Consider the following 108,984-nt stretch of genomic DNA (forward strand, 5'->3'; position numbering starts at 1 on the left):
ATATTGGTTGCTTAACCCGAATTAATGTGTCTGTGAGATAGGTGAATTATGTTTTACTTATGCAAGTTGTTACCTACCATTAACAGAGTGAGGACTTGGATCAATTTATTTTCTTCAACTGAATCAGATTACCTTGGTGGGGGAAGAATTTCAGTTAACCAAGTCTTTCCAGCACTCCAGTTTTCTCTTTGTTGCCCTAGTCAGTAGTAATTTTTCCTGGAACTTACTGGACACCCTTAGAACGTACCACACTGCTTGCCAGGCTGCTGAGACCTTGGTCCATTTGTGTCAACATAGCTACAGCTGTGTCCTCCCTAATCTTCCACAGCACCTTGGAAACAAAAGCAAAGGAAGAAGTCTCTGATAACAACCTCCCAGCAAACACCTGTTACAGAGGCTGCAAACAGATGGAACAGATCATTGACCTCCCTCCTCAAACTCCAACAACCTTTCATACTGAAGAGTTTTTGTGCTGCAGCCTTGCCATTAGACATTAGATTGCCACTGTGTGATCCATCAAAATCTAAACCTGTAAGCTGAGCAACAGTAAAAAATGTGCAAGTTTGTCACTGGTTCTTCCATTCATGCTGCACTGACCAGCAGCTCATGTCAATGAACACCACAGGTATGTTTATTTTAACCTTCAAAGCAAAGAGCCACACATACACAATTCTTAGAGATATGTTTTTGCAAAGACATTTGTACTTGACCCTCCAAGGGAGGGAACAGCACAAGGGAGCTGTAAGGATTCTAAAGGAATTTTTACTGGCTTTGAAACACTGTTGAGAACTGATCCCAGTGATGTCATAGAAACCTCAAGCTGTTTTTATTCCACTGAGGGACTACACTTTTTGTAGTAGTCAATTATAAGAATAAAATACGTTTTCAATACATGCAGTTTTCTTCAGGCATCCCTTTTTGTCATACAATACCCCTCCCCAAATCCAAACAACAACAACAAAAAAAGTAAAAATGTGACTAGATCTCAGATTTAATTCATATTTTTATTTGTCATCAAATTCAGAAGTTAGAAAGGGAAGATATCTTGAGATCCTGTCTTGCCTCTATTTACCCATCTTCTAAAATAATCCAACACTTCACATAATCCCTATGTAAAATGACAAACATTTAATATCTATAAGGCATTTAAACATCCTTGTGGAACTCTAACCCTCTTACTGCCCAGCTTCATGTTAGATGCTCATATTTTACCTTTCTGTTAAATGAGTCAATACTTCAAGCTTTCCATTAAAAACATTTTTAAAATGTATGCAAGACCCACACTTGTAAAACTGTGGTGGTCAAACTCTTTTTTTTTTTTTCAGTATCATCAAACAGATCCAGATCAGCTATATACACTTCAGCTGGAGAATGGAATTGGTTTTTTTACCGGTTTCTTATGGCATGGTTCTTCAATTCTGACATGGGATAAGTCCTCCTTATGCAGCAAATCAGAACAGATTTGAATGACAACTTCAAATCTGTGGCTCAGCATGCTGTGCTTGTTTAGGAGCTGTAGTAAAAGCAGAAGACAGTATTTTTTGTTTTTTTTTTTAAGCTCAGCTTTAGGAAAAAGTACAGAGGTCTTTAAAATGTAATGTAGCAGTAGTACCAGGAAACCAAGAACACAACACCGCAGTCGCAGGCGTACAGCAGCAGAAGCACAGAGGCCACAGCTTGGCTCAGACAGTGGGGAGAGGAGGAGCTGCATTACAGAGCAGGCACCAAGAGCCTCTCCAAACACCACTTGCAGAAAAAGCCCCAAGACAGACAATGCCAAGACCATGAACAGTCTTTACTTCTATCAGTTTTTTCACAGCACAATGAGACACAGCACAAAGTTTGTACAGCGGGATCTGCAGACAGTTTAAAAACAAGCAATTAAGAAAAAGCATAGTCTGAATGAAAATAATATGAAGACAAACAATACTGAAGCTAAGATCACCTTGCTTTCTTTTGATTGTCTAAGAAGTCCAAGACTTCTCATAGTGCCTTTAATGTTCTCCACACCACCTTCTCCAGACACCCTAGTTAGTGTAAAGCTTAATGTGCCCCAACTCGTACATGTAGTAGGTTTCACCACCTTTTCCTCTTGCTCTCAAACCCTGCTCATATGTGGGGAGGTGCAACAACTGTCACCATACAACATTCTGATTCACAAAGAAGCAGCACAAGTGTTGTACATAATTTAATTTGCACTTCTGTATATAAATGTTTACTATTGCACACTATTGCAGCACTTAAAAACATCTAATTATTTGCAAAAATTAGTAAAATACTTTAAAGGATTTAAAAATAAGGGTTTTAATGCAACTGACAAGATAATAAAAAAAGCAATTTACTTAATGAGATACAATCCTTTATGTTGGAAATGAAAGTTACATACAACTAGAGTACAATTAAAATATACCATATAGTTCAACACTTAATTCCTCAAATGTGTAAAATTAACAAGCTTCTACTGTCATAGATATACAATTTTTCCATATTGTGAAAAGGATTTTTCAAATTAAATACAGGTAACATAATATTCTGTAGTTATATTTCATGACTGTGTTTAAATGAGAGGGTTGTATAATACTCACATTGTCAAATGTACTCACTATACTGCCTTGGAAATTGCACACTTCCCCTCCTTTTCTAAAATAGAATCTCATTTCCATACTGAAGTCTATTATGCCATATTGGAAAAGTGTTTTACTTTCTAACAGGATTTTCATAAAATTAAAAAATAGAATAATATCATGGCATTATGATGACTTTTCCACTTATGCCCATGTAGAACTTAATCTGGATAGCAGACAGACATGGCAGAACCAATTTCCTAGACTTTTGTCTTATTGTACACGCAAGATGAATGATTACAGTATTTTACAGAACAGAAAAATCTCTGAACCTTTCTAGAACTATAAATGTAATGATTAAAAATTAAAATCATAACAGAATCAAATTGTGATCTCCAACATTTATTAAAATCTTTTAAAGTTCATAAACGACAACAAAGTTACTGTAGAATTTATCGCATACAGCTAGCATACAGCAGCATGTCCTTGGTCTAAATGAAATACAAAAGATTTTAACATTTTCATACAAAGGATTTCTTTAAATTTATTAATGTGACGATATATCTTTGTTACATAAAATTTGCTACAGCAAAGTATCTTATACTTTTCTTGCATGTATGTAAATATGGGTGGACAAAGACTGCATTCAGTGTCAGCCTCCTAATGACGTTGTGCAAAAATGCTCAACAACCTAAACAGACAGAACATTGGGTGGTATGTTTCATACTCTTTCATAAAATGTCTACAAAGGCCCTTTTCTTTTAGGAGCATTGTATGGATTAAAAGGAAGGAACGCCAGCTGCTTATTTGCACTAGCATTCAAACAAATCCAATGGCTATGTATCAATATAGCTCATTTTCTTAAAAAACAATTCATCCTTGTATGCATGTAAATTTATCATAAAACAGGAGTCTAGTTTAAACTTTTAGATGTTTAAGACAGGTCACTGAGACAGCCAGAACCAAGTGTACAAATAAAACTACTATGAATAAGTTTAAAAGCAACCCCGAAAAAAGTGCCGAGCCGCTGATTATTAACATTGAAATAAATGTGTAAAAGTGCCCAAAGCTAGCACATGGTAGCAATACCTTTTAAGTCAGTTGGTGAGAGTATACAAAACATAATTAAACCCAAATACTTGTATCTGTGTGACCATACATTCCGATTGATTGAAAGAAAGTAGGTTAGAAATGAAGACACAATGCAACTAAAATAAACTCAGCTGTTGCAGTTTTTAAACTTGATCTCTCTTCTTCATGAATGAAGTGCTGTAATTAAAAAGAAAATGATTGTAGCAGTACTCCATCCTCAGTTTACTAATATAGTATACCAGAATAAAAACTTGGCAATAACCTCTTATTCTTAACAGCTAACAAAAAATAACCGTGTTCATCCAGCGATGCATCTAGAACATTATTTTGCATTTGCTAAACCATTTGTTTTTCATAGCTAATGGCAGAGCGCAATTTGCTTTCTGTGGCATGATGGTTTTTATTCTAATGGATGCCTTTTTTAATCAAAAAGGCTTGAAGCAAGGAATACTTTGGGAGCCGAAACATTGGCTACTTGAAAAAAATTAAGAAAAAAAAAAGAAGAAAAAGTGAATCGAAATGAATTCTCTACAGTACTGACCAAAACTTCCTTTAAGAGTTTAGGGTTCTTGATCTCAAACAAGCCATTTCACACCTGCCAACTGAAATGGTAAGTTGACTTGGTTTAATATGGTCCAAAATCCAGACCAGATGGAATTACTCCCTCTCATGAGACTGTAAGCTTTCCATGGTACAGTCTGGTTATGGCAACTTGCCTACTGCCTAGGTGGGAAATACAAAGGGAGGAGGCAGTGATGAAAACTGCAGGGATGTAGAAAACCAAGGCACGGGGTCTAGCTACTGTCCCCTACTTAAGCCATCCAATTGATTCTACTGAATTTTGGTCAGCCTCCAGGAAGAAATGTTTTTAAGTTAATTTAGCAGACATTTATATGGCGATAAATACTACCTTCAAAAAATGCTAAAAATGTTGGCTAGGTTTAGTCTGAGCTACTAAAAAATTATTATAAATTGTAGCATCAGACACAAGACAGACATGAATTATTGGCTGGCACAGACTAGAAGCAACATTTATCTTTCACTTCAGTCTAAATCACACTAGCCGCAACACCTTCCATTTCACTCACACAAATAATACATTATTCAAAATAAAATGGAGCATTCTTGGGTAAAAAACTACTTCATTTCAAAGGGGGAAAATGAACAATACACAGAAACAAAGAACGACAGAAACCAAAGTTAAGTAGGAAAGTGGTCTATTATTCTGTGTTACTGCACAAACAGTGCTTGCTTAATTGTGCCTAGTTAGAAGGGTTGGTGCAAACTGCACACATGGAAGATGGCAATAAAGACCTCAGTCAGCTTTGTGGAATGAAGTAACTAGGTAACTGTTTTGACATATGATGGTCTCAGCTCCACCTCATCTGTTAACAGAGTGCAAAGATCCCAATGTGAGCCCTGATGTCATCTTGTCCTCTTACTCCTACTAAAAATCAGCAAATTCTTTTGCACATTTTTCTGTTAGAGAAGCACGAATATCTTCTTCTTCATAGTCATCAAAGTTGCTGGTATCTCCAGGACCTCTGCACTTTGGTATGAATGGAGCTTCTACCTGTATTGGTTGGAGACACAAAAAGGCACATAAAATGTTACTGGTCAAATACCAATATATTTAACATTGGAATAATGAGCACAGCAATACTCCTATTACTTCTCAGATCCTGCCAAGAAATCAAGTATTACAGATTTAAAGTGTGGCACACAGACAAAGCCAACCCAAGAAGGCCTAGACATGTGAATCTAAATTGAAAAAGACTAATCTCTTACTTACAGACACAATTAAAAAATTATTTCCACTTCAAAACAAGATAGTCCTCTCTTTGCAGAGGCAATCCTGCTCCTTCCAGCTCATTAGCACAAGACATGGAGTACATTGATTGCAACCACCACTACACAAAAATCTAAGGAAAGTTTGGAATGCCTCTCCCTCCTACTTAATAACAATCTTCTATTCCCAAATGAAAACTAACCTAATAAAAGTGGAAAAGAATTTGTTCTGCATCTCTTACGAAGTTCCTCCTAGGGTCTCAGCAAAAAGTGAAAACCATTTCCAGACTAGGTCACAATGAGACACAAGCGATTTCTTGGAGGAGTCACTCAAAGATGGTACCATAGAGTAAGCAAAATTACAACAAAATTATGCAGGTGATACAAATTTAAACCTGGAAACACAAAGTAATCACACAATTATATCTCCTCCTAACATCTCAAGGAGTAAGTGTGCCAAAGATAGAATGGTGGGGAGGCAACCAAACAGGGCAGGCACAGCTCCAGCTGAGGCAGATGAACACACCACACTGCTCCCAGGTAGACTGCTGATGGTGGGGGCGTGTCACGTGTGTAGATCAGTAAATTAAAGAGGCACAGCACAGACTAACAGAAATTAAACTCCAGACTGTAAGCAATACCATTATACACCACCAAGAAATAACAGTAACTTGTGTATTTGTGCATGCAATTGTCACATATATCCTTTTATTCCTAAAACAAGATACGTGTTTCAGCAATTTAGCCTGAGTGAACACAGTCTGTACACATACCTAGCCTACAAAGTCACACATTACTATTACCCGAATTCTGTCTCTATGTCTTCTTAAAATGATTTTTAGTTACTCTCTTACAACAAAACTCGGACCACAGAAAATATCTCATTTACTGCTTGAACTTTAGTACACTTTCAAATGAGACACGTCAGACCTTTTCCTGTTATCTTCAATATGGAAATTGCTAAAACGAGATTGCAGGAGATAACACTGCTTTTTAGTGGAAATACCAGTTTGGCTCAAAGTACAATCATCTTATCAGGCATCGTGTTAATAAATATGGAAAGACACAAACAAAGGAAGACTTGATGGTGCATCATGCAATGGGTGAGCAACTGGCTCACAGGTGGGGCACAAAATGTTACAGTGAATGGGGTGACAAGACTGGGGACCTGTCACTAGTGCAGCTCTGTAGGGCTCAATTCTCTGCCCTGTGCTCTTGAACACCTTCATAAATGATTCAGAAGCAGGAGTGGAAGGGACAGTAAGTTCATAGACTATAGACTATACAAAACTGGGAGGAGCTGTTGACTCCCTGGATGGCAGGGAGGCCCTGCAGAGAGACTGACAAATTCAAGGACTGGGCAAACAGCAAGTATATGAAGTACAACATCAGAGAGTGCCAGATTCTGCATCTGGAATGAGGCTACCCTGGATGTATGGACAGACTGGGGGACAAGAGGCTAGAGAGCAGCTGGGGAAAGGAATCTGGGGGTCCCGACTGGTGGCAAGTTGAGCCAGCAGTGACCTGGCAGCCAAGAGGGCCAACTCTGTCCTGGGGGACATCAGGAGCTGTATTACCAGCTGGGCAAGGGAAGGGACTGTCCCTCTCTGCACTGCACTGGGCCAGTCTCACCTCAAGTGATGGGGCAGTTTTGGGTGCCACAGTGTAAGAAAGACATTAAGCTATCAGAGTGTCCAGAGGACAGCAGAGGTGGTGAAGAGCCGTGAGGGGAAGCTGTGTGAGGAGGGGCTGAGGGCACTGGGTCTGTTCAGCCTGCAGGAGACTGAGGGCAGACCTCAGTGCAGCTACAACTTCCTTGTGAGGGGAAGAGGAGCAGCAGGCACTGATCTCTGCTCTGTGGTGACAGCGACAGGACCCGAGGGAATGGACTGAAAATGAGTCAGGGAGGTTTAGGTTGGGTATCAGGAGAAGTCTCTTCACCCAGAGGGTGTTTGGGCACTGGAGCAGCTCCCCAGGGCAGTGGTCACAGCACCAGCCTGGCAGAGTTCAAGAAGTGTTTGAACAATGCTCTCAGGTGGGACATGGTGGGACTCTTGGGGTGTTCTGTGCAGGGCCAGGAGTTGGACTGGATGATCCTTATGGGTCCCTTCCAACTCACCACATTTTGTGATACTTTATCTGAAAATTAAGTAATTGACTAGTTTACTTATGACTGTAGCATTAAAAAAAAAAATTCATATGACATTAGCTGCCAAGGAACACGATGTTTGTTCAGGACAATGCCTGTGGTGGTAACAGCCACTGAGAAAAACTAGTATAAACCTAAGGTTTATTGCTGTATTTCTGTGACTACTTGAATGATATTACAATCCATGCCGTTGTTTCAGAGCCTCAGTATTACAGTATTTATTCTTTATAATTAGAAGCTTCAAACTTACTCAGTATCAGTTTTCACAACCCTTTAAATCTAGTAATAGCTATTCTGACTGTACTACTTCTTAACATTTAAAAATATTGCTTATTTCTGTGAAAGTATTTCACTATAGCAGTACACTAGCAATGCTAAGAATATTTAGCACAGTATTAAAACACTGTTAGTATTATGGGGCCTGGGTGTTCCCAAACAGCATACTGGCAAATGAATCTTGGTGCATACAAATCTGCCTTGCAAAGAGGCATTAAGAAAGTGAAGAACAGATAATTAGAATTCCACAATGGAGAATATTTTCTTTAAAATATCTATTCTTAATGCAAGGAATACAGGATGTATTAATTGTACCCTGCCTTCTGGTAATTAATACATTAGTGAATAATTTAACAACTGTACTGTCAGTTTGTGTAGCCAAACAACCAGTTTCTTTTTATAAACTATTGTTAGTATTTAGGTTTGGCCCTTAAAATACTGCTGTTACAGCAGCAAGTTTATTTCTCTATAGTCAAGACTGTTAGCATTTCAAATTCAAACCAATTTCTTTAAATATTACCACTTATCTCTAGCTTTTTTTTTTTTTTACAGAGGTTGCTTTAGGAGAGAAAAGAAAAGCTCTAGCTTTGGCTTGAGTTTCTCCACACTGAAGCACAGTCTGAGTGCTAAGAGCTGGCTGGGAAGGAAAACAAATTTATTTCTGCTGTGGAAGAGTATTTATAGATGCCACTACAGCAGGGGTTAAATAAAAAGTGAGAGAGGCAGGAGATGCCCCATCCTGAGATAATCCAGAAATAGACTTAACACACAACATGTGTTAAAGAGAATGTGAATGTACACAGAGGTCCAGGATAAAATACCCAGATAATTCTATCAATACATATCCTTTGGAATCTTAAAAGATGAAACTACTTTCATCCTTTCTCAGTTTAAAGTCACAGATCTAGGAAATAAAAAATTAACACAATCATTAGAAATTTTACTTTAATCCCTTAAAGGTGTGTAATGGTTTTGATCAGGAAGGGTCTTACCTTTCTCTGATAAATGGCAATCCAATCTGTAGTTGCAAACCACTTGTGATTCTTTATGTCATTTACACCATTCTTGAGATTTCCATATCGTTTGGTCAAATCTACCTGGAGTAAATTTCTTAGAAGATCCTTTAGGTCTGAACTGAAGTGTGATGGGAACCTCACCTAAAATTATACATCCACAACATTAAAAAACATGATACAAATTTGATTCTTTCCCCTGTGAAGGGGATTTCACACAGAGGGAAACAGTGGGGCAATTTTCTATCTTTCTTCTAAAACCAAATCAAGCAGGAACACATGAAGAGAAAGATGATTATTGTTGCACATGCACATGTTTCACAAAGCCTTTTTCAGTAGCATTACATTGCACATCTACCATTTATTGAATTGGAAGTTTCTAGGGGGCAAGATACTAATTTAAGGTAATAGTGATCTAAAAGCTAAGTTAACTTGGTGTTTTAAACACACCATCTCAAGACATTCACAAGTATTTTCTAGGTATAATTCTTTAGCTTGTATTTTTTATATATATATATATACACACACACGCAGATGAGACAGTATATAGCATATACACAGCATATAAATACATAAATATGCTCTGAAATAACTGTACATACAGCAATCTTATATGAAAAGTCCATCTGGAATTTTATCCTATACTGCAATCTGTTTCTGGTAACTAAATGCACCAACATCAGAAGTCTTACATAACAGCACCATTTGAAGATAGCACACTAGTGACTTGGAATTCATTCAAACCTGGCTAAAGGATACTGGAAGATGATTTGTGGGATATAATTACAAAGGGTTTTTCTAACAAATTATCTATTGACACCATTTGAGATGGCAGTGAGAAGGAAGTGGGAAAAAACAGGCAGAGGCTATATTGTCATCCTCACAGTCTCAGTGTTTGACATTCCCGATACTGAGATGATCAACTATGATCTAAATGCAGCTAATGGAATTACTTAGCATAAAAAAAACCTAAAAATCAAGAAGTCCAATTATCAAGGACTCTGCTTCGGTTTACCTATCAATATGGTTTTATGGTAGATTATGAGAAATTCAGATTTAATGACTATAATACCTAGATCACTGAGAAGGAAATATTAACTTAAATTTTAAGCAGAGAACTAAGCAAATAAAATAGAATACATGAAAGACCCCAGGTTATTAACAACTGCTAGCTGAGGATGGAATTACAGTTTCCAGAACTGAGGTCCAGTGCTGTTTCTGCTGTAGTCCATCTGTGGACTCAGCAAAAAAGGGTAGAGGACCTTTTACAGATGTCAAGCCAATTAGATAAAACCACAAAAAATGCCCAACATTTTGTTTTTAGTTTAGAAGAAAAAGATTTCTTTAAAAACATGTCTTTGTAAATTAATTCCCATATATTCATGGGCACAGCTGAAGGTTCACAACATTAAAACCTTTAAAAAAGCAACCACCAACCACCTTCTTCAAGCTCAATGCAGTGCACCACAGGCCCTACCGAGGTGCCCTTGATTAGAATTACAGAGGCACCTAAGATGCAGCACAGCCTGTATCTATATAGGGGCAAGGAAGAGAACAACTGTAACAAATCAAGTGAGCACAAAGAATCAACACTGGCTGGCAGGAGAAACAACAGAATGATTACATTTTGGTGCTATCCAGCACACTAAGAGATATTAATGAAAAAGAGAAACATTGGAAACACTCTTCAAAAATTTTATATAAGAATGAAAGCCAAAGAGAACATTAGATATGTCTAGCTATAAGACCATGGAAATGGAGACGACTAAGAATGATGGAAACTTCAGGGCTTCTCAAAAATAGCAAAAAAATTATAGAAAATAGCTAGGCAAATTAAGCACACAGCTAAGTAGGTGTTAATAGTCAATGGATCACTTTAATCCAAGTATAAAATGATATAATACCACCATGTCTGTAAATTTAGCAACTTGCATTTTAAATTTGAAGGCAGGGAACAGATTTTTATAACTTTGATTTTCAAGTAACAATGTCTGTACTTATGAAATGTACATTACAAACTTCTCTTAGGTCCTTTTCAAATTGCTCACTGTCTAGTGGCCAGTGAATTCGGCATCTCTTCCACCAAAAAACAGGTTCTATAAAAACAACTGTGTTTGTGAAAACACCCAGAGCCTTAACTCACCTTGCCAGACACAATCTTCTCGTAAATTTGAATGGGCTGATCTGCAAAGAATGGGGGATATCCAGCTGCCATTTCATAGATTAACACTCCTAATGCCCACCAATCCACTGCCTTGTTGTAACCCTGAATAAAATGAAACATGCCACTGTTAGTACAGTTTCTAACACAGGTTAATATTTTCAGTATGGATCTATGTATTTATGGATTACGAAGAAAGCAAATACATTATTGTTCGTATAATGCAGAACTTACAGCCTGACTCCAACCCAACTGGCACTCACAGACTCCAACAGCAATACACTTAAAACCTAATACAGCAATGACAGTGAACCAGTGATGGAAACAAAGCATTTTGCCCACATTCCTGTGATGAGTGTCAGTGATTTCTTTACACTCCTGTGACAAGACTCCCCAAGTGACAGAAATGGACACAACTTATTTATTTATCTGAAACCAAAACAATCTTGTTAAAGACTGGTAATTCTTCAAAGCTTAGGGAAATTTCATTATAACAACATATGTAACAACACTTCCTGTATCGAACACTGTCACCATTTTGCTTGTTTATTTGCATTTTGGAACATTCAGTTTCATGTGTAGTTAAGTAGGTACAAGTGCTTAAAAGTTTAGTTAATTAGCTGTTAGAGTCATTTATGTTCTGGTCTTAAAAGCCTGAACCTTAAATCATTAGTAGGTCTTATTCAATGTTACAAAAGACAAAGAAACCACCAAACCCATCCATTTCAATCACGTTCTCTGAGATTTTTTACAAAGCTCAGGGCTTGGACTCAGTCTTTCAGGAAAATCTATTTTGAAGACATTGTAGTAGATGCATTACAATTTCTTCTGCTGTTTTAGCTACACAGGAGAAAAAAAACCGTGCAAACAACAAATATTTTTCCCCAAACAGAAGTATTTTTTGTTCACTTTTGATGATCTGCAAAGAGTATTTAATTAAAGCATATGTTAAATGTGTAATTTAACATTATGCACTATGACTGTTTGATAGCGTAAGCAGTTCTGTATTTTCCATTTGCAAAACATACAGTGCTACAGTTAAATGGCTGTAAGATGAATAATACTATTTTATATTGGAGCACTTAGTGCAAGTAGTAGGCAAACAGATCTACAGTCAGCTTTAGACTGTATGTGCTTTAGGTGTAAAACCAGTGGATTGCAACATTTGATTTGATGTCAACTGCCTTAAACCTGAAACTCTGCAATTAGTTATGTAATGACCACTGATTGATCCTATACGCTGTTCTTGTTACCACTGGAGTTCTTGTTCTAGTGTGTTAACACTTCAGAATGTAATCACTCAGATCTGTTCTCATAAGGATGTTAGTTAAATAACCTAACTACAGGTTCTTTAAATCTCTCTGTCCCTCAGAAATTATATGGCAAGCATGTGTAGAAAGTTTGGTACAGTTACCAAATTCCGTATCTGGCATTAAGTTTTGGCATATTAAATGAATATTTACAATGCAATGACTTCATTTTGTGTCATTTGTACAGAATTGACTAGTCAAGATTTAATTTTTGGAAGTATCAGCAATTGTTTATCCGTCAGAGCTTGATAACTGGGTGAGAAGTTTCAACTACATCAAATGCATGGCTGAGTAACAAGACAAAGTACCTTGCTGAGAATTATTTCAGGTGCCAGGTATTCTGGAGTCCCACATAACGTCCAAGTTCTGCCTTTTACTCTTTTTGCAAAGCCAAAGTCCGTGACCTGCCATCAGAAGAAATAAATGACTGTTAAATGCATTGCTACTTTAGAAACTTAAAGAAATTTAAAATTAAGTACTTTAGAAATATTTTGGAAAGCCATTTCTTACTAGGAAAAAAATTATTTCTCAAATCACGTAGTCAGATGTAGCTTTATTAGTCAGTCCTTCTGGTACTTCTAAGACAGGTAAGTAAGTCTCATGATGAAATTAATAAAAACACAAAATATGTATTATCACCCTGACACCAGTTTCTCTTTACAATTTAAAAAACAGTGGAAACTATGGCTTACTAATCTTCCACTTGTACTGCAATTACATTATTAATTTTTCTTATACTTTTAACATCAGACTGTTTGTAATGCCAAAAATTTGAAGAATATAAACAAAATATTTATCTTTTCCTTTAGCTAACAAATAAATGAATCACAAAAAGGGTCAATATATCACCAGTCTTGTAAATTTAGAATTTTACTGCTATTTTATTTATAACTGTATAAAGGTCATATGTAAAATTAGTGTGGGAACAAGACAACATAGAAGATGTCTTCAGTAACTTCTGATTCTGAGTATCTTTGAAAGCATTACCAGAGTCAAGTTTGTTTATTTGAGGCCTGGGGGGGAAAAGTAGCAATAATTGTATACACAAATGGCAAGTACTTGGACATTATAAATTCTTCATTTCACTTGTCATGTTTTCTACAGTAAGTTTTCAGAACTCTATGCAATATCATAATATCTGTGTTTTTCCCTGGACCATATTGAGGAATACATACAGAATCCAGGTAATTACATGTAAAACTCTGGGATCAGTTTCAAGCTACCAAGTCTATGCTTGTTTCTTTTGTTTCCTCCCTCTTGGTTCCAATTTCAACCCATTCCTTGTGAAAACATACTGTACCAAATGAGAATCACTGCTAATTATACAATAACCTGTGCTGATGTTGCTGTGCATTAATGTCACAACTAAACAAGCCAAGCTCCAAATTATCAAGGCTGCTTTTCTTCATTTTTGGTAGAAACAACAGCATCAGCAGATGGAACTGAATAGAGTGGGTGACATACTAACTGGGGAGACCTGCTTCAGTCAGCAAAGAATCATTTCTGTGTTTGGGAATGCACATCAGTCTATGTAAGAAGAATACACTGCAGACACTGGACAAACAGTAATGACTTTAAAATGCAAAAAGAAAATGAAGTTGGAGCTGCAGCATCAACATATGAACACAAACCCCCCTCTGCCACCATCACAAAACCATGCTGTTGCACAGAGAGAGCTGCCAGTGCTGGAGTAAACCAGCCACAGTAAATGGAGTAAACCAGCTGTACATTAATGGTGCTCCCCAAGTGCGCTAAAGGAACTTGCACTGATCTTCTCCCTACAGCGTTATCTTACACTCCATGCAAAACTATTTTACAGTTATAAAAACGTAAGATATTAATTCTTTGCACTTCTCTCAAACATTTTTATTATGTAATTTCTTGTTTAGATTCTGCTGTGGCAGAAGGTGACACAATGGGGGAAGAACAACTTCCTTTTAAGGACTGCACAGCATTGCAGTGCTTGTTGCTGCACTCTGCCTTCCCATTTGCCATTTAGCTAAAAACAGAAGAGCTAAGAGGAAGATGAGAAGGTGCCATGAGAGCCTGTTGTCAAACCAAAGCTGTCATTTGAGCACTGCAGTGCTGACCTCAACACAGCTCCCACTCCAGCTGTGCTGGGGAGGCTAGGACTCTCCAAGGGTGGGATTCATCAGATGGCATTAAGTACTATCATGTCAGGACTAATATCTAAGCTGGTTTTCCTAAACTACTTATACAGACAGTGCAGAGAAACAGACATTTTAGGGCACCTTGCATCTTGTTCTAGGGCAGACGCATAAAATAGGTCAGATGAACAGAGCCGTGTAATCACCTACTTTTCACCACAGACCCCAAGGGAAATCCTGACAACTGGCTCAACTGCAGACAGCTCTACTGTGCATGCTTAATTTTAGTCAGAGGAAGTACAACCCAAGGGTTTTAACCATTACTAGACAGCAGGGCATTTGAATGCTCCACACAAGCATGTTATTAGACCATTTACTCTAAACACATTTTCTCAAATTACCTAAATCTACACTGCAAGACAAAACTTCACTCCCTAAATAGATGAAGAATATCATACCTGGATGTATCCTTGCTGATCAATTAAAAGATTTTCAGGCTTTAGATCTCTGTAGATGAGGTCTAATGAATGGAGGTACTCAAATGTTAGCACTATCTGAGCTGCATAAAACCGTGCATGTGGTTCACTGTGAAGAATTAAAAGAGTATTGTAATATTAATAAAAGAATATGTGAAGAATTAAAAGAAGATATGTATCAATGCTATGCTAAGGTACCAAAACAACCACCTAACTGTCAGGGATAGACAAATTAATATCTTTTAACTGGTTATTTTACTATCTAGCGAGAAAAAGCAAAAGCAAAAATTTTCAGAATTGATACCTGCATTCCCTAAATTTAAGTCTTGCAGCTAAAATACACATGCAAATCAAGATGAACATATTCCACAGTGCAGACCTTTGACTTCAAATTTTACTTTTAGAAACTACCATGAATTTCAGTGACAATATGCATAGGAATTCCAAGATTCTATCACGCGCAGATCACAAATGCCTGTATTAACTAAATGAAAAATAATTAGGAATTCTTCACCGCCTGATTTAAGTCCAATGAACAAGAGATAAAGTAAATGCAATTAACCCTTCAGAATTTTTTCTTCAATGCTAAGAAACTTTATAAAACCCTCTTTCCCAAATCAACAAATTAAGCCTTTTTAAAGGACTTGTGTCATTAATGCTCTTACCTGAACCTTCCGATTCTTCTTAGATGTGAAAACATTTCTCCACCAGGGACATACTCCATTACCATGTATAAATTAGAATTGTCCTAAGGAAATTAAGGAAACAAGTAAACACAAACAAATACACATTAGGCACGCTATAGTCTCTACAAATCCCATGTGGAGTACATTTAATGAATGAATGAAAATGAAAAACTGTAGCCATCCAATGACATTGACAAATATAATGCAACATAGGTAGAAATTCTTGAAAAGCTGCAAAAGAAGCATCATATATCTCCAGAAATCTCTTTTAAAGCAAACCTGAATAAAGATAATTAGTGAGGCTCAGACACAGATTGGTGTGTAAGAGACCTGATGGAAGAGAGGGTATGATGCCTACTGCAAGGCAAGACCTTGAACTCTGCAGTACTTATAACGGACAGCCTGAGGTATTCTTGTCTCCACAGCCCCTGCCCCAAACCTGAAACCTCTAAAGAATAAGGCAGAACTTGTCTGCTCATTTAAAATAAAAAAAAATAAAGGAAAAAAAAAAAAGAAAAAAAGAAGGCACATATCACCCTATAAACTAGAAAGCTTCTCAACTTCTTTACAGACTAAATAAATAGTATGTACTATCATGAAATTAAAGCTAAGCTCAAAGTTCTTTCCTTCATGGTTAAAACTGTCATTAAGACCTGCCTCAGGTATAGATCTAAAGAAAAAAGATCTGCAGAACAATTACAAATTTACCGTTCTATAATTTGGTACAGAAGACCTGCTTTGGTATCTTTCAAAATGATGCCTAAAAGCTCCCTTGGTGTACAAAATCCAGCTGCCCTCCAAGAAAAGAGAAAACTCTGAGGAGTTTAACTTAATTTTATTTTTTATTTGGCAATATCCTGTCAATCATTACCTGATGAACCGGGCTATATGAAGTGCACACAAGTGCACTCCACTCCTACTCAAGCCCTGGCAACAGTGCCAAATGAATGAAGCATCTTTGAAAACAAAAATACTTGAACTACTGTACAGTATTTTAATATCTAAAGTGTAAGCATGCACCTCCCTGCAACCCAGCAACTTTGAAAGTAATGACTACCTTAAAAGAATACTCCAGTTTAACAAGGAAAGGGAAGTTCACCGCTTGTAATATCCTCTTTTCATTCAGTGTGTGTTCTATCTGCTTCAGTTTGACCACCTAGGAGAGAAGAAACAATCTTCAGCTTAAGTGTGATATTTTATGGTGCTTGCTAAACTTTTTAGTGTTAATTAGTTAACAGCAAGCTTGTAACTTTACAGAAAATGAAAACCTTATGGATTCCTAGTACAATAACAGAACCAAGAAAGGATTAAAAAGCCTAATAGCATTCTAAAGAGCAACACGGGTGTAATATGGTTGGCAGACAACTCTACAAACAGAATCTCTTCCTACTTGCTGAGTGTAAGAGTCAGTAAGGAAAACCTCTCTGCATTTTCTATGAATTGCTTATGTCTATTATGTCCATACTTCTGCAGCACTTCAATAAAGTACACTTGATCTTTGGACCCTTTGCTAAGAAGGGCAGGAAACTGTGTAGGACACAGTGATGAATTTTGTTACCTGTGCACAGCAGTAAACAGGCTTGTGTTATACAGCTCATACATTAGTGACAAAACTAAGAAGAATACAAATTCAAAATCTCCATTTTTATAAACAAATTGCTTCTTGTAATCCGTTAAAATGTTAGGCTGCTAACAAGGCAGCAAGTGGCAGGTTTCTGATCATTGTTCTGTCTCAGAAATTAATAACTGGTTTCCTACTGTTAGACCCCAACACTGCATGATGAATTTTACCCATTTTATGTAACTCCTATTGTACAATTACTTTATAACTCATTTTCAGAATGGCGTGATTTCCAGGTAAAGTTAGGTTTTTCTTCCTCACTCCACAGGAAACAAGAAGAAAATGTACAAGAGTGATCAAAACAAGTCTGTTTTTATGTTTCAAAATCAAATCTAACTGCTACAAATAAGAGATAATCAATACATTCCAACCGTGACTGAAACTGTATTTAGATGCAGAAGGTAGGACACCTATTAAAAACTCGCTACTGTCTTGAAATAAACATCACACAAAGGAAATAATGATTTAAAAACATTAAACCTCTTTTGAATTCCAGATCTTTAGGGTAAAAATAAAGTTTTGCTCAAATCAAGTCATTTGTGGAAAGTGTCTCCTTCATTGCTAAAAAGCTACAGTACTGGAATGATCTTGTCCATCCAAGCAGGAAAGCCAAGGCTCTTGTCTGTGAGGTGTTCGGCTGCAATGCCAGAGCCTTCAGCCCCGTTCCTGCATCTCCTCCTAGCGAGAGGAGGGGGGGATGGAGCAGTACCCCAGGCTGAAGCTGCTGTTCAACACTTCAGAATGCCCAGCTGGGGCTTCAGACACAGCTCTGTTCACACTTCAGCCCAGGCTCAGGCTCAGGGCATGGCCAGTGTCAGCTTCCCATATACCAAATGGTGTCTGGTGATGGCAGATTCTCCAACAGCTTGTTTGCACCCAAGCCCTTGTTCAGGACTTTTTCTTTCCAAAAACAATTACATAATTAAACTAAACAAGCAGTGGCATGTTACAGCCTTCCTAACTCAAGGTAGACAAAGGAATAACGTCCCTACACACAAAACTACTGGCTGCATCAACATCTATTACATTTTTTTCATGTTCTATGAATCAAGTATGAGATTGGATAACAAAGACATATATTGGATGCTTTCCCTTTTTTTCCAAGTAAAATGGAAATGAAAAACAATAGGCAGCCTGCCTAATGTCTGATTTCAGACATCTTTCTTACAAAATAAGAACAGCTCTTACATTCAGGACCTTGGAATCTACTAATCTAAATAATGCACTTTTGAAAAACTTGTCAAAACCATTAAAAACTACCTGTATGGATAAACTCTCCTAGAATACTTCTTTGCATTCTGGAATTCTGTACTGTAAAATTTAAAATTTAAATTTTATCAAATGACATTGCTTACTTAATCTAAGAGTAATAAACTGTCCAAAAAAATCAGGCTGGAGCAGCAATACACGTTCAGACGACAGCACTGACATTTTCAACACAGAAAATGTCCATTATGTGACAGCTGTTCTGAGACTCCTGTTCTACCTACAAGGTTATTACAGATGCCACAGGATTATTACATAAGTAAACATACAGAAACTAATACCTCATAGGATCAAGAATAGAAAAGAAATTATTTGTGCAGAGAATTTTAATTTCAATTATGGTGCACAAATGAAAATTTTGAGAACTTCTGATCAAGGTGGTTTTGAACTACCCTGCAAAAGTTTGGTTTTTTTGAACTATAGCACTACATTTTGCTTTTGCCAAGGAACCTAAAGGCCACCTTACAAAATCTAAGCAAAGATTTTACCCAATAATGTTTTATTAATACCTTGGACTTAAAGGCTACTTAGAGCCGCTTTCACCTGTTGTTAATGTTATTGGCCATTGTACAAAGCCTACACAATCCCAACAACTGAACATACTTGCTAAAGGAGAAAATAAACCATTTAAATTATCACTGGTATCCAAGTGTGATAAGAAAAAGCACAGTATGTGCAACTCAGTTCAGCCACAGCTACCAGACCTTCACCTACGTCAAACTCTTCTGCAGCAAAGAACAAAAACCAAAACCCGCTATAAATTATACCAACCTTCTGTTTGTCCAGTATCTTCATAGCATAATACTGTTCTGTGGATTTATGTTTCACCATCATTACTCTCCCAAATGATCCTGTTCCAAGGGTTTTTTGCCGCTCAAAATCATCTAGGCCAGCAGTATTCTATATGTAGGATATAATCAGATTATTTACAAACTAATACCAAAGACAATTTCAACTGTATTAATTCAGTTATGAAAAAGGTCGAGTAATATTACATTTAACAAAGATAACTGTAGCAAACTATACAGTTATAATTTGATACCTGTCAAATTTTTAAGAGATTTTACATTGCACTTATGAAAACAGAAGACTTAACTGAAGATCAACATTTCTGTAATTTGTCCATACAGCTGTCCATACATGCTAAGTAAGGAACATCTAGCAGTAAACAGATCATTAATATAACGTGCAGTTAAATAACCCCTTCATTCTTCACAATCAAAAATATTAAAACATATAAAAATCCTGAAGCTCTATAGACAGTTCTATATGAGAGTTGTCTGAAAAGCACATTCCTCAGTACATTTTCTCAGACATTCATTACCATAACATCTCAAATATTGCTTTAGAACAAGCACGAACTTTCTCCAAGAAGCCCAAATTTTACAAGATTTCTCTCTAACAAGCTTAACTTGCTCCCAAGCCCCACACAGTAGTCTTAATATTCTTAATTCCACTTACTACCATGGCAGAAATTATTAACATGGTAAATTACAGATATGTCAATGCTTCTGGTTATTACAAAAAACCAACTAAAACCATGCCAATAGATTTCTCATAAGAGAAAATGTTTAGTGGAAGCATTTTGTCAGCTCAAATCTGGAGAAGACTTGAGAATCTTTGTTGATAAACTTTAATGAAAAGTGACAAAGCTGGCATTAAAAAAACCTGAAACTCCTTCACAAATGGCATTAAAATTATTTCTGTTTTCTGCACTACTCATTACAGACAGATATTATCATCCAAAAAATGCAATACAGAAAATTACTGAATGCTTAAATGAGTGATACCTGAGGGGGGCTTTCCCATTTTCTTAAAAAGTCTTCTTTGGCTTTGGCTAGGAACTCTTTCACTGAAAACACACAAAAAAAGTACATTTCAATTAATTTAATTCATCATGGGTGCAATGGAGATGCTTTGTTAACAAAATACATAAACTTAATTATCAAGTTCTTTTTTCAATTCATTATATGCAATTTGCACCAAGGATGAAAGCAAGCATCAATGTCTCTAGAACTTCTACTGTATGTCCAGGTGATATCTAAGCTTTCTGGAGTAACTACATTGTTCTACACAAATTACTTAAACGTTACCAGCTCTAATAGCTCAAATACTCTATAGGCAAGCAGGCTTTTAAGGTGATGTTAGACATTCTTAATTCAGTTGGGAAAAAACCAAACACCTGACATTTATAAATAGCCATTCCACAAAGATTGACTTCTTATCTCTTTAAATAAATATTGCATTTTCTTTCATCGGCTTGAGTGTAATGTCAATCTCATTGCTTTTTCCCCTCATCACCTTTATTTAAAGGCTGTTTGCAAGCTCAAGGACCAAATGGACAGCATTTCTGCAAGCAAAGACAAAGCACAGGGCTACAACCACACTGCACATTAGGCATGCCCACAGTCAGAGAATATGCAGTTTTAATAATGATTTCCCACTGAAATTGAAGAACTGTATAATGGCACAATTCTGGATGACTGTTTAAAATGTGCACCAACATATTTTGTTCAGATCATCTCTCAGCTGTTCACTTTTTTTGAATATCAATGCTCAGCCAGATCAATGTGGATTACTTCATGCACAGTCATTAATGAGAGGTGTTTGAGACATTGCTGTGATTCTGAAAGAGTCACAGAATCAAGAAAATATCATACTGGTTGTGTGTTCTCTGAATCACTTCACATAATACAACATTAATAACAGTGGTTTTTCTGTACTGTGACGTTCTGCCACAAGCAATTTCTAAAAATACACAGCAATATGCCAAGATTATTCAGGTCATTATCTAGAAACCTGTGTTTTAGCAACTGTATTTTACATTCTGGCAGTCAAAAAATTAGGTTCATAACAGGCTGTAAACAAATCACTTGATGAATCAGAACTTTCTTTTACTTTTCAGTGAATACTAAAGTTGACAAAGAAAACTTCAAAAAATCTCTTCTTATACTGGTACATTTCCAGCAGCAGCCCTGGAGAAGGCCAGTTGTGCTTTTTTTCCCCCCTTCCCCCCCCCCCCCTTCTTGTGTGTGCTATGGGACTTGATTGTCACAAAACACTCAAAGGAAGTTTATGGCTCCCACTACCACTGGCTCTGATGGAGCACTAAATAAAATGGAAATTTCATAAAAGTTGTCAAAAGTTCTGTCTGACCTCAACATCAGAAAAGTGTTTAAAGCATGATATTCACTCAGCAATTTTATTTTAAGGGAAAAAAACCAATATCACAGAGGAGGAACATATTCAGTATTCTTAACTTATGGTTAAGAAGAACAATGAAAACACAATTTATATCAAATAAACCAGTAAATTGGTATCAAAACTAACTGAGAGTTAAAAATATTTTAGAGGCTAATCAACAAAAAATGCTAATATATTTATCCTGTGTGTAGAAAACATTTCCTTTGTTTATAAGTTAGAGGTTATTCATGTAATGACTTTTAATTATCCTAATTTGAAGATAGGACAGGATTTCTTGTGGCATGAAATAATTTTCAACACAAAAAACGAAAGCTAGCAATGTCCAAATTAATGTTTGATGATCCTTCTTCCATTAGGAGAACAGAGATGACTTGATCAAGTGAGGAATACTAGTTTTTCAAACATCAATTTATGTCAAAGTAGCACAAATATTTTCTCTTAATGACAAGAAAAAACCCAGGAAAATCATTAAGATTACCAAAAAGCTGTGCCTTCATGCTTTGGAGGCTGCAGCTTCAAAGTGAACATTAACACTATATAGCATAACCAAAACACAAAGTAATTGGTGCTGTTTTTTCATGTTATTACAGCACATATGTCTTATGTTTTAAATATCCCTCCTGCCATCTCTGTTCATAAAAATAAATATTTTAAGTTTCCACTTATTTCACACTGAAGTATGACTATTCAGTATTTATAAAAATATACAATGACATTTACAATCATTTTTGTCTCTGTTCTACTTATAAAGAATAAAGAATGCTGTTTACAAACTAAATGTGATCCAGCTGAAAATATTCAAATTGTGGATTCGTGAGAAAAATCTCTCATTTCTAGAACACCACTAAGCCACAAGCTCTCCTACAACAAAACTCCTACCTTGTTCTATTGTACTTTGGCCTTCTTTTCTTAGAAAGCAGCATTCAACTTACATTTTCAAAATAAAGTTATCCAATGGTAAAAACTTATCTGAAAATTACAGTCTTTTAAAAACAGTTTCATGTTTTGTACTCTGTTTTATTAAAAACAGTTTCTTCCTAATGAGAGAGTAGATTCAATTATGCCTGGTTCCCACTTTCAGAGGTCACCTGGGCTTCTACACCTGAACACAATTCCACAGGTGCTTTAAACAGAACTTAGGCAATTTAAGTGCATGCACTTCAAGCCAAAACACAGCTTGGAATTGGAACTTTTGAAAATTATCTCTCAAGCACAAAACAGCAGCTCTTGCTACAGGAGAACACATTTAATTTCTACTTTCAAGTGCAGAATCAAAATTTACGCCAACTGGGTAGCAGTGGCCATTGGTATTACTGTGATGATGCAAACAAATAGGTGCAACAGATGATGACTTAGAGGTTTTCCTCAAGTGCCATTTTTAGCCACCTTACATTGTGATGATGTGGCTCTAGTTTGCTTTTCTAGTCTAAACTGTACCTAGCATCTGTGACTTTGGGCACTAATGAAGGAATGAGCATACCAAACGTCTCTATAGGTTCCCCAAGGGTTTGCAGGAACATTCACCCACACAGATGAGATGATGAAGAGAGGAAAGAAAGAGAAGAAGAAAAAAAAGTTTTATGCATTTCCACAACAAACACATAGAAAACACAAATACATTCCACCCTTTCCCCTCCCCACTCAAGAACAGACCCTGTAATAAACCAGTCCTTTCCCACACAGACAGAATGACTCATGCTAAATCACAGAATGTTTGAGCAAAGAAAGAAAAAAAAAATCACCAAAGGCAGCTAAAATCAGTATGAAAAAAAGATGATGCATCACAGAAATAAGCACAGCTTAGAAAACTTCATGAGATCAAGTTGGCATCTTTAATAATTAATCTATTCCAAGACATACACATCTACGGAACTGTTGCTAACAATAGTGTATCTATCTTCATCACAGTAAGCTGGATCACAATAAAACCTGAAATCGGGTGATCTTCCCACTACTTAGCACTTTGTTCCAGAAGACAGCATGTGTGAATTGCATGGCATGTGGTAGATAGCACAGAAGTGGCAAGCAGTCTCAAAAAAAAAAAAATCAGATTTCAGTCCTATTTCCCAGTAACAGCAACTTGAGAAGTCTAAACTGCACAGCTGAAGTTACTGTATGCAAAGTGGAATGTACACAGGGATCTGGTATGGACACCATATAAGCATGATTTGATTTTGTAAGATTATCAGAAAAAAGGAACTAAGGATGTGGATATACAAGTTCTCATAAACACTGAAGAGCAAGGATCGCTTTTCTATGGCGGAGTGAAGTGAAGATGAGAGCGGGACAAGGAGTGCAGACCAGCAACAGACACTACCCAGACTGGGTTTACTGGTACAGTAGAAGTTGGAGCGCAGGAGGCTGAAACCAAAGCAGGAGGAGCTGTTGCTCAAGAAAAGAAGTACTAGAAGGAGACAGCAAAGCACAGGTGACAGCACCAGCACAACAAGGACCACAGCAGGAACGACTGAACATTGCAGGAAGGACACCAGTTGGAACTGGAGAGGATGCACCCACCCGCTGTCCAGGGATTAAGCAAGCACAAACACACAGCACAAACCCAGCCCTTTGTGACCAGCGTGAGCAAGTGTTGGCAGGAGAGGCAGGCTCTATGCAGAGCAAACACCCAAAGCAGGAAATATGGTGAGATTCAGAAAAAGGTGGGAAAAAATGGAATAATGGTCAAGGACCACAACTGAATGATTTGAAGCAGTCCTACAACTTCCACCTGCTTTGGTTTACCTTGGTCAGAAGCACTGCTACAACCACTACAACAAAAGATCTCGGCTACTCCCTTGTGTATCACAGGTGGCTTGTGGAGAGCTGTACTTGGAACCAAGGCAACATGAGGATAAGTGGAACAGTGCACTAAGCGAGGAACCCAAGATACAGAGGTTCCTAGGTAATGCCACCATAGGAGGAATTAAAGAAAACCCCAAGCAAACAAACCAACAAAACCCAAACAAATGAAAAAACTGTTACATGCAAACCCAAAACACCCCTGAGGTCACCCCCAAACAAGAGGAGATCATTCTCTATTAGTATATTCACACAGTTCACAATATGTTTGCTTGCTTTACTGATCAACTTTTCTACGAAAAAGTTAACATGCTTATAAAAAAACTGGTAACTAAGGGTATGAGTGCTGTAATGAGTACTTTGACCTAAAACACAGTTTAAGAGCAAGTGAATCAGAAGAAAGTTCCTGGAAAAAAAAAAAAAATCAAGCGGGTGAGGACCTTTTCAGTTGCAGGACTGCAATGACAGCAGAGGGAAAGGGGTCACAGATGGAGCAGTCCTGAGAGTTACCATGAGTTACTCTGCCTTTCTCCCACCTCCCACATGCACAGTATTTGTTATTCTCAATCACATCTCCCACAAGAGCCAGCAAGCCAGGATTTTTTTTTTTATTATTATTTCTTTGGTAAGGGAAAAAAAAACCAAAAAACCTATTTGGCTAGGATTCACGGCAAGAAAGCAAGAACTAAACTGATTAAGACTAAACACTGGGCACCACTACAAACCCCCATCTGCTGCGCTAAATGCCAGTCTCTGTCTGGTATTTAAAATGCCCTTTATAAAAATACAATTCAAATTTTGTTCCAAAACTGTAATATAATCATTTGAAGTCTGGAGTTAAATGGGCTATTTAATTAAATCATTTAATGGAAAAATGAATATGTATGAAGAGATTCTGGTAAATGTATATTTCATTTTTATAAAAAGTATATTTATAGCCTTAAACTTTATCAAGATGTATATAGATATAAATGTATATAGATACCTCAGTGAATGCTGTGGTAATGGTACTGTAGTTCAGAGGCAAGGGAGAAGCTTCTGATTCTGGTTCTAAATCCCCTTTCTACACCATTAACCCGTCATCTTAATTTTTAAAAATTTCTCTTTTGATTAGCAGGAATAATATAAAAAAGGTTCAAAACAAGGCAAGTGTTTCAAAACGAACACAGCTAAACATTAAGTATTATTATACACTGAGAGGAAGCAGTGTGAGCACCATTTAACAATTTAATAGCTGGAAAACACGTCAAAGCACAAACTAAAATGTTATCATTGAAACAGACAGTCAACACAACCAAAACATTTTGTTTCTCGCAATATGAAAATGGTGGGTGAAAAAAGTCCAGGTGATATAAGCCTGGTTGAAGGTAAGTCCATCTTGTCTGAACACTGCAGTGAGCACAGCCACCAGCCCTCTCATGAAGAGCTGACCAGCAAGGAGTCTGTCTTGTTTTTGCCAAGACTAGATCAATGACCTGCATCAACTGAATATCTCATTTATCAAGGTTTTGACTTTGAGAGCAAGGTTTTGACTTGATATTTCTCTTTAAACACTAATTATGATAAAAATAGGTGATGTAGAGCAAACCAATTTACCAGCTAAAATGGGTAAGAACCTTCCTTCAGTTAAAATACCAAACCGAACAACCAAAATCCAACACTTCCCAGAAACAAAGAGTCAAACACATGGAGCAGCTCTGAAAGAGCCCATTTGCCAAAATGCAAAACAAGAAAGTTCTCCACAGATAATGATCATGTAAGAATTACTAACTGAATATAAACTTGCTCTTAAAATGGAAGTACTAATTATTTAACTGTACACTGTAAACCTTTCTGCGGAATACTGAAAAGAATGGGGAAGAAGTGGAAAAGAGAGGGGCACGGGAAAAGGAGACAAACAGGAAAAACATTAAATTAAGACCAGTTACAGCTGTTGTGCCTAAAAATTAGAAGGCACTAGAATCTGATCTTTGTAGGAGCACATTCAGGAGTTAATTTAAAACATGCAGCAATTGTAAAATTGCTTTTATCCATTACAACTCAATTTTGGAACACAGGCAACATCTTATTTTAATCCTATCCATGATTTTAATTTTCTGAGCTAAACAGTATTTTGTGATTTTTATAAAAGCAAAGTTAAAACAGTTAAGAGGTCTGTAAAGAACCCAGTTCACCTCTTTACTTGGCTGGCTATACAGCAACAGCCTGCACAAGAGATGTGACAGATTAAGATACACCAGAACAGGAGCCAGGTTTTCAGCTGTCAGAAATGACACTGATCTTTGTTGAATTCTGAGCAGTAGATACTCTACTGCACATAACTGCCACAGTCAGACTGACTTCCTTTTATTTTTATTATATAATATTACAATATTATTAATTGATAATAAAATATAATATATATAATATACTTAATTTCATTTCCAAATCTAATGCTCAGTCTTTCTCCCTGATCTTTTCTGAAACACCAAGGTACTACTTCAAAGGTGATAAACCCTGCTAATGCCAAAAAGTATAATATAACAGGGGCCATTCTGGGGAGACACAACCAAATCCAAATAACAGAGTCACTTAGGACATGAATCCCTGAAATTCTGTTTAACCTGCCCCCCCCCCCCCCCCCCCCAAAATGTATAATGTAAATCAGTAAAGTCAAATGTATAATGCAAGGCAGTAAAGATTTTCAGTCACAAACACAATCAAATCTTGTACTAGCACTGCTCAGCAAAGTTATACGTGCATACATGTTCCAGCTGAATAATTTTCCACAAAAAATAGGTATGAGACAAAACTCTGCTTTCTTAACCGAAAAAAGAGAACCCATACCCAATATTAATAAAAATTAACAAACACGTACTTTAATAAGTGACTTCTCTCTCAACAGAATATAAATGCCAAAAGCCCCATATCAGCCAACCAAAACTTATGATCCAACCTAGGAACTATTATTCAGAGCCTACATTATTAATAATATGCAAGACTTCCTCAGTGCTGACAAGCAGAATATCTTCATCTGAGCATCCATGTATAGGATGTGACAAAGCCTCCTGCAGATTCCTGGCGCCCAAGAGCTGCTCCATCCCACCTTTAAGTATTCTAGTCCTTCAGGCTGCCACTCCTCTTTATTACCCAAGTTTCCCTTTCAAATTAAAGTGCTATTAGCAACCTTCTGCTGATTGATTAGAGTTGGGGTTTTTGTTTCAATTCTCTAAATGGATCAGTTGGAACTGACATTCAGTTAGTTCTGGAATATGTTAAAACTAGGCTTTAGCTTAATGAAAGAAATCTCACCCATACCTCCTTCCTGCCCTTGAAGCATTAATTGAAGGAGATGACACATTTGTAAATCTATTTCCACTCTTGCAACAATCCATGTGATTTGAGGCTTAAAGGTCCAAGAAATAGCAGTTTGGTTTGTTAGGCTATAATTCAGTATTCAGTACGGGATGAAAAAATCCCCACACCAGTCCCATCCTCCCACAGTCACTCACTCCTGCACTTCTGTAATGACCTTCCTTGAAAGAGCAAAAGCACTCATGTCTGACTGCCAAGTCAGGTCAGGGAACCAGCCCAGATTAAAAAGTAATGGGCAGAAGGCAGGGAGTGACCAGAGAAGCAGCTCCCTCTTCTCTTCTCTTCTTCTCATGGATGCTTCTCCTGAGGTGAGGGAAAGGAGAAGTGGGGTGGAAATGGGCAAATATGGGAGACAGAACCTCTCATTTTCTGAAAGGGTACCAGCTTGTGCTAGTGACAAGACCATGAACACACCACACTGGACTGCTGAAAAGGTTTCTGAGAAATAATTCTAATTTTAAGTTCCTGGTTTTCAATTATTGTATCAAATAATTATCTTAAAATCTAGAACTATCGAATTATATGTTTAAAACAATTACTTTCAAATGCAGTACACAACACTCTCCACTTAAAAAATGTGTTCATACACAAAAAAATCTTTGTGAATAATCTTAAGATGTCATATACTCAATTGTCATACACTGAGGTACTTTGTAAGCAATTAGGAATTAAGCTGCACCTGTGCAGTACCATCCTCTATAGTTGTGGCTGATTTATCCAGCAAATAATCTACAATGTTACAACTAAGACGGGACCTGCAGTGTAAAATATCACCTTCCTGTGTGAAATATAACAGGTATTAACAAAACAACAAAGAAAACTGATAACTGTGTGACAACTGTGAAAATTCAAACATCTTTTGTTTCTGCAGTGCATATATTTCCATGGTTACCATGTGTGGAGAAAAAAAAAAGGAATACAGTTTAAGAATGGGTTCCAAGAACAGCATTTTCTAGGGCACTACTATAAAGTATCTTGTAAATGTATCACCCTTATCACCCTTTTGAACAAAGGTTTTTAGCAAATTCGAGTAGTTAATACAAATGCACAAATTAATCAGTTTTTTCTCTTAAAGTCAAAACTACTTAACAATAAAAATGCTTTTAGCACCTGCTGCCAATTCCCTCTAGTTAAGCTACCTGCCCCTCTGCACCATTAAGATTCTTGGCCAACTGGTCAGCACCCACTTCCCTCTCCATATCCCTGCCCCAACATTTCCTCTTTGTAGAAGGTCAGTGACTACAAAGGATAACACACTGCCATGCAGCTATACCTGAGACCAGGCTTTATGGCTAGATTATTAGCAACAGTAAGCAGAAATCTGCAGGTAGTTGATCTTATCTGTATATTGAGTAATGAATTCCCTGCAAGCAGGGAATAATGCCACACACACTCATGCACAAATACTCCTTCCTTTTAAAAGTAACCTTTAGAAGTTTTATTAAACTAACTTCTACCTTATACTCTAAACCAAACAACTGCAGGGGCTGTTCACTGTATGGATGCATTTAACAAGTTACTTGATAAGAACAACTATTTTGTTGCTTTTTCTTTTTCTCAAGTATTTAATACAAGGCATAAAAATAATAGTAGATACACCAATCTTAGTCTATGTGCACTCATGTCTAACTCCACATAAGCTACCTTGTCTCAGCCCTTGCATTATTAAAACTCCACAAAAATCCTCATATAGATTTTCTGGGATCAGCAAGACATCTTCACAGCTGTCAAGGTAAATCAGCAAAATAGTTCTTCATCTCCTCACAAGATCTGAGCTTCTGACACATCACTGCACTGACATATCTCCTGCAGAACATGCTTTCAATATTTACAGGAAAGGGTTGCCTGCAGTAACCAGCCAAGCAGGAGAAGTTCATTTATACCCTTAAATAGCAGAGACTGGCTTCCTGAATAAGGAAGTCTTATGTAAATAAACACATTTCACAATTCAGCACATTGGGTGAATAACAAGTTTTTGTTTGTCTGAGGATTAAGGCAAGCAAAAAGTAGGTAAAAATGTTTATTATCCATTCTGATAAAGAATGAGATTTTATAAAGAAACTGGGTAAATTCAGCACTTATCTGGCATAAAGGCATGCATAAAACTTGCACAGAACTGAGCTGCAAAACCTGAAAAAAAAGCTAAAGAAATTAAACCACATTAATTCTTAATGGGCTGGGGTATCTGTCAGCAGCTAAAAATGAATAACGAAAAACACAAAAAACATTGTGCAAGTTACAAAACTGCCTGTAAGAACCTCCACAATTAAAGCTAGGAAACTCCTGTGAACTTTGGCCTACAACAACAGGACTAACAGAAACTCTCAGAGTAACCAGCAACAAATATATAAACAATTTGAGATGTTAACTATAAACAAGGGCAAAACCCAAATCTTTCTGGTAAAACAATATATATAAGTAATGTAATAGATACTAGAGTAAGTCAGAGTTCAAGATTACAACATACCAAGTACCCTTTCCTTTGGAAGAAAACTCTAATTTTGTTAATCTCATTTTTTGCTTCTGCCCCCAAACAAGCACTGCGAGGGACTGTTCACTTTGTGGATGCATTTTAAGAATTATGTCAATGCAGCAGCTTTTGTGTTGTCTTTTTCAAATATTTTGTACAAGAACTGGAACAAAACATGAACCCAAGTTAACACGCAAGAAATTGCCCTAGTTTGCTGTCAGAGGCTAATGGGTAACGGTGGGGAATTTTTGAAAAGAAGAAAGCATTAGTCCCATGAGACATGCATAGGAAGATGGATGGTTCTGGCACCTGGAAATTCCATGGCATCCTTCCATTTGTTACAATCTTTTGAGCAGTGGGAATAATCAGCTGGTTGCCATCTCTTGCTGTTAGAAATGTTCTCAGTGGACATATCCGATGTATTTATACCACCTCCCTTCACCCTTCACTCCTTACACATGCCTATGCTCTAATGTGCACAAAACTGGACAATATTTCAGCAGAGCCCACGAACATGGCTCACGCCCTTTCCATGTCCTGCTCCATCTGTCTCCATACACATCTGGTAACTGTCTTTTGAGTGCAAATGCCTTTATCAGCAATTACCCCTATTTGAAGTACTGGAAAGTAGTAGCCCAATCATGTAATTAATGACATTTCAGAATATTAAGCCTATTCTTAGTGAAACAGAAGATTTAGCAGACTATACCTTGCACCCCTGGGAGCTGGGGCTGCTAGTTACTTGACCTTACAGTTTGATCTATTCAAGCTGCTCAAAACAAAAGTCCAAATCCAAAGAAATAGAAAAACAGCTTTTCCTTTGAGTCTTTCTAGAAAAAAAAAAATCTAATCATATAACCAGGCCTTTTTTGAGGGAGGGATAAAAAAGAAGAAATAAAACGGAAAGCAAAATAGCAAAATTAGTCACTTGTACTTGCAATTGAAGAAAATAGGTAATTTTTTCATCAAGGTTTCGCTTGCATCTTGGCCAGCTTTCACAAGGAAAGCATCTGATTTTATCCGCTGAAAGGGTGTAATGTAACATTGCTGCAGTGAAGCCAGCCACAAAAATGCATTGAAAAGCATAAGTGGTTTAAATAGGGAAATATTTACAGCAAAGACTTAATCTTGATGGAGCGGGAGATAGTCACCCCTCCCTTGTCAAAATTAGACTCATTTATAGAGATTTTTGATTGGGAATCGGCACCTGTTAAAAGTTGTAGCTATTTATTTCTATTTCATAATGGAACTGGGAGCCTGCATGCCAAGATGAATAAATTCTACAGATGCAAATTGCAGAATAAACCCCCAGGAGAGAGAAAAAAAAATCCCCAACCCTAAAAGAACCACCACCCCCAAAAAACCCACACCACCAAACAAGCAAAAAACCAACATAACTGTTGAGGTTACGAACAACTATAACCTCTTTCTCACCTAGCTTGTGTGAAATTGATGGCTTTATAAGAGGCATCTCAACCATAAAAGAATATCAAAAAATCACCCAAAATTCAGAATTCACAGAGCTGATTTCCACAAATCTCAATTCCTGTGGAGGCTATGGTCTAACTTTAAGAGAAACAGAGGAAAACGTGCTGGAGAACCCAGCCTGGTAACAACTGGTGAAAAGCACAGACATTGTGACCCCAGGAGTGACCTCTCTCTCCATGAGCAGACCAGGTGGCCGTGTGACAGGGAGGAAATGCAGGGAGGCTGTCACTTCCCCCAGAGGCTGAGCAAGGGCAGGTGGATGTTGAGATGCCATCGTACCCTTGCGGGGCAAGGGCAGGCTGCCGTGGGCCTGTCTGGCCACACCGAGTCCCCACTAGGTCCATGTTGTGCTCCCACCTGGCATCAACCCTGCAAGGAGGTGGGGAGCACACACCAGGGGCTGGGACACCACTTTGAGGGACAGGCTGCATTTAGGTTTACTTAAACAGCCATGAATGATGCTGCACCACAAATCTCCATCATGTATGTACAAAGTACTGAAACACTGCCTTAATAACCGCATCAGTTTTGACATTTGTACTTTGTACACCAAGGAAATGACAGCCACACTTTCCATTCTGGGGAAGATGACCTCAACACATTTGTATGAGATAAGTATAGACAAGCTGATATTAGATAAGGCAGTGGGATAACTCCTCCCAGTCTTTATCTCATGCCATGTACACAAGTGAAATCTTTGTAAAAATGGTCCTTTAAATTTTTAGCATTAAGCAAAACCACATAGACACACATGCACACAAACACCGCATACATGATTAACTGCTCTTTCTTTTCAAAAAACCTCTGTCTCAAGTCATTTTCCAGAGCTCCAGACTATCTATTTGAAACAAAAAGGCATAATTTCAGAAACTAGCATGTCTGGGCTTTTTGCAAACAATTTTCAAAGGATATATTTTCCTAAGAGAACAAATTTATGGAGTCTATATATTGAAAAAAACAACTTTCAATAATACTACAAGTAAGACTATAGCACTTCATAACATATATTCAAAGTACCTTACAATAAGTAGTCACAGTGGTTTTGGAAAGTAAATACCTGCCTGATAAGTTTATTAGATCTATTACAGTATCTCATTTCAAATGAGACTCCCCTCCCTTACTTCCATGAATGACCTCAACTATTCTGCCATCCCAGCATTTTGGAAGACTAAAAATCATAGCAGAATAAGCTGGTTCAGATGAAAAACAACAAAAGCCTGTTTAGAATCTTTAGGTGATGATTACAGTAATTTCAGAAGGCTTCTCTGACTTATATCAATTTGCAGAAAATAATTTCTTATGAGTGACACAGAAAATTAGGTGAACAGACATGTATATATACAAAATTGTCCAAATCCGGCATTTCTAAAAGGAAGCTTTAAAATAAAATTTAAACCACTAAATACTAGTCATGCAAAGCAAACTGTTTAATAAAACACTGCAAATCTTTAATAAGACTAATAATTTTACGGAGAAACCCACAGTGAGTCGATTAGAAAAACAAAGAAATCAGCAGTCGATGCAGCTCTGCAGACAAGAAAGGGAAACCTGGTAGATTTTCCCTGATTGTGAAGATGGAACAAAAAACGTGTCAAAAGGGAATAGAAAACACTTACCATTCATGCTGAAGAGCTAGTTTTCAGAAACATATTGCTCCAGATATTAATCCAACAGTTGATGAAATATGTTAATCTCTACCAAATCAGTGCTTCAATCCCTAAATACACTTACACACTAACCAGAAAGAAAGCACACAGAATCCAGAGAGCTGCTCTTCCTTATGAGCTCCTTGTGATGCAAAAAACTATGAAGCACAAGATACCAGTAGAATATCAAAATCAATATTCAGGACACGGGAATTTGGTTTTGCTCATTAGCTACTACTGCTCTGACCAATGCTACCTATTCATGTCTAAAGCAACTCAAAATGGCAGGGGAAAAAAGCATGCAAACACCAGGAGGGTTTAAGATGTTCTCAATTATATCAAGCACTGGTTGTTTCCATGGCAACCTTAGACCAGAATTATCTGTTGACTTGTACCCAACTAGTAGTTATTCTAAAGCTTTAAGCAATTCATACGGTATGCTCTGTACATTATTTCATATTTCACATGCATTTTTCTCTTTCTACACACACACATATACAAGTAACTATTCAGCTAAATCTCTATAAATCATTCTACTGTATTTGGAAATATACCAGTATTATTTTGAAACAGAGAACCAAACGATATTCTTTTGACTGTTCATCACCCATCCACTTTCAATTTAGGGACTTATGAAGATGGTAGATGGTAGTGGTGACTCTCCTGACCATTTCAGTTATCCAAGTTGTTGATATTCTTATGCAAATATGGAAAACACTTTTATAGGTTCAACAATGTAAGACAGACTGATCTTACTGTCTCTACATTCAAAACCAAGCAGCCTCATTCTCCTTTCCTTTTACATTTCTATTTCTCAAAGAGCAACAAGCAACTAAGAAAAGAAAGCAAAAATAAAAATGTAGGTTCCATATAGTTGCAAGTGGTCACAGTCAAGACTTCTAAACAAAGAATGAAATGCAATGTTCTGATGGCTCCCATCATGTCCCTTTCACCCTTGGGCAGTGCAGCACAATTGACCTGGTTACCAGTCCAGCTGTACCATCACATGTGTGCTCAGTCAGCTTTTTAAAGCAGATTTTGAGGCCTGTGGTGACCTTAGTCATCTCTGCCCTACTGGACTCTGAGGATATTACCACATTAATTTAATGCATCAACCAAGTATCCAAGGTGAGTTGGAGAAACTATGCTTTATGTACGAAAATAATAAAACAAAGATGCTAAGTTTCAAACTCAACCACTGAAAATCTCTAAGGCCATAGACCACACTGCAATTTACTCAAACCACAAGACTGACAACAGCGACTCTCAACCCCAAGTCCACCCAAACAAGCAGCAGCTCCTTCCCCTTCAGCAAACCCAGAGCTTCAGCAAAAACTGTTTGTAAAATAAACAGACGTGCTATTGTATTTCATTACAGCAGAAGATACAAATACCTTAAATTCCTTTTCAAATGGATTCTATCTGAAGCCTGAAACTACAACAGTTCCGAGAAGTCACTTTCCATTTTTTTTTCAGAATTAGAATGTTTTTGCCTTGAACTTCAAGAGTAATTCATGCTAGATAGCTTCACCTAAATTTTTACACTAACATTTCTAAGTTGCACTGATATTGGCAGAATAGTTGAGAATATTCAAATATCCTTCCAAGAGAAACACCAGCATGTTTCTAAGACACTTCTTATTCATTAAATTTCCTGTGAAATTAATCTACAAGCTGAATTCAGTGACTCTAGGCAATTCTATGACATTGCACTCTTAGATACAAAAAATCCCCACAACAAAACAAAATGACCCACAAACAAACCAACCAAAATGAAATTAACAAAAAAACCCCAACCACCTTATTTCTCTTTCATGTTTTCCTAAGTATTTTCACAGATCATGAATTTTTCTGAAGACCTAATTAGGAGTCAGGAGTAGACAGAAATACTTCCTCCACTGTACTCCTATCACTCTGGCTACAGTGGTAGCAAAATGAGAACCTTTAAATGTGGACTCAGTTCATAGGTACCTACAGTAATTTATATTATTATTTTTAAAAAATGATCTAGAAATTGAAAGTAGAGTTTCAGGATAAAGATTCAGAACTTCACCCCAAAACCAAAGCTACAGTCACTCACCATTCAGTTACCAGCCTAGCAACTTCAGCTCAGAAAACTGCATGCAACTGCTCTGCTTAATTACGACTTAAAATAGCATTCACAGAACAGCCATTTTCACCATGTTTATCAAGAGACACGACAGTCCATTTCCTCATCAAACATGCCACACTAGGAAGCCTGCCTTACGAAGACGGGTGAAAAAGTAGAGACTTTTACACAAACAGGTCACAATTTGTGGGTGTCAGTAGGTCATTACCATTTTTTTTCTTCATGTTATATAAACAAAAATGCTTCAGTGTTATTTTTTTTCAAATAGCTATTTATATAAAAAAGAGCTTCTTCATAAACAGAAGTATGCGCCTATTTTTATCAAGCTGAAAATATTCTGGAGAAGTGAAAGCTCAGAATTTATGCACTTTCATCATTTATCTTCCCAACAAAACGAGTCAATACTTTCCTGTCTCATTTGGGAGACCTAGATTTAATCTATTTTAGATCACTGCATTAACACCTTTTTGTTTCCATGTTTACTGCTTATCCTCTGAGAGTAGATTCACTCCCTACTCATATAATATTTTAAATTTTAAGTAAGAAGTACAAATACTGATTTTCTTCATGGTAACACTGTGATGCTAAGCATTTCCAACATGGCCTATCTTCAACTGAAATAACTGTGCTATCTCAAATCCATCAATGAATCTGAAATTTGGAACAAAATTATCATAAATTACCATATTGTAACATTTTAAAACGAGTATTTAATGAGAGACAAGAATTGCTTTGCAAAATACTACACAGCTTTAAAATTAAAAAGAAAATCAAATGTCAATTTATTTAGATTGTGAATTTTTTGAAATCTTTTATTGCTCAAAATACAACCATGATGACTTTTAATTCATACAAATAATACTGCAAACTGTTCACTAATTATGAAATTAAAGCTAATCAGCATTCCCACACTGTTAATATGTAATAGTTAAAATCAAACACAATTTTATATTGCTTACCACTATATAGAACATTTCTGATGTATATATCCCTTAAAGTAAAACTATGAATGATGAAAATCCCTTTAATTACAATTTTAATCTGCGCAGCAATGTCTGCCTATTTCAAAGTTTAAACATTCTAGTCTTTAGTTAGAGTCATCCATTTCTGCTGAACTCACTGATTTAATTTGAAAATTAAATAAGTAATTTAGAAGTAGGAACTGGGGTGGGGGCTTGCCAAAACAAATCAACTGTGCTTTGAAAGAAAAAGGAATGCAGGATAAACTCTCCTATGAGCCACCAGTCCATGAAGGAGCCCCCATCTCCCCCTGTGTGATGCAACACGCTCTTCTTCCCATTAACGCCTGTAGGTTACGGATTATAAAACTGCCCCAGAACGCATCGCACATCAGCGCTCACACTTCATTCACCAGGCAAACTGAACAGCGAATACCTACGAAAGAAACAAAGAAGCAAACCCCTCCCCACACTTACTTGATTCGTCCCACTGGACAGTGAACTCAGAGCACTGTTGGCTCTCATTTTCCAGAGCCGCCTTCTGCTCATGCGCACCATTCTTGGAGTGCCTATGGAAGAGGCGATTAGCAAACCCTTCCAGTCTCTGCAGTGCCGTGGCTGTCCCCGTGCCCTGGTTACAAGGGACCTCCTTGTGCCCTGCCATCTACACACACCAGTGACTCTCACAAAAGCAACAGAGAAAACATCTGAAGGGCGCTGGACAACCCAGCGCCACTAAGAGATATGCATGTGTCGAACTTCCTGCCTGCAGTGTTTGCTAACCACGACTCCCTTCTACTTCCTGTTAAGGAAAGCTCTATGATGTACTGGTTTACACAGTGAGAAGTCTCTTTTCATGTAAACTGAAAAGTGTTTTGTTTTTTTAAAAAAACAAGCAATAACTTCTCTAGTATGTGTTCTCAGAGCTTTTTAATGCATTAGACTTCATATTTAAGTACGCATTTTTTGTTAGAGTACTACAAACAACCTGTTAAGAAGTAAAGATCAGAAAGCAGATAGGCATTTTTTTTAATTTACCACAACTACACGTGAAAAAAAACAAAAGTAACTATTCTGTAGTTCCTCCCCTGTTATTAAGATGGAGTACTTACATCATCACAGCAAACTTAACCAGCTGGAATCTAATAATTAGTAATCTCATGCTTTCAACTAAACAACTTCCTAAGCAAGGAAGTTACTGGCAAACACTACTGAATAAACATTTTATAACTGGAGGGAAAAAAAAAACCCCTGTATTATTTTCCTCCCTTGTGGATAAAATCAGTTAGGAAGCTGAATTCTATTGCACATTTAAACACAACTGCATTGTACTTTTTCAAACTGGGTTCTCCTCACTCTGCAGTTGAATGAAACACATTTAACCTTTTGCTGGTAAGATTTCATTCTTTGTCAAGAAATCTTAGTATTTTCAACTGTGGAGTAAGTCTAGAAAGTGTGATTTTTAATGACACAAAATGTAAGGGAAAAAACCTGAAAGCTGTATTCAACATTATAATTATTTGCAAATTATGTAATTTTGCATGCTTACAATGGGCAATACTAACTAAATATTAGTTGTCGTGAAAACAGAAACACATACATTTCTGCACATCTACAATGTGGTTTCTTAAAACTTTAGGCTATTCATAAGAAAGATTGAAATATCTTTTCCACAATCTGTCTCCTGTCTTACAGTCAACACGTGTTGAAGACATACCTCTCATTTTTCACCACCATATTTCTCACTGCATAGTTTTCAAATGTCAGCAGATACCCACCCTTGGACATTATATAACCATTTCATAACAGCCCTGTGCCTCAGGAAAAAACCCTCATGCTGACAAACTGCCCATGACAATGACAAAACAATAAAAACGCCAACAGACAGATTTTACAAATTCAGCTACATTCTTCCTCATGGGCACTGCTACACTTGTGACTGGTCTCAGCCAGCACAATCCATTACATTTCTAGACTCTATACAAAGCCCTGGGGTGCCTCGTGCTTGCAGGCTACAGATCCTCTGGAAATGTAACTTCTTTCTCCAGCCCCTGTTCAAAATTTGGAACCAACTGACTAAATGCCTACATTCTGCACAGCCATCTGCTAATTTGGGTGAGCATCAGCTATCTGGGTAGTGACCAGACTCCAGACTGCTCTTCCATCAGGGTCTGGTGCTGTGACCTTCCCTTGATGCCACCTCATGCCTTCCAGCCTTTCACCTGCTCAGTTCCAAGACCAATTATGACATCCACAACATCCCACTGGTTCAAGGCTCTACTGCCAGAAACAAGAGGTAGGTAGTGAAGACCATGAGAATCTGTTTGCCTTACCAGGAGTCACAAATAGGCAGAGAGGATATATTACATGCCATATATAACCGAACACTTTAAAACGGAGTAAGGCCATGCACCTCCCACACAATATAAAAAACATTTAGGACAACATCAAGATGCTTATTCCCAGCATGGTAATCTTTCTGGAGCTGAAGAGCCTCTCTGGAATTCTACAGATGTGCTCCTCCTGTAGCTCGCTGCAAGTCTTTGGGCACTGAGGGAATCTTTCCAAGAGACTCATATTCTCTCTAACCTTGGCTGTTTTCTCCAGTAAAGAAAGCTACCTGATGTCATGGTGTGCTTTACTGTCTCTCTGTTCTCCCATGGTTCTGAGCCTTCACTCTACTGCTGTCTTATCTTTCACACAGGTCTTCAACTAAACCATTTTGCTTCCCTGATCTGAAAGACAGTAATTTACAAAATTCACATTACATAAGTTACAGTTTGCCAGCCATGTCAAGTCCATGGAGAGATGTGTAAACCACAGAGCAACTCTGCCTCACCAAAATTCAGAGCTCTTAGTGCACTCAAATGTCTAGCCTGGACACTTGAGGCAGGGGCCAAAAATAAGCATCATAAATACTCATACTTTGACATCACAGAAGTATGTGCTTTAAGAGAAAACTTGTTACCAAAAAGGAATTCTTAGAAGAAATCCTAAGAGAAAACCTGAATTTGCCAAAATTTCATGAAGTACAGCCAGTGTACACAGTAAGAGAAGTTCTGCACACATAAAACATGAAAAGAAAGTACTGGTCACATTTTCACAGGCAGTAATACACTCTCCTAGTCTAGGAAATTCCTGGCATTGATTGCCCAATGACAATAGAAAATCTACCACAAAAACCCACATCTCACATGGCTTCCAATATCTTCAAATGAAGTCCATGATTTTTAAAGGTGGGACTTTCTATTTCCTTTTACTTAATCTTTCATCCTATTGACACACTGATCTTCCAACTAATTATTACATCAAGTAAATTATATGCTATAAAGGAAGAACAGAACACAAGAAAGAATTTAAAATTTCTGTTCTGTAAGAGATAATGAAGTTCCAATTTCTGGCAGTCAAAGTCAACACTGAAATTTAGAAATTTCCTTTAGACAGAAATTGTATTTTTGGTATCTTCTGACCATCAAATCCTGGCAAAATTTTTAAACACATTCAAAAACTCGGGAGCGGTAAGACATTCAACTCTGAATTTGAACATTGCATGTGCAAATTCCAGTATTTTGATAAACAGTAGATCAGTAAAAACTCTTGCACCGTTTTACAAAAAGCAACATCATGATGACAGCCAAGGACAAGGGCTAACACAGAGGTCCTCTAAGCTGATAAAAGCAACAAAGCCATTTATACTTTTCCTGATGGCCAACCTACAACCTTGGGCAGATTTCCCAGGGGCTGATGCCCTGTGGCATGTTACAACACACAGCACTATAACCCAGCCACAGACCTTCCAGTTCCCTGCTGAAAAAGAATCTACCAGGTAGCTACATGGAGAATTAGTTTTTAATAATCTCTGTTAAAACAATATTTCTCAGTTTCTAAGAAGAAACTCTACCCTATCAGTCAAACCTCAAAAATGAAGGATTAAGAAAGAGAAACACTCCTCTCCTCAAAGGACCCAGATGGTTGAGTAACAGCATGTTACCATGTGCTGCAACTTTACTTGGAAATAGTTTTAAATATTTTTAAAGGATAATGTGTGCATTCTTCTACATTCAGGCAAAGCAAGACTGTACAAGTAACACCATTCTCTAGTGTTTAATGAAGATTAACCCTGAGAATCTTTCAACCAAGAGTTTTAAACACAATTAAATCTATTCCCTGACAGGACCTAGAAAAATGGGTTTCCGATAAAAAAATAAATTGCAGATCACCTATAGCTAAATAAAATTTATGTTTTAATCCAAAATCTTTAAATAGCATTTTTCTGGTTTCACATTCTATTTCTCTAAATAAAAATATTTTTTCTATCTTATTTTAAGTGTTAAACATATTATTTTAAATTGATTTTTTTTTTCCACAGGAGGCCTGTATCTGTATTAAAGAGACATACTGCAACATTTTCTGCATTTTTTTTTGTAATCGATGGAAAAAAAGAACTTAAACAAACCTAATAAATGACTAATAAAGAACATTTTTTTCCTCGAGGCTAAAGAAAGTTTATTTATTTGCTTTAAAAATTGATGACTTGATGAAACACATTTTCTCCTTCATGCATCAGTTACTTCAAGAATGAAAGATGAAAATCCAACCTCAGCATTTATTATTTATTACAAAAGGAATGAGCAATTACTTGATACAAAGTGTTAGTGAGGGATCCTCCATTTTCAAGAGCTTGGGGATCTTGCCAAATTTTGCTGGTCTCTTATCAACCAATAAAGTATTTGTAAATTGAAAGACACAGCCAACACATTTCATAAAAAGAAAACAATTTAAGTGTCTAATTTTGAATTAGCAAATACAAAAGTTTATAAGCACTTAATGAGCCTCAATTTTTTTACACTATATATATACACACACTAAAAAACCTAGAGTGTCTGTGCTCTAAGCCTTAGGCAATATGTGTGTTATTTTTCTAGCTGTTATATAGACCTTGAGAGAAAGTAAAGGATACAAAACAAAGCATACAGATAGCCCTTTTGTCATTTAAAACCCCCTAGATTTTCATCCCAAAATTATGTAATTGAACACAATCCATTTTGAGTCTTGCCAGGCATGCATATTTCAGAAGGAATTATGGGTAGAGGGACAGAAAAAGGCTCTTGAAAAAGCAGATGTGTTTTTGATTTTCACTGTACATCCAGCACTATTCCACCGGACTGCATTTCTCCTTAAACACATGGAAGGAGGAGCACAAACACATGGGAGGAGGAGCACTATTTGCTCACAGCATTAATGGCTCTCCATTTTGAAACAACGATTTTTCAAAATGAACATAAAGAAAATAAACACAACCAGTAACTTCATTGTTTAATGAAACACAAGCAAGCAAAGCCATCCAGTTTTATGTGCCTCTGTGCGGACGTTTCTCCTGACAAGGTTAACCCTTCCTAGAGAGTCCCTCCGAGAGCTGCACTGAGGCTGGGACTGCAGCACTGCTATAAATAGGACTGCCAGGAGGAAGTTGTTGCTATGGAAACACTGGTCATATTTCTATTTTGGCTCCGTAGGTCTCTACTGGCATCTACTGTACACCAGTTTAACTGCAGCACATATTTAATACCTTCAGCTCTCATCAGGAAGCATTAATTTAAGCTCACATGGTCAAACAGCATTGTTTACTTGTTAACCATGATGATACAAAATTAATAAAAAAATAAGTGAGAACTTGGAGAAAAAAAAATTCAGCATCTGATTTTTCATATGTAAGCTAAAAGTTCTTACTCTTCCCATCAGTTTTCCTGTCAAAATTTGACAAATTCATCATCTAAGATGTTGTGATTTTTTGTGGACACATACCATGGCAGCAGATAAAGTTTCCTCATTTCTACCAACACATTATCTGGTCTTTTGGAAATCAAGTACATTGTAGTCACAGTCCCAAATCCAGCACTGACAAGAAGAGGACAGCGAATTCTCTCCATACAAAAGGCAAATCTTCAACAAAACTATCCAATTTGCCAAAGACAACTGGATTTCTCTCCTAAGACCTCACCTTGCTTGTCTCACAGCTTCCTTCAAGGTGCTGTGCTCACTGGAATTTGCCAGTATGACAGTTCAGACAGCAAGATCGACATTGGCAGAACGTGAATAAAAATTACACAACTGCTCCATAATAAAACAAAGGTTAGCCAGGAACCATCTTTGAAACAGCTGCTTTCACATACGTACAAGAGATCTGAAAGTACTGGTGAAATCTGCTTGGTGTCCATGCCCTTCCAAACCTCACAGTGCTCAAATAACCCTCTGTAGTTACTTGCTAGCACAATTTAAGATATGTGACAGCCAATCAGAAGTTTTGTACAAACTCTTTTATTTTGCAGCAAAAGAGAAAGTACCTGTGTAAATGGTTTTTGTTATATAGTCTGCCAGGAGTAAACTGGTTTTGCTTTTGAACCAATGAGGTCTAGGAAAAACATATAATCCAATGTTTAATTGGGAAGCAGTTTAGCATTAACTCAGTTTCTCTGCCTCTCTGAAAAACCTAACAGCAAATAAAGGTCTTGGTCCACTTAATTTACATCAAACTAATTACTACTGTTGATTAATATTGAGCATTAATGGGCTATTGATCCAAAATGAGTAAGATGAAATTCTTGCATTAGAAGAACCATGCAGACATTTTGCTCAGTATCTGACAGGGCTGAAGGAGAAGCTCCCTGCTTCCACTCTGGCCATTCTCCATCAGAACAAGGATGCTGAAATTCTGGCTCTCACAGGAACCGTACAGGCTCCTGCAGGTGTGAAGCTGCTGTGGAGAGGATCTTGGTTACAGGAAGATTTGGGTAGAGGAGCTCTACTTTTTCTAAAATCTACAGGTTTGGTCTGTCCTTCCTTGGTTTGGTTTATCTTTCCTTAGCTAAGGGAACTCACAAGGAATTGTCCCATATGAGGCACACTTAGGTTTGAAAACTCCTTCCTAGGACACATTAAGCATTATGTGTTCTGAATTAGAGTGCCACAGGTACCAAATCATTAACCCTGAGAGACCTGGAGTCATATTTATAGACAATTTTTGACACAGGAAAATGGAAGGAAGTAAGAGAAAGAACAGCAGCAAAATGTTCACCTAAACTGAAGTCTTGTAGGCAAAAATTATTCACTATATTAGCTGCTACACTTCACTATCATATCTGTATTATACAGCAAAAGACCATAATGCTAAATACTAGAGTAACCAGAGACATTTTAGTAACACTTTCTGGAAGCCAATCTGCATTTTAAATCACCAGCACATTTCTGAGGGGAAAAAATAACCAAAATCAAATGACTCCACCTTGAGCTAAGTATTTTAAATTCATACCTTTGCTTTCCTCCAAAACTGGAGCATTCCTCGATTATATGACATTTAGGTCCAATTAGAAAAACATCCAAATAAGAAAGAAAGCAAGCAAACCCAAAGTAACTCACTGGAAGGGATAGTGCATTTTCACAGACGGAAGGAGTACAGAGTGCAAATCAGAATACAGTAGTGGCTTTCCTAAAGTGCAGTCTGAAGTACAAAACATTTGGCCATGTGCTGCAGAGCCCCTGTATTCCAGTGCCTCACCAGACTACAGGCTGCCCTAGAGGGTCCTGGTCCCTCCACTCCTAGCAGCCTGCTCTGCTTCTGATACCCCACAAAACAGAGGAACAAGTGAAGCACACACTGTCCCCCAGAGCAGCTAGAGTGGAATACAGGCATTAAACCCTGAAAAGTAGAGAGGATGCTGCTGGCCACAGGACAAGAGGCTATAGAATGTGCAAAAGGGCATTTTGGGAGTTTGCCCAACACACCTTGAGCTAAGTAAGTGGAATCTCAACTACAGGAACTGCAGAGGCATCAGAAGCACAGCTCAGAAAAAAGATTTCTCTATATACTGAAGCAAATTACACTGTGTTTACAAAATAGATCTTAGTCTGCACTTTAATGGAATGACAAATGCCATCTGCTGGTTTAAGACCAAACAAAGCATGAGGTACAAAAACTGTAATACTTAACAGAAAATTTTAGAAGTACTCAGTCATTCATCTGTAATGTGTTGTATAAACACAACTGAATATCTCAGATTTTTTAGAGGGGAAATAATTCACATACCAACCTTCTAATTACTGGGTATTTTTCTTACTGAGGCAGCAACAAAGTTCACAGATTGTACTTTCTTCCCTATTTGTGATTAGTTTTAATTTAAAAATTTAATTTATATAGAGTTTATTTCACATAAGGTGCATTTATTTATTATTAGTCTGAATATATTCATAAATACCATTTACATTTGGCTATAACAGAAATAATTTACTAAGTTAAAAAAATTCTTAAACATTTGCCTTTGGCTATTTATGAAATGTGTTTACCAGTAAGCAACAGGCACTTTGTTTCTCAGTCCACACTACCTTGTGGCATTCCCAAGTTTACTTTGCAACAAATGCTGAAACAACTAAAGTTTGGACAGGTAGAAAAGGTAACTTTCAAAAATATTTGAAAAAGATTCTATTCCATTTACAAAGAACAAAATAAATACTTGACTACAACTATATTTAATTTGTTTTAATGTTTGTTTAAAAGCACAGGAAAGCAGAAAGCACTTTCCAGGAAAGAAACAGTACAAGATTAAATGCATAGTGTTTCTTTTCTTCTTCTTTGTGCATAAAATACACCAGTATTTGTAATTCTCTGAACAAAGTCAAACAAATTCACATGGTGTTGCCAGCTCTACATGCAACATGAATGTCAGCAGAAATATAATTCCTTAACACTGTATTCTCAACCTTTCAATTGTATTTTCCCTTTCAAAGCAGCATGATCAAAGATCTTTTTTTTAAAAAGAATGAAAAGAAACTAGTGATTCCTTCACTAGCTTATAGATAGTAAGTTACAAGCTGTGCTGAACATAACATTTTTTCTTATTTTTAGTGCAAAATGAGTGCTTGATAATATATAACACATATATATATATTCAGAGAAGTTTAACAATTCTGCATTTTGTTTAAAAAGTAAGTATTTTCTTTCTACGAAACAGGTTTTCATTTTGCTGGCTATAACAGAGCTCACTCCATTAGATTTGACACAGAATAAACTTTTCCACAGTAACACTATTTAAATCAAAAAAAGAAATAATTTTGAAGTAGATACAATATAAACTTTTAACAGACAGGTAAACCACAGTAAATCATCTTGAAGCTACTTTTTAATTAGATACAAGAATATCCATTAGTTGTAAAGGTAAATTGTATTTACTTTTAATTTCCTCTAAAGAGTAATAAGAGCAAAGAGTAATTAAAAATGCATTTTGAAAATCACTGTATTTCATACTATGAATTGCCACTAAAAGCATCTTCTCAGAGCAGTGACAATCAACCCCACACCCTCCTGGAGAAGGATTCTGTGACTCTTCTGTGCTTCAGTACACAGCTCCACTGCAGACTGCACACAGGGAGAGCAGCTCATTTGCCAAACAGGCTTCACCATCTAGGGCCTTCCTGATAATATCTGGGGATGTTACCCTTCATCTGGCAGTGGTCACATCATAGGATATAGGCCATCCTAATCATGATTACTCCAAAATAAAGAAAATGTTTTGAATATTCTTATTTTGAATGGGTGAAGTCTATCTCATGATAGCCTTGTACAGGACCTTCTTATTTCTGGGAAATAAAAACCTCTCTAATTTATCAGAGCTGAAAGACATCTCTTGAGTTTTTATCTTAGTCTACTTGAACCATTTTGAGAAAAAATGCTTAAAAGTTTGTAACTAGCCAGAGGCTTCACTTCTTCCTCCTGGAAGAACAAACACGTTTCACTGTGAGCCAATCTCAGATGCTCATAGCTCTTCCTAACAAGCTCAATACAGAATTGTTATTTCTGGGAGTCACATGGCATGTGGGAAGGTTCTGGTTTTCTTCCAATTCCTCTCAAGTTAAACTCTGCCCAAGAAAACTGTCAACTGCCAAAATGAGGTAATAGTTGCACTACATTGGGCAATTTTTCTAAACTTATTTCCACTATAAGATCCACCTTCCTCCACTCTAGGGAGGGTGGGTGGAAGGAAACACATGGTATCCCATTTAAGTGAAGTATCAAAATAATGAACTAAGTAATTGCAGCAACTGCGCCCTCTCCTCACCTTTCTAATACAATAAAAAATAAAAAAGCCCAATACCTAAGCTACAAGAAATAAAAGCCTAAATTAATATTTATCTAAAGTAAAAATGAATGCCTACATGCTATTACTAGGTAACATATGACATGTGCATTCCTTTGTCTCTCTAAAGTTGACACTTTCAGAAGAAAATATCAGCTTATAAACCAAACAAGGCAAAGTATTGTTGCAATTTTTGAAAACACTGCTGATACATGATTTTAGTGCAAAGTTGTGCAAAGCTAACAATGCATTTATGCATTGCTGGAAAACCTGCAGCCTTCATTGCCATTCATATTGAAACACGAAGTTTATCTTCCTTCCTTGCTCTAAGGAAATACTGGTACATACAGGCGTACTCTAAGAAACAGAAAAGAAAGGCTGATATTCTGGGTATAAATTTTGCTCTACTTAAAGCAACCAGCTCAAGGAATATAAATAAGAAAAGCATACTTTCAGAAGAACTGCAAACAAAACCTTAAGTAACAACCCTGATAACAAAATGCTTGCAGTCACCTAGAATTGGTCTGAAAACAGAAGGGAGGCAAACTCAGCATGACCATTTAATTCTTCTCCTTTTCTACAAAGAAAAATTCTTCTCAATACCATTAAAAATGCAATTCATGTCTCTAGGTAATTATTTTAATTCCTAACATCATATATGAACATCATTACATGAATATATATATTAATATTACACAGTGTTACTCCTCCTCCCCCTCATCTGGACAGTTTTTGTTGAAATGATTTGTTTGGCTCCCTTAGAGTGAACACAGATCTAGAGATACAATTACCAGACACAGGACTGGACACAGCCATCTGCAAGACAAGAGGCCACTTACTCATGTTCTGTGCAGGGTGCTCAGCAGGCTGAGCTCAGATGTTCTTTCTTCACAGAATTCTTTTGCACGTCTGGTTTTGCAAATAGCCCTTTGATATAATTTTGTTCCATATATTATACATTCAAGTATTTTTCAGTTCAGCCTGACTGCTCAATATGCCAAAATTTCTAATCACACATTCCATCTGCTCTCATTAGTTTATGTAGTCTAAAAATAATTGGTAGCCTGAAATTCAGCAGAAAACTCAGCCATACACATGGAAACAATTTCAAACAAAATTGACTGTTTTTTTGTTTAAATTAAAAATAAGACTTATTTTGATGTTTTATGCTTAAATTGGCATCCTCAAGTTCAAGCATTCTTCCTAATTTTTTTGCATGAGACAAGAAGATGGATTAACATCACACTTTTGATGGTAAACAACATAAACTGACTGACATATTAAAATTAAGAGAATTATAAGTACACATAAAAAAAGACACATTTAATAACGTTTGATTTTTTGGTCCTAAGTCTAATAAACCCCAAATTAAGACCTCATAAGAAAATATATTGAGTGAAATAGTCTTTTCAAGACTATTAATTATTAACAACTTTAATTATTGCTAAACCCAGCTGAAATATGAAAGAAATGAAATTATGCTTGCTTCTTTACTTACAAGTAATTAGTGAGCCATTAAAACACAGCTTAAAATTAAAATATTATTTTCTCTTCCAGTAAATGTCCACTTCAGGAACAACTGCGACACAAGCATGGGGAACATAATAATATTAGAATACACCAGAATGTCACCAACACTTGGTCAAAAATTAGAATTTCGCAACAGAACTGGGGGGGAGGAATGACCAAAAAAAGAAAGCAGAGAAAGGGCTAACAGGCAAAGAATTGAGAACTGATGCAAGTCTGCACTAGGGAGCTGGCAAAAGGCAGAGGTAAAACTGAAACAAGGAGCTAAGGAAGGACAGAGTGAGGGCTCAGCATCTGAAACCACTACAGTGAGTGAAGGCAAAGCCTGAGTTTAAGGCTAAGTTAAAGAGCAAGAAAAGGCATCTTCACCAGTAGTATCAAACAATTAGAAGAGTTTTATTCTCTCATGTTAAACAAACAAACAAACAAACAAAGTTGTACAATACAAGCCTCCAAGGGTGTATTGTAGGCAAAATTTTTCCAGATAAAAAGGTCTGGCCTGTCATTGTACATGGAGAAGAAAACAGCCTAACCCACTGCTGCCCCAGTTTCCCAGCCATTTAAATTTAAAGGACAATACTCTATACAACTTCACCCTTAATTCTGTTTTAGGCACTCATTTTAGGAGGTCGAAGGCCAAAAACTTATTTAACACAATCTTATTATCTCAACTCTTTTTGGCTATCAAACTGAAATGAAAGCTTAATTTAGTTACTGACTGCCAACTGGGCATAAAGGAAAGATGAAACACCCACATCTATAATATTCTTCAGTATTTTTGCAACTTATGACTTGGTTATAACTGACTTAGGAAATTAATACCAAACTACAGATACACTTTGGGCATGCTAAGAAAATGAACTCCTCAAACATTAATGTTTGCTAGATTTTGTTTTGCTATCCTTCATTTTTATCTGATGCTGCTACAGACACTGATAAAGTAATTTAAGCTGTATAACTTAGTGACTGCAGCATCATTAATATGTTGATGTCTTCATATGAAATTTAAAAAAGACCTTGGGGTGCTATCTCTTCAGCCAGAGCCAAGACTGCAGCATGAAAAGTGACTTCAGAAAAGCACTTCTGCTCCTTGGCTCACAGGCTAAGCAATCAAAGCATACAAAGTTTATTGTGGATTGCATTTGTCAGTGTTTGTCACCTAACAGTACTTCCTTGGATCCCAAATTATGATTTTTTTTTTTTTTGCAGCTCAGACTGCAAAAATAATTAATATTCCTCTATAATGTATTGGTAAATACTGGTATCTATGGTGCTGCTTGTCATTGGAATTTTGGTCTTTGTAACTCTCAGACTGAATTATTAAAAGCAGCAATGACACACATTTCTGCTCAAAAGCCCAACTATGATCAGTGTACAACACCACTGCTCTGACAGAGCCACGGAACCAACAGTTTAGTAACATTTTACCTGCTCTCCTGAGACTCATCTGTTGCATTCTACAGCTGCCTCCAGCTAGAAATGACTAAAATTCTTTATTGCCTTGGCAACTCTCTTTATCCATTTTCATGACTGCGATGATTTGGTGAGGCCAGATTCTGATAGAAAGTCCTAACATTTAACTTGGACCATGTGCAGTGGGGATAAAGAGATCCCAATTGGCCATTACAAAATAAATATTAACCTAAATATAACTTTTGATCCACAACTCCATGACTGTAAAGTAAGAAGTTAAGCGTGTTCACTTTCCAACAGTTGGCATGTTTTTAATATGAGACTTATTTTTAATAAGAGATTAGTAAATTCTGAAAAGCCTGTCACTTACAAAGAGACAAGTGGTTTTCCCTCGGTGTTGAATGCAAGTTCACAAAACATTTTCAAAACAAAATACCATTAATATGATTCTGAGTTCATGACTTTCAGCATAAATTTCATCTTCCCTTGCAGTATCTGAACATTTTCAGGACTGAAATGAAGAAGATGAAGTTTCCCCAGCTTGCTCACTTTGAAGAATAATTTACACAATTCACCTGACTTTATTTCAGGATTTTTTAATTAACAAACATAAAATCTTGAAACATGACCAGAAAGACAGACAGTTATTCCAGGACCCCATTAGGAGGCACTTCACCCAGGAACACATGGGAAACCTGCTCTGCAATAGAAGCCAAAAGTTTGCAAAGTACTTTCCCAGAGTCCACTTAGGTTTAAAAATAGAAATGTAGTATTATGATACAGCAGTCACATGTGGTACATTTGATCTATTTTGAGCTAAAATTAATAAGCACTTTGAGAACGTGAAGTAAATTGATATACTAATTGCCATAAAATAAGCTATAGTTTTCTCTCTAACAGACTTCCAATTGAAATGTATGACTGGCAAAAAACAAAGATACACATTATTTTAAGTTACTAAAAGTGTTACTACAAGCCTAGGGCAACTGTAAGAAGTCAGTTCACTGACTAGGTCTTCTAAAAAGTTAATTGCTAAATAAATATTTTCAGTTATTTGCCAGTTTACAGACGAAAAGTGCTTAATAGTGCCAACTAATTCTAAAAGTGAATTATTTTCCCAAAGTGTGGCTTACACTTTCCCTAACAGAAATTCAGAAATGGTTAAAGGCAATAGGACTGTTAAGCCTGATTGCATTGCCTCTGCCTTGTTTTTCTGGAACATCACGAATGAGAAGTAAGGATTTAGGCAATCATATGACTCCCAAGTTTAACAGCCCAGATTTTCAGTGCATCAAGCCTAAGTGGGAAGGTCAACAAATACTGCAGTTTGACCTCGGATAAGAGCTGAATAGTATCTACAAACAATTTTCATACCGTGACACCGGAGCATGACACATTTCTGTCATTCATACAACACACTGATGGGTGGGCTTCTAATTAGATTTTTAGAAGTATTTCTGAGTTTAGAAAAAAGAACTCCCTAAGAGTTCCAGAGAGCAAAGGCTTATCACAGTACCTATTCCCTTTTATGATCCTAAATTGTCTTTCTTAAACTTGATATATTTATACAATCTGATTTCTTCCCAAAATTTTTAATAATTCCTCTAACTTTAACATAAAGATGAGCAAGCTACAAACTATGTTACTGAAAAAGCTACTGTATCACCTCTTGGCTTTACTGTACATTCTAAAAACACTAATCAGGAATTCAAGTGACACTAACTAAACCGCTATCAACCTATTGTCATACTAATTATGAATATTTGTGAATAAAGACAACAACTGACCAGTAAAATTTACTGCCTTTTCATGGAAGACATTTACAAATCATACTGTACAAACAAGTACTTGTCTATATAATTCAAACAGAAAACTGTATTTTAAAGACTTTAGATTTCACATTTTGGCATTCAAAGGCATTAAAAAAGTCAGAATTAGTATTCTTTTAATAACCTCTGCATGGCTCTTGTTTACACATTCTTTACAACAACAGATACAGGCCTGTATTCATTTTTCCACATATTGATACTTCCTGCAGAACAATGTATGGAACTATCCTGGCACTCACTCAGGATCAGGCGGTGAAGGAATGTATTGGTTGAGCTCCTTTGGAAAGATCTACAGAACTCTGGAAGCAGGATGAAGTAGCCTTTAGCAGCATCAGGATAAGCTGCTGCCAAAGGCTACTAAATACCATCCTTGAAGAGTAGACACTAACCTTGTTCTGTGACAAGTTACTTAAACCAGATGATTTTCAGCTGTAGGTACTGCTGCTTTTTTATCCCCACAATAATGAAATAGTATTTGTGTGCTTATTTCACTAAGAAGAAATAAAAACTATTAGATTAGGAAGAAAACAAGCAGGGAGGAAAATGAGGTTTTATTTTATTCTGCACCACCGCACTGCTTAACTTTTAATAACAGATAAATAACTTCCATACAGAGCTTCAACAGAAAATAGTTTAAAGCAATGTGTGCACACACTGTTGTAAAATCTCCAATTTGAACAAAACCATAATGGAGACATAAAACTAACCTGTCTGAAACAGATCTATGTGGGAAGACAGCTTGGGAAAAAGGTGTCATGAAAAAACAGAGATGGGCTCTGTGTGTATGTTAATTACATCTGAAAGAAGTTCAATAGGACTCCTAAGAAGTATACATAGATATGAGGGAAATAAGATCAACTCCTTAATACAACCCTTCCCCTCCCCATCATAAGACTTATTGATTTTATTTGCCTGATCAAGGAATCTTTCAATGGGTATGAGAGCTATATAACCATAAAAATTCATGTTAAGATGACTCTATTACGGACAATAGAGGCCTGACAGAACTGGAAGGGTTTCGCCAGTTTTTTTAACGCTTATAAATTTACACAAGAATTACAAACTTTCTTAGCAGCAAGAGAGCATCAGTTTTGCAAAATAAAGCGACATGCTTTATATCTGGTGGTGTGTGATCACAAACTTTGAGAAGCTGTTTCTGTAGATAAAGCATATACTGATTTTTAACTGCCCAGGAAAGGAAAAATCGTGTATCACCTGAAAAGTCACATCTCAGCCTGTTGATAGAAACACTAAACCATAAAATGAAGGCAAAGAACTAGGTGATACAGCAAAAGAACCTATGGACAGTACATATAATTACAGCTCTGTCAGTCAAGAAAAAACAAGAAACCCATGCTCCTCATACAAATACACATTACTACCTACTTGACCTGAGCAGGTTACCTATTTCCATCATCCACTCATCACATGAACAGAAATAAGTGAAATGTTGCTCTCTGCAGATTATCTCAATTCAATCCTGGGTATTTATAAAGAATGTATAAAACTCTACCTATACAAAGAAATGAATGTGAGAAGTCTGTAACAAGGCTTCTTTAGCCATGCTCAGTCAAAAAATGCCTTGCTGTGTTTTTCACGTGCTGTCTTCCACTATTTGCTCAAACTCTCTCTGCAGCAGTCTTGCTGTGTCTTTGACTCCCCTCAGAATTGACACACACTCATCTTTCCAATGGTACACAGGTTCTCCTTCCCAAAGTATTCCACCAGTGAGCTGCCTGGTTTTTATTTTGAAAATATCTATTTGGCTGGTTTGAATTTTGGTGGACTTTTTGGTTTATTTACCAAGAACCGGAAAGTTGCATTTCCAGCCTTCCTTTTCACTAGAAATCTACCCAGCCCATAATATCACAAATGTGGTAAGAATGGACAGCATTAGAAGTGTTTGAATAATTCTACTCTTACCAACAACCAAAGTAAAATGACACTGAAATAATGTAACCTTTACTTCTAAGCAAAGCAAAATTTAATTAATATCAAGCAGTTAGAAATATTAAAATGCATAATTTTTAATCTGCAATAGTCATCATTATTTACTACTTAACACTATTAATTATCCTGTAATATGAGATAAAAATATATTCTTGAAATACAAGGTGTTAAAAAAAACCCCATGGCACCATGTTTCAACAAGGAGTACACGTCCTTTCTCTTTTTTAAGTATTACCTGAACAGGTGCAGGATTTGAGGGGTAAAATTCACTAAGAATGACAATCTTGCCAGCCCATAACACTTTCTACACCAGATTTTAGAAAGCAAAAGACAAAACAGAAGACAGACACATGGTGGATAAACACTCATTGGCAAGAAAGTACTTCCTTTTACTGAGAGCACTAACAGTGTTTGTCATTAAAATCACTCAATGGAAAGAACTTGAAGAAAATACTGAACTGCAAACAAGACAGATCTTTTATGTTGTTTCATGTAATAAATAACAACATTGAATTAAGACAAACTGTCTTGATCCTCATAAATTAATTTTTCCTAAGCTAGATTCTCTTTGTTAATAAATCAAAAAGTAATACTGCAACATGTAGCATGAATTAGTGAAAATGCTATACTTGCATTATTTAACAGGGGACCACAATATAAGATTTCACTTTAAAAAGATTTTCAGTTTCTTAAAAGTCTTCTTAAAAAAAATGCTCTTGTTGAGCTTAAAACATTTATTGATGTAAGAAAAAATGTTAATTGCACCATGCTAGTATGTGCCAATAGAACAACAAAAGAAAAGCAGATCCCTTACCTATTAATGGTTTAATTGTAAAAAATTAACTTTGAACATAAATCTCCAAATTTTTCTACCCTTAACTGAATACCCAAATTCAAAATACTACTACCACACCATCACCACAGACTGCAAATGATTTATGGCCTATTTACCAGGGACTTGAATACATATCATTATCTTCAGATCAAAATTAATGCTATTTGGGAAAGCAGTAAGACCTACACGTCCTGAGATTTAAATGGAAAAATATAAAAAAAAAATTTCTACGAGGATAAGTATTTCAGGTACACTTTATTTCCTTTTATATAATTGAATCAAATTTTGCTTAAGAATGCTCCCTATGATACACTAAAAGAATCAAATTTTGCTTAAGAATGCTCCCTATGATACACTAAAAGACCTTCTCTTGAAACAGGCCTCTTATTTTGGCCACTTTATCAAAATTGGTGATTAAGATGGGAATGGAACATGTGCTGGGCAACACACTATTTTGTGCTTTTACCATTAAAAAGATCAACTGATACCTACTTTTCTGTAGTAGGTCACACACAACGTCCACAGAGTATTTACATATATTACATTATTTTAAACTACTAACGCATGAATGCTTTAAGGTGCAACTGTCAACATATTAACTACCATTTATTCCCATTTTCCTAACTTCAGTTCCAATGTATCTTCCACCAACATCATAACTGTCAAAATACAGTAAAATGTTTACAAACAATGATCTTGCCTAGAGCACAATTATATTTGTTGTATTAAAACCATTGTCCTTCTCACTTTCTCCAACCTGAAAAACCACTAAGTGGTGATGGTAGGAAAATTTCTTCCTACCCTTGTTCAGAGCTTTTCTTCCATAAGTTAAATGAATTCCATCTATATATAAAGTATGCATACTTCAGTATAAAGTATCTATAAATATTAGGTTACTGTTAGGACATTTTTGCCTTCTTAAATTGTAAAAATTTCAAGGACCAGATTTATATCTGCTTGTATGCCATCTTTCAAAACCGTTCTAATTTTGCCATCCCTTCTTAAATACTATCACCAGTGAAGAAGTACTTGAACAGAACAATTAGCTGGAAGAACTTTTCCAACAGCAATGATATCTAAGTGCAGTATTTTGGCACTTCACGTTGTAGTCTTCTAAGTTCAGTTCTAAATTATCCAGTCTTGTGACAATTAATCTGTGTTTGGACCACAAAACCACCTCAGCAAGTACTTCTATAAAAATGAAACATTGGTTTTGTTGTGGTTACATACTGTCTCATAGGATACTGCAAAGTTGATGCTGCTGCAGCAGGAAAGTAATTCTGATTCAGATTACCCTCCTCCAACTACACAAAGAAATGAGAATCTCCCAGACAATAACAGATGTCAGCAGCATCTGCAGTTTAATCTTTCATGAGAGAATACACTCTGCCATATGATGAAACACCAGAAAAAAATTAATGCTACCTTGCATTGAATAGTTCTTGATGCAATCACAAATAGGGAGATCTAGTGTTTCATCATATCCTTGGAGTGCAACAAAGGTCCATTGGGCTCTTATCAGCAAGGAAAGAAGTGTCCCAAAGAACAGTAACATCAACAGACATGTCAACAATTCCTATTTTAAAAAAAACACACAACACTAATGCACTTCTGTACTTTGGAAGAGGAAAAACACTCTTTATGCTATAGCTGATACTTGCATCATTAGCCAATAATTAATAGGGACCAATAATACAATTTCTTAATTTTCTTGCATCTTCCTTTTTCAGTATTTACTATTACTTTGACTGAGAAAATTGCCAATATTGTGGCTAACACCCATATATTGAATATATTCTAACTTTTGTAACTGAAGCACACATTTTCCCCAAATATATTCCTCTCACTAGAAGTCTCCTTCTCGTTATTAGATGCGCATTCAACAAGAAATCAAAAGTGTTTTTCATTTAACACTTGCCTTCTTGAGACTACCCAACCTTGTTCACACCATTTGAGAGGAATCACATTTCTCACTCTGGCTTTATTTCTTAAAAATGTACCTATCTCTTGTCTCCTTCCCAGCTTGCAGTCACTTTCTATAAACCCCTCTCAAGTGCTGCACAAGTACCAAACAATCTCAAGCTCAGACCTGCTCTGCTACTCAGCTTCTCTGTAACATGTCAGAGAATCAAAGAACATCAGGTTGGAAGGGACCTCAAGGCTCACTTGGTCCAATCTTTCTTGACAAAAGCATGCCCCAGACAAGATGGCCCCGCACTCTGTCCAGCTGAACCTTAAGTGTCCTGCTGTTGGGAACTTCACTACGTCCCTGGGGACATTATTCCAGTGGCTGACAGTTCTCTTGGTGAAAAATTTGTGTCCAAGTCCCAAGGGATCGCATGTGAAAGGATTGCACTTTCATGCTTTCCATACTGAACATCTACTGCTCTGTTTTCTCAGCCACTGTGTCTTGGGCTAGTCCTCTTAACAAGAAGACTGGCAGCAGAACAAATAAGTTTGTATGTATTAGTGGAAATGAATGAGTCAATTTAGTTGGTGGAGAAAATTACAGTGTTGTGAATAGAACTGTGGAAAACCAGCCAACTACTATTTTCTGTTTGGAAATATTTTCACACAAAGAAAGGCAGAACTATCCCAAGTTATTTTTGAAAGAAGGGACAGTAAGGCTATGGACTTTATTTTTACTTTAAAAGATATATGCATCCTGCATAAAATCAGTATCTTCACCACTAAATGCAAGAATTCAGTTCAACTGCAGAAAAAATAAATGCAGGTGATGCCTTCATTTTTCTTGCCAAAGATCACATTAAATTTCCAATGCTTACACCTCTAGCTTCACCACACCATTTAGCCTGACTTTGCTATCAGATTCTTCTTTGACATCTGTCATTGTGCTGCTGCACAGTTCTGTATATCTCTTCTTCCTCCTGCTACTCCCTACTCACATGCTGTATCTAAAAGGGATGTGTATGTTTTAGTCATCTTCTAGTTTTATTTATCCTAACAAATACTTGAGTATATTCTGGAGCAATTAAAATATGAAGAGGAAGGCTGGTGATCTTTTTGATACCTTTGTCAAAATAAATTGTGCTGACGACCATGAGGATAATCACATTTAACAGAACTAAAATGATACAAACACTATTTTAGTCTTGGTTGTAAGGAAAAAATGGGACAACTCTTGCAGATAGTATTTGAGAATGACATGGTGATGCATAGCACTACAAAGTCAGCCAGCAGCATCTCTGGATCAAGGGAAGGCTCCAAAGAGTCCCTCAAATTTAAAACCATCTCACCTTAACATATCTAAAAGGTGATAGCAACACCATGCAACAGTAGCATTTTCTTCTTCCCATCAGTGAAATGTGTGTGCTGTCTTCAGTGGCAAAAGCCACTTGCAACACCATTTCCCCCTTGTCTTGGATCCCTCCTTTGTAACAGCCCAACACAAGGTGGGGTGGTGTTTTAAGATAGGTCCATGAAATAAAGGGTTAAAACAGCAGCACCAGGTGGGAGCAAGGGTCTCAACCACTGTGGTGAGGCACAGAGTCTACAGTCCTTGAACAGCTGTATCAGCACAGGAGGAGCAGTGAATTGCAGCTATGAGCAGAGCAGCAGGGGTGATAAGGGCAGGCATTTTTCAAGTCAGCTTTACTGCCAAAGAAAACTGGTCATGTAAGTATTCCATAAGCAGCAAGTTGAAGAATGGTTCATAATTACAGCCTCAAACCTCAAGCTGGAGACAGTACGAACATGTTTTGGGTTTTTTCAAAAATATCATACCAGCAAAAATCAGGTTCTACTCTGAAGACACTTGCCCAGCAGACACTGTAAAATTGCTTCTAAAAGAGGGCCTGAAAAAAACACTCTAAAGTAACAGTGACAAGTAATGGGGGCTATAACTGGTTTGAATATTTAACCAAATCATGAAACAGCACTGTCTTAGAGCTGAAAAGAACCAGTTACTTGGCCAAATTATGCTCTGTACTTCTGTTGTCAATTACTTAGCAAACATTTTTCTTTAATAAGTGGCATAGTTTGAAGCATTTGCTTAAAACCAGAAAACACAAAACAAAACCCAAAAACCACCACGAACAAAGAACCCAACTCTTCTGAACAACTAATACCATTTTAGCTCCTGAAAGTACCAAGCTTCTAGAGACACCTCCTGTTAAAAAAAACAACCAAACAACCCAAAAAACCCACAAAAACAAACAAAAAAGAAACCCACAGAAACATCAAAACAAAGCAAAAAAACAACCAACCAACCAACCCAAATGATAAAACCAACAACCTCCAAAAATCCTGCAAGAACTGGATGAAACTATACAAGGTAACAAGTATACCTGGCACCTCTGGCAGAACAAAACCACCAAATGTACCTTTAGGCATCTCGCATGAAGGAGTCAGGGGTGCCCTCTCTGCCTCTGCAGCAAGAGCTGAAGTCAACTACAAGACTGAGGCAAGAATAACCCCAGTAGAAGATTGTTGTCCTGTGAGATACTTCATGGAGAAGACTTATATTTCAGTAGACTTCATGGCATCCTGTCCATCTTCACACCTCATCTTGGAAAATTCCATTATGGCCTCATACTTCACTTTCTCACCATTTGCCCTGCCTAGACAGCAGGGGACGGGATCTCCTACCATCGGAAGAGGCACGATGCCAGGTGGATCAGCTTGTACTTTGGGCTAAATCCAGGGCCCAGCCAGGAAAAAGACATTAAAGATATGAATACATCCATAATGCTCTGCCTGGGGTCCTGAAAGCTAGTTCTCGCTGGGATAAGGTGGAACACATGCATGCCACGGCCCAAGTGGGATTAATGGCAACCTCTACTTTAGCTTCTCCAAAACTTCTTATTAAGACACTCTTGGCTCACCTTTACATTTATACATTTCCTCTCTAAGCCTCCATGTGATGCAGGATCTCTTCATCAGAGACACTACTGCTCTGACCAAGCTGCAGTCAGGTGGAAGAAGCTTTTCAGGATATCCCAACACCTATGGTATTTTGACCTCCTCAGGCAGAGCATCTGTAGCCAGCATTCATCAGCTCCCTTTACTGGGATGGTAGTATGTGGACAAGACCCAAACCATATTCTGCTCAGAACTCCCTTTGGCTCCCCATTTTTACATTTCTCGATTCACATTTCTTCTTTTACGAGCTGTTGCCTGTTTTTAATCCATCCTCATTTTCTGTAGTTTCTCATTCTCAAGGAGAGCTCTAATGTTTTATTAGGAATAAACTGGTATCTGTCCCTATGGAAAAAGTCAATAGAAGCAATGACTCAAAGTAGCTACTTAAAAAAAGCAAGAAAAAAAATCAAGTGTAGGACATTCCTTACTCCCCATGCCACACAGTTTTACAGATCATGCCCTCTAGCTATTCTAGATAAGACATGTCACTTACATAGCAATGATATAGTAATTCTTCACATGGACATAATTCCATCCTTGCCAGCCTTTTCCTGAGTGTTCACCTGAGATGTAAGGTGTTTGAGACTCATCACCAACACATGGTAATAAGAATTGCTTATAAACAAAAATTGTTAATTGAAACTGAAATCCTCAAACTCTGAATACATTCATTTAAAGATCAAGAATGCCCTACCTTGGATTTAAATATAAAAACCCTAAGTTAATATGCAAATGAAATAAATTCTGCATTTGAATATTAAATGAACAGCTGGCTAACGAGGTAGGTAGTATCAAAAGAGCAATCATTTTGGGAAAAAGCATGTCATGACAATAGACCAAATTTAGATAGAAAATGAACTTTCCTAGGTATTAGTGCAATCTGTGTGAAAAATAGGCTATATTTTTTTAGTGTCAGTTTTGCATCTGATCATTCATCCTCAAGAAATTTAAAGGAAAAAGAACTGCTAATTTGCAAAAGAACCAGGAAACACCCTAAGAACCACTACAAAGCACTACACACCCTCAATCTCCCAGGCAATTCCACATCCCATGAAGCTGCTGTACACAAACAAATTTCAAAACTTGCTTGTCTTGCAGTTTGATATTCATACAAGCCATTATATTAAGCTAAAAGATCTAGCACCTAATTTCTCTCTGAAGCTCAGTTCACGTAAACACGTACCACCACAATGTAGATTTCTCAGCCAAGGGAGAGAATCCATCTTGAATAAGGGATTGCACTCTACTGCTTTAGAATGCTTAATCTATAGTTCCTAAAGCAGAGGACCAGAGCTAGGAGTTGCAGGGTGTGCTTTTCACTACACAAGTTTTCACAAGGAACAAACTTACAACTGAGGCATTGAATTTTTCAAAACTGTCCAATATAGAATAGTCCTCAACAAGTTAATGAAAACATCTCCTTTCATCATACCTGTTAAGAGGAAAATACCATGATCTTTCAATGGGCTTGGCATGACTTCAGCTATGTAATGCTCTTCCTCTCTCTCTCTCACCACCTACCCTGTTTTTCAATAAGAAACCCTGATTGAAACCTCCATCCTCCACATTAATCTATGGATCAGTTAATAGAATGCTTGAATACAGGCAATTTGCATTAAAAACTTTATCTTAATGATAGACTTTGGTGCAGTTAAATCACAGTTTCACCCTGTGCAAAGCAAGGCTAGATTATCATATGCTTAACAATCAGAATTTACATACACAATAAAACTGTTACTGCTGCTTGCAACAAGACAAAGAATTTCAAAGTGCCTAATGTTACAATAATCAAAACTAACCTTAATTACTATAACAATGCAACTACTGAAGCAGCAGAGTACATACACCCTTAATTATGTCATTTTGTGAGAGGGAGAAACAAACTGATTCTAGGCACTGGCAAAGTAACAGTCTTGTCTATCTTTCAAGTTTCCACCTTCTTGCCAAAAATGCACTGTCCTTTGTTTTAATTTCTTGAGCCACATGGCAGCTGTAGATATATGTGGGTTTACAGACAAGTGCTAGTAGTAAGTGCAGTATATTAATGAGTACATGTTTCCTGGAAGCAGCTTGACCTGAGTAAAATAAAAGAAAACAAAAAGTTCCTGATGGCCTCTGCTCAAATACTATAGCATTTTAGCAAAAGATAAAAGTTAACAAAAGGCAGAGGAATAAACTAACAATTACATTTACAAATCACCAAACAGTTTAGATATTCACTCACCTAGCATCATTTTAAAGGACACACAGGTAAGATACCTTGCTGCTTTACTGTTAGCCTATCACAGAAATACTGTATCTCTCCAAAGAAAAAGGTCAGTGCAAGTAGAACAGCAGCTCTCGGTCCTCCCTAAGGGGAGGATTTGGATCAGCTATCTCATAGAAAAGGTTTTTGCTTTGGACACCCATTCAGATCTTACATGCAGAGCATATTTATATGCCTTCCTGATTTACTGTAAAGTATTTATAAAATCCTCAATTTTTTTGCTCCAAACTACAGAAAGATGAAATCCCAGTGTAGAGAAACTGTTTGTTTATTCTGAAGTCACAAAAACTGTGGCTTTAAAAATCCCCACAGAACACACCAAGGTGTTTCCACACCTTTACTGCATAGCATAATGCTAAGAAGTTAGCCTAACCCTTACTACATGCATAACAAGGAACATGTACCAGAACTTATTCCATCAGAAGCCAGCAAACACCTTTTCCTTCTGGGCAGGGAAAAGCAGAAAGTAATTTAATGGAAGAAATAAAAACTTTGTTACATTTTTTACTCTGAATAGCTAATCGAAAAAAAAACAACAAAAACCAACAAATCAAACAAATACAAAATGGAAAACAGAAAAAAATAATCTTCTTCTAAAATACTATTGTCTTAAAGATCCATATGGCAAGTGTAGAGATAGAAACAGACAATGTTTTCCTATGTTTCTCTCTCTCTACCTTCATATAGCTCTGGATGTCCAACTGCAAGGTGCTAACATCTTTCACCAAAAACTTCAAGCCTTGAAGTAATTTCTTATAAACAAACACAGATGAGAACGTGGTAGTTTGGAGCAGTAATTTTTTCAAGAAGTTAGCAGGGTGAGGTCTCAAAGAGCTCAATGTTAAAAAGTATAGACTGCTTTTTCTTGCCACCCGAGCATTTCATTGCCAACGGTGCCTTCAGTGCTTCATTGGAATCTGTCTTTTGCCACCTGACACCTCAGTGAATTGATTTGATGTGCAAAAATAATTATAGGTAACCCAAAGAGATAAAACCTGCATTGTTTTCTGCCTATATAAAAGACCTTAACAATGGATTGCAGAAACATTTGAATTGTGACCTACGAAGGGTCTAGGAATAAAATCCCATCTTCAGCAGTGCAAGTCACCAGATGGGCTCAGCTGTTCTGTGAAACCTTACTCTTAGCGGATGTGATTCTGCTGAGGTGTGGAAGAAACAGCAAGGGGAGGCTCAAACAAGCCCTGAAAAGACTCCTGTTTACCACTGCTGATCCCAGCACCACTGGCAGGGCAGCATCTCCCTTCAGCTCCCTGCACAGCACACCCTCTAAACTGCTGTAACCCAATTCTCCTGCTACACACACTAACAGTCTCACTTTCATTTCCTGTCAGTATTCACCTTATTTTCCACAACAGAACATGTGGTTTCAGAGAATAAATTATGTGTTTATACCAACAAAATGGGGTCCTAGCTCATGACTAGACCACCTGAACACCAAGGTAACACAAATAAAAAAAATGCATGCAATCCTCTAATAACCACTGACAGGGAAAGTAAAAAACAAACAAACAACAACAACAACAACAAAAAAAAACCACAACAAAACCAACAAAGTTATTTTATCTTCTAGTTTTGCAACTCTAAGACATTTTTCTCACTTCACTTACCTCCTCAGAGCTCCAGTGCTACTTGGTCCTCTTTCCCATTTCCCAGGAAGCATTTCTACCTCACAGACGAGAAACTGCTTATGGTAGGAAAATACTTGCAGTACAGCCTGAAACCACAGCTCTCCTTTTGGCACCAGCAGTAGGTTAGGCAGCTCCTCCTATTTAGTGCCTGCTATCCACTCTTTTCTCTGTGCCATATCCTACCTGCAGTGGTACAACTGCTTTTGGGGCTGCTGTGAACTGGATCAGGAAGCCAAACCCAGGTTAACAAAAGTCCCTTCTGCTTTTCCTTTTCCGTAAGGTTATTTTTAACCTAGATCAATCTCAAATTCAGTTCACCTTGTTGTCTCATAAATAGTTACTCTAGCATACTTGGGGGCACAGAGGCAGGAAAACAAGTGGCAGGGGATAGAACAGCAGAACTGCAAATGAAAGAAATGCTTATGAAATAGCACTTTGCACCTGAGACAAAAACAAAGCTTGAGAGCAGCAGTGCAGGGTAGACTTACCAAGTTCTAGCCCTAAATTTCCCGAGTTTATAAGGAAAATCCCCATTGACTCAAGGTTCCTAACACTGAAAACTTTGCAAGCTTAAATGCTAGAAGCACTGAGTAAATAAAACAAAACAAACCAGTCTACTCAGATCTGATCTGGAACTCACCTGCTGTACAGCAGAAACAATATTCTTTATTAAACCAACCATTGCAGTTTAGAAAAAAAGCATCTGGACAAACAAGTCCTTTAAGATGTCTAGAAAGGATGTAGGCAAAACCCAGAATCTGACAGCCTTTCCAAAGGAGGGATGTGCCAGCTCCAGAAGAACTTTCACTATCTGGAGAAGACTCCCTGCCAGCCTGGCATGGAGTGGAGCAGAGCCCTTCACTCCACACTGTAACCTGCACTGCTGCATCCTTACATTCTGCTCCCTGAACCAATGAGAGGCTTCATTTCTGGAGCACAGCATAGCCTTAATTAGGCTAAGGAACAAAGTGACTTGAAAGAATACAGGAAATCGTAGCACTATTTAAGATACTACTTTTCATTATGTCACCTCCACAAAAGTGGATGGGTAGATGAACACTAAACAAACCCAGCAAGGAGGGAATGCCAAGTAATTTAAAATACTCAGTCTTTAAAGTAGTCTGAGCCTGTAATTATGGCATAACCACAACAACTACATACAAACCTATTTATCACTTGGAGGCCCTTCTGACCTTTTCTTATGCTGCCATGTGATTATCTTTAATGAGTGATAACCTCATCTCTGCTAGTCCAAGCTGTGAATAAGCATTTTGTTTTTAATTAAAGCAGAATTTTCAGATGGTGCCTCTCTTCACACAATGCATACTGGTAGTCTTACATTGGCAAATACAGCAGAGGGATTTTCAGATATTTTTTCAGCAAGTAATTACAACTATTTGTTATTTTCTTATTGCTGAAACCTACCTGATTAATAGACAATACAATCCCAACACAGTGGGAAAGAAGCCTTATATACATTGTTTAGAGATGTTATTCATGCAGACCATTCCAGCATCACTCCAATATATATTGTTAATTATTCTTTACACAATACATATTTTAGCTGATGTTCTGATCCAAGAACAAGGCTCCAACAGCTATCCACTTCAAAACTGGAGAGCTAAACTTAATGAGTAAAAGAAAAAAAGACACTCTCTGTTTAATAAAACAACACTCTAATCAAAAACACTGAAGCAAAAGTCTCTGGAAAAGTGACAGGGAATCAACTACCTTGGGATACCAATGGACACAGAGCTTTTCATCTCTACTTCACCAGTTTTAATCTAACCAATGTCAGCAGTGCTAGAGCCTTGCCTCATCCAATCTTAACTAGAAATATACTCGTGGTTTCTTTTAGTCTTCAACAAGAAAATACAACAGAATGACCCAGCAGTGAATACACATAAAAATATGGGGAAAAAACCCATCAGTTTTTAAGAAATGTACCCAGAGGAGGTTCAAATCTACTGGAAAAAGAAAAAGTAGAAGGCCGCATCTTCCTGTCAAGCACATTTCAAAGGAGCACTACTTAAAGAATAATTATAAGAGTTAAAAAGCAAAGAATTGACTATAATGGGAACTCTGTCATACTGAAGATACTGTAGGGAACACTTTGAGGAGAAGGAGGAGTGAATGAACATAAAACTCACATGCAAAATACATATCACACATGCTGTACTTGGCTATTTAAAGACCACAGAAGTTAAAGTTAGTAAAATCAAGCTGGATTAATAGAACCAGAGATCTGGCTACCAGGTAAGAAGATAAAATACAGACTTATGCATTGAAAATCATGTACAGTTTCCTTTTAAAATGCATTTTAAGAGCAATTTGCTACCACATACCGCCACACATAAAGCAGCAAAGACCATCTGAGTCCCAGCAAATAAAACGCAGAAGCCAAGCCCCTGTCATCAAGATCTATTGGAAGAGAAAGTTCCCAAACCTTCCAGTCCCTAAAGAGTGTATTCTAATCACAGGGTCTCTCATCCAGTTTGGTGGTTACAAAGAAACAGACATCATCACACCTAAGTACTCTTGAATCTGTGGGGGAAACAGGGCAATGGACAACAGAGGAAAACTAACCCAACAAAAACCACAAACAAAACAAGTGGGATTACTATCAATTTATAGCCAAACCTCCTGCTGTCAGGTGTGATATTCCTTTGCATATCTAATACGGCAAATAATTCAGAGCCATACATCATAATTACTTTAAAAATCTGTATTATTGTGTTATCTGAAGTAAAACACACAAAACTTTCTATAAACTATATAGTTTTGCAGGGCTGACATTAATTCTAGTTCAGAAAGTAGTTCTGGTAAAGTTAAAACAGTCCTGTTTCGTATAAAATTAATAATTATTTTCAAAGTAACAGATTCATTTGGTGAATTAAAAGGTTATGTTACCTTCTTTAAACTTCAGATGTGCTGTAGTCATGTTTCATGCTACTTTCACTAATTATTCCAAGACAGTGAATAATAATAAAGCTAGCATTTCTCTACGTTAATTGCAACAAGGAAGATTTCCCTGAGGCCTTTTTTAAAAAAACATCATTTACTATATGTTGATATTTTTAACTTCTAGGTTGCAAAAGTTCTCAATTGCTGTAAATTGAGCAGCTGAAAAAAACCCCAACAAATAATGAAGATAATAATTAAATTAATATTAGGATGAGGAATCAGATTAACTTTGATGGCAACTGATAATTGTGTCTCTCCAGATTTCAAATGAAAGATACTTCTATTACTACTCTAACAGGCCCTCAGAATTTGTAGGTTGCTGCGCCATGTAGAAAACCATGAAAGCATTTAAAACAAAGTTTAAAATGGAGACAGAACCCTGAAACTTCTTGTTACCAAAGAACAACTTTTTGTTTTGGTCCTCCAAGTCAAAATCCATATTAGGACAACCTGTAAGAGAAGACCATAGAAATAAATCCCTAACAAGAGTACACAGAAGCTTTCCTTTCCATCCTCTACACACACAATGTATCTTGTCCTTCCTGCTACACAAGCCCGAACCACTCTCCTGGTGACCAAGCTTAAGAACCCAGCACCACCACTCAGCTTTCATTCACCTACAACTTCAGCCCAGAAATACTACAAAACATTTGTTCTCATCTGCTACTGGTGTTCACATACTCATGGTTTTATTCCACTTCATTGCCTAAGTGAAGTAACGAGTACTAAAGATACTTGACTAAAAATGGAAAGCTACAATAAATGAAAAGGATATAAGGGCTATAGTTGGGTGAACAGCATTTTCTGTGCTGAACGTAGACAGTGCAAGAGCTCTCAAATTACACTTCATGAACTAGTAAGTATAGTTATCAGGGGAAGCTGTGTTACCCTTCATTGTTCTTCCAGGGACCTTAGCACGCCCTTGATCCACACAATTCCACAAGCACCATGTATGGATCAAGGGTGCTACATCACCTTTAGAATTCAAAGCTGGATATTCTTCTGCTACCCCTTCAGCTTCATTTTCAGTGTCCTGTAGTCTGGAATACATACTACTGAGGACACTTAACATGCAAAACCAGAAAACTGTTTCAACAATGCAAATAAATAATTCAGAAATATTAAAGCCCCATCACATTTCATATTTCTTTAGTTTTTAGTTGCCATGTATCATACGAATAGATAACAATCAACATTCACTGACAGTAAAACAAACTACTGTTTGTTTCTAAAAAAATTTACTATTTATTGTTTATAATAAATAATTAGTTGTATAGTATTCATATATTATCAATTTTCCACGGTAAGTGAATCCTGGTCTTTCCCAGCAGTATGTCAACGATGATCAATTTTCCCTCCTAGTTACAGGACTTGTATCACTACGGAGCTTTTTGCTGCTAAATATACTGAGTAATTAAACATCTGAGCTTGATGGCTCTAGCAGCACTTCATTTTCAAACACTAGCAAAGGGAGAGAGGTTCTGAAGAAAACTCCTGCAACCCAAAAAATTACTGTATTTTGTAAGATGAAAATTCATTAAAATGGAAGTAAACACAGTGTGTTGTAGTGTTATTTAACTGCACAAACTAATAGCAGTACAGTTACCACAAAATACAAAATGCAGTGTTTTGTCATCTGAAGTACTCCAAGCAATCCACCCTCTCCATAGTTATCTTTATAGTTAGGATACAATACTTCCCATCAAAATTAATATACTCAACTAAAAAACAAAACCATTAAACAATAACAGTCAAATACTCATAACATATTTGGATTGTGAAGTCTAAAATAATAGTGAGCTAAGACACAAGAACTGAAAGGTGAAACCAACAATCAGTACTGGGTAGGTCAGGCAGAGCCCCTGCTCCCACAGCTGGAAGCACCCACTGCAGATATCTGGGAAGCCAGAGGAATGCTGTGCGGGCAGGACCTGGCCTATGCAAATCGGGTTACCCCAGTTCTACCCCAGACCTCGATAGTAAATACACAGAAAATACAAAAACTAACAACACAAACAAAAAACCAAACAAAAACAAACCCACAACCCCCCCAACTTCGACGTTATTTTCCATTTTAATACCCTAGGATTTTCCAGTAACAAAGGGTATTGTTGTCACAACACTGAGCTTGCACAACTGCCTGTTCACTATGTCTTGTCTTTACTCTTATCCATCACAAACATAACCGAAGTTTTTTCACTAGAAACGAAGTAAGTCAGCATGAAAAAAAAAAGAAAGTCTAGGGTTTTCTTCCCAACAACTGACTAGGCTTCATATTGTTTAAAGTTACGCTGAAATATTCAGAGAGGAAAAAATAAAACCCAACAAAACAACAAAAATAAAGCAAACAAATGAACAAAAACACCAGCAGAAAGCTCCCTGCCATGACGAGTTCAGATCAATGCTTTTGTCTTCCATTTTACCCAGGGCTCAGGAGAGCAACGCAGTACCGAGGGCTCTCCCAGCGCGCTCCCGAGCGATGTAAACACGCCGCGGGGCTGGGGCTGCGCCGCGGGGAGCGGGCACGGCCGCGGGGTCACCGGGGCTGCACGATCCGGGCGAGCACAGGAGTTTCTGACCTACATTCCCCGCAGAGGGATGAAAACCCTCCCGCCGCAGACGGAGCGCGGCGGGCGGGCGGCCTCCCCCGCCGGCAGGGTGTGTTCGGGGGTGGGGAAAGCGAGCGGGCCGGAGCGAGGATGGAGGCTGGCGGAGGCGCCGACACCTGCCCGCCGACACCGCGTCCCCGCCACCGGCTCCTCCTCCACCGGGGACGGACACCTGCTGCGGGACAGCCGCACGCGCGGCCCGGCGGCGGCCTCGGCCCGGCGGCCGCGTTCGTCCCGCTGGTTTCCCGAGAGCCCGGCTGAGCCCCGTGGCGGGGCCGGCGTCGGGCGAGCTCCCCGCGGCGCCGCGCAGGCCGCGGCCGGGCCTGTAGGGGCGGGGGACTCGGCCCGAGGCCGCGGGGCCTGCGGCGGCGGCGGCGACGCGGGGCGGGCGCGCCGGGCCCGGCCCCGGGCCCTCCTCCGGGAGCGGAGCCGGGCGGAGGCGGCGGCGCGTCCCCCTCACTCACCGCTCTCGATCTCGTTGCCCTTCTTGGCGGTGGCTGCGTTCCCCATGGCCGGGCCGGGGCGGGGGGCGGGAGGGGTGCCGGGCGGGGGCCGGGCCGGGCTCGGCTGGCGGGGCGGCGCGGCCCGCGGGCGCGGCGGCGGCAGCGGCGGCGGAGCTGCCCTGGCCCCGCTCTGGGTCTCTGTGTCTCCGGCCGCCGCGGAGGAGGAGGCGAGCGCTCTGCCCCCTCCCCCGCCCCGCACTCGGCGGAAATGACGGCCGGGGCGGCGCCTCCTCCCGCTGCGCCGCCCGCGGGGGCGCAGCCGACCGCGGCCGGGCCGCTGCCGCCGCCTCGGGCGGAGGCCGGCCAGGGGCAGGGGTCTGCGGGAGCCCGGGCGGCAACCCCCGCCCGGCAGCGGCTCGGGGGGGCGGGGGCGGAGGGTGCCCGCGGCCTTCGCGCTCGGGGTCTCGGCTGCCTCCGCACCCCCCGGCCTGGCGGGCGGCGGTCCCCGAGCGCCCCCGCTGCCGCAGGGCAGGCGCGGCCCGGCCCGCCCGCGGGGCAGCGGCCGAAGCGGGGGCGAGGCCGCCGTGCCCAAGGTGACCCCGGGAGGCCGCGCGGGCCGCGGTCCTGCGGCTGCGCCCGCCCCGCGCCCCCGAGCATCCCCGAGGACACCGCCCGGGCCTGCACCCCGGCGGCCGACGGGAGGAAACTCGCACTTGCCGCCTGTTCAGTGACTGTTTTTACACGGCTCACCAGACTACAGGGGAAAAAAAACCAAAACAAAACAAAAAAAAAACCACCACCAAACCCAAACGTAGAAAGTAAGTGAGCTGCCAGGAAAGAGTTGTTTTTTTTTTTTTTTTTTTCCTCCCCCCTTTTGCTGCCACCCATCATAAATAGCTACAGCTACACATTTTCAAGTGGTATTGTGACTTTCAAGTTGATGATAGCTCTCTTTATATATTTATCATGTGAAACGCTTTGAGTGTTTTAGCTCTGGAAGGAAATGCTTATCAAAAAAAGGCTCTATTTTATGTGCTTTAATGTGGAGACAGAGGAGAGCAGAAGTGCTAATCTTATGGATCACAAACTGCGTATATTCTGCCAGGACACTGTATGTGATATCCAGCCTCTTCCAGTAGCATTCTTTCCCCAAGGCTGAAGGAATTGTTCTGGCTACCATCCTTCACAGGGGATCAAAATCCTCTCCCATAACTGTGGGCTGCCTGCTGGTGAAGCACATGCTGCCACAGCCTAATACTGGATTACCTTACTATAAGACAGGATTTTATACACATAGAGTAATGCACACTAAAGCAGATGCTTCTAGGAAATTTCCAGTTTCCTGAGCCTGTGCAGTGGAGTACATTGTATGGGAACACTGGGCAGATCTAGCCAGTGTGTGCTTTAACATGACAGTTGTACAAGATGCCTGGATTATATGGCTGCAAAGTTTTGGGCACACTTACCTGAATTATCTTGATGTTTTGATCAATTAACTTTTTTGTTTAAAGGACATTCTTCTGATTTTCTTCACCTTTTCCCTTTCATTATCCTGATCAGTGTGATACTGCTTACTTCAGGGGAGTGCCTGAGTTTCTATGATTAAAGAAGCTATCTCTGAGGAAGCCAGGTCTTCTGTTGTTTTGAAGATCAGAAACAAGACTCAAACATCGTGAGGAAATAACCTGCAAACCATTGGGGGCAGTGAAGCAGCTACTATTGAAGAGGGCTGCCTCATTTTGCCAAAGCTGGAATCTGTGCATTCTTTTGCACTTAAAGTGGTTCAGTGACTTATCAGTAATTCACTCTGCCAAGGAATGGCATGTAGATTGCAGTGGCCAGATCTGCACCAGGAAGAGAACTTAAGCATGGGAAAAGGAGAGGGTAGTTTTGCCATCTGTCATCTCGATCATTCATGCAATGACAAAAAACAGTGCCAAGGTGCTATAGTATTTAAATAAATATCTGAAGATGATGTCTCAGGCAAAGATCTTATCCCAGTTTTAAATGTTTTCCCCGTTCCAGCCATCATAATTTTCATTTTGGCCAGATTGAGTCTGAGTCAGCTGATTTTCATCCAGGTGCTGACAGGCATTTTGATATCCTTGAGAAGACAGCAGTGGCATCGCTAACAAATGAGATATGCTGCAGCATCTTTAGCATATTCCTGGTACAGCTCATCCCTTCACTAGCAAATTATGCTGCAAAGGCTGCATATGTGGGAATTCACCAAGCTCCAGTAGATGTTACTGCCCTTTGGGTCTTGGTGGACGAGGATCTGCTGGTCATTGCACATACTCCAGCAAAGTCCTACGTATACATGTCCAGCACCGTGTGTGTGTGTGTGTGTGTGTGTGTGTGTGTGTGTGTACCAATGCAATGATGCTGGCTTTCAAATAACCACATGCCCTTAATGCACACGCAGCACTGATGGATTTGCACAAATGTTTTTACCCAAACACTTTATCAGAAATCTAATAAATATAATTCAACAGTGCTGTGAAACATTAAATGATCCATATCCATGGTCCTAGCATTACATGTATAGGTGAAGATAACAGAAATAAGGAGTTAGGGTTGGACGTTTGTATTCATATTCACACTACTCACACAGCTAATTCTATGTTAAAAATTTAATAGTCATTGATTAGTTGCAAAACATAGCAATGTTTATAGATATTATGTGTATACAGTCACTTGGCATTCAGACTGTCAACTCTTATTCCAGCCCTAATCTTTAGTTTCCTTAATTTTCTTGTACAAAATCTTTGTTATGCTGAAATGCCTCATATCACTGCTTATATATAAGTAGCTTGTTTCTTTCAACACAAATGGTTAAAAAATAAAGTGATGCAAATATGAACAACTTCCTGTTTGTGTATGTTAAAATATTTCACTAAAGGCCCAATTTGAAAATTCAAATTTCATTTGTTTTGCTGATCTATACAAGATTTTTATAAATATACTCTTAAGAAAGTCAACTCAGCCATTTTAGAACTGTATGGATTTAATTATGTTGTTTCAGTGACTCTCAGCAGGTTTTCATCTGTTTTTTTACAGATTTGTTGGCAACTATCAATGAGGAATATCCTAGCAAGACCAGTTCTTCACTCTGATAAAGCCTAAAGCTCTGTATCGGATGTATAGCTCCCTATGAAGATCACATATTTTACCCTACATAATCTTAGAACTAAAAATGAGAAGGTCATTTCAGGACAAAACTATACATTTCTTCTTGATTAAAGACTCACAGGTGTTTTTAGTAGAAATCACCTGTTCAAATGGTAATTACTTCTGGAGCCACATATCCTTTCACTCCATAATCATTCTGATTTCTAGATGAGATAGTGGCATTTCTGTAGCAACTACAGCAGTTGTTTTCAATTCACATTTGAAACAAGTCACTAAATTTAAATCATTACACGTCTTCATTTTCCTCTGTCACATTTGAGATGTGCCTGCAGTGCAAGGGGTTGGCATATATAGATTGATGGTTTAGCCAATCCATCCTGATAATCCTCACCCTGAGGGTGTGGGCTCTGCTTGGGTTATGAATACCTGCCTTACTTGGGATTCTCTCTCTGTGGCCAGCCTGCCTTAGCATTGCAGCAGTGCCTCTAAACTGCAGAGTTTGAATAGCAAATTAGACTGCTCTTCCCAAAATCCCACATTCCTGCATCTTTGAATACCCCTGGCAGCCTCCTTCTCTCTCCTAAACAGAATGATATATTTGGCATTTAACTCCTTGTTTTCGTTTTGGGTTGTTCCAGGCTACTGGCACATTTCCTGCTCTCAGCTAACCCCTGTTCTGCCAGTGTGGGATGCTTTTCTAGCAGGTTGCTAACGTGCCAAGAAGCATATGCATTTCTTTGTGAATATGGAAGATATTTTCCAAATTTTACAGCTTCTGACCCAGAAACAGGAATATTCATCACTGCAGCATAATTTCAGACCTGCCAAGAATATATCAATTATGTCATGTAGATGTGTTAAGGGAAAGGATGAAAGCAGGAGTACAGCAATTTCCCCTGCTCCTTGTACTAGCTATACAGACAGCAATAAACTACATCCTTCTGCAGGGAAGGCTTAATCTACTGATGCCAAATTCATTCCAGTTGAAGACCCACCCACTCAGAGAGAAGTGAAAGGACTTACATCATGTTTCTACAATATCTGAGATTGCCAGCCCCTGAATCCACTATTAAATGAAAGCAACTTGGCCAAGGCCTTGCTCTGCCAGATCTCCTGAAAAATGTTCTTTGATGCCCTTCAACTGGGAATCCAAATGGAATCTGGAGCCTCAGGAGAATGTTTGAGGGACATTTTAGTTTGGAAGGACTCTTAACTAAGGGCAACCTGGGCTTCCTTCAGTGTAACTAGCTAGACTCAAAGCAAAAAGCTCCAAAGGAAGTTTACACCAGCAGCCAATACTTCACCACTGCCACCCCTTCTTTCTTGCCATTAGATGTTTCCCAAATATTTCCCAAAATACCCACTGGTCAAAAAAAATGCATATAAACATAGAAGAAAAGAGTTTATATATTCCCTTATTGATTTTTACCTACAGTTCACCACAAGCCTCTCAAGAGCCATAAAGTTGCAAGGTGGATTTTTTCTGATGTTTTAGACCTAATTTAACGAAATAGGTTCTGTGGTTTTGCTGTCAGTATTGCTCCCTACAAGAGAGCATTTGATCAAATTTTCTGTGGATAGTGGCTACATATTAATTCACCACAGGAGGTGACAGGTGCTGTGTTGAGGTCAGTGTCCTGCAAAACTGACATGTTTTTGTCAGAGATAAGCTGCAAACTGCCTTAATGGGCAAGTCCAGCTGCTCAGTTCTTGGCCTTTATCTTCTATGATCATTTGGCAGTGGGTGTAGTCTCTTGCTATCAGCCAAGCAGCACTTTTTTCAGTTGCTTATAATTGTTCTGGAGATTATTCCATATTTGTAGAAGATACTCCTGTAAACTTTTGATTCAGAAGAAATCGATAATTACTGTTACGGAAAATTCATACTGACTCGTCTCTGTAACTGGCTTTGTGATTGTTTTGTGGGTATCTGGCTGCCATCAGCTCATTTGAAAAAATTCCTTGTAAGATAGTTTATATTATCTTCATTTGCTACGCTTCTGAAAAGTTGATTTTGTGCATGTTGAGTAGAGGAAAGCAAACAAAAACTGTCACTTTTTTTTCATGTATTTTTTGTAGTTTAGCAACATATTCATACTGCTGCATGTGAACTATAGCAGGAATGAAATGTAAGTTAGCATTGATGATATACTTGTCTGACATTTGATTCCAGTTTACTCCCACAGATTTGAATAGAAATACTTCCTGTGCAGTCAAAGTTACTAAAAAATGCATTGCTGTAAAAAAACCAAACTATATAGTAAGCCACTTTCAGGGTAGTTGACTTAATTACTTATATGTTTACCATAACTGAGAGGTGATCAATATTGTACTGTTTGTTCTTACTATATATTAAGACTCTGAACAATCTTCTACTGAATTAAGAAGATTAAAAATGAAAAACAAAAATAGTGGTGTTTTAAATTTATCTTTTTAGGTATTTTCTACAGGGATCTCCAAGTTAATTACAGCTGTTAATTTAAAGTAGACTAAGCTATATTAGATCAGTATCTATTTTTCTTCAGAATTAAAAAAGGCCTTAATTCAGTTTAACCTAACTCACTTTGGAAGTGAAATATGCTAGGTTATCTGAAGGTCATTTTAATTGTAGCTGGGAAAGTTCAAGTTCAGCAAGCTTTCCTACATACTCTGCACCCAGTAAGTGAGGAATGATGAGGAACTAGTAGTCTCACATCCAAATCTAGGCTTCACTGTATTCTGCTCAATTGTATGTCCTGTAAAATGTGTCCCTCTGTCACATATCATTGTATTGGTTAAAGACATCTAGCTAAAAAAGGTTCTTACTGGGTAATCAGCTCTTCTGCTGTAATATCTTTAGTAGTGCCATCTAAAAATACGAAAACAGTCTAAGATGGTTTCCCTGGTTTATTTTTTATTTCTAGAAGCACATTTTTTAAACAGAAAAAAAATCACTTTCATAAACCTGTATTTTTACCCCTTTATTTTTCTACAACCTGCTGGTTTTATCTCAGTTACAGCACAGTTCCTAGAAAAACTAGGAGCTGTGCATATATGTAGGTCTAACTGAAAGTAATGTGTCCCATTTGCTCTTATGTTTATTATTTCTTCTGCACACATCACGTTTTGTTGCAAGTGCTTTAATTCTAAAGAAAACAACCATCCAAGGCAGAAACATGCAGTTTCTTCATGGTTCAGACCCCTGACACTTGAAGACAAATTATTACAAGCTTTTGCTTCATGTTCAGCCTCTTCCACCTGCTTTATTTGTGTTGTTATTCCTTGCTCAGGAATTCAAGCTCTGGGTGTTCTTCTGCTTCTGATATCTTTGTCTTATGGTATTTTCACCTCTTGGTAATATCTAAAATTCCTAAGCACTGTCCAGTCCAACACTTATTCAAGTACTAGTTTCTTGGCAGATTCTAAATTGCCTCATCTGGAGTCTGCTTCTCCCAGGCAGAGAGCCTGCTTCTCTGTATTATTTGCTCCACTTTCTGTTGAAAACCAGTAGCTTTTTAATTTTTTTTTTTAATCTACAAATCTTCAGTAGATCTTACCCTATGGCAGGGTAATGCCATGCTTTATCATACACCTCTAGCAGATAAAATTGTCACCCCAATCTTATAAAGTAAAAGACACTTTTAAACATTCAGGACCAAAGCACATAACTTTAATATGCTTCATTTTTATATGGAATGCAACACTTCTTATTTTTTTGTAACAGCTTCATGAATATCCTCCTTTTCTTGGATTCCTGAGAAGTGCTAAATATGCCAAATGCATCAGCACTTGCTATTTTCAGAAGGAAAGCTCCTTCTGATAGACTTGCTTTTAAATAACATGTACTGCTTCCAGATGTACATTGAAGTGTTCTTGCCTTCTTTTCCAGTAGTTTCTGGTATTTTCAGAGTTTGAGCCTTTAAATGCTTCAATTTCTTCTCTGTGTCTTTTTTATTTATTTTAAAAAATACTTCTTTATTGTTAGTGCTATGAATGAGTGGTCATTCCAGGCTCAGAGGGTTTTAGTAGATGTTCTTCAGTCAGGTACCTGCAGTGCATTTTTCATACACTTACAAGCCAGAAAGTGAAATGTCTAAAAGAATATTTAGACCAGTAACCTTTCATTAGGAGAAATAATAAGTAAAACCAATTATAGTATCATATTCATAGGTGTGAATCTATTGAAAAAAAATCCATGCAAGAAAAAAAAGAGTAAAAGCCACTTTGCATATGAAAAAAGCAGCCAAAAATAGCTTATAAAGTTTATTTACTATTTTTTGATTTCTTTTGGTTTGTCTTTGACTCACAAAGCTAAAAGGAGAAATACCTACAGTGCATGCCAAGAACTTATTAATTCTCATTAGCACATAGAAGTGGTTATTTCAAGTGGTTGTAATGCAAATGTCAATATAAAAGTTTTTTCCTCTCCAGAGTCTGAGAAGCCATTGTCAGACTATGCTTTGATATTAGTAGATATTCTGTATATTTGATAGATATATTCTGATTGGCCAAGAAAGAGAAGTTGAATGCTTTCAAGCATTGTTTTAATCTCATGAAACAGAGAATTTTGACTCCTATTTGTATTTAGTCCAAGCCAGATTTTCTCTAAACTCAGTATCACATCTGAAATATAGAGACCATTTTCTAATAATAGCTGAAATAAATGTAATGCTTCCAACGAAGCTTGTATTTTTAAAATCCATTTTAAAAGATGGGAACCATGTGAAATAGTGTTTTTGCACATGAATGTGGAAGACAGGGATTTTAAATTGGTATTAAGTATTAGGATTTTAGCCATCACATTTACAAGAAAGAACGCCATTCTTTTTGTGCAAAGAGCAGATGCCTCCCTAAGTAATATATGGCCAATAAATGTCTACATATAAAAATCATCCTCAAGCATTTCTCATTTCCAGTGCTGTAATTCCTTTCAAATAATTTCAGGCAAAATGAATCAATCAAGGTCTCTAACTGAGGACGTATAGAAATCTGACTGTCTTGGGGATAACATCTGCATTTATTTCTTATGTTCAGGTGCAACATTTTAACTCAGAGGTGAGGGCATTATGTGTGTAAATCACTTGAACCAACGAGATAGCAAAGCTTGTCCTTTCATATTTCTCCTCAGAAATCTTAATTTCCATCTACTTTATCACAGTAAAAGTTGTCTTGTGATTTAATCAGATATTTTTGTTCCTCGTAGTTTTACTTTTTTTATGCTGCTAAAAAATTGTATTTCCTTTCCTCCCAAAAAAAATGTTCTTTTCTATCCTCCAAAGGCTTTAAATGCCTTTAGTGTTACACTTTTCCTTCTTTTCTATGCCTTTTGGCCTCTGTTTGTTTTCTTTGCCTATTCCATTTACTTGCTCTTTCCCTTCACTGTACTGCAGAAACTATTTTTTTGAAGTCTCAATTTAAATCTTGATTTCTTCATACTCAAATGAAGTTTTATCATCAGTGACATGAGACAGTTGTTTCAGAAGTTGTTTCCTGCCACACTGGACCTGGGTGTGTTTTCTAGTCTTGTGCCTGATACTCTTCATAAGCTATCTCAAAGGATATACTTCTCTTGCAGTCTCTTTTTAATTTCTGCAGAAACATTGCATCAATTTATTGAAGAGACAAGAGTATAATTGACCATATCCATTCCTCAAAGTTAGCATTTGAATAGGCACAAAAGACACATTAGAAATGGTTCTTGGGTAAATTACTGCTTCCTATTATTTCTTAGAAATAATAAATCCAGGTTGCAACTGCTCTCCTTCAGTTTAAAGTTCATCTTCCCTCTAAATGACAAGGGAGCAATATTTTTTTTCAACCCATTGTTTGAAGGGTAGCTAAATGGTTTGTATATTGATCCTTTAACATACAAATATTAATAACACAATCAATACCAATACTTACCATTTACAGAGTGCTTCTTCATCTACAAATTTTGGGGTTACACAGCTAGAAGTAAAAGGCTTCTGAAAGTTTCAGTGGTGCTGGAGAGCAGGATTTCCATGGCAGCTGGGAGTTCAAGGAAGGAGGCAAGAGAAAGGCTGGGCTGCAGGACAGAAGAGAACGTTTGAAAATCGTAGAGAGAATAAAATGAAGCCAGGAGAACTGGAGCACATACATACGCAGGAGAGAGGAGAACAGATAAAATAATTATGGAAGAATTGTAGAACTTGCCTCATGCTACAGGAAAATAAGCAGTATAATCATTCAAGAAAGATAATGGGTTATGGTAACCTTTCTCATTTGGAGAGAAAAAGTGTTACTTTAATTAGGAGAAACTGATTTTGTTACAACCTTGGCAATACACACACTGTCCAGGTTCATCCCTGCCTGCGTGTGCTCCAGGTGTGTTGCTGTCTTTTCCCTGATGACTCTGAATGGAGTAATTTGCATACTTCTGGTCCAGACAGAGTCTTTTAACATATCTGTTTGTACAGCTGCATCACAATGGGGGACTAATTTTGAATGGTGTCTCTGTTTTCTATCTGAACTGAAATAGTCACTCAATAATGTTGTCACTGTCCCTTTTTGGACATAAAAATCCAATGAGATCATAAGAAAATGCAAATTATGTTAATATTATCTATTACAGTATAAAATATTACAGTCCATAACTCTAGAACTCACCATGTCTATGTAAAGTATAATTGCAGTAATCTTTTGTTTTGTTGCTACAACAAGCAGTTGTAGGAAAGGATTTGATAAAATTTGGAGGATTCTCCTACCCCAGGCTGTGTTTCTCCACAGGCAGGGCTCCTTTCCTTCATGTCAGTTTGGAGACCACAGCACAGACAGGGCAGGCCCCTTTAAATCTTTTTTATCTGGTTGCCTAGATAACCCCTGTAAACATCCGTGGATTGATGTGTGGTCTTCAAAAAGCTGGGGACCTTGAGGAAAAGTGAGGTCATCTGGGGACAGGCAGATCCAATGTATCCTTATCTATATGAGCAGACAGAGATTTTTTTCACAGAGTTGTTTTGCACATTTCTTTTTGAATACTTCATGCTCTTATAGTCTGTTTTAATTTGTGATATATGGAAAAAAAACCCATGTTTTCTAGCAGGAGGTTTTTGTTTTGTTTTCTATATTGCTTTCTGTTGTGACATAAATACATACTGATTAAATATTTATATGTAATGAAAGAAGAATATGAGAATACTTTGACTATACAAAAGTGACAACTCCACTTACTTTTTTTGATAATATTTATTTTTATGCTATGATTTTTTTCATTTTGAGGTGATAGCTTTAGAAAGGTGAAAAACCTAATTAAAAGCAATTAAAAGTATTAGTGAAATTCAAATAATAGTGAAAAAGTTATCATTTGCAACATGTGTTGCTACTAAACATGATAGAGGGGTTAAATATTTGTTAGCCGATAAATATTTCAAAGCTTTATCTTACTGATACGAAACAGCAGGATCTATCTTAGACAGATTTCTGAAGACATAATGAAAAAAAAAAACAAAACCAAGAAAACAATATGGCAGTTCTGTGTCCCTGATAATTCAGAGCTCTTTTGTTTTTTTCTCCAGCTAATGTTTTAAAATGTCTCCTCTCCTGGCAGTGTTTCAATACAAGTTGTTTCAGAAAATTATTATTATTAGTAGTACTGCTGTATATAAAGTTATTACATTCCTTCTTTTCCAGATTAAAATATTATATTATTCCTATATATCCCTCCTAGTATCTATAAAATAATTGCTGTCCATGGGAGATATATAGACAGGTGAACTTGGTCATAGATGAGCAACTAATTAACTTTGAACTCCATTTAATATCTCTAATGTGTAAGACTAAAATCTCCACTTAAGTCTGTGTTAACATGATAGCTCTATAGCTTGTACTCAGTATAAAAATACTCCTCTTAAACTTTAGCTATTAAAAACTTATATAATTTCATATGTAAAATCTTTGATTTAATCTTTTGTGATTAAATGATAAAAAAGTCTGAAGTAGCTTTATTAGGCTAGCTGGATCTCAAAAATTAATATTAAGTTATTTAGAACTTTTGGTTGAATCCTGTGAAAATCATCCTTGCCTTTATTTTTCTGAGAGAGGAAAAGCGATTCTTGTTTATGCAATCCAAATTCACACAATCTTAAGTCCTACATAGTCCTTAAAATGAGAATGAAGTAATCAGAAAATATATCTGAGTCAAAACAGAGTAAAATGCAGAATAATTAAATGGAATGAAAATTTTAATCCTCTGTTACTGTGGCTGGACCTTTGAATGGTAACATCAAATCTTCATGGAGCTGCTGAGTCCACTGCATGTTTTATAAAATGTGACATGTTCTTTCTCCTCTACTTACTGTATTGCAGCAGACTTTTAGTCTGACATAGGAGTAGGATGGGACTTGGATTGTAGCAAACACATAATTTACCACTGTCTGCTCTGGATCATTGGTGGCAAAATTCTTATTTTTAACAGAAGCACCATGTTTTAAACACATGAAGTTTAATATCAGGCTATCTGTTCTACATTTGCATCCTACTCATTACCTGAAAGAGGGATAAAACAGGTTTCAAGACGTGAGTTATTTTGTGCATAGAAATTTCCATTCTCTCAGTGAGATCAGTTCATAGTGTGTTTCCACAAGTCCTCACTACATACATTTCAGTTTATTTTATAATCTTTGTTAATAGTTTCTGTTGGTGAATACTACACAATAGAGGCAAATTTTAAGTCTCTAAAAGTCACAGAATAAGAGCCAATAGTTATTATTCAGTCTGTAGAAAATGTTACCTATGTCAGGGTATTCTTAGCTGTCCTGCAAGTTAACCCTTATTTTGTTTACCTTTTCCAGAACCAGAAATTCTTGTTGTAAATAGCAAGCAGTATTTGATTGAAAGGGCAAACAAAACTCTATTGCTTAACAGGGAAGTTCCTTCTACACTATGAATTAAATTTCATATGCCTATCCAGATAAATATTGGTTAAGTTAATATGAGATATACTATACAAAAGTTCCTTGTGAAAGATAACACAAAAGCAAAAGTCCTACAATCGCTACTACAGAATTTCAAATTAAATAAAATAAAGAAATAAATATAGTTTCTTCTAAATCCTGTTGTGTCAAGGCACTAATATGTGTTAAAGGTGCTGAGAAGCCTCAGCTGAGACCTCCCCACAGCCATGGGCTCAGGAGCTCTACTGAAGATGACCCCTGAGTTCCCAGCTCTTGCTGTGGTTACACTGGACGAGCGCTACACAACATGGCTGTGGCTCAGGCAGCTCCTCAGCTTGGATTCACTCCTGGTTTTGTAATGGATCTGCCTGGTACCTGCTGGACCTTATCCCTGTCTATTGACTGACTTCCTGGCCTGACCTTGGATCTGCCTTGTGACTGTGGTAGTGCCTTAGGATATGACTCTTGGTTGGCTTTGTCCACTTTGGGTGTGCCTTGTTTGGGGCTGGGGCTGCTCTCTTGTGTTGTGGGACCTCTCTTAGCTCATGTTCTCTTAGCAAGGAGCCCTGCTCTTGCTGCCTCCTGATATGTTGCATCTTTACAATATAAATCTGAATCCTTAAAGGTTCATCTAATTTGCAGAAGACTGACTGCTGCACATAGCCTAGATTCAGGAAGTACTTTCTGTCAGTGTCTTCTTATGTTCTGTATTTGTGTGTAGAGCTGACCCATCTCAGTAGCTTTTGATCCTGCAGTACTTAGTGCCATGTGGCACAAACTCACATTTGGTAGGATTTATTACATGTTGCAAAGGAGGCTGCTGTAATTCTAGGTTTAACTATTCCAATAACTGCACATGGCTAGATAGTCTTTATCCCCACCACAGTAGTTTCTATCTTTTCTCTGCAGAAGCATCTTGCCACTTCTCTTAATCTGTGACATCCTATCTTGAATGGGCAAGATGTGTGCTCCCTTCAAGCTGCTCACTTTGCCTGGCTAAAAGGCACTCCAGGAAACAGAACTGCATTGTAGAGGCACCTGAGCATCTGACATCATGTATAATTACTTAAGCCCTAATGGATTAGAATTCAGTACATGTAGTTAGATATCTTTGCATTTTGCAGCCCAGTGTATCCTGGAGTATTGGTATTAAGAAGATTTTTTTTGCTGTTTAATGAGATTTCTTTGTCTCACTGCCCTAGAGAAGTCAGTAGGGATTCTAATGTCATCCTACTATGTTGGTGTGTCTCAAACACCTACATAGTAATGAAATGTTTATAAATGTGAAAATATTTAATCCCTTCTTCAGTGTATCACATGACACAGAAACCTCTATCATCTCCTTGTAAAGAAGGCTAAGTATTCTACTTAAAAAAAAATCTAAAAGGATTCTATAGTCTCACTGTCATTAAAAAGTGTTTGTCACCATTGCAAAATTAACGTACAGTTGTATAAAAGAAGTATGCTTTCCCCCAGTAAGCTAAAAATTGCTACCCACACATTTGGAAACTGCCTTGAGGTACAATGGTAACCCAAACAAGGAGGCTCTCATCTAACCTAGGGGTATTTTTTGAGAAATATTTGTGTAGAAATATAAAGGAACTGAAATATTTCAGTGTTTCAATAGTGCATACTAATATAATCCAAATTTTATATTAACAGTCTGCATACATCTTCATTATCTTTAAGCAAAAATCAACTCTTCAAGAGTCCTTTTCATATGAAAAGTATTGTGTTTCTGTGATACAAAGTTTTCTGTAGTTTACCTACTGTAATGAACTTGTGTCTAGAACAAATAGTTTGGAAATGGTTTTACTTGGTATCTCTAATATAGGAATGCTCTGCAGACAACAGATTCTGAAGGTACTGTATGAAAATCGTACTACATGTTAAGAAATATTGAAAAGCATACATTAATAAATATTAAATATGCTAAATCTTATCACACTCTGATATCCAATCTATTGAGCATATCAGTGGGACCTGGGTGGACTTGGGCACTTTCTTCAGCCAAAGGATCCATAGGTCATATTTCAAGCGGTTTACAAAGTGTGAAGTAAATCAGGTAAATGTTGAGAATAGATTTTTCTCACCCTTGTGTGTATTTCAGGTCAGTGTCTAATTTGTAACTTTTGACAATATACTCATCTGGTAGGCACAAATTCTTTGCCTTATGTGACATTGAACCAGTGGCCTTGGAATACCTTTGAATCTGTGTCCATTACTTTAATAGAAATGCATCATTTTTACCTTATAGGAATGCTGGGAGAGTCACTCTTATGGTATTGCCAAGTGAATAAAAAATTTGTTTACATGGTGTATTACCCTATCCAAACAAATTCTAGCATCTTATTTAAAATGATTTCTTTTCCACCCATGCAAAATTTAAATTAAAAAAGCATAAGGAGACCATAATAATGAAATGCAGACTTTTCTGTCAATTGAATGAACATCTTCAAAAGATGTAGAGTTTCTTTAAGAAGTAAAGTTTAGATACCAATTATCTATCTTAAAAATGGTTATGGTGATAGTAATATAACACCCAATAGTTGTGATTACATCACTTCAGACTGGTAAAGTATGGATTGAACAGATACTGAACATAAAGTACAGGCTTGCTGGGGTGGAAGCCTCATGCCCACTTTTCTCATATTTGACCACATGTCTTAAAATAATGATTTCATTACTATGTCCAACTGCAAAGGAGGAACAGCTCACACTCCTCTTTCTGCTTGGACCTGCATGCCAGCAATAGGGTAAGTATTTAGTAACATTGTATGAACTTGCCCCAGTTTGTGAATATTGACAAAAACTGGTTTTATTTCCTGGATGACCATAGTAACTTAGTTGACCCACAGATACAAGTTTCCACTTTCCTTCAATTTATGCCTCATTTGATCTTACATTTGATCTAGCCTTCAGACTAGAATAGTATAGTAGAATATTATACCTTCATAGTAGAATATGTTTTTTTCTTTATGGCTGCTCAACAAAAGGAAATGTTTCTTCAAACTGCTGACATTCTGGAACTTAATTTCTTAAACAGAGACAGACAGCAGATGGAGACTTGAAGATATTTGAAGAAGAACCTCCAAGCTTCGATTACGAAACAGATACAGATGCTCCATAATGATATTTTGTGTGGTTAAAAATAGAAATGTTCCTATCTTAAAGCTGTTCAAAATCATGCCTGAACCAAAGGAACCTCATTAAGCTTGAGGATAATTGACTGTAGTCTGTGGATAGCCTTGGTGTTATGGTATCTGCTTACATCAGTATGGAGTTCACCCAGAACGTGTTTGGAGTGATGAGGACTATAAAAAGTTATTGTACATTAAATGCTACATTATGTCAATATCACACTGCTACAGCTTGTAAATTCACATTGATCTGTATAATAAAAGATGTTTACAGCACTAATGAACTCAATCAAGTACATGTTTGCTGATACATAAAAAAGTAACAAGCCATCTTGCTGGGCATTTGATTTCCAGGAGATAATCCCAGACAGTACTCTAAAGATTAGAGAGAGAGAGAGGAGATAAGAAGCTGTGGCAGGCTGGCAATGTCTGCCTGAAACACCATCCCGTTAGCAGGTGTTGGTGCTGCTGGGAAGCTGTTGCACGGATTTTGCTAACACACTGAGCAGATGGCTTATAAAAGAAATGGGTGGTGCTTTTTGAAGCAAAAATTATGTATGGCCTGAGTATTGTAGCAAGAACCCTAAGGGAATATGAAGTATGGGGATGGAAGTTGAGCTGAACCTTGTTTCTTCATTGGAAATGTTTTCTAGGCTGACACTAGGAAATGGATAGTTTATGACAGCACAGATTATGTTTGGACATGCTTTTAAAGCAAGTGGGAAAATGCACCTGCTTAGAAATGTGTAATTATTTACTTAGTAAATATATTATGAGTGTTGTGCAAACAGAAGAAAACACACTATTTTATAGCTATAAGCTAATAGGAATAGCTATTATTCCTACTATAAATCTATATGCTTATTCTGTTTCAAAGCTTTTGAACTTTATGATTGTCACATTTAATGTTTTGAAGCTCTTTTTGGCATTTTCCAGTACTAACAGTTGCACAATGATAGAGCCTGTTTCAACAGCAGAGGTAAAATGCAACTTCAAGTTTTCTGGACCACATCAGACTGTGCATGCTACTACAGCTCTGTGTAAGCTGGTGGTTGAGTGAGCAGGAGAAATAGGTCTGCATTTCCAAGTTGATTTTGTGACTTTGTTCAAATATTAGTGTTCTTTAGAGAATTTAATTATCCTCTTTGTAATTTGAGGACATAATATTTACTGACTTGGAGATGGATTACATATACAGAATTACAGTGCTCATAATTATTCAAGGAATATGTTTGTAGTAATAGGAAGGGTGAAATGAGGACTGTGTTCAAATAAATCATCAATCTTTCTCTTGAAAATAAAACTGATCTGATTGCCCCCACCATTATTCAACTGTAACAATTAAAATTCATAAATGAATCCAGAACTTCTGTATGGAAAAATTGGAAAAACCTAAGAAAATTCTTAGAAATATGTAGATTTCTGAGAAAGCACTTTCTTCCTCTGGTTTTCTCTTTCCTGTTTGTTCATTTATGAAATTCAAAAGAAAATCTTCATGCCATATAAAAGGTATTTTATTACTAGTTCTATTTACAATAATTATCTAGGCACATCTGTTCTCGAGTACATCAATATTCAGTATTTAAACTAGCCTCATATTAAAAATATAACTCTGTTCAATGCTCCTAATTAAACATCTGTGTATTTAATACCCTTCTTTGGTTCCTTACTACATTTTGCTAGCTCTAATGTTTCAACATGGAGGTAGCGAGCACCATTTACTCTCAGAGTGATTCAGAGTGCAGATCCCATTAAAAAAAGTAAATCTGATCTGCTTCTGGGAAACAACAACTAAAAGCACATCCAGGAAGAGATTAATGCCTCCTGCATCCCAGGAATGGAGAGGAGAAAAGGCATTTCTGCTGTGAGGCTCTGGCCTGTGCTGGGAGGATGTCACAGGCTGTGCTCTCCCAGCTGAGAATGGCACCCATTGGTACCTGAAAAGAGGAAGCATTGGCTGCATCTGGAAGGGGGGGGTTTTCCTAAAATCCTCTCAGGAGACGAGCAGGCCACAACTCTATTCCCAAACTTCAGGTTTGTCTATGAATTATAAAGCAACAGCTGGGTGGAATCTTTCATCACAAACTCCTGCTTGCAGTTTGCTGCTCTTCCCAATCTGTAATGTACTTAGCTCAGCAGAGGTGCGCACATCACTCGGGTGGAGAGGCCTGGTTTGGGCTATGGAATGCAGACACACCGCTAAAACAAAGCAGATGGAGTCTGCTATAGGCCCAACCCAAACTTTGACCCAGAGATAACGCGCAGTGCCTGTCAGCCTTGTAAACGGTTTCATCTTGCAGTCAGTGGCAGCATTCCAAATGACTAACGGAAAGAGAATCAAACCTTTCCTCAGGAGCATCCTGGAACACAGCTTTGGCACAGCTGGGAGAATAATGACTGTTTACATGGGGACAAACTTAGATCCCGTTGCTTTAGCATGCACTTTCTACCACTAAAATTTAGACCTGTTACTACAAACACTTACTTACACAAACAAGCATGGGAGCTTCTATCAGATTACATGTTTGTGGGCAAAAATTATATCTCTGCTCTTTTTTCTTTTCCAACAAGCCCAACAATGGTTTTAGTGGCAAATACATCACAATTTCTGCATATCTGTAGAAACCACAATATAATCTGTCATCCAACCCAACGAAAAATACCATGTTTGTAAAAAGTAAATTCTTCAACTTTACAAGCTACAAATTGATACCACACATGACAAAGCAGTCTGATATATCTCTGGGATTTCCTAAAGGATTTCACGTGCGGTTTTCTGTCCTTGACAATCATTTTAGCATTTATGAGAAGCCTGCAATCTGTTCCTATTAAATTATAATCTTACCTCAAAATACGTTAAAACAGAGTAAAAAACTTATTGATGATCAAGTTGCAATTACATTTTCATTTTCATGTAACACTGTCAGCTTCGTTCCAGTTCTTTCTGACCAAGGAATAGAAAACTTGAAACTAAGCCTACTGAATATATTTATTTCTAACTGCCTTAAAAAGGTAGTTGTAGGCATTCTCACGGAAGGTCTTATTTTAGCCAAGAGATTGCACAGAAAAGACTAGACTGGAATTGATTTTAAAGGTATGTAGTAGTGAGGAACGGGCAATGTAGGCATGTAATAGTACAAAAAAAATGTAAGATAATTAATAAACCAGAAAAAGTCAAGAAAAGATTACAGCCAGTTCCATGGCAAACATAATGCAGACAAAATCAAATGCCATGGTGATTGGGCTCCTAACCCTGATAAGCACAGAGGATACTACATATCTGCTGAGATAATTGACTAAATTTCAGTTTGGCCGTTATTCTTTCAGTATTCCTTTTTTTGTGAAACTTTTTATTCTTTTAATAAATTCCTAAAATAAATTATTTGAGGAGCGTTTCTCTATTTTTTCAATCTTTATTGCATTTATCTGATTAGGTCACGTGCTTTTATGTGAGGATGCAAAGTATTTCAGGAAAAGCCCGAAATGGCTCTTTCAGAGTGGCGAACAGCGGTTGTGCACTCGGGGGGAAAACATTTGGGTACGTGTCCAAAGGGCAAGAGATAAAAAACTGTTAGGAGGCGCGGGCAGGAGGCAGGGATTCGCGGATCGGGCAGGTGCCGGGCTGCGCGCAGGGAACCGCCGGCAGCTCCAGGCCCGCGGGCGCTCGGGGAGGCTCCCCGCGCCTCACGGCAGGGCGCGCTCGGGGCTCCTCGGCCAGGGAGCGCTCCGCAGGGCTCCTAAGGCGCCTCCCGGCAGCCTGAGCCGGCCCCGGATCCCGCGGCGCGGAAGGGCCGAGGGGAGGCGGTCGCAGCCGGCCCTGAGGGCGGCGCGGCCGTGCCCGGCCCGCTCCTCCCGGCGGCCGCGGGCAGCCCCGGGCGCTGTCCGCGAGGCCGCCGGGTCCGCTCGCGTCCTCGGGCAGCGAGACAGCGCGGGCCGCTCCACCGCGAGCGCGGGGGGGCACCGGCGGACCGGCGGAGCTGTCGCCACCGCCGCCCGCGGAGCCGCCCGTCCCGCTCCGCGGCCGCCGCCCGCCGCCCCTCGGGCGCCATCCTCGCACGTACCTGTGTGGGAGGGCCCGCGCTCCGCGCCCCGCCCGGCCGCCGCCGGTGCCCCCTCGCAGGGAATGGTTTGTCCCGGCTGCCCGCCGTAACCTCCCGCTCCTCCTCCCGCCCGTGCCCGGCGCGGATGCTGCCGCCCGGGATCGCCCCGCCCGGGATCGCCCCGCCCGGGATCGCGCCGCCCGTGAGGCGCAGCACGCGCCGCCCGCGAGCACCGGAGCACTCCAGGACCGCCCGCCCGCGCCCAGGCAGGTGAGGTCAGGGTGAGGGGCCGGCGGGGCGCGACACCTCCTCCTCCTCCTCCTCCTCCTCCTGCGGCGGCGGGGGACAGGCTGCCACCCCCGGGGAGAGGCGGCGGAGCGGCGGCCCGCCGTGATTCAGCATCGCCGGCGGGGAAGGGAAGCCGTGTCCGGCCGGCGGCTGCCGGAGAGGGATGTGGCTCGCGGCGATCCTGCGGGGCGGGAGCGCGGGGAAGTTCCGGCAGCCCCGCCGCTTGCCCGGTGGCCCGGGGCTCGGGGAGCAGCGCTGTCCGGCCGGGGCCCGGGCAGGTGAGGCGGGAGCGCGGGCAGCGGCCCCTCGGGAAGTTTCCTCCATGCAGCGGGCAGCCCTCGCGCAGGGGGGGAGGATGACTGCGCGTGTCGCAGTGTGAGGAATGGGGAGCCGGGAGGCATTTCAGGATTAAAGGTATTCACTTTCTCTTGTCGCCCCCCTTCCCCCAGTTTTTGCATGCGAAGCCCATCGTCCGTGCGGGTCGTATCGCATGTACGGCCAGGTCTCTTCAGAGCCAGTTAAGGTTAAAATGGGATCGTCTTTTGGCAGTGGTACCCAGTGGAGGCTGAAATGTAGAACAAGTTAAATCTCTGGAGATGCAAGTCAAATATCTTCCTGTGTTTAGCTGGAAGCCCATAATCTGTGGGATGTTCTTGAATTTCTTGAATTTTCTTGAGTTGAAACCACACGTAATTGTAAGCAAAAGGGAGAAACAATTGATGCTGGAATTTGAACGCACTGCTGAACTCTGTGAAACGGACTTAAGGTCTCAATATTGATCACTTTTGTGCCTTTCTTATGGATTCTCAGTTTGAGTACCAAATTAGATTTTATTCCATCTTAAACCCCTTCTAAACCAACCAAACACACATATCCCCCCACCCCTTGTTCAGTATACTTCTCTGTCTAAATCCCTCATTAATTAACTAGAGTGTTAGTACCTATCTAAGTCATAGTCAGAGAAATCCTGCTGGTTCTTTCCACACATGAATGATTAGAAGTACTTTTCTGTGTGGGAATTGGTTGTACCCCAAGTACTGCAGAGTGTCTCAAAATATACAGTGACTTGGCATCTGTAGAAGCTCTTACCCCTGTGCTGCAATGGGGGTTTTAGTAGAAATAAGACATGTGTCAATGATAGTTCAAATGAAAAAAATATTAATTAGAGAAACAGGTATTATGCCAGGGATTTTCCTCTGTGGTGAGTAAATATAATGTCTGTGATGACATATGGTGCTATTACTTCTGAAGCAAGATTCTCTGGGGAAAAATGTTACAAAGCTTCAGAAAACTACATGAGCTATTTAATACAAAATGTGTGACTTCTTCTATAATGCCAAAATATATGTTTACCTGCAGGTATTGGCCATATTATGCAAGAAAGTCTAGAAAAATAGTTGTGAATTTTTTTATTTTATTTTATTTTTTAATAAAATGCCCCTATTCTAGATTTCTGGTGATTTGGATACATTCCACATATTTCCAAAATTATCTGCCCAGCACTTTGGGAATGTTAGAAGAGGCCAGGAGATCAAGCCTGTCAGCAGTTATTAGGTAATTATTCCAGAAATCTAACAGTCATTTTAGTAATCTGAGGCTCAAGTCTTCAATCAAAATAAAATTCGTTCCCATGTTCTTGCAAAGCTGATAGTGGTAAATTGGCAGCATAGATTTAGTTGTGGACAAGTCTGAAGAACTAGTAGATTAAATGATTAAGAAGCAGTTAGACACAAAGCCATCTTGCAGTTTTTTTTGTATAGTTAGGATTTTTCTCTAAGATGTTTCTAAAGCTGTATGTTGGTTATTAAAGCCATAAATAAAATTCTGAAGGTGAAATGTGGTAGACTGATGCTGACTGCTGAATGTGCTCTCTCTGAATTGTCAACATCAAGAATGACTGAGGTATGATTTCTTGATTTTGAATCTCTATCCACGGATATTTATTATAAATTTTAAAAATTTCTGCAGGATACATATGGCAAATTTCTTGAACGTACGTATTTTCTAATATTCTGCACTTTTTTTTTTCATTTTTTTTCTTGCATATATTTTAATGTTGTGTTAAGGAGTATTTTTGCATTCACTAGATACTTGCAGATGTCTCATACTAATTGAGAACACATTAATCTAGGAAACAAAAATTGAAATGAAATGTTAATGTCTGAAATAGGCAAATGGATGACATCTTCCAAGCTACCCTGCATCTACTTTTGGAAAGCTCCTGTCTTAAGAAATGCACATGGCAGCATGTTACAAGATAATTTTTTGATATGAGTTGCTAATGTTTTTTTAGATTTTGTGTTATGATTTTATCAGTGTAAAGCTGTCTTGTAGAAATCAGTAATGCTAATTTCTCACTCCTATATGTTTTCACAAATCTTCAGAAAATTCTAAGTGTTATTACTGCCTTGAAGTGTTGTGGCTTTTGGGGCAAACCTAAGGAATGAGGACACTGAATTTTTTTGATGGGCCTTGTATCAGTCCCTGACAAAAAAAGATGAATGCTTACCAGGATTTTTCTTTTTGATGAGATATTTCCATCGTCCATAGTTGATACAGTGACTCTACAGTGATGTGAGTGGGAAAGGTATAGTTTGGATTTGCCTAAAAGAAGGAGTTCATTTTATTTGGAAAGGTGCACGCACACTGTCAAAACTAAGAAATTTCACTACAAGTACCACCACATTCATATTGCAGCACATTAGCTGGATTTTGTTTTTCCCTTGTGAACTTCAGAATACTTAGCCCTCGATTAATTTTTATTTTCTACATACCTAGAAGTTAATTGGGGCCATCTGAATCCTATTGATGGAAGTCAAATGGCCCTGATTAAATGCAAGGAGCTCTTTAGAGCTCCATTAATGCTTACCTAAAGTCCTGCCAGAATGCTACATTGCTACTACTCCTTTTGCAGACATTATGAGCTTTCTGGAAAGTTTACCAGAACCAGTGAACCTTTTTAACATTAATATTTAAATTACTAATGTATTTTTAAATTTAGAATGGATTTTGTTGATGTCTGCTACACTGATGGGTAAAATAATCATTTGCAATTGAATGGATATGGGAGAAAAAAGGTGACATTCTGAAGGAGTCAGCCTTTGAACCTGGTGGGCATTAGGGCAAATGTTCCTGTTCCAGGGTTGCAACTCCTTGGAGCCAGAATCTTTCATGCCTGGAGATTCCATAGTGCCCCATTCTACTGAATCCTCTTGTTCATGGCAGTGAAGGCAAGAACTTACAGGTTCTGTAGGGGTTAAAATAATAGCTTTTTGCTAAGAGCATTTCCCAGTTTTTCTCTTTGCCTTCTCTCTGAAGTGTTCATACAGCTATACAATATAGTTTCACAATTCTACCACATTAATTTAAACTCATTTACCATCATTTCTTCTCTGCTTTGAATTCTGTATGCCAGGAAACGAGCTCTAATGTATTAGAATAAATTTTTTTGCTTTGTAATTTGAAAGGTTAAATAAAGCAGGCATAATGATTCTTGCTTTCAATAGCAGCTTTAATCAGAATACAGGATCTCCAGAATGAAGACCTCTGTATATAATTGTACTATTTGTTTTCCCAGTGTTAAAAATTAAAGTTCAGATAACTGAAAGTGTTAAAATATAGATCCACATTGTTTCAAAGGCAATATTAAAAATATAATCACATGGGGTTTTTATGAGCATTCATTTCTGGGGACAGAGGAACAGTACTGCTTTGCAGTGTGCCCAAATTAACAATAACAGTGAAAGAAAGACAAAAGAAAACATTCTGATTTAGAGATGACTTTTTCACTTTCTGGAGTGGAGTGAGTGTCATGCCACTTCCTACTTATGCTTGTATTTGGTTTTGGAAGGATTCCAAATTGAAGTTTAATATGCACCACTGTCCAAATGAACCTTGGATGGTTACATTATATTAGTTGATAGAAAAATTGGCTGCCTAAAAGGATGGAAGTGCTTTACACTGCAGTTCAGGGGCCCTTTGTGGCCAGCAGTAGTAACAGAGTACTAACAGTCACTCTTCAGAAGAAAGAAATGAAGATTAAATCCACTTTTCATATATAATAAATGCTGCAGAAAGAGTTGAGTAGGGTATGGATTTCACAGTTAGACACAGTGATGTGTTGACATGTTTATTTTCATCCTTGCTTAGTAGCAAAATGCTAAATATATTCTTCTTTGGTTACATTAAAGTATGTTTCCTTTCAACTTTGTCCTTGGGTTGACATGTGTTTGTTTTATTTTTAGCACTTGAAAACCAACACAGTTATATTCCTATAGGGTGCAGTGGAAGCACTGGAGTATAGCATAAGAAAATGAAATCAGATACTTAATACTGAATTGTTGCAGGTGGAGAGGCAAAGATCTTGATACTGATTATGACCACGAAAAACAAGTGCACTGACAGGACAAAATATTGTGAGATTTGATGGGGAAATCACTCTTAATCTTCTTGCTTGGAATGAACTTTTCTTGAAGAATATAGAATAGAGCTATGTGATAGAAGACTGTACTTTCTCTGCTTTTGTGGGTGGTTGTCAAATGTTTAGTGTTCATTGAACATGAAATTTCTGTGAATTTGTAATAGTGTTTTATCCTTCCAAGCTTATCTTGGTGGTGTGGAAGGTGGGAGAAACATGCAAATACACTTTATGTTAATTATTGGTGAAAGAAATCTCAAAGATGTGCAATCCAGAAAAACCTATCCTTTGAATTGCATTTTATTTCATAGGGAGTTTTAGAGGGTTGTAATATTGTCCTAACTTTTTATGTCAACTTGAAGCCTTTGAAAGACTATAACTTAGTAGCGAGCATTAACAATTAGGCATTAATTTGAATAAAAAGTTTTTTTTTTTTCTAAAAATGAACAAGAATGATCTGAGAAAATGAGTTTGGTATGTTTTGTGCCACTTAACAATGAGAGCATTTACAGAAAATAGTATTTCTGAGGAGGGAAAGGAGATATCCAGTGAATAAAATAAAGCATGGAGATACAGGAATCAATGCTGTTTCATGCCAAATCTGTTTCAAATTCATAGAGTTGGGAATCTTGTACGATATCGTGCTAGTTTTGGCTAGGGAAATGTCAATTTTCTTCACAGTACATAGTTTGGGGCTCCATTTTGCATTTGTGCTGAAAACCCTGTTGGTAAGAGATGTTTTTGTTATTGCTGAGCGGGTCTTACAAAGAGCCAAAGCTTTTTCTGCTGCTTGTACTGCCCTGCTGGCAAGGAGACTGGGGATGCATGGGAAATTGAGAGGGGACACAGCTGGGACAGCAGATCCCAACCCACCAAAGGGGTGTCCCATAGCGTATGACAGCTTGCTTGGCAAATAAAGAGGGGTGAAGAAGGAGGAAGGGGGGAGGTTGGGAGTGATAACTTTTGTCTTCCCGAAGAACTGCTGCTCATGATGGAGCTGTGGTTTCCTGGGGATGGTTTAATGCCTGCCCGCTTGCCCGTGGGAAGCGGTTCATAAATTCCTTGCTTACATTTCCTGTACGTGCAGCTCTTGCTTTCCCTATAGAACTGTCTTTTTCTCAGCCCTTGACTTTTCTTACTTTAATCCTGATTCTCTGACCCATGGTGGGAGATTGAAGGGAAGGGAGCGAGTGGTGGCCTGCTGCTTAGTTGGCAACTCAGCTTAGACACTGACAGATATTGACGCAGAGCAGTATCCACAAGTGCCGAAATAGAAGACAAGTAAGGGAACAATACAGAGTTAGATTTGAAAGTCTGGACACCAGTTGAGAAATCATGCAGTTAATGACCCTGAGCAGTCAATTAAAAAAGCCTATATATTACTTTGTTCTGTTGCCTCTAGGTATGAAGAGAAAATGAAAGGACATTGTGGCCTTTTGTGCCAAAAGCAACATTCAGGAATACAAACATGTGCAGGAAGCAAGTCTTTGATATTTTATGAGAAAATTAGATAAAATTTATTGGAAATGAAAATAAAATAGAAGGTATATTCATGTGAATGTGTGTTTGGGAAGGTCTAACACAGATAGTCAACACACCATTTAGTTTCATTGATAAATAAAAAGTCTCAGTCATGGGATATGCATGCATAATATGGTTCCAGTTGTTTGAGGATAATAGATTAATGGTACAATTGAAGCTGAGTCTCTGCAACAGCTGGATGTAATACACCTGGAACCAAGACAGTATGAGGAGCTGTGGGGAAAAGTCATCTGTGGGAAGAGACTTCAGGAAAGATGTCCAGATTTCACTCCCTGTTCTATTCTTCCACGTGAAGTTGCATCTCAGTAGGTCGCACTAGGTTTCCTCCTAGAATTTCCTACTGTTTTGAAGTCCTTGAAACCAATTCTTCAATTTTGGAAGGTGTATCTGGCCAATCATGGATGCAGTAGAGGCCTTAATCTTTCTCTTGAATGGGCAATCAAGAGAGATATTCTCTGTTGTTCAGAGAGACCTGCTCCTATCATTTGCAAACTAAGAGAGTAGGAAGTAAGGGGAAATGTCTTGTATGTACCTTGTAGCCTTTGTACCTTCTGCTCCCCAGCTGCATTCTACCTGTATTTGATTTTCAAAGGCTGGCATTTGGGCTGGTAGGACTACCAACAGTTTATGTGAATATATCCTTTCCTATCTCACTAGAATCTATCTGTAATACTTCATCTGATGCCTTGAGAGGTTACCTAGAGCAGAGGCTAGGCAGGGTTAAAGGAATAAAGTAGGTATTTATTAAAAAGGCCTTCAAAGGATACACATTGGGCAGTACAAGAGCCTGGCTACACCCAAGATGACAGGTCACACGTTTTCACACTTAAATTAGTTTTGGTCCATTTACATATTGGGGTTAATTGTCCTATTACAGCTTCAGGTTATGAAATCCCATCCTCCCAGATTGCTCTCCTCAGTTCTCTGTTGTTTACACTTTTTGGGCTGAAAAAGGATTGTTTTGTCTAATTAAACTGTGAGGAGAACTTGTTAACACTTAATATGAAGTTCAGAGTTATATACTAATGCAGTACAGTATCTGGATAATATGAAAGCTAAGATTTAAGGCATCACATCCTTGTAGGATAGGTGTGGCCATAGTGGTGTGGTCAGTCTTGTCTGGCTGCACAACATCTGTTGTGCCTGACTCCTATAAAACTACTGCAAAAGAATGGAGTGCACTTGGTATCTCCAGTTTTCTTCCATGGTTGTTAATTTTTGGTGGCTTTTGTTTGTTTATTTTTTTCTGTGAGGGAAGAGTAATCCATTTGAACAAAGGAACTTTCCAAACCTTTTATTGTCAGTTATCTTTTGAGGTCCACAGTCCATTAAAATGTACCGAGCTGTCAAATCAGAGCAATCTTTTCTTAATGTAAAAGAATAACATGACAAAGAAAAGCCATTTTTTGAAGTGATGTCGGAAAACAATTTCTTATTGGTACAAGTTGACATTGTAAAAGAAAACAACCTCATTTGAAGAATATGAGTAGTTTCAGAATACTATAGAAACGGCTAATCTAGTCAAGGATGTACCTTTTCTCTTTCCATTACTGCACTTAGTATATAATTTGGTTTAAAAAATTGATCTATAAGACTGTAATCCTGGCTTCACTGAAACCAGATTGGTTTGATTTCAAAGCTCAGGTCTCATTGGTCCAAGCCTGGAAGAGAATTAGAATCTTTTTTCTCATTGCAAATTATTAACTTCTTTAGCCTTCTTCTATACTAGTGTCTTGTTATTGCGATCTTGAGCTCTTAATTCTACATTTGGAGAAACCATTGTCCTCATTACAGTTGCTCATACCCCTGTTATATCTCTTCCCAGTCACTGAGTCATTTTCTGTTTTTAGATTTTACTTCTTGTTAGCTTATTGTTATGACTAAATCCTACTGACTTTCTTCCAACGACTCTTATCACTAGGTAAAGTGGGAAATAATACATTATTTTCTTATATCGTGCCTTTGTCTTGCCACCCAAAACACAGGGAGAAAATACCTAGAAAGGGTTAAAAAGAGATCTAAAAAGTGCTAGAGACAGGCTAAGTGGGAAGGAGCTGCTGCTGCAGCCAGTCTTTCCCTGGTGTATTACTGCCTGAAACTGTATCAGCTGTCAATTATTGATAGAAAAACCTGTTTCCTGCGGGCTGACTCTTCAGACAGTTTCAGCAGTGCAACACTAATGGTGAGTGATTTCATTTTGCTACTTCTACTGCAGAATTATTTTAAACCTGTTTCTATATCAGTAGGAGGTCCTGGTATGACTGTGTATTCTGCAGTATGTAATCTTGTCAGCTAAATGCATGATAAATAAATGTTTTGCACTCTTGGTAATTGTATGCAGAAGAATTTGGTATATCACCCTGCCACATGCTGCTGCAAAGGTTTTATTTGTTTGTTTGTGATTTTTTTGTGTATTTTTTCACTATGACTCTCTGCTGCAGACTGTTAATTGAAATCCTTGCCTCCAGTTTGAATGTTCATGCATTCTGTCCAGCACATATATTTTGCAATGATTTTTCCAGGATTCTTGTTTCTTTTCTTTATTTTTTATGCTTTTTCTGATCCATCCTTGAGCTTGCCTTTCCATATCTTTCCTTATGATAAAGAACCAGATTTAGGAGCATCTACTGAATGCAGTAAATTGTGAACTGTTGGGAAAAATGTACTTATGGAGAGCAGCACAAAGTATTTTGTGGGCAGTGTATCTATATATCACCTGCACAGTAATCCCTGTTTCTAAACATGTGAATCCTTCATGAGCTGTGGGCTATCAAGTCCTGCCTCTAGACAGCCAGGCAATTCTGAAAGTGATGCTTGAAGCTTGTAATCTTTGTCAAGAAAGAGAGACATTTGGAGGCAACTCAGTAAGTTTGAGCTGTAATTTCTACTGTGATTAAAGTTTGATTTAAATGGACTCTAGTTATGACATGGATGAGACCAGAGTCTTAATTACAATCAAAAATGAATTGTGTCATCAGGAGGTCTGTCCTGGAACTGAAACATCACGATACAAAGTCCACGGAAGTCAATAGAAATATCTATATTTACTTCACTAGTTACAGAGAAAATCCTGTATGGTTGATCTCATTTACACTATAGACTTGAGAAAAAAAAATGTAATTTTTTTATCTTCAGAATTATGGGACTGGGAGATTTCCTGAAGAAAGCTTTAATTTCCTTTGAGCAATTAAAGGAGCTAAAAAAACTGGGAAGAAGTTTTATATTTGTGATATTCAGAGTCCTGCATCAATAGCCAACTATGAATGCCATTTTATTCTCCTTTTTTTTTTCTATTTGGTATGTCAGTTGTGATCTTCTCCATTCTCATTTGTATTGACACTTTGCATGAAACGTTTCCTGAAAGATTTATTGTTTTGGCTATTAGGTGTGTTATAACTTTTCCATACCTTTTGGATTTAAAAATGCCTTTGACTCAGTTTGGTGCATTTCCTTTTTTCCTTTTCTGTGGTTAGAAGGCAAATATGCTACTCTCTTGGCTACAAATATTCTTCTATAGTGTGAAGGGTATGATATGTCTGAGAGAGTCAGAAGCACAAAACAATAAACTTCAAAATTTTCTGCCTAGGATAATATGATAAAAAAAATTATGTGGCTCAGTTCCCAGTCATGTTTTATTTTGTCTGGCAGTGATGTATGTTGCTATAACATAATAAGAAATTAATGTATTTGTTTATTTGAAAAGCAGTTAGCTTTGCAGCCAGCATGCCTTTGACTACATAAGTTTATGCATTTCTTTTTTATTATGAATTCACCTTTAAGAAATATAAGGTTAAAGCAATGGAAAATAAAATTGAGCTTTGCAAAATGAATGGAATATCCCACTGCTCCAGCCTCTGGTTGAGGACTTCTATTTCAGAATACTTTTCAAGTGCAGCTCTTAGCTCTTAATCTTAACCAACATTTTTTATTTTTAATTTTTTTAATTTAAAAAAAAATAAAAAGGAAGAAATAAGGTAATGCACACATGCCAGAACCACTTATTTTTACGTGTAGCTTTTTGGGACTTGACCAAGAGTGATGAGGACAGGACTAACTGTGATATTGTTCCAAACTTGGAACACTGCTTCTGCTGTGATTAAGGCAATGGAGAAAATAGCCATGCTTAGGGCAGTTATCTCCACAGATTCTGGAATTATTTTAAAGTACATTAAAAAGCTCTGGTGCTATTGTCAGAATGGGCTCTGCAGCTTAGAGACGGTGCGTGATTACTCAATAAATAAACTACTGAACATTACAGGGTTACCTCAGTGATGCTGTACTTATCATTTAGAAGGTACATTATCCTGATTCTGTGAGGTAAAGCAAATCCCAGGAAATTACTTTTTGTAGGCTATTCTCATGTTTTAAGTAAAAATTAAAGCTAATGTATATAAAGTCTGGTGCAGTTCACTTTTCTTTCTTATTTTGGGTATTCAAAGTATTCAATTTAGGATCAATGTTTAAGACATAATTTTTCTAGGCTTTGTGACTGCATATGGTATTTGTCTACAGGTGAGCAGTATTTGCACAAAATATTCCTATAGTAGGATAATGGAGTCTTATCTCACTACCAATGAGGATAGTCACTATTTAGATCCCCTACAATGGATAAAATAGTGTGACACAGAGGGTTTGGAGCCAATCCAGCCTTTTAAGGGAATTTCTATAAATCAGGTCAATTCATTTAAAGAAGCTTCTGAGGGCTCACATCCTTTTGAAACTGCTTGACGTTCTCCTGTTTTCATGTGCAAAAATATTTTCAAAGCAGTGGTACCCCACTGAGCCTCAAGTACTAAGCTGTGGGGAGGAAAGCATGTTTTTGTGAAATGTTTTATAGCTGCTGAGGTTTCTGGTTCATTTATCAGCTGTTTGTAAACTCTTACTAGCACTGGGTGTTGGCTGCAGTAGTCTCAGTGATACTGTAGGCCAAGTGTGAATATTTCTGACTGTCAGTTGTTCTTTACAGAGTAGAAGGATATGTCATTAAAATTTTAGAGGTCTACCAACACTAACACAGGCATACAAGTATTGCCAGTGCAGCTGAGCAAATGGTTTCATAGCTGGAAATGTCAGGATAATGTAATAAAGAATTGGGTGATGATGTAAGAACACCTTTCTTGTACTTTCATGGTCAAGAAGCTTTTGAATAAATGTTTCTTGTGATTGCAAGAAACTTCTTTTTTGGTGATTTATTCAAGACCTGATTATTGTCCTAACATTTGCACATAGGATGCTGAAGCTACAGGCTAATGTCTGCCAATTTAAATTTCAGACTGCTGTGGGAGTGTCACCCTTGTTGTTAAACTAGAAAACAATGTTATGTAGCAGCATGTGAATTAGGATGATGTAATCTTCAATCAGAGTTGTCGTGGGCTGTGTGTGAGATTTGCAGCCCATGTCTAGTGATGCTGAAATGAATCTATGAATTGCAGGCTTGTAAAATATGGGACAAAATGAGGCAGACCAACACAGGGGTGAGGTGTGGCTCTTGTGTTACACAGAACAATGTAGAAATTAATTTAACTGTATTTGTGTTCTTGCGCTCCTGAGCTTGAGGTTATTTTCACACTAAGCCAATGCTGCCAGCTTGAAGTAAGGGAGGGAGAATTTGATGTGTGAGGGGGAATTGTCTAAAGATATCATTTTCTCATTTTTTTTTTCTTCCCTGAGATCCTTAGCAAATCTATCCCCACGGTCTATTTATAATATCATGAATCACTGCAAACATATCAGCTTCATTAAAGGATTAGTGCTTTTTATGCTAAGACAGCTCTACTGATATATGTAAAATGTTAAATTGTCCTATCTTGTAGATCCCTAAGGCCTCTAGCACCTACTAGAGAAATAAATCTTGAGAAGAGAATGATAGGAAAAGAAAGGAACAGTATAATTCCAGCAGTGATTAGTGTGTGGTGTACACAATTTAAAGCACTCTGTGATAGCTGTTGGTGTGTGTTGATATGCCATAATGAAGAACATGGATGGCACACTGCAAAGTCAAAAGCAGAGCAGAGATGCTCCCGCAGGTGCCACAACTCAAATTCCTCTTCTAACTCTCTCTTGTTTACCTTTTTTACTACCAAACTCACAATGTTAATGTCACATCTCAATATTGCTATAACACAGAATCATTATGGAAACATTATCACATCTGTTTCATTTATTAGAGGCCATTGCTGTCTCACCACAGTGTTGGCCCTTAGCGTGTGTCAGTCCATCAGTGAGTGTGGCTTCCTGCACTCGGTCCTCAACACAAAGCTAAGAAATGTCCTTGTGCTGTTTGGTTCAAGGGAATGCTTCATTTATAGGCCAGTTAGCCTGACCTCAGTAGCTGGTAAGGTAATGGAACAGTTTATACTGAGAGTCGTCACACAACACTTACAGGACGGCCAGGGTATCAGACCCAGCCAGCGTGGGTTTAGGAGGGGAAGGTTGTGTTTGACTAACCTGGTCTCCTTTTATGACCTAGTGACCCATCTGGTGGATGCATGAAAAGCTGTGGATGTCTATTTGGACTTCAGCAAGGCATTTGGCACTGCCACAGCACACTCCTGGAAAAGCTGGCAGCCCATGGCTTGGACAGGAGCACTCTGTGCTGGGTTAAGAGCTGGCTGGATGGCCGGGGAGTGGTGGTGAATGGTGCTGCATCCAGCTGGCGACCGGTCACCAGTGGTGTTCTTTAGGGGTCTGTGCTGGGGCCAGTTCTGCTCAATGTTTTTATTGATGACATGGATGAGGGCATTGAGTCTTTCATTAGTAAATTTGCAGATGACACTAAGCTGGGAGCATGTGTAGATCTGTTGGAAGGTAGGAGGGCTCTGCAGAGAGACCTGGAACATTTGGATGGATGGGCATAGTCCAATAGGATGAGGTTTAATAAGTCCAAGTGCTGCATCCCGCATTTTGGCCACAATAACCCCCTGCAATGTTACAGGCTGGGGACAGTGTGGCTGCACAGTGCCCAGGCAGAAAGGGACCTGGGGGCGCTGGTCAACAGTGGCTGAACACGAGCCAGCAGTGTGCCCTGGTGGCCAAGAAGGCCAATGGCTCCTGGCCTGGATCGGGAATGGTGTGGCCAGCGGGAGCAGGGAGGCCATTCTTGCCCTGTACTTGGCACTGGTGAGGCCGCACCTTGAGGGCTGTGTCCAGTTCTGGGCCCCTCAGTTTAGGAAGGGTGTTGAGATGCTTGAGCACATCCAGAGGAGGCAGCGAGGGAGGTGAGGTTCTTGGAATACAAACCCTGTGAGGAATGGCTGAGGGAGCTGGGGTTGTTTAGCCTGGAGAAAAGGAGACTCGGGGTGACCTTATCACTCTTTATAACTTCCTGACAGGAGGCTGTAGCCAGGTGGGGGTCGCTCTCTTTTACCAGGCAGCAGCTGACAGAACAAGAGGACACAGTCTTCAGCTTCGCCAAGGGAAATATAGGTTGGATATTAGGAAAAGATTTTTTACATGAAGAGTGATCCAATACTGGAGTTGTTTGTCTGGGGAGGTGGTGGAGCTAGCACCCCTGGATGTGTTTAACAAAAGGGTGGATGTGGCACTCGGTGCCATGGTTTAGTTGAGGTGTTAGGGCATGGATTGGGCTCAATGATCTTGAAGGTCTCTTCCAACCCAGTGACTCTGTGATTCTGTGAGGTGACAGGGTCCAGCCCTCCTGTGACCATGGGTATCCAGCCACTCAGCTGTCGCTTGCAGAGCTGAGATGGCTGGGGCTCTACTGGTGTGTGTTTCTAGGCTTGAAATGGCTGCAGCACATCAATGCTACTTTAAATGAAGGTGGAATGGTTGTGTATGATATATGATATGATATGATATGATATGATATGATATGATATGTAAAACCAGTTCAAATATATATATAGATAGATATAATATTTAAAAAGATTGTATATAATGGTTCTATAATAGAGATTGGCTTTCATTTAGCAGTATTCAGTGGAACTTTCTGTGATCAGGGGATAGGAATAATTTATGTTCTAGAATTAGTGAAATGTCCTGCTGAAAGATTTATGGTGTTATTGACATTTAGTGAAGTGGTGAACAGTAGTACAAGATCTATGCATTGTCTCTGCTTTTTGCTGACAGAGAGTAGAACATGAAAGCTGGTTTTCTTTTAGCAGCAAGTGACAGAGATATTTTCTGAAATTTAGATTTTGGCGTATAAAAGCAGTTACACTTGCTTGTTTGAGCTATTTCATCAATATTTTTCCTTGCCATTTTAAATGCTAATTAATGTTTATTTAAAGTTCACATAATTTTATTTTTGAATGATTGATTTGTAAGTCATGCAGATTCTTTTCTCTTGCCTTGTCAATTTATATATTTTCTATGTTTTTACTGAACAAATAAAATATTCAAGCATTGACCTTTTACTGTAGTTTCCTAATTTGGTCTCACTTTCTTTGATGGCCTTTGTTCAATATTCAAACCATAACTAAGAAACTCTATAGCACTCAATTTGCTAACAGTCTGAAATATGTTATCACATTAGAAAGGGCTTTTGAAGGGTGAGAATGAGCTAACACATAGTCACATTGTGTGCTCTGCTATGAAAGATACTTTGGAGGTCATTTTTTAAACAGAAAATCAATCTTCAGATTTGAAAGATTTGACATTGATTTAAATTTGGCCAATGACTTGAACCTTCATTTTGGAAAATGGATGAATGCAAAAAGAAGCAATATTATTTCAAGACAAAGCTGAAAATAATAATAAAAAAAGCTTCTCTGCTCAGTTGTGGTCTCTGTATTTTTTGAGTAGGAAGTGATTAATGACTGTGAAACTGGGATGTGAAACTTCCACCATTTTAATAGTTTCTAATTCACGTCCTGTTTTCTGAATCAGGCACTCTATACTTATAATTTCATAGACATTTTGTGGTTCTAAACAATGTAAAATTTCAATCCAAAGCTGTGAAGTACAAGGTCAGGAGAAGACCAAAGTAAAATCCCCTGTGAACTAACACTGCAAAGCTCCTGGGGCTCTGTGCCACTGCATGTTGCACTGCAGGGTCATCTCCTGGCCAGCATCCAGCCATTTAGGCTAACACACTATAGCTTGCCTTGGTTGTTTGGTTGGGTGGCTTAGGGAAGTGTTAGAAGCTTTAGAAATGCTGTCCATTTGGATAAATTAGTTTAGAGAATTGTATTATGGAATGGCATGATTTAAAAAAGATGTGTAAATCATGCTGTTTGTATTCCTTTGTAGCTTGTATCTGTCCATTTAACAAGTCAAACACCTGAGAGCTCTGTGCATTCTCTGTATCTGAAAGAACTGCTGTATGAATGTCTCATCTCTTTGATGGTGGGAATAAAGGATGTTTAAATTAATAGACTTCATTTGACTTCAGAATATTTTGAAACAGACCCTAATTACATGCAATTTTAAGACAGCTGACAGATAGCCTTTTAAAAACAATCACTTTGACATATCAAGCCTCAAAATGAAGATTACTTTTTGCATATAGAATTTCTCTGTAAGAGTGAGAACTTGCCACAAAATTGTTCTTTGAACATGTAGCAAAAAAACTGGTCACTATGAAGGAAGGCTTCAACATATATTTTATGAGGCCATATATTAAAAAAATAATGAAAGGGTGGGAGGCTGTTAGTTCTGCAGTTTCATTACCGAAAATTGTTATTATCTTGTTGAGCATGGTACTGAAAAAGGAATTTTTCTCTGTTATAATTTCTGTTGATTTCTTAATCTCATTTTGAATCTGCATTTTATATCTTAATTCCAGATCAACAGTAGATTATAGGTTTGCATAACTGTAATAAATAGCACACTCCTCACTTCAGTGTGTCCAGACTTCCACAGTCTTAGATCTAAGGGTAATTCACTGAAATGATAGGTTGAAAAAACCCCGGAACTAAGATGTTTGCTAGGCCAATGCTCTGAAGACTATGTTCACATCTTTCTTTTTTCTGTTTCTGTGAAGTTTTTGTTACTTCAATTTTCCAGCCAAGTGAAGAGTGCAGATTGCAGCACTGTGAGTTGTCCTTCCGTTCCTGTGGTCACCTGCCCAGTTCTGTAACTGTATCTGCAGTGTGTCTCTGTTTCACTGCAAAAGCTCCTTATGTCAGGAGCTTTGTGGGTTTCCTTCCAGTTCCTCTGCATTTCCAAACACTTGTGACAGCACTGAGTAAATTGTACTAATGGGCTCAGAGGAAAGCAGCGGAAAATCTGCTAGTTTGAAAATCTGTTCTAAAATGTTCCACTGTTGATGAGTGTTGATGTTGGTGAGTACTTATCTGTACCCAAAGAATTCAGGAAATTACTCTGGCAATCCATTTCTGTATCTAGGTATGTAGGTGTAGCTGTCTTTGAGAGGTCTTGTCATATGTGCAGTGGCTTAAGATCTGAAGTCTTGTTTTCTGTTCATGTATGTAACGTTAAACACATGTATAACCCATGGAACTTTTCAAACTGGGCACCAGCAGTGTCACAATTGCTGAGAAGGAAGGAAGTTCTCATTACAAACAATACACTGAGTGATGTGTGGAACATGGAGCAATATGCTACATTTTGTAGCAGGTGATTCTACCATTTTGATCAATTAAATATATAAAATAAAATAATTTCAAACGTGCATATGCAATCTAGTCTCTTTTTCTTAGGGTGCACAGTTGTGGTTTCATAGTTTCTGTCCTGATCCAAACTAGGTTGAAGAATCTCATTGACTTGAGTTGTTTGGAAGAGATTCTCAAATTGCACTATCTTATTTTCAGTTTGAATTTGACTTTCCCTGCTCTTTTAAAATCTGATTAATTAAGCCTTTTTTTGGGATGCTTTCTGTTTGGGCGAAAAAAAGGGGATAGGGTCTAATGACATAAAATTACTATTTAGAAATCAAAATCTTTCCAGACTGCATCAGTAAAGGAAGTGAAGTTTCATGAGAGGCAGAGGTCACTTGTGAGTAGTCTAGAGAAAATAACTCAAGGAAGTTAGAGAGGGATTTGTTAAAAAATACCTGCATATAATCTAGGCCAGAAGAATACTTTTCAGTGCAATTTACTAATTTATTATGATACACTTAATTTGTGTAACAGCATAAAATACTATGCATTTTTGAGTTTCTAGAATATATTACAACTTGTCAAAGAATCACTCTATTAACTATGAAACCATTTCTTTCCACTGTCTCCTGCTCTTTACCAAGGCACTCTTGTATCTTGCTCAGACTGTTCCTTTAAATGGACTTGAGCATCTGCTGTGCTCTCTGTTCTTGTGCAACACTTCCCTCTCCAGCAACAAGAGCATTCTGCCTCTTCTGTCCCTGGAGGAAAAAAGATCCTTTTTTTTTTTTTTTTGTCTTCTGTGCCTTTCTAGGACAGGACTGTGTGCAATGTATCTCTCCTACTGTCACTCTCACACCTTTGCCAGACAGCTGTAAAGTTCACATCTCAGATTTTTTTTTTCTCTGTAGAGCACTTTTAATCAAAGTTCTTGTTTATATAAGAATGTGCTAACCTGATGAAGATGCGTTCATTTCTTCACAAATATTGAATCTGCATGATTGAGCAACAAACCTTCACCAATTTATGTGTATCAGGATTTCAGGAGGGAAATGGTATATGCAGCAGGAACTGCAGTCCTTTTCTGCCTGAGTGTGAATTCAGGTATTTCTGACAGGTGACTTTCTCCAAAAGTCCCAGTTTGAAAATAAAATGCTTTCTTCTATGTTATTAAAAGCAGACCTTAGAAACAGGTCTCTCAGGTAGATTACGAGTGAGATATGCCTCTGCATTATTGTAGCTGAACATGGGTTATAGGTTATGCTTATTTTATGAGCAAAAACTGTCACAGGTGTGAGAACTGACTCAGAATCAGATGTAACCATAACCTGACAAGGCTGCTGCTGTTACTGTGCATGATCTGGGTGAGCCCTGCCATCAGCTTTGGCCTGTGACTGGCAGAGGCTGCCTGCAGAGCAGTCTGTGCTGCAAGTCTTTTCCTTCAGCTGTGCTCTGACCTGAGAGTACAGCTTGGCAATAATAACAAATCAGATGTGAGCTAGAAGAAGAAGGGGAGGACTTGGGTCAGAGGAGGAAGTAACTTTGGGATGATTTCTGCTGTATAGAATTAAAAAAGACGTGTAGGATCCTGTGGCTGCCAGGGCCTGCGCTCTGCCATGTTTTCTGTCAGTGCTGTCTGAGTGTACTGTCCTTCCAGCCCCCTCCCCTGAGCAGCAGCCCTTCGTGTATTGCTCTGGGAGGTGCATTCCTGTCTCTGCCAAGTGATCCATTCCTCTGGTTAGAGAGCTGGTCATCTAAGGGCAGTGAGAGGAACAGCTGCAGTTTACCTGGGAAGATTGCAGCTTCCTCAGCAGAGTGTGTTAGGTTTTCTTGCTGCAGAATTGGAACGTCTCATGCTACTGCACTGGGGATGTACAAAGCAGGGAGGTCTAAACAGGGGCAAGTCAACTGCTCCCACAGCTTAGCCTACAATTCACAGCAGCAACTCACTGCTCTGGGTAATGTACCCCCTAGGTGAGATTCAGTGTCTCTCATCTGCCACTTCACATGGTGGGAAGTAAAGCTGAGTCGGTCCCATTTCATTGGACCTTATTTGCCCTTTGGAAAGAATCAAAGGGAAGGACTGCATCCTATGTAAAATATTTTGCAAAATGAATGGTTTAGAACTGCTAGTGCTTTGGTATTCAGTGAAATGGTTGGTTGAAGATAGGCTAGTAAAGTGATGTCAAGCAGTTGTAAAACAATTTTGAATTATTACATACAAGCTTAGGTCAAAATACGAATATTTATTGCTATGGAATGGTGCTTTTGAAAAGTTAAAATCCTAAAGTAAATTTGAGTACAGAGTACAGTCCCATTACTTTGTTTTCCATATGGCTGAACTACTAATTGTCCTTAGAATACTCTAAAGGTGGCCATAAATCTTTACTGTATACTCATGTATGTGTGCTTAAAAATGGACTGGTCACAGACCTTGAGTGTTGGTACATGCTATTTAGACCCTAAAGAGTATTCTTTTGAGCATAATAGTGTCTATCTAAAGAAAAGCAGTAATTCAGCAGTGTGGTGCAGTTTGGAATTCTATGATCCATCTTCAGAATACAGTGTGTTATAGTAACTTTGGGCAGATAATTTTCTGTGATTGTAAGATGAATGAAAGTTTTATGAGCTGCTCACTTTTTATTAGCATATCATAGCTTGTAAATCATGCTGTACTAGTAAAGGGCTGGTGTTTCTCACAGGGCAATGTTAGTCGTCTTAATATTCTTCCAAATTTATTAAAAGTTTTGACTCAGTACAGCAAAGAAACAACTGCCAGGCATTTTTTTCTACATCCATAGAAATCCTTAATTGGCTAACAGATGTACTTCAGTATTATTCCCAGGAACTAAACATGTCTTGTACTCTGGTGGTATTCTTAGCCTGAGAAACTGATAACACGCAGTAGCCAGTGAGTCACTGTGCCCAGCACTGCTTTTCCTTCACAGCGGTTTTAAGGAGGACGAATGCTTTGCTTTCCCAACTCTGTGTCTAATTTTAGTATGCCAGTGGGCCCGAGGACTTTCAGGCCACCTTCTCAGCTAATGTCATCCAAAACATTCAAACTACAAAATGGCAGAGTGTTACTGCTGTGCTGACATTGTATCTGTGTATAAAACATCTCCAGTTCTTTGTGGATAAGTACACAGGGACACTAAGGGGACATGAGGGAGATTTGTCTTGTAACAAAACAGAATTTGACTCCTAGTACATTTGTGATAGTAATAAAAGAGCCATAATCTGTTCTTTTTATCCTTTTACATTACTGGGCTGTTAAGGGTAAATGTCTGTTGTGAAAGGAAGTTAGATATTGCAGCTCAAAATATCTGCTTTTGTATTTTCTTAAAAGGCAGGTGGCTTGTCCAGAACACACTTACATCTCTCTCCTCTGCTGTGTTTACACACACAGAAAAATAAAAATGTGGATTTATAAGTAATATTTTAGTAATTTTGTTAATGCACAACTCGTCCAGTCTTATGACCACATATATTTCACATCATAAGTCATGGCTGAATTTGACTTTGCTGTAATTTTGTGCTATTTATAGTAGAAGAAATCCCTTGTGCTCTCTATAAAGCTATTTTAAATAAGTCTTGCAATCACCAAAAGCAGCAATATAAACTGATCTAAAGTGTGAGGAACTTTAGCTACACACATAACTGCAGAAAAGAAATGAAAGCTTTTAAAGATCAGTAACATTATAAATGTTTTGAAAACTTCTAGATTTGTTTGTGGCAACTGGCCAAAGACAGCATTTATTTCCTTGCAGACTTTGGTTTAACAGTCCTGCATGCCCAAAGTCATGTAGCAGTTTGTTTAGAAGTGATATATTCCCAAGGTTTTTTCCCTAATATTTTAACCCATTGTTCTTATGTGCTTAAGCTGTACCTAAAAACTTTTTGATATGTGAAATTTTTCATGTAGTGTTGTATTCATGAGGGAAAACAAGAAAAAGGAATTTTGTGTGACAGTAGATGTAA

The 108,984-nt window shown here is 38.1% G+C and overlaps 1 protein-coding gene across 4 annotated transcripts; it reads right to left on the bottom strand.

Annotated features, from left to right (window-relative positions):
* Positions 1 to 2,950: 2,950 nt before the first annotated feature.
* On the bottom strand, positions 2,951 to 69,177 carry PRKACB (protein kinase cAMP-activated catalytic subunit beta). Of its 4 annotated transcripts, XM_062497898.1 has the most exons (11): positions 37,018 to 37,234; positions 20,301 to 20,362; positions 19,282 to 19,410; positions 16,681 to 16,779; positions 15,603 to 15,685; positions 14,920 to 15,046; positions 12,662 to 12,757; positions 11,026 to 11,148; positions 8,862 to 9,026; positions 5,099 to 5,229; positions 2,951 to 3,833 (listed from the first exon to the last, which is right to left on the bottom strand). In XM_062497898.1, the coding sequence occupies exons 1-10, from the start codon at positions 37,202 to 37,204 to the stop codon at positions 5,104 to 5,106; spliced, it is 1,197 nt and encodes a 398-aa protein (XP_062353882.1). In that variant the 5' UTR covers positions 37,205 to 37,234; the 3' UTR covers positions 2,951 to 3,833; positions 5,099 to 5,103. The 4 variants fall into 4 exon arrangements, with proteins under 4 accessions (XP_062353882.1, XP_062353883.1, XP_062353881.1 ...); XM_062497899.1 differs by lacking the exon at positions 37,018 to 37,234 and adding an exon at positions 69,055 to 69,177 and having other exon boundaries at positions 2,951 to 5,229; XM_062497897.1 differs by having other exon boundaries at positions 2,951 to 5,229.
* Between the last annotated feature and the right edge of the window lie 39,807 nt (positions 69,178 to 108,984).

Source organism: Cinclus cinclus, chromosome 8 (assembly GCF_963662255.1).
Source record: "Cinclus cinclus chromosome 8, bCinCin1.1, whole genome shotgun sequence".
NCBI classification, from domain to species: Eukaryota; Metazoa; Chordata; class Aves; order Passeriformes; family Cinclidae; genus Cinclus; species Cinclus cinclus.

Excerpts from the sequence above, each read along its gene's own strand:
- PRKACB (XM_062497898.1), bottom strand. The coding sequence starts at position 37,204 with ATGGCAGGGCACAAGGAGGTCCCTTGTAACCAGGGCACGGGGACAGCC. Across the intron at positions 11,149-12,661 it reads CTGAAATAATTCTCAGCAAG|GGTTACAACAAGGCAGTGGA; the intron begins GTACTTTGTCTT and ends CATTTTATTCAG. Across the intron at positions 9,027-11,025 it reads AGAAGATTGTGTCTGGCAAG|GTGAGGTTCCCATCACACTT; the intron begins GTGAGTTAAGGC and ends GTATAATTTTAG.